The sequence below is a fragment of the Tamandua tetradactyla genome, chromosome 2 (genome assembly GCF_023851605.1).
Source record: "Tamandua tetradactyla isolate mTamTet1 chromosome 2, mTamTet1.pri, whole genome shotgun sequence".
NCBI lineage: Eukaryota > Metazoa > Chordata > Mammalia > Pilosa > Myrmecophagidae > Tamandua > Tamandua tetradactyla.
Genome location: NC_135328.1, coordinates 153,586,065 through 153,715,038, shown reverse-complemented (window position 1 = coordinate 153,715,038; position 128,974 = coordinate 153,586,065). Strand labels below are relative to the sequence as shown.

At 37.6% G+C, this 128,974-nt stretch overlaps 2 protein-coding genes and 1 non-coding gene across 9 annotated transcripts; 2 read left to right on the top strand and 1 right to left on the bottom strand.

The window, feature by feature from the left end:
- Positions 1-8,663: 8,663 nt before the first annotated feature.
- On the top strand, positions 8,664-45,505 carry CCSAP (centriole, cilia and spindle associated protein). Of its 6 annotated transcripts, none has more exons than XR_013170858.1 (6): positions 8,664-9,069; positions 35,913-36,178; positions 37,403-37,609; positions 39,610-39,681; positions 41,867-41,983; positions 42,088-45,505. XR_013170858.1 is itself a non-coding variant. In XM_077149402.1 (3 exons), the coding sequence occupies exons 1-3, from the start codon at positions 8,700-8,702 to the stop codon at positions 37,574-37,576; spliced, it is 810 nt and encodes a 269-aa protein (XP_077005517.1). In that variant the 5' UTR covers positions 8,667-8,699; the 3' UTR covers positions 37,577-41,318. The 6 variants fall into 6 exon arrangements, 1 of the variants encoding a protein (XP_077005517.1); XR_013170857.1 differs by having other exon boundaries at positions 8,667-9,069; positions 37,403-37,839; XR_013170856.1 differs by having other exon boundaries at positions 8,667-9,069; positions 37,403-37,839; positions 38,748-39,681.
- Positions 18,428-18,531, top strand: LOC143675292 (U6 spliceosomal RNA). Its single transcript, XR_013171529.1, has one exon. It is a non-coding gene; the product is annotated as a U6 spliceosomal RNA (small nuclear RNA).
- A 2,780-nt stretch (positions 45,506-48,285) lies between the features above and the next one.
- RAB4A (RAB4A, member RAS oncogene family) lies at positions 48,286-107,414 on the bottom strand. 2 transcript variants are annotated; one of them, XM_077149403.1, is made up of 8 exons: positions 107,140-107,414; positions 82,072-82,152; positions 79,762-79,876; positions 77,947-78,009; positions 76,215-76,369; positions 74,466-74,561; positions 51,315-51,454; positions 48,286-48,895 (listed from the first exon to the last, which is right to left on the bottom strand). In XM_077149403.1, exons 1-7 carry the CDS (start codon positions 107,168-107,170, stop codon positions 51,339-51,341), a joined length of 657 nt encoding a protein of 218 aa, XP_077005518.1. In that variant the 5' UTR covers positions 107,171-107,414; the 3' UTR covers positions 48,286-48,895; positions 51,315-51,338. The 2 variants fall into 2 exon arrangements, with proteins under 2 accessions (XP_077005518.1, XP_077005519.1); XM_077149404.1 differs by lacking the exons at positions 82,072-82,152; positions 107,140-107,414 and having other exon boundaries at positions 76,215-76,331.
- Between the last annotated feature and the right edge of the window lie 21,560 nt (positions 107,415-128,974).

Sequence of the window (128,974 nt, the reverse complement as noted above, 5' to 3'; positions counted from 1 at the left end):
CAGAGTTGAGAGGTTATCCTGGAGGTTATACTTATGCATTAAATAGATATCACCTTTTTAGTGAAGGTGTAACAGAGAGGCTGGAGGGAACTGCCTGAAAATGTAGAGCTGTGCTCCAGTAGCCATGTTTCTTGATGATGATTGAATAATGATATAGCTTTCACAATGCGACTGTGTGATTGTGAAAACCTTGTGTCTGATGCTCCTTTTATCTACCTTGTCAACAGATGGGTAGAACATATGGAATAAAAATAAATAATAGGGGAACAAATGTTAAAATAAATTTAGGAGATTGAAATGCTAGTGATCAATGAAAGGGAGGGAGGGGTAAGGGGTATGGTATGTATGAATTTTTTTTCTGTTTTCTTTTTATTTCTTTTTCTGAATTGATGCAAATGTTCTAAGAAATAAGGCATTATATATGCATAATATATGCATAATGCATTATATATGCATAATAATATTGCATTCCAGCAGCCTTAGTAAACTAAAACATCCCCTATTATTTATTTTTTGTCTTTATTTTTTTTTTAACTCATCTATTGATACACTGGATATGAATCAAAGCTACTGGAATACAGGTTCAACAGTTTCAGGAATTTCCTTATAGCTATTCCAATCCACTAAAAACTAAAAAGAGATATCTCTATAATGCACAAGAATACCCTCCAGAATGACCTCTAGACTCTATGCGAAATCTCTCAGCCCCTGAAACTTTATTTTGTTTCATTTCTATTCCCACTTTTGTCCAAAAAGGCTCTCTCAATCCCATGAGGCCAGGTCCAGGTTTATCTCTAGGGGCTGGATTCCATGTTGCCGGGAAGGCAGTGAGTTCCCCGGCCGAGTTGGGTAAGAGAGAGAGAGACCACATTTGAACAAACTAAAGAGGTTCTCTGGGGATGACTCTTAGGCAAGCTCCAAGATCAAGGACTTGGCCTATTAAAATGATAGTCCCCACTGCTTGTAAGAATATCAGGAATTTCCCAGGTGGGGAAGTTTAATATTTCCACATTTTCCCCCAATCCCTCAAGGGGGATTTTCAAATACATTTTTTTTTTCTCATGGGTAGGCTCTGGGAATCGAACCTGGGTGAGAATTCTGCCGCTGAACTACCATTGCACCACCTGCAAATACATTTTTATTCTCTGCCCAGATTACTCTGGGATGTTTTGGGACATCACACAAAGCCGCACAACCAACAAGATCTCACTCCCTATTTAATGTTCCATGTAATGATGGTAGTCAAAAAAACTGACCATATAAGGAACATTAGATAGTGTGCTACAGAAAATATAAATTTTGCACCAAATAAACATCTTTTCCTTCAGTCTCACACAGTTGTTGAAGTTTTGAAACACAGTCGATATCATCTTTTATCCTTTAGCCTGATGTACCTTAGTCCTAACCAGATCTGCTTCGTTCATATCTCTAATTGAAGTCTGATCTCCTTTTCAACTTTTTAAACAGTTGCTGTATGGCAGTAGTGCTGACTTTCAGAGTTGCAGAACTCTGGCTCTGAATCTGTTGTCACACAGATATCCAAAGTTCCAGGGACAGACCAGGTTATCCACAAAGATATGAGCATCTCAGAATTTAGAAATAACCATGACAACTCAGAAACAGATGTGCCTGATCTAAGAGCTTACAATCTAGGAACCTTTACAATAGGCCTTCCCCTGATAACCTGTGCTCTTCTAGTCAGTTCTATAGTGTTTGCACATTATAGTTGGTCCATATCAGTGAGGTGTTCTAATAGTTCTCTTTCAGTTCTGGCTTATTTCATTCAACATATTGTCCTCAAGTTACGTTCACCTAGTTGCATGCCTCACAACTTCATTCCTTCTTGCAGCCACTCAATGTTCCATTCTATGTATGCACCACAGTTCACCCTTCCATTCCTCAGTTGATGCACCCCTAGACCACCTCCATCCATTGCAAATTGTGAATACTCCCACCATAAACACCAGTGTGCAAATGTCCATTCATGTCCCTGCTTTCAATTCTTCCAAGTATGTACCTGATAACAGGGGTTCAGAATGATATGATATATTTAGCCTCCATGGAACCACTACGTGCCATCCAGATGGGCTGTACCTTTCTACTTCCCTACCAACAGTTAGTACACCGCTCTCTCCACACTTTCTCCAGCACTTGTATCTTTCTGCTTATTTTTTTTAAACAATTTTATTCTCACACCACACCATGTATCCTAAGTACACAATCAGTGGCTCCTGGTATAATCACATAGTTATGCATTCACCACCACAATCTATAAGAGGACATTTTTATTTCTTCCACAAAGGAAGAGGAAGAGGAAGAAAAACAAAGAATAAAAAATAATACAAAAAGTAAAATAAAAGGAGAAACACCAAGAATCCCATATCCCTCCCTCAGACTGTATTCTTTTAATCGATCCTGTGAGTGCAGACTTACTGCAGGTGCACATGGACCCACTGTGGGTAGGACCCTCTGGTTAGGTTGTTTCCATGGAGATGTGACCCAGCCCATTCAAGGTGGGTGTTAATCCCCTTGCTGGAGTCCTTTAGGAGAGGATAAAAGACAGGTGAAACTAAGAGAGCTCAGGAAATCTAAGAAATGAAATTCAAAGAAAAGCCTCCAGAGGAGAGAGAGAGCCATTGAAACCGACCCAGGAGAGAAAAACCAGCAGACATCGCCATGTGCCTCTCCTGTGACAGAGGAACCCTGGATGCCAGCAGCTTGCCTCAGAGAGCGTCTCTTCCTCTTGATGCCTGAATTTGGACATTTCCATAGCCTTAGAACTGTACATTTGTAACCTAATAAAACCCCATTGAAAAAGCCAAACTATTTCTGGTATATTGCATTCTGGCATCTTTTTTTTTTTTTTTTTAAAGACGTTTTAGTGAATTTTACTTGAATATTTGCCATTCATCATTGTTTACAATAGAAATCAGTAGCATTTAAGAAGCATTTTCTATCCAGTTAGTTATGTGACACCTAAGACTCAGACTCAGAGCTCTGAAGCTATGGAAGTCAGCACGCTCCCATACAGGAACTGTTTAAAAAAACTGGAAAGGGGTCAGACTTCAACTAGAGTCATGAATGAAGCTGATCTGGATAGGACTGGGGTAGATCAGAATACAGTGATATCGTCCATATTTTAAAACTTCGACTTCTATGTGACACCAAAGGGAGAGATGTTTATTTGGTGCAAAATTTATATTTTAGGTAGCGTGTTGCCTAATTTAACTTGTATGGTCAGTTTAGTTGAGTACCATAAATACATGGAATCTTGAATAGGGCACGAGAACTTCTTGGTTTGTTCAGGTAATTGTGATGCCCTGATACATTCCAGAGTGATTTGGGCAGTGAATAAAGAAGTATTTACAAAGTCCCCTTGGGATTTAACCTCCCCCTTTTGGAGAATTCCTGATATTCTTGCAAGCAGTGGGGACAACCAAATCAACTGGCTGAGCTCTCGATCTTGGGGTTCGACCCTACGAAACTTATTCCTGCAAAGGATAGGCTAAGCCTACTTATAATTATGCCTGAGTCACACCCCAGAGAATCTCTTCTGTTGTTCAGATGAGGCCTTTCTCTCTAAGCCAGTTAAGCAGGTAAACTTACTGCCCGCTTCCCTATATGGGATCTGATTCCCAGGAGTATAACTCTCCCTGGCAATGTGGCACAAAACTCCCAGGATTCGCTGGGACCCGGCATTATGGGATTTGAGAAAGCCTTCTTGACCAAAAGAGGGAAGAGAGAAATAAGACAAGATTAAGTTTCAGTGGCTGAGAGATTTCAAAAAGAGTTGAGTTGGTATCCCGGAGGTTATTCTTATGCATTATATAGATTTTTAGTTTATGGTGTATTGGAGTGGCTGGAGGGAAGTACCTGAAACTGTTGAGCTGTGTTCCGGTAGCCTTGATTCTTGAAGACATCTGTATAACGATATAGATTTTACAACTATATCGTTACTGTGTGATTGTGAAAACCTTGTGTCTGATGCTCCTTTTGTACAATGTGTGGACAGATGAACAACAACAACAACAAAAATATATATATATGGATATAAAATAAATAATAGGGGGAAAAGGAGTAAAATAAATTGGGTAGATTGAAATACTGTGGGTCAATGAGAGGGAGGGGTAAGAGGTATGAGATGTATGAGTTTTTTCTTTTTTCTTTTTATTTCTTTTTCTGAAGTGAAACAAATATTCTAAAAATGATCATGGTGATGAATACACGATTATGTAATAATATTGTGAGCCAATGATTGTACACCAGGTATGGACTGTACATGTGTGAAGATTTGTCAGTTAAAAAAAAGAAGTGTTTGTTACGTGACAAGCACTATTCTTAACACTTAACATGTATGATCTCACTGAATCCTTGCCACCAGGATGGGAGTTATACCAAATTTACAGATGAGAAGATTGGAGCTCAGAAAGGTAAGTAATTTCTCCAGGGTCACACATTTGTACTTCATTGTTTAAAATATAATTTGTAAACATACACCAAATGTTCTCATTTAAAAATATAAATTGTTAATGATATAAGACTATAATTAGATTTAATAGTCTAAGATAAAAAGAAGTGAGACGGGCTAAAAATGGGAATGAATTTCTATGGTGCTGCACTTTTTAAAACATTTTTTATTGTGAAATTTAACATATATACAAAAAAGCAATAAATTTTGAAGTACATTGGAACAAATAGTTATAGAACACATTTCAAAGTTTGGTATGGGTTACAGTTCCACAGTTTCAGATTTTTCCGTCTAGCTGCTCCAAGATACTGCATTCTGGCATCTTTAGCAAACAGAAATACTTCTCATTTTTCCTCTCTATTTTTACTGTGAGTCCCTTTGGTCTTTCCTAAAATTCCCCTCTTGCCTAAGAAAACAGTCCCAAGTCTGTATAATTTTCACAGTTAAACCTTGCAGTATTTGCTCCTTGAACTTAATGCTAACTACAGATACACAGAATGAGTCTGCACTCTCCTTCAGTGCTGTGTGAACAGTGGATTATTTAGTGATTTTTTTTGTCTTCTGATTTAGAAATACAATTCTGTAGATACTGCTGGCCTGTGATTGCTTAATAGCTATAACTTACTTATAGCTAGATTACAAAGATTTCTTTTCCCCCCAAGTGCTATCAAATTAGGCCTCTCCCATCCTGTTCTTTTTATTTAAATACAAAAATGTATTTATTTATTTATAATCTATTATAATATCATTATATATAAATGATTATATCCCCTTTTCAGTGAGCAATTCTTAAATGCAGAATGCCGATGTTCGTTTTTCCAAATAATTGAGATGGGCAAATATTGTTGGTCTGTTGGACTTCCCTGTTCTTGGGGAACCACTCCTTCCCTATTCCACGTGGTTCTGGTGGGCCGTCAATCTCAGCATCCCACCCTATCCCCAGCCACAGTGATGGGCATGAGACCCAGACTTGACCAATCATATCACCCCATAATGCACCTCCCCTCCCCATAGCTAAGCATCTGACCAAAGACTCTCTATAATTGGAATATCAAGAAGTTCTCTTTTGCTGGTGGTTTTTTGTTAAGACAACATAAGATTGGGGCTACAAGTGGCACTTCTCTCAACTGCATGGAGGAAGTCCATTTGCAGGGGGGAGAAGAATAGGCCAGCCCCCTGGGTAAATAAAGCAGAGCTAAGAGACAAAGAGAAAGGTAGAATCCCGGTGATACTGGTCTTAAACTGTGGATCAGGCTCTACCTGAATTAGTGAATATATTTCCTGTTTAAGCTAGTTTGAATTTTTTTTTTTTTTTTTAACATGGGCAGGCACCGGCAATGGAACCCAGGTTCTCTGGCATGGCAGGCGAGCATTCTAGCCTGCTGAGCTACCGTGGCCCGCCCTAGTTTGAATTTTTTAATTGGGATTTTGTCACTGCCAAGGGGATGAATCTTGACTAATGATAACACTTAAAAATATTAGAAAGTAATCTACCTCAAATGTGGAAAATATGGGAAAGTGAAACAAATTAGCAAATCATTTTCTAATCCTATTTTCTGGTTATACAAAAAATGGTTTCCATACCTTCCATAACTTTGTTTTTTGTGATTGTGCGGTAGGTTGCAAAATATGGCCACAAATTCCTCCATCCAGTATGCCCCTTTGTAAAGTGACTTTTCAGCTCCTCTCATGAAGAGGTGGAGTTTATTTCCCTGCCTATCCTGTGAATCTGGGTTAACCTTGCGAATTGCTTTGAGCATTAGAATGCAGCAGCAGAGATGTATATGATTTCCAGCACTAGGCCTTTCAGGAGGCCTTCCAGCTTTTTCTTTTGTCCTCTTAGATAAGAGGGCCAAGTTTGGAAGGCAGTCCAACTTCTGGAGGATGAGACCAGTGAAGGCAGGCATGAGTGAGGCCATCTTGAACTTTCCAGCCTTGCACTTCCTCCCACTGAATACCACTGCTTGTCTGTCTAAGCGAAGCCAGTACAGGAACCTGCAGAAGCCTGGAAGATGATAATCTTCATTGTTTTAATCAAGTAAATTTTGGGGTGGTTAATTATGCTTCAAAAGCTCATTAAAACAAATTGCGCCCTGAATTTTTCATGTAATGGCATATCAGTATTTCCTGAGTTATTACATATACGTTAAAGTTCTTTGGGTTGCAAACATCAGCAACCAACCCTGGCCAGTTGAAGCAAGAGAGAATACCTGAGAACGTTCCTGGGATATCTCAAGGCATAGAAAGTAAAGTTGGGCAGGGGAGGAGTCAGGCTGCAGTGGGATGTCAGCAGCAAAGGGTCACGGAGATTCTCTCTAGAAAACTGCCATAAACACCATGCAGTGCCAGTGACTTCTGTACTACCATAAGAAAAACTGACCCGTCTAATTAGGTCAATGTTCTCCTCTAGGTTATTTAACTAGTTTGGGAGAGCTGTTAGCTACGAAGGGGGAGGAGAGGACTTGGGAGACAGCAGTGCAAAAAGGCAGGTGGAGCGGTAGAAATCCTAGTATGGAAGTAGAGACCAGGGTAACTCACTTGCGGCCACGACTGCTTTTTAACCACTAAGTATGTTTTGATTTTCCAAAACTTGTTTCCTTACAAATCATTTTGTAGCTACTGTATCACGGCGCCCTAAAGTACCGGGCGGTGAATTAGTGTGGGGTCGCTTTCGAAACTGTAACGACAAATCGGGAAACGTTGTATACTTCCGCAGAAGTCAACCGAACCCGAAAAGGTTTTACGTGCAAATGTTTCGAAATGGATGTTACTGCAGTTTTAATAAATATTTTTAAAAGGTGTCTGGATTGTAGACAAGAAAGGAGTCGTACTAAGACATGAAAAGGGGGGTACAGCAGAGTAACAGGTGTTGTGAACACAGAAGACGCAAGCAAGAAATGAAGGGCAGACTTCGGATCGCTTCTGTGGAACGCGATCGGTCGCAGGTTTGTCAAGGGGAGGATTCGGACAGTGTCGCAGCGTGTCGCTCTCGGTGGCGGCTTGGGGGTGCGTGGTGGCTTCCTAGTCCCCTCGGGACACCCAGCGATGGCGGCGGGGACAGATTGCACATCCCCCTCTCCCCTCCCCCGCGCCCTAACAGATGCCTCCGGCAGCGTAATCGGGGTGTCTGGGGGCAAAGCCACCTGGGACAAGAGGTGACCTGGTGCCGCCAGTGGGATCCCCCCAGGGCCGGGAGACTGGTCTGCATCCAGGAGGCCCGCGCGCCTCTCCACGCAACCAGCAGCTCCGACTTCGCTGCCGCCCCCACAAGCAGGGTGGAGGAGGGGGCCGGGGGGCCCGGGGAGCGCGCGGGGGGGAGGCGTTTGTTCCCAGAGGCATTGAGGCGGCGCTTTCGGGTCTAAGCCGCAGCAGGAACATCTGCCGCCGCTCGGCGCCGTCAGCGACATCTTGCTAGGAAGGAGAGCGCTGGGGGAGAGCAGGCGGCGCTCAGCGGCTGCTCCCACGCGCGTCGTAGCCCCTCGGGCGTGAAGGGCCGAGCCGGGGTGTCCGCGAGGACTGGAGGGTGCAGAGCCAGGCCGGTGCCCGCGCAGGAAGAAGGAGGTGAGAAGCCAACACGCCGCCCCGCTTTCCGCCCTCTCCCCACCTGCTCCCCACCTTCGCCCACCCCCGTAGCTCGGAGGGACGCAACAGAGGACCTCTGGGCGCCCCTCCAGTCCGCGGCGGCCACCCTTCCCCAAGCCCGCCACCTCCCGCTCCCTGTTTCCCCGTTGCCTCCTCCTTCTTCAGTCCCTCCTGCGCCCCTTCTTCCCCAGCCCGCCGCCTCTGGTTTCCCACCTCCAGAGTGTGGGCCCTGTGGGGCAGCCGTCCCCTAGCAGCCTGGAGCCGCCCTGCGTCCCCCACCACTCCCAGTCCACGCCGCGGCCCTTCCCTGGACTGTGCCGGCAGCTCTCTGCCGGCGGAGGGCCCGAGTGGGCCGTGGACCGGGGCGGGGGCGGGGGGAGAGGGGCTCCCGCGGGGCTCTGGCCCCGCCCCCGCCCGCCGGCGGCTCTGGGCCCTCCTGGCCGGGGCGGGGCTGCGGGGTTTAAATGTAGCGGCGGGAGCTGCGCTGGGCCGCGGCGAGGGCGGGGCTTCGTGGCTGGGCCTCTGTTTCGTGTCCCCGGTCTCTTAGGTGGCTGCCCCGCAGCGGAGCGAGGGCGAGCGCAGCGCGTCGGGACGGGGCCCCAGCGACCCGGACGCCAGGGCGGTGGGCGGCGCGGCGCGGCCCGGGACCATGTCCCCTGGCAGCAAGGTGAAGAGCGAGTACATGAAGCGCTACAAGGACCCGCGGTGGGACATGTACGGGCCGTGCTACCGTGAGCTGCTGCACTACCGCCTGAGCCGCCGGCTGCTGGAGCAGGCGCACAACCCCTGGTTCTGGGAAGACTGGGGCCAGGCCAGCGCCTCGGATGACTCGTCGTCGTCGGCGGGCGGCGGGGTCTCCCCATGCCCCGCGCCCCGGGAACCTCCGGCCTCGCCCCCGCCGCCCTCTCCGCCCAGGCCCGCGGCACCGGAGGGGCGGGAAAGGCCCGAACCCGGAGCGGCGCGGGAGCCAGAGGCCTTGGGGGACGAGAACAGGGACGCTGGCGCCGCGGATTCCCCAGGTACTGAGCCGGGAGCGCGGGCTGGGTGGGCTCTGGGTAGGAGGTCGCCGGCGCTGACCTGCATGTGGCGTCTGCTCTCAGGGATCGGCTCTGCCCGGGTATTCTAACTTTCCATCTCTATTTCTTGGCAATGCTCAGGGCCAGCTTTCCTCTCCTGTTTCTTTAATTTTTTTTTTTGGTAGACGGAGCATCCTCCCCCTTGATAAGATAAAGGAAAGAGTCAGCCCCGCCTCCTCTCTCCCACACTGTATTCCCATCTTTAGTTTGCTCTGGATTCAGCCAGGTAAACAAAACTCGACGTACATTGTCTGAGCCTCCAGTCTTTATTCAGGGCCGTTGGGCTTAGAGGATTCTTGGATCCCCGGACGTTTTCTAAGCACCTATTTTTTTTTATTAATATTTTTATTGTAAACAACGAACAAACATACAAACATTCTTGACATTATTGCAGTCAGTGGCTCATAGTATCATCACATAGTTGTGTATTTATCACTATGATCATTTTTTTTAACATTTGCATCACTCCAGCAAAAGAAATAAAAAGGTAAAAAGAAAAACGACATACATGCCATACCCCTTACCCCCCTCATTGACTATTAGTATTTCAGTCTACTTAATTTATAAAAACCTTTGTTCCCTCCATTATGTTTATTTTTATCCATGTTTTTTTTTTACTCATCTGTCCATACTGTAGATAAAAGGAGCATCAGACACAAGGTTTTCTTTCACAATCACACAGTCACATTGCCAAAGCTATATCATTATATAATCATCTTCAAGAAACATGGCTACTGGAACACAGCGCTACAGTTTCAGGCATTTCCCTCTAGCCGTCCTAATACACCATAAACTAAAAAGGGGATATCTATATGATGCGTAAGAATAATAACCTCTGGGATAACCTTGGACTCTGTTTGAAATCTCTAGGCCACTCATACTTTATTTTGTCCCATTTCTCTCTTCCCCCTTTTGGTCAAGAAGGTTTTCTGAATCCCTTTATGCCGAGTCCCAGCTCATCTCAGGATTTCTGTCCCACGTTGTCAGGGAGATTTACACCCCTGGGAGTCATGTCTCACATAGAGGGGGAGGGCAGTAAGTTTGCTTGCTGTGTCAGCTCAGAGAGAGAGAGGTCACGTCTGAGCAACAAAAGAGGTTCTCTGGGGGGGGGGGTGACTCTTAACCTAATTTTAAGTAGGCTTAGCCTGTCCTTTGCATGGATAAGTTTCATAGGGGCAAACCCCAAGATTGAGGGATTGGCCTATTGATTTGGTTGTCCCTACTGCTTGTGAGGATTTGAGGAATTCTCCAAATGGGGAAGTTGAATTTTCCCCCCATCCCCCTAAGGATACTTTGCAAATACTTCTTTATTCACTGCTCAAATCACTCTACGATTTATCGGGACATCACACTAACCTGGACAAACCAACAAAATTTCATGTCCAATTCGAAGTTGCATGTACGTATGTTCAATTAAACTGACCATATAAGTTAAACCAGTTAAAATATAAATTTTGCACCAAATAAGCATTTCTCACTTTAGTCTCACACAGAAGTTGAAGTTTTAAAATAACTAATGACCATCTATTTTCAACACCCTGCATACCTATATTCCTTTGTTCTTCCTCATGCAAAAACATTTTTTAATTTTTACATTTAGTCACTATTATTGTATACTCTAGGCATTCCTAAATTATACCATCTCAGTCTTTATCATCTGTCTTTCCTTCTGGTTTCATATGTCTAAGCACCTATTATTTTTTTCCTGACATTTTATTATGAAAAATTTCAAACATACATAAAAGTTGGAAGAACTGTGCAATGAACACCCATATCCCTACCACCTGGATTCTACAATTGAACAATTAACATTGTTAATTTTTTCTTTTATTACATATAAATATGTCTGTTAATCTATCAATCCAATTTACTTCTCTGAGACATTTCAAAGTAAGTTGAAGACATCAGTATACTAGTGGCTAGTAGACTAGACACTTGAGCTACATTCAGAATTCTAGAATTCACATTAAAAATTACATAATACTCTTGGATTTAAATGAATTTAAGGTTTTTTTTCTGTTTTCTGTTTATTTCTTTTTCTGAATTGATACAAATGTTGTAAGTTTTAAAAGACTGGATGTGACCACAAAGAAGTTCATGGAATTTTTTGTCTAAGGTTAAAGAATATTCTCTTCTTCAGAATATTAATGGAAAAACAGTAATTAAATAAATTTAAACCGTATCCACACAGAAGATGGGGAGGCTCATGAGAGGGATGAAATCTGACATGACAGGTGAAAGGAGAGGCAGCATGACTGGAATCTCTCCAGGGCAGCTCCTGATAAGCACCTATTTTAAAAAAAAATTTTTAAATTAATTTTTAAATTAAAAAATATGACAACAAAAAAACACATTCTTAACATATGATCATTCTGTTCTACATATGTAATCAGTAATTCACAATATCATCACATAGTTGCATATTCATCATCATGATCATTTCTCAGAACATTTGCATCAATTCATAAAAAGAATACTGACAAAAACTCACATATACCATATCCCTTACCCCCCCCTTTCATTGAACACTAGCATTTCAATGTACTAAATTTATTTTAACATTTGTTCCCTCTATTACTTGTCTGTCGATAAGGTAGACAAAAGGAACATCAGACACAAGGCTCTCACAATCACACAGTCACACTGCGACAGCCATATCATCATACAATTATTTTCAAGAAACATGGCCACCGGGGCACACCTCCACATTTTCCGGCAGTTCCCTCCAGCCTCTCCATTACATCTTGACTAACAAGGTGATATCTATTTAATGTGTAAGAATAACCTCTAGGATAACCTCTCAACTCTGGAATCTCTCAGCCATTGACACTTTATTTTGTCTTATTTTGCTATTCCCCCTTTTGGTCAAGAAGATTTTCTCAGTCTCTTGATGCTGAGTTTCAGCTCATTCTAGGATTTCTGTCCCACGTTGCCAGGAAAGTCCACACCCCTGGGAGTCATGTCCCACGTAGAGATGGGGGAGGGCAGTGAGTTTGCTTGCTGTGTCAACCAACTGAGAGAGGCCACATCTGAGCAACAGAAGAGATTCTCTTGGGGGTGACTCTTAGGCATAATTTTAAGTAGATTTAGCCTATCCTTTGCAGGATTAAGTTTCATATGAACAACCCCCAAGATTGGGGGCCCAGCCTATTGCTTTGGCTGTCCTCACTGCCTGTGAGAATATCAAGAATTCTCCACTTGGGGAAGTTGAATTTCCCCCTTTCTCACCATTCCCCCTAGGGGACTCTGCAAATACTTCCCTATTCACTGTTCAAATTGCTCTGGGATTTATCTGGGCATCACTCTGGACAAACCTACAAAATCTCATGCCCTACGCAAAGTTTCAAGTACTATGGTGTTTGATTAAGCTGTCCACATAAGTTATGTTAGGAAATGCACTCGTCAAAATATAAATTTTGTACCAAATAAACATTTTTTGCTTGACTCACACATAAGTTAAAGTTTTAAAATGTTAATTACCATCTATTTTCAATACTCTGCATTATTGACATTCCTTTGTTCTTCCTCATTCAGAAAAATTTTTAATTTGTACATTTAGTCACTATCATTATACACTCTAGGCATTCCTAGGTTATACCATCTCAGTCTTTATTGTCTATTTTACCTTCTGATTTCATTTGTGCCCCCAGGCCTCCTCCCTCTATCAGTCTCACATTCAGCCTCATTCAGTGTTCTAACATTATTGTATTACAGTTAGGTAGTATTGTGCTGTCCATTTCTGAATTCTTACAATCAGTCCTGTTGCGCAATCTGTATCCCTTCAGCTCCAGTTACCCAATATTTACCGTATTTCTGTCTCCTGATGGTCTCTGTTACCAACTGAAATTCTCCAAGTTCATTCGCTAATGTCAGTTCATATCAGTGAAACCGTACAGTATTTGTCCTTTTGTTTCTGACTAATCTCACTCAGCATAATGTCCTCAAGGTCCATCCATGTTGTTACATGCTTCATGACTTTATTCTTTCTTACAGCTGCATAATATTCCATCATGTATATATACCACAGCTTGTTTAGCCACTCATCTGTTGATGGACATTTTGGCTGTTTCCATCTCTTCACAATTGTAAATAATGCTGCTATAAACATTGGTGTGCAAATGTCCTTTGTGTCTTTGCCCTCATGTCCTCTGAGTAGATACCTAGCAATGGTATTGCTGGATCATATGGCAATTCTATACTTAGCTTCCTGAGGAACCACCAAACTGCCTTCCACAGCGGTTGGACCATTTGACATTCCCCCCAACAGTGGATAAGTGTAAGAACCTATTTTTGATGAGAGTAGCTGTACCTTTTCATCACATTTTCAAAAGGGATAACAAGAGGTTAGGAACCACTTGTGGTTTCTGCCTTATGAATGGCATCACTGTTCACTGTATTAACTCCCTGACCTCACTTGCTGTCCCTAAAGAATATTTTGCATTTGTTTACACACACTGTCATATGACTCTTGGTTGATGGGAGAATATTCCTTGTAAGTGCTGGGCCCCTCTCTCCTTTTCATCCTTTCTCCTCCTCAACAGAAAGTCCCCATCTTCCGGCTCCCGCATCTTACTGCCGGGGAGGAGCAGTAGCTTGAAAATGGCTCTGGGTTCTGTATATTTGCTCTCATCCCCAGGGTTTTTCCTCTACCCCTTTCCTGCCCACGGGTCACAGCATTGGTACTCTCCAACCCCTGGCTTCCTGCGAGGCAGCTTTGTGAGGTTGGGGGGATGTTTGGCAAAGGTCCCAGTGAATGGAATTCCTGAAATAATGAATGCTCCATCTTGCTCTCTCTAACTCCTTGGCCAGGGGGCATCGCAAGGCCACTCTAGATTTAAAGAGGCTCTAGTGAGAATAATAACTAAAATTTATTGATAGCTCACTATAAGTCCAGTCACTGACCTAAGAAGATGTATTTTTTATTTAGCCTTAAAAGCAATCTTAGGAGGTAGATACTGTAATTTTTATCTCTTTTATAGATGAAGAAATGAAGAAAAAGGATAAACACTTGGTAACTTTCTTTTTGTTTATATACCCCATTTGGGAACCCATCAGATTCTCATCCTGGCCTCTCTTTGAAAGAATGTGGAGGAGAGGAATTCAGAATATGAACCAGCTAACTTTGCTTTTGGTTATACTGTTTCCATCTATTCTGAATTCATTATCTTGTGGTAGTGTTGCCTTCCCAATGTTATATAGTGCTTGTGAATTCCCACTGATTTCCTGATGTTTCAGAGATCATTTGCTAAAAACTCAAATAATGGAAGATGGAGGGGTGAAGGGAACACGTCTTCCACATTAGTTCTGTGGCTGCTGATGTAACTAAATTGAGGTGTACACTGTCAGGCTGAAAGGGCTTTTTTTCTCCTCCCCTCTCTTCCTTGCTCTTGTTTGTGAAACAGCGACATGTCAAATATTTGAGTTCACATATAAATACAATATTTAGACAGCATTGTTGTATGGGTGATGCCTGTGTTTGTTTACCTGTTCACGTTTGCCCTGAGTTGATTATTTTGGTTTTCTTCAAGATATTGAATCCTCCCAGAGGCTAAGGTCAGTTATTTTTATCTCTACCAGTATTTTCTGGCTTAGGCTCAGGAAAAAGAAACAATGTTTTGTGCTTTGGGGAGTCAGTCACAGAATCGTTTGCTGTTCTAGTTTGTTAGCTACTGGAATGCAATATACTAGAAACGGAATGGCTTTTAAAACAGGGGGAATTTAATAAATTGCAAGTTACAGTTTTTAGGCCTATAAAAATGTCCACACTAAAGCAGGTCTCTAGAAATGTCCAATCTAAGGCATCCAGGGAAAGATACCTTGGTTCAAGAAGGCCGATGAAGTTCAGGGTTTCACTCAAGTGGAAAGGCACACAGCGAACACGGTGAGGGTTTCTCTCTGGGCTGGAAGGGCATATGGTGAACATGGCATCATCTGCTAGCTTCCTCTCTAGCTACCGGGGAGGTGTTTTCCTTCTTCATCTCCAAAAGCTGCTGGCTAGTGGACTCTTTGTTTCGCAGTTCTGCGGTATTCTTTGTTGTGACTTTCTCGTGGCTGTCCTTCTTCTTTGTTCTTTCTTTTATAGGATTCCAGTAAGGTAATCAAGACCCACCTAGACTGTTAATCCAGTTTAACAACCACTCTTGATTGAGTCATGTCTCTAGGGAGATGATCTAATTAAAGTCTCTAACATACAGTACTGAATAAGGATTAGAAGAACCGGCTGCTTTTACAAGATGGGATAAGATTAAAACATGGCTTTTCTAGGGTACATACATTCTTTCAAACCAGCACATTTGCTTTGCTTCTCTCTATCAGTCCCTGCTGATTCCTGTGCTGGGCAGGATGGAAATCCTTATTTTTAAGTGGATGGTTTTATATTCTAGTGTGATGAGGATAGTTTTGAGTTTCTGTGAAACACAAAACTTTAGTTTCTATTTTTACTGAAGCCATACATGTAGATAAAATCCTGTAGTTCTGTATGGTTTATAGAAACAACAACATAGCAGCACATACATGCACATACACAAACATACTTGTCTACTCATTGGGTAACTACTTGGAACTCTTCTGGTAATTTCCTTTGGTATTTATTTCCATATTCCAAATAACATGGTTTTTATTGACACTTGTTGATTTCTTTTCAGTTTCTTAGCATCATCTTTTTTCTTTTAACTTTTTTTATTGTTTAGTATAACATATATACAAATCAAAGAAATAAAAAAGCAATAGTTTTCAAAGCACTCTTCAACAAGTAGTTATAGGACAGACCCTTTAGCATCATCTTTTGACTTTACTTTTTTACCACACTCCTAACCCTTGCACGTTTCCCATTTCCACATCTTCTCAATGAAGTTATTAGTGTTTTGGTAGATTAAAAATTAGTATCTACATGCACTCCCCCTCCCTGCCCAGTACAACAAATGGTGCTGCAATAACGGGATAGTCACATGGAAAAAGAATGAAATGTGACCCCCACCATACAGTATACCAAAAAAAAAATTAGTATCTGTAATATTGTGCCTATGGAAAATGTTCAAAGCTGACCCGTTGTTCACTATGACTCTTTCGTCTTCCACAGTATAAGTGCCTATCAGGGATGCCACCAGTCTCACCATCTCAGAGATTCCCCTCCCAGGCCTTCTGACCCACTTGTGGCTGGACTGGCTGCTGCTCTTTAGACTTGCTGCGCATTTGGCATGCTGGCAGGTCCCTTCATCATTTCCTCAGGGATTTCCTTGGCTCCTCTTGGTAGGTGCTTCTGTTTTGTGGCTGTCACAAGATCTTCTTTCTTGATTTACTCCCTCCTTGGTGGAGCTCACCTTCTAGTAGCTTCATGAGAAAGTGTGTGAGAGAGGTTCATTTTTTTGAGGTCCAGTATATCAAAAATATCTTTATTCTACCTTCACAATTTGGTGAGTTGTGGCTGGGTGTGGAATCTAGATTGGAAGTACTTTTCTTTAAAAAAATCATACAGAAAATGCAGGGTTCCCAAATACCTCCTGTTCCATAATTTTCCCTACTGTTAACACTTTGCATTAGTCTGATACCTTGTTACAATTGATGGAACAATATTATATTGTACTATGAATATGGTCTATCCTTTCTTTACATTAGGGTTCACTTGTACATTCCTATGTTGTATTTTTTTTAAAATTTTTACTCTTATAACAAAATTTACCATTTTAACCACATTCAAATATGTCTTTTTGTGTTAATTACATTAACAGAAGCTCTGCACCAATGAAGAATTAATTCCCTATTCCCTATCCCCTTGCCTGTGTTTGTTCACCCATTCAGATATGCCCTGAGTTGAAGAAATTATGTTGAGTAAAATAAGTCAGACACAAAAGGATCTCACTGATATGAAATATATTGTATACTCTCACTGATATGAAAGAATTAGTATCAGTAAATTGATAGAGTCAGAAAGTAGAATATAGTTTACTAAGGCCAGGGTAGGGGTAGGGATGGGTAGTTGATTCTTCATTGGTGCAGAGTTTCTGTCTGGGATGATGAAAATGATGTTAATAGATGGTGGTGATGGTAAATTCTGTAATTTTTGATGAAGTCCCATTTATCTATCTTTTTCTTTTGTTAGTTATGTTTTGGTGTAAAGTCTAAGAAACCATTGCCTAATTTAAGGTCCTAAAGATGTTTCCCCATGTTTTCTTCCAGGTGTTTTATAGTTTTTGTTCTTACATTTAGAATTTGATCCATTTTCAGTTGTTTTTTGTGTAGGGTATGAGGTAGTGGTTCATCTTCATTCATTTTTTATAAAGACATTTTCCCAGCACTGTTTGTTGAAGACAGTATTATTTCCCAGTTGAGTAGACTTGGCATCCTTGTCAAAAATAAGTTGGCCTGGGTGGTGCGATGGTGGCTCAGTGGCAGAATTCTTGCCTGCCATGCTGGAGACCTGGGTTCGATTCCTGGTGGCTGCCCATGCAAAAAAATTCAAAATAAATTTGGCCATATAACAGACATAAAATATAGAATATAGGTGTTCTAGTTTGCTAGCTGCCAGAATGCAATATACCAGAAACAGAATGGCTTTTAAAAAGGGGAATTTAATAAGTTGCTAGTTTACAGTTTTAAGGCCGAGAAAATGTCCCCATTAAAACAAGTCTATAGAAATATCCAACCAAAGGCATCCAGGGAAAGATACCTTAGTTCAAGAAGGCCAATGAAGTTCAGGGTTTCTCTCTCAAGTGAGAAGGGACATGGCCAACACAGACAGGGCTTCTCTCTCAGCTGGAGGGGCACATGGCGAACACAGTGTCATCTGCTAGCTTTCTCTCCTGGCTTCCAGTTTTATGAAGCTCCCTGGGAGGCATTTTCCTTCTTCATTTCCAAAGGTCGCTTGGCTTGTGGACTCTCTCTGCTTCGTGGTGCTGCAGCATTTTCTACTTTCTCCGAATCTCTCATTTTCCAAAATGTTTCCTCTTTTATAGGACTCCAGTAAACCAATCAAGACCCACCCAAATGGGTGGAGACACATCTTCCCTATTCGAGTTCAACAAACACTCTTGATTAGGTTACATCTCCAGGGAGATGATCTAATTACATATAGTATTGAATAGGGATTATTCTGCCTCTACAAAATGGGATTTTGATTAAAACATGGCTTTTCTAGGGTACATACATCCTTTCAAACCAGTACGATAGGTTAACTGAATACAGAATGAGGCTAAAGATTGAGGAGCGGTTGCTTAATGTGTGCAGGGTGTCTAACTAGGTTAAACTTAAACGTTTGGAAAAGGATACAGGTGACAGTATTATATTATTGTAAGAATAATTAACAGTGGTTGCTTCGGCAGCACATATACTTAAATTGGAATGATACAGAAATTAGCATGGTCCCTGCACAAGGGTGAGATGCAAATTCATGAAGTGTTCCATATTAAAAAAAAAAAAAAGAATAATTAACAGTATTGAATGGTGTGTGAATGTGGTATGTCATTAGAAAGAAAATTGGAAGTTAAAATATAGGAATGTTTAATACAATAAATCTTTTGGTGGACAACATCTATAATTATTGTACAAATATAAAAAAGTTCTTTCATGAACTAGAACAAATACATGACACTATTACAAGGAATTAATAATAGAGGGTATATATATTGCAAATGATGGTCTATAGTTAATATAGTAATATTTTAATATTCTTTCATCAACAGTAACAAATATACCGCACCAATACTATGGGCCAATAATAGTGAGGGGTAAGGGGTATGGGAGGATTTGGTTTTCTTTTTAATTTTTATTTCTTTTCTGGAGTAATGAAAATGTTCTAAAATTGATCATGGGGAGGTATGCACAACTTTTTGATACTGGGAGCCAGTGACTGTATACTTCAGATGGTTTGTATGGTGTATGAATATATCTCAAATTGCATAAAAAAAAATAAGTTGGCCATAGATGTGAGGGCTTATTTCTGAACTCTCTATTCGATCCCATTGGTTACGTATCCATCCTTGTGCCAGTACTACATTTGACTACTATGGCTTAGTAATAAGTTTTAAATCAGAAAGTGTGACCTCCAACTTCATTCTCTTTTGAGATGACTTTGGTATTTGGGGCCCCAACTCTTGATGGTTGGTTTTTTCATTTCTGCAAAGGCTGTTGGAATTTGGAGTGGGATTATGTTGAATCTGTAAATCACTTGGAGTAGAATTGACATCTTAATAATATTTGTCTTTCAATCCATGAACACGGAATGCCCTTCTATTTATTTAGGTTTTTAAAAATTTCCTTTAGCCATGTTTTATAGTTTTCTATGTATAAGTCCCATACATCTTGGTTAGATTTATTTCTAGATATTTGATTCTTTTAGTTGCTATTGTAAATATATTTTTTTCTTGATTTCCTCTTCAGATTGTTCACTACTAGCATGTAGAAACACTACTCACTTTTGTGTGTTCCTCTTATACTCTGTCACTTTTTGAAGTTGTTTATTATCTTTAGTAGTTTGCGTTCAGGATCATGTCATTTGAGAAAATGGAAAGATTTACTTCTTCCTTTACAATTTGGATGCCTTTTATTTCTTTTTCTTGCTTAATTGATCTGGCTAGAACTTTCAGTACAATGGTGAATAACAGTGGTGACAGTGGGCATCCTTGCCCTGTTCTTGATCTTAGAGAGAAAGCTTCCAGTCTTTTACCACTGTGTATGATGTTAAGGGGGGGGGTGGGGTTTCCTATATGCCCTGTGTTATGTTGAGGATGTTTCCTTCTATTCCTAGTTTTTTAGGTGGTTTTATCAAGAAAGGGTGCTGAATTTTGTCAAATGCCTTATCTGCATCGAGATGATCATGTGCTTTTTTCCTCTGTTCTATTAAGGTAGTGTATTTCATTTTCTTGTGATGAACAACTCTTTCATACTTGGGGTAAATTCTATTAGATAATGGTGTATAATTCTTTTAATGTGCTGTTGGATTCAGTTTGTAGTTTTTTGTTGAGGATTTTTGCATCTATTTTCATAAGGAATATTGGTCTGTAATTTCCTTTTCATGTTGTATCTTTATCTGCCTTTGGTATTAGGGTGATATTCCTTCTTCTTCAGTTTTTTTTGAAGAGTTTGAGGAGGATGGGTTTTAATTCTTCCTGGAATGTTTGGTAAAATTTACCACTGAAGCCATCTGTCCTGGGATTTTCTTTTTTGGGAGGTTTTGATTATTGGTTCAATCTCATTATTGGTCTTTTGAGATCTTCTGTTTCTTCTCGAGTCCATGTAGGTAGTTTGTGTTTCTAGGAATTTACCCATTTCAAATTTGTTGGAGTAGAGTTGTTCATAGTATCTTCTTATAATCCTTTTTATTTATGTGATATCAGTAATGTTTCATTTCCGATTTTAGATACTTGCATCCTCTTTTTTTTTCTGTCAGTTTAGTTAAGGGTTTGTTGATTTTATTAATCTTTTCAAAGAACCATCATTTGTTTTTGTTAACAAATTGTTTTTTATTCTTTATTCATTTATGTCCATTCTAATCTTTATTTCTTTTCTTCTGCTCGCTTTGGATTTAGTTTGCTCTTGTTTTTCTAGATCAACCAGTTTTGAGGTTAGGTTGCTGATTTGAGAGCTTTGTTTTTTTAATGTTTGCATTTAGAGCTATACATTTCCCTCTCAGCACTGCCTTTGCTGTATCCCATCAGTTTTAGTATGTTGTTTTCATTTTCATTACCTGGAGATATTTTCTAATTTCTCTTGTGATTTTTTTCTTTGCTCCTTTGTTTTTTAAAGTGCGTGCAATTTAATTTTCATGTTGTTGTGCATTTTCCAGTTCTCTCTCTGTTACTGATCTGTAACTTCATTCCATTGTAGTTAAAGGGGATACATTGTATAATTGCAATATTTTTAAATCTATTGAGCCTTGTTTTATGACCTATCACATGGTTTATCCTGGAAAATGATCCATATGCACTAGAGAGGAATGTGTATGCTATTGCTGTTGGGTGAAGTTTTCTAAACATGTCTTTAAGGTCTAGTTGATTTTTTTTTTCCATTCTACATATATAATCAGTAATTCTCAATATCATCACATAGTTGCATATTCATCATTTCTTAGAACATTTGCATCAATTCAGAAAAAGAAATGACAACAGAAAAAGAAAGAAAACGATAACAGAAAAAAAAAGATTATACATACCATACCCCTTACCTCACTTTCATTTATCACTAGCATTTCAGACTAAATTTATTTTAATATTTGTTGCCCTGTTCCTTATTTTTATTCCATATGTTCTATTCATCTGTTGACATGGTAGATAAAAGGAACATCAGAAGGTCTAGTTGATTTTATAGTTTCATTCAAGTCTTCTTTTTCATTATTGCTCTTCTCCCTGAATGTTCTATCCATTATAGAAAGCAGTATTTTGAAGTCTCCTACTATTAATGTAGAACCATCAATTTCTCCCTTCAAATCTGTCAAAACTTGTTTCTAAATGATAATAGATTTATTATTACCTTTTATGCATTTGCCTTCTACAGCCCATATAAAGTAAAAGGTGGAGTCAGATACCAAAAAACACAATTCAGTAAAACTGGCATTTATAATTACACTTAAGCTACCTTTACCAGGGGCCTTATTTCTTTATCCTGCTTCCATACACAATAGTGTCTTGTCCTTTCAGTCTGAAGAACTCCCTTTAGTATTGCTTGTAGGACAGATTTAGTGAAGACAGACTCCCTCAGCTTTTATTTATCTGTAAATGCCTTAATCTCTCCTTCATTTTTCTTTTTTAATATTTTTATTGATATATTTTCACACAGATTCCATATATGGTGTGTAATCAGTGGTTCAGAATATCATCACATAGTTGTGTATTCATCACCATGTTCATTTTTTAAAAATATTTTTTTTGATAAATCTTAACATACAAACAGATATAAACATTCTGAACATACAAACACTCCATACATGGTGTACAATCAAAGGCTCACAGTATCATAACATAGTTGTTTTTCATCACCATGGTCATTTTTTAGAACATTAACCTCATTCCTAAAAAAGAAAAAAAACCCTCATACATACTCATACATACCATACGCCTTACCCCTCCTTTCATTGACCACTAGTATTTCCTTCTACACAATTTATTTTGCCCTTTGTCCCCCCTATTATTTATTTATTTTTTTATCCATGTTTTTTAACTCATCTGTCCATACCCTGGATAAAAGGAGCATCAGACACAAGGTTTTCATAGTCACACAGTCAAATTGTAAAAGTTATATCTTTATACAATTATCTTCAAGAATCAAGACTACTGGAACACAGCTCAACAATTTCAGGTACTTCCTCCAGATACTCCAATACACCATAAACTAAAAAAGGATATCTATATAATGCATAAGAATAACCTCCAGGATAACCTTTTGACTCCGTTTGAAATCTCTCAGCCACTGAAACTTTGTCTCATTTCTCTCTTTTCCCTTTTGGTCAAGAAGTCTTTCACAATCCCTTGGTGCCAGGTCCCGGCTCATCCCAAGATTTCTGTCCCATTTTGCCAGTGAGGTTTACATTCTGGGAGTCACCTGCTGAGCTGGCTTAGAGATAGAAGCCACATCTAAGCAACAAAAGAGGTACTCTGGGGGGTGATTCTTAGGCCTAACTTTAAGTAGGTTTAGCCTATCCTTTGTAGGAATAAGTTTCATAGGAGTGAGCCCCAAGATTGAGGGCTTGGTCTATTGATTTGGTTGTCCCCACTGCTTGCTTGAGGATCATTTCTTAACATCTTTGTTTGGTATGTCTAAAGTCATCGTCATTGTTTTTGTTTCTAGGTTTATCTCTTGTTCATTTGGAGGGACCATTATTTCCTATTTCTTTGTCTTGTAATCTTTGTTGCATTGTACATTAAAAAAAATTCCATATATATGGTGTTAGCTATTCAATTTATTTTAAAATGTAATAAGCATAATAGTCAAAGTAGTGCTCCAAACATGTTCTTCACAAGGAAAACACTATAAGAGAAGACATAATAGAGATGGCTTTGCAATAAGAGGTACATATTCCTTCTATGGAGATAGAGAATAAAAGGACAAATCTAGTCAGAAAGACAATTCACTGTACACAGTTTATTTACAGTTTTGTACACTGTCTTAATATGAATTGGTCTTCTTCTTGACTAACCAAAGCAAAATAACTTAAGTAATACAAAGTGTTAAAATGCAGCATATTTGTTTCCCAGTGCCTGTCCATGTTAAAAAAGAAATGCAGCATTAAGACACAAAAACACATTCTAATTCTAGTTTGGAATGTTATTATGATGTTACATTAAAAAAAATCCACAGTTATGTTTAGAATCGCACACAAACGTAGATCACTGATTTAAATGAAATGCATAAACTTTTAGCAAAGCTTTGTAGTTATAAAAAAAAAAATGACCAAAAAAGGCACAAAATTAATGTTTATTCCACCTTTGTGTCATATTCCTGGATCCTTCACCAATGTTACATGGAGTAAAAAACAAAAGCAAAATAGAGTGAATAACTAAAAGTCACTAATGTTATTGAGTAGGGAAACAAAATCTAGCAGCCATCAGCAAGAGTACAGCAAAGATAATAATGCTGAAAAAAGAAACAAAGAAAATTGCTAGAAAACTATGCATTATATTCTTTCAAACCTGCAAAATATGCTGCTACATACAATGGAATGAATATAAACAGAATTTTCTTTTTCCTTTAACGTATAGAAATGCATGGTTTTTTTTGAATATTGTGGATGGGTAAATGTGCTTGTAATGTGGGTCAGGAACATATTTATAGATTCTGGGAATGATGTATACTGTAATTTGAATGGGATAGTGAATATGCTAGCCCAAATAAAAAAATAAGAATATATGAACACAGAACTACAAGACAAAGGTGAATGTTATTAGCAACATTTTTTAGATGAAAATAAAATTTAAATGCATCCACCCTGCTGTTAAAGAGGCTTTGGTTCAGCTCCCAGAACTCAATTGCTTGACATAGTCTCCTATGAGAATACTCAGAAGGTGTCTTCTTAAACAACAAACCTATTTTTAATGGTGGAGCTGCCCTTAGTAGCTGTGTCTGCAGGGGACTGATAACTGATCACTATCTTTGGAGGAAGTCCTAATCTTTTCTTGTACACCCTCCCTACATGTGTTTTTAACAGCTTCTGTTTTCACATTCAGTAGTCCATATTGCTATTTTATCACCGTTTGTGCTAATGTTAACAACGGCTCCACATATATCATCACTTTAGTCATCAAAAGATTCTCCAGTAAGGCACAGGAGTATCTCCAGCCAAAAGCGATTGAGATGACTTTGTCTCCACTGTTTGTTCAATGTAATTAGCTATCATCCTCCCCATTTTTTCCATCTTCCCACATAGGCTCAAGACCATACTTTTTATTAATGTGTTTTTAAATTGTATAAGATAACATATATATATAAAGCAAAGAAAGAAAAAAGGAATAATTTTCAAAGCACACTTCAACAAGTAGTTATAGAACAGATCCTCGAGTTTGTCATGGGATACCATACCATCATCTCAGATTTTTTCTTCTAGTTCCTCCACAACACTGGAGGCTAGAAGGAATATTAGTATAGTGATTCAGTAGCATACTTGTTTGTTAAATCCCATTTGCTCTGTAATACCTCATCCTTCTCCTTCAATCCTTCTCCCAATCTATAGGGATCTTTGGAGAATGCCTGCTCTGACTTTTTCATGTTGATAAGAGGTTGGCTTTGTTTTAAACTCTAATTGAGGTCTGATCTCTCCTTTGGTTACCTTAACTATTATTATCTATAGCTGTGCTAACTTTCAGGTGTACTCAGAGTTCCAGGGAAATACCAGCTGATACACATATGGCTCAGTGTCTCAGAATCCAGAAATTTTATCTATAACTTCACATCAAATGTGGCTTCTATAAGGTATAAGGGCCCACAATCTAGGCTTCTATTTTTTTTTTTAAATGGGAAAATTTTATGTTGTATATTTGTTACCAGAAAAAATTTTTAAAAAACCCATAGAACTGTACAACACAGTGAACACTAATCTAAACTGTGGAATACAGTCAATTGCATAAGTTTAATAATATTGTTCCATCAAATTTAATAAAAATACCACACTATGCAAAGTGTCAATAAAAGGGAAAACAAATTTGAAGGGTAAAGTCTGGTCAAAATAATTCCATAGCAAGCCAAAATATCCCTTATGACAAAGTCAATCTAAATTGACTTTTGGATATCGAAAATCTTAAACAACTACCACTAATATGTTCTTCCATAAATTATTGCCTAAAGGCATATACGACAAATGTGAAATAAGTAAAATAAGGACTTTAATAACAGGGACCTCCTCTAATAAAAGGAATTCACATAAATTTTGAAATATTTTACCAAAATTAAGACAAAACAATATCTGTAAAATGGTTAAACAGCAAATATCATATATAATACCTGGTCTAGGAAATCTTAAATATCAAATATAGTGGTATGATACTGAATAGGGTTTTTTTTTAAAACTCTTTTTATTAATAAAAAAATTAACAAACAAAACATTTAGATATCATTCCATTCTACATATACAATCAGTAATTCTTAATATCATCACATAGTTGCATATTCATCATTTCTTAGTACATTTGCATCAATTTAGAAAAAGAAATAAAAAGACAATAGAAAAAGAAATAAAATGATAATAGAGAAAAAAAAGACTATACATACCATACCCCTTACCCCTCGCTTTCACTTACCACTATTTCAAACTGAATTTAACATTTGTTCCCCCTATTATTTATTTTTATTCCATATGTTCTACTTTTCTGTTGATACAGTAGCTAAAAGGAGCATCAGACATAAGGTTTTCACAATCACAGAGTCACATTGTGAAAGCTATATCATTGTTCAATCATCATCAAGAAACATGACTACTGGAACACAGCACTACATTTTCAGGCAATTCCCTCCAGCCTCTCCACTACATCTTGAACAACAAGGTGATATCTACTTAATGCGTAAGAATAACCTCCAGGATAACCTCTCGACTCTGGAATCTCTCAGCCACTGACACTGTCTCATTTCACTCTTCCCCCTTTTGGTCAAGAAGTTTCTCTCAATCCCTTGATGTTAATTCTCAGCTCATTCTAGGGTTTTTCTCAGTCCCTTGATGCTGAGTCTCAGCTCATTAGGCTTCTATTTTTTAAAAAGTATTTTCTGAGAGAGACCTTAGCATATTTGTTCATTTGTTCTGGCTTATTTTGCACAGCCCATGATCCCCAAGGTTTATTCAGTTTTCAGTGCCCCTTAATGTCCCTCCTTTTTGTAGCCACACCAAATTCCATCATATAAATGTATCACTGTTTTCCTCTGTACTTCTCAGTCATTGTGTCCTTTGGCTCCCTCCATCAATTGGGTATCATGGATAATGTCCAAAATAAACAAACCTTGTCTTACAGTATCTTCCTTTGGTCGTACAATCAGCTATACTCTGAATTTTAGGCAATTTTCATTGGTCCATAATGACAAAGGGTCAGCAAATGTAACATCACTAACTATCAAATCAGAACTACCCCTTATCACTTGTCCCTAGCCCCCCAGTTAGTTGCCCTTGGTAGGCTGTGGTACTGTTAATGTCTTCCTGTTAACTATTGGTCATAGCATGCAGTTTTAGTTTTCCCCTATATTCCTCTACCTATTGACTTTGTCCACTATTGAACCATTGGAATAGCTCATGTAAGAACTTATTTATAATTGTAAATGTAATCATTAGGATACATAGCACTATACATCCCCCTTCAATCATATTCACCTTCTATATGGCAGTGTTACTTTTAAGCCCATTAATTAATTGTCACTTCCATCTGTTTCCTTGTATTTAGAATCAACCACTTTGGGTAGCCTTTCTTCCATCTGTAGCTTTTGTGTACCTCTAGGTCTGCTATTTCATACAGTGTAACCTCTGAGATTACCATTACCAGAGTCATCATAGCAAAATCATACAGTATCTGTCCTTTTATGTCTGACTTATTTTACTTAGTATTATGCGCCAAGTTTCGTCCATGTTGTCCTATGTTTTGGGACATCATTTCATTGTACCGCTGCATAATATTCCATCATATGTATATACCACATTTTGTTTATCCACTCGTTTGTTGATAGGCACTTGGATTGTTTTCATCTCTTGGCAGTTGTGAGTAATGCTGCTGTGAACATCAGTATGCAAATGTGTGTTCTGGTCACTGTCCTAAACTCTTCTGGGTATATACCGTATATTGCTCATAGGGCAACTCAATATTTAGTTTTCTGAGGAATCGCTAAACTGTCTTCCATAGTGGCCACACCATTTTACATTCCACCAACAGTGAATGAGTGTTCCAATTCTCCATATCCTCTCCAACATTTGTAGTTGTCTCTGTTTAATAGCAGCCATTCTTATAGGTGTGAGGTGATATCTCATTGTTGTGTTGATTTGCATTTCCCTTATGGCTAGTGAAAATGAGCATCTCTTCATTTGCTTTTTAGCCACCTGTATTTGCTCTTCAGAAAAGTGTCTGTTCATACCCTCTGCCCATTTTATAATTGGGGCTGTTTGTTCTTTTGTTGTTGAGCTGTATAATTTCTTTATGTACACAGGATATCAAGCCTTTATCTGATGTATGGTTTCCAAATATTTTCTCCCATTGAGTTGGCTACCTCTTCATCTTTTTGACAAGGTCCTCTGAGGCACAGAAGCTCTTAATTTTGAGGAGCTCACATTTGTCTATTTTTTTCTTTTGCAGCTTGTGCTTTAGGTGTAAAGTTTAAGAAGCTGCCTCCTATTACTAGATCTTGAAGATGTTTCCCTGCGTTTTCTTCTAGGAGTTTTATGGTACTGGCTCTTACATTTAGGTCTTTAATCCATTTTGAATGAATTTTTGTATAGGGTGTGAGGTAAGTGCCCTCTTTCATTCTTTTGGCAATTGATAGCCAATTCTCCCATGCCCATTTATTGAAAAGAATATTCTGTCCCAGTTCAGTGGATTTGGGGGTCTTGTTGAAGATCAGTTGTCAACAGATTTGGTGGTCTATCTCTGCACTCTTGATTCAATTCCATTGCTTAATACTTCTATCTTAGTGCCAGTACCATGCTGTTTTCACCACTGTGGCTTTAAAGTCAGGAAATGTTAGTCCTCCCACTTTGCTCTTCCTTGTAGGATATCTTTAGCTATTCTAGGTCTCTTTCCCTTCCAAATAAATTTGAGAACTAATTTTTCCAGGTCTTCACAGTAGATTGTTGGGATTTTGATTAGTATTGTATTGAATCTATAGATGAAATTGGGTAACATTGATATCTTGATGGCATTCAACCTTCCTATACATGAGCATGGAATGTTTTTCCATCTATTTAGGTCACTTTTTATTTCTTTTAGCAATTTTTTATAATTTTTAAATACAAGTCCTTGACATCACTGGTTAGGCTTATCCCTAGATACCTGATTCTTTTGATTGTTATTTTGAATGGAATTTTTTCCTTAATTGTCTCCTCAGGTAGGTCATTGTGTACATTACTGATTTTTGTACATTAATCTTGTATCCTGCCACTTTGCTGAATTTATTAGCTCAAGTAGTTCTGTCATAGATTTCTCAGGGTTTTCTATATATAAGATCATGTCATCTGCAAATAATGAATGTCTTACTTTTTCCTTTTCAAGTTTTATGCCTTTTATGTCTTTTTATTGTCCAATTGCTCTAGCTAGAATTTCTAGCATGATGTTGAACAGGAATGTGATAGTGGGCATCCTTGTCTTGTTCATGATCTTAGAGGGAAAGCTTTAAGTCTTTTACCATTGAGTGTGTTAATGTGGGTTTTTCATATATGCTATTTGTCATATTGAGGATTTTTCCTTTGATTTCTCTTTTTCTAAGCTTTCTTCTCAAGAAAAAATGCTTAACATTGTAAATTCGTTTTCTGCTTTGTTTGAGATGGTCCTTTGGTTTTTCCCCCTTCCTTTTATTAATGTGGTGTAGTACATGAGTAATTATTTCCTTATGTTGAACCACCCTTTCATACAGGGGATAAATCCCATTTGATTATAATATATAATTCATTCAATGTGCTGTTACATTTGATTTGGTAATATTTTGTTGGAGGATTTTGGCATCTATATTTATAATAAATTGGCCTGTAATTTTATCTTCTTGTAGTATCATTATCTGGCTTTGTTATAAAGGTAATGTTCGCCTCATAGAATGAGTTAGGAAATGTTCCCTCCTCTTCCATTGATTGGAAGAGTTTGAGCATGACTGGTATTAATTATCCTTGAAATATTTGGTAGAATTCACCTGTGAAGCCATCTGGTCCTTGGCTTTTCATTGTTTGGAGGTTTTTGATGAGTGATTCAATTTCTTGTAATTTGTCTTTTGAAATCTATTTTACCTAGAGTCAGTGTAGTTTATGTGTAGGACTTTTCCATTTCATCCAGGTTGTCTAATTTGTTGGCATAAATTTGTTCAAAATATTCTCTTATTTTTTTCATTTCCATATGGTCAACAGTAAAGCCCCTCCTCTCTCTCTTTTTGTCAGCCTAGCTAAATGTTTGTTATCTTTACTGATATTTTCAAAGAACCAACTTTTCATTTTGTTAATGCTTTCTATCTTCAATTCTCTATTTCATTTATTTCTGTTATAATCTTTGTTATTTCTTTCCTTAGGTGTCACAGAGGTATTCAAAGTTCCAAGAAAATACCAGCTTATACACATACAGTTCAGCATCTCAGAATTTAGAAATACACTTACAGTTTTGAGCTACATATGGCTCCTATAAGATCTTACATTCTAGGCTCCAATTTTCTTATAAGTATTTTCTGAAAGAGACCATAGTATAATTGTTATTTTGTTTCTGGCTTATTTTGCACAACACGTTGTCCCCAAATTTCATTCAGTTTGTTGTGTGCCTTACGATAGCCTTCCTTTTTGTAGGGGCAGAGTATTCCATCATTATCTACTGCATCCATCCATCTATCCATCTATCTATCACAGTTCACCTTTTACCTTCTCAGTCATTGTATCCTTTGGCCCCCTCCATCCATTGGGCATCATGGATAATGTCCAAAATAAACAAACCATGTCTTACAGTGTCCTCAATTAGTTGTGCAGTCAACAGCAGTCTCAATTTTAGACAGTTTTCACTGGTCCAGAGCTATGTCAGTTCTAACTTTTCAGTGTTGGAAAGGGTTACTGATAATATGGGATAGGGAATGGAACTAGTTGATGTTCTTTGAGAGGCCGGCCCATTTGGGTTTCAGGACTTATCTGGCCTAGGAACCCATCTAGACATTATAGATTTCTGGAAAATAATCATAGCGCATGGAACCTTCATAGAATCTCAGATAAAGCTGTAGATGTTTTTTAGGGTTAGTAGGAATGGTTTTGGTTGGGGCTTTTCCCCCAGTTATTTAGAAGAGTTTGAGCAATATTGGTGTTAGTTCTTTTGGAGTGTTTGATAAAATTCCCCTGTAAAGCTGTTTGGTCTTTGCCTTTTGTTTTGTGGGAAGATTTTTTGATGACTGATGAATTTTGTTTCCTGTAATTCATCTGTTGAGATCTTTTATTTCATCTTGAGTCAGTGTAGGTAGTTCACGTGTTCCCAAGTTGTTGTCCATTTCATCTAAGTTGTCTAGTTTGCTGGCATATAGTTGTTCATAGTATCCTTTTATGATTTTTAAGATTTGTTCAGGATCCTTGGTAATGACTCCCCTATCATTTCTGATTTTACTTGCATTCTCTTTTTCTTTGTCAGTCTAGCCAGGGGTCCATCAGTTTTATTGATTTTTCTCAATGAACCAACTTCGTTTTGTAATCTTCTATTTTTTTTGTTCTCTAGTTCGTTTATTTCTGCTTTATTCTTTGTTATTTCTCTATGTCTATTTGCTTTGGGTTTGGTTTGCTATTCTTTCTCTAATTTCTCCAGGTGAGCAGTTAAGTCTTTGATTTTTGCTCATACTTCTTTTTAAAGTAGGCATTTAGGGCAATAAATTTCCCTGTGAGCACTGCCTTTGCCACATCCCATGTTTTGATATGTTGTATTCTCATTATCATTCCTCTCCAGATATTTAGTAATTTCTCTAGCAATTTCTTCTTTGACCCACCGATTATTTAATATTATGTCTTTTAATCTCATATATTTGTGAAAGTTCTGGTTGTTTTGGTGGTTGTTTCCAGCTTTATTTCAGTGTGGTCAGAGAAAGAACTTTGGATGATTTCAATCTTAGTAAATTTATAAAGACTCATTTTGGGTCTCAGCATATGATCATCTTGGAAAACATTCTATGAATAATGGAGAAAAATGTACATCCTGGTGTTTTGGGGTGTAATGATCTATGTATGTCTAATTCCTTTGTTTTAATGGGTCTCAAAATTCTGGAACAGATTTTTGGTCATTGTTTCCATTTAAAATGTACTGATTTTAAAAACTAGTAACAAAACTGTCACATGAAGACAAATAGTCCACAAAACATTCCTTTCCTTCTGAAGGTTTCACGATGCATTGTTATTATTAACCAGTCTTTTACTATTAAACTTAAATGGCCAATTGCCTTTTAGCTCACTTATTCTTCCCTCCAAGTCTTTGAATCTGCTATTTTTTTCTCTAGTATTTTTCTAATTTGATTTACAGCACTGTTCATCTCTGTGAAATCTATTTTTCTACTTAATTTTTCAGATTCTTCTTTATGCTCTTCTAGTGTCTTCTTGATAGCCTTTATTTCTTTATATGTATCCTTGAGTAACTGTTCCATATTCTGTGTTCCCTCTGTGTTTTGATTTGGTCATTTATCTGGAACATTTGTGCCCTGGATCTTCATGTGGCTTGTGATTTTCTCTTGTGTTTGGGGCATTTGATCCCCTTGAAGTTATTTTGCAGGTTGGTTTCCTTCACTTATCTGAAGTTTTATATTTAGTTGGGCTTGCACTTAGTGTCCCCTTTTGCACTTGGTTTGTCAGTAATTCTCTGCCAAACCTAGGCCTGGATCTCATGTAAGGGGTGCAGTTCTATTTGGGGTTTGTTAAAAGCTAGGCAGAAAAGATGCACAGGTAGTTCAGTGCAGAATGCCTATCACACAGGAGACCTGGGTTCAACTCCCAGTCCATGTACATACACACAAAATACTTGAGGGTCTTTTAAAAACTAGGCAGAAAAGGGTACACAGGTGGCTCAGTGAGAGAAAACTCACCTGTCATTCCAGACACCTGGGATCGACTCCCAGTCCATGCACCAAGAAAAAAACCCCAACCTGGTGGTGTGTGGCTCAGCTGGCCCCCTTGGCCTGTCTCTCTGTCCAAGCACACCTGAGATTCCCAGGCCTCGGATAAAGACGAGTGTGACCAGAAGCTCATGAGCCTGCCTTGCCAGCCAGTTTTCAGATTGGTTCCACTCTGCATGCTCCCTTGCTCCCTTGCTCCCTGGATGAGGAACCCCTGGTTCCCATCAAACCCAGGTACCCATGGTGGCCTGTCTCAGGGGTGGGGAGCAGGTACAGTGCTCAGTCCCTGTGCACAGGGGAGGCGTTTGCTGCCCTAGTGGTTCCCCACAGGAATCCCAGCTGTGGAGCCTTGAGGGAAGAGCTCCCAAGCCTGTTGTGGGAATAGCCTGGAGTGCAGGAGCTTGCCACTCCCTCATGACCCATGTCTCCACACATGCCACCTGTTCTCGGTGGGCTTGTGACTAAGGACACTCATCCTGCTCTCTCCACTTGTATCTCTGCTTCAGTTGCAGTCCCAGTTGTTGGTTTATTTATTTTTGACCCTTTTCTTGCTCTATGGAGCTGGGGTGAAGTCAGCCCACCTTACTCTGATCTTCTTGGAAGTCTCCTTAGTCGTCTTTTATAGTACACTGATAAGTTTGAGAAATAATTTGATGCCTAGGGATGATTTTACTTTCTTGCATTGGTGCCTGAGGACACTGTTAGTCTGGGATCATTTTTTATAGTTTTTTCAATTTTTTCAGTTATCCTTAATAGGGAAGGGTTGGCCTAATAGCTCACTGTCACCAGAATCAGCAGTCTTATCCACTGTATTCACTCTTCAGCCATTGTGGCCTGTTTTTTCTCCCACCTCCATTCTTCCCCTTTTTGACTGAAAAGAGCTTTTGTGTTGTTCACCCATGACTGCTGAGCTATCAAATTTAAAGTCTCTTTTAATCCTCATCTTACTTGGCTTCTCTGTAAAATTGGACCTTGTTAATTGCTTTCTCCTCAGTGTCTCTAATAACAGACTCTCCTTGCTATTTTTTACAACTCTTCTTACTGTCTGTAAGAACTTCTAACTGTTCTTTCTTGGGATCTCCTTCCTCCATTCCCTCATTAAATAATGGTATTCCCTGAGGCCTAATTCAGTCCTCTCCTCTCCATGTATTTTTTTCTGGGTGATCTGATCTTCAGTTCACAGTCACTAGCTCACGACTTTCATCTCCAACTTCATCTCTTCTGTGCTCCAGATCAAGGATCCAGCTGCCTGCTTACTTGGAGCATCTCAAACCCAAGGTGTTATACATTCCTTCCTCATCGTTCTGTGGGCCTTTTATCAGAGGAGAGCATGATCATCTACTCAGAAAACCTTTGAGAAATTTTAGACTCCTTTCCCTTCCAGCCCCCTACACTGTACCAGACTTTTGAGTTTTGCCTTCTATTAGCCTAATCCAGTGCTGCTGGGCTTCAGAAAATATTCTGAAGAACTGTCTCCCTGTTGTCTGAGAGGAGTCTAAGAATTCTTCCCAGATCAGTGTGTAGCTCACAAGTACTCTGATGATTCTGGTTATCTGGCAAGGTCCATCCCTGTCACTCAGTTTGTACTACTGATTCCTTGCCTGAACTATGTAATATTTTTCTGTCTGGCCTCTCTGCCCCAGTCTCTCTGAATTAACTTACTCTTCACATTGTACCAGAAGCCTTATTCCTCAAAGGCAAACAGGACCAAGTAATTTTTCAGCTTAAAATCCTTCAATGATTTTTCATTGTCTTCAAAAGAAAATAAAAAATTCTTAGTGGTCTACAAAGTCTTTACCTCTCCCTTCATATTTGCCCATGTCTTCATTCACTTTTTCTGTGTACTCATCATCTTGAACCATTTACAATTTCCTCTTCTTTCTTACCTTCAAACCTTTGAACAAGCTATCCCCTTTTCCTGAAATTCGCCCTCCTATTCTTTTCCTGGCTAGCTCCAGCTTGTCCTTCAAACTAAATCATTACTACTTTCTCTGGGAAGGTTTCCCTGGAAGTAATAAGTTAGACACATGGAAAAGGAGAGGAAGAGAAAGGAATCAATGAAGATTATTTGAATTGTTATTTTTTCACTCCCAGTATTGTAATGACACATGCTCCCCACCTTCTTCTTCCATTTATCTTGATCCTGATTGCTCCTCCCTTCCTCCTCCTCATAGATCCAGAGAAGAGGAAAGAATATAGGTATGTCACTCAAAGTACCTTTTGAGTAAGGAATGGATTTAGGTCCTCATAATAAAATGGAAAGTTAGCATCCCACCTTTTCCCCAAACTTAGGTGCTGGGCTTAAAGGTATGTATAGTGGTGAGGAGCTTTGAACCCCATGATTGGTTACTGATTGTCTGTTCATCCTTAAAATGTTCAGTAATAAACTAATAAATTTGGTATAGGTAAGGTCATTTCTGACAAGCATGTACCACTGTGTCTGGACTGTCCTATGTAGGGGTTCACTGTACTATAAAGGAAATAGGAACATCCACAAGAAAATAACAACTAAAAATAGGATGGGGCAAGAGTATTATACTAAAAAAGGTGATGAGGTTTTATAATAGCAGTCTATAAAATCATTACCTGGAGACAAATTCTGGAGCATCTGAAATGAGGGGGCTCCTTAAGGCCTGAACACCTGGCTCACCCTGTGATAAAGCCCTAGATGCATAAGGAACTTTTATTCAAAGCTAAGTGCAGGCTGAAATGAAACATAGGCTTAGAAAAACAATGAATGGCATAATCCTAAAAGATAATTAAAGGAATGATTATTTTTGCAGACCATTGGCCTGACAGAGTCATTTATATTGGAAGTGTGGAGAAAGCCCTCTTAAAATAGGAGTCCTTATCTCTAATTCCTAACCTTGCAAATGTCTGTGTATCTAGGTTGGTGGAACTATGGAAAATATCCCTATTGTGATGTAGTGCCTTTAAAATTAAAGGTTGCCATCTAGCTCTTAGAAGCAGCCCATGGGACCCATAGGAACATTTTCAATAATCACGGAACATCAAAGAGGAATGGAGTCCTGTAACTCAAGTTGAGCAACCTAAAACTACTAGTTTGCAGCTGCTGAATGCACAAAGTGAAATCTTTCCCTGCAACAAGGAATTCAGATAGTGGTCTTGTCTTGAAGGGAGTGGTTCTGGGTCTTGGAGGAAGGCCCATTTTTTTTTTTTTTTGACTCCTTTCAGACCAACAGGGAGACAGTTCTTCAGAATATTTCCTGAAGCCCAGCAGCACTGGATTAGGCTAATAGAAAGCAATTGGTGCTTTCTATCTTGTAACATTTAATTGGGGAGCTAGATATATCTCAGAATATGAGTAACAAGTTTCTTTTGAATAGGCTTCCTTCCATCTTGGTGTATTTGTTGTTGATTTTAAAATGGGATAAGCTGTTTGAAAATTACTAACCTAACTTGTTTCTGCTTTAAGTGAGACGTTAGGGTTGAGCTATAAGAATGAGAGTATTACTTACTAAACTAAACATTATGAATTTTTCAATTCAAATATTTAAAGTAATAATATGTAAACCTAATTTTAAAGTAGTTCCTTATCATTTTATCTTTTTTCCCAAAAGCATTGTCAGTGAAAGAAGTAGAAGAAAAGCCTGAACAAATTGAAACAAAAGAAACTGATAAATTACCCAAGAGTATTGAACCTCGACAACATCGAAGTGCCTTGTTTGCTAGAGGAAACAGGAAAGCAGTCAAAAGTCCTCAAAGATCATCAATTAAAATAAAAGAAAACAAGCATCCATTTGCTCTTTATGGCTGGGGAGAAAAACAGACAGACACAGGAAGCCAAAAAACTCATAATGTCTGTGCTTCTGCCCCTGTCCATGAGGTGGGCTTCAGTGTTTAATTTGCTTTCTGCTTTTCCTTTGAAAGAAGGGAATTAGACCATATTTCTATCATTAAGTATCATATCCCTGGTCAACGGGATTCTGTGAGGTCATGGTAGATCTTTAGGTTACAATGGGGTGGGCCAAGAAAGTCTGGAACTGGGAATCTAACCAACAAACAGGAGGATTCTGGACGTCGGTTGCTTGGAGAAAGGGGTCTTGACTGGGAATTCATTGGTACAAGGGAGGGTTTAAAGTCCCCAAGCCAGGTGAAGAAGTGGATGGAGTCCGGGTTCATGAGTTTCTAGGTGGTCTGGTGCAAGGATGAGCACAATCTGCAGACCTAGGTTTGCACCTCTGGCTGGCCTTACGTTCTGAGAGGTGTGTCTGTTAGATTGCTTCTCCTTGAATGAAGAAGACATCATCTTCCAGATGTCTATCTGACTAAATTCAAATGATGTTTCCCCTGTTCATCCATAATCTCTGCATTTTACTCCCAGAAGCTTTAAGTTTTTTCCTACCTTAGTCCTTGTTTGTCATCCTGTGTCAAATTCAGAACACAGTTCAGATAAGAGGATCCTCATATGTATAGTCACAAAACAATTGTTTCTGAGCTTTAATATTATTACACAGCCTAAAGCAAAGAACACATTAAAAATAGCAGAAAGAAAATCTGCACACTGACTTCTGATTAAGCATTCCACTGATTCTGAACCCCAGTGGATGGTGTTATTTTAAATGAAATCTGAGATGATAAAAGCAGTAGTATAAGAAAAGACATGGCACTTCCATGTGATTAACAGGCTTTGGCTGTATTATGTAATGTCTTAGGTGGTAAAATCTCTTGAGAGACTTGCTGTAAAACACTTAAAGAACTAAAAATTATTTAATGGAATATTATCCATGCTTAATGCTAAGCAGTTCCAACAGTTTTCCAGAGGCAATTTATAGAAGAACATGTGAATTAGTTGCTTAAAATTCACATCTGAATTTAGTCCACTTGATATTTCCTATTGGTTGGTTTATCACTGATCCCAAGTAAGCCATAGCATCCAGGGGGAATGGTTTCTCTCTAGAAGCTATTTCTGTAGAAGCTTTTATATGCAGAATGGTATATAAAAAGGCTGAGCTTGTCTCTGCTCTGCTTCAGGAGATCTTCACTGTGAATATTTTTGAAAATTAGTACAAAAGTCACTTACATTAATATACTTTTAAACTCTTCCTAGATTCATGAGTCAGCATTACGAGCTAAGAGCAGAAGACAGGTGGAAAAAAGGAAACTGGTTGCTCAAAGGCAACGTGCTCACTCTGTGAATGTGGAGAAAAACATGAAGGTTAAACCTTCCTCAGATAACCCATGGATGACAGAATACATGAGATGCTATTCGGCAAGAGCTTAAAGAACCAGCTGCCTGGATATCCTCTTTTAAAAGGTGGAAATGAAAGAAAGAAAAAACAAAACAGGCATCAAAAGAAAACTGGACATGGGTTTAAGAAACCAACTGATTATGCAAGGTTTTTCTTAGGGGATTTCCAAATGATTGTTATATATTTTGATGAATCTTGGCCACCTACCTCAGTAGTAGGGCAGACAGTTGAAGCCATAGACATTTGAAGTTATTTATGAAGATAAATTCCCTAAATCTTTGATATTCTTACAAAGGTTTGTTTTAAAGCATCTTAATCTTTTAAAATACTGACACCAAATGCCTTTACATGGCTATGGATGCATAACGAATTTAATCTTGTTTTGAATAACTATTCAAACTCCATAGCTAATAATATCATTCCATCTTGCAACATAAGATTTATTTTCATCATGTACAGTTTTCTTAGTAAAAGAATCAATATCAAGTAAAAAATGAGTTTCAGTGGTAGCATTGACTCCATGTATAATACAACTAGAACTCTGGTAGTTCCTGAAAAATTAAACTTACTTGTATTTCAGTTTAGCACCATGTTGTAGACCATGACATTTAAGACTTATCTGGGCTGGGTAAGGGTCATTTTTTTTTTCTCTTTAAATTGTCATCCAGCCACTCATTATTTAATAGTTCAAATACATTCCAATAGACAAAGTGTCAGTGTGATATATATTTAGAATAGAAGTGAAATTTCTTTTGAGTCAAAGACTGTCATAGTATTACTTTTTTCTAAATATTGCAAGTGTTTAGAAAACATAATGGGGAATTAATCACTTAGTGGAGTCTGGCCACTTGATGTACTCCCACTATAGACTTTAGCATCTTGCATAATTATTGGCAATGACATTTAGAATTTTCATGTGAAAATTCATTTAATTTGTAAATTGAGATTAACTGGCCCACTGGGGATGTAGGAAGATTATTAAGATATCAAGTAGAGATGTTATCTTCTCTTTCTGTTTTCCTCAGCCAAACTTAACAATGACCAAGTCTTGATGATGTAAAATATTCATACTTACTTTTGGTTGAAATACATTACCTTTTGATTTGCAGTTGGAAGATCTCATATATCAAACTTAATGTGAGAATGGTGGTTTATGTATAAGCACAAATGTAAGAATTTAAATGGAGTATTCCTTCTCTTTAGTATGTTTGCCTTTGGGATATAAAATTGGCTTAAAAATACTGGTTTTCATGAAAGAGTAAGGCCTTCTCTAGCTGAGACAGAAATCTACTAGAATGGTGAGTATTAAAATTATTTATGAGACATAGTCAAAGGAACCTTGCTTATGCCAACTTAACACCTCAAGCTGGGTGAATGAAAATTGGGTGTTAGATGTGAAACTGAGCATTTCCTTCCTATTTTTACTCTGGGTCTTTAAAATACTATATTCAATTTTTAGAACTGGTTTTATCCCACATAAGATCTTCACATACTGTCATCTTATAATTGTACTAAGCTTTGAAAACTCAAACTGAAAAACTGTAAGCTTTTTGTTTATAAAAGTTTTTAGTCTATTTGCATAGTTTTGAGGTGAATTCTTTTACATAGAGAGGTCTCTTAATCACCGAGGTGTATATTTAGTAAGAGGAAATCTTAATTCTATATGTTGTCTAAAACAGCCTTGCTAGTAATTTTGGTATTACTATTTTTAAAGTCTTTAAACATTGCAGGTACATAAAGATCAAATTAATATGACAGTGTGCAGTAGTGTAGCTGATTATAAAAACTGCTGCTTTAAAACTACTACTTGCATGTTACGTTTTAGCCATCAAGCTCAAGCTTTTCATGTTTCACGAGATTCCAACAATCTTAGGAAAGAAGATCTCAGGGGGTAATTCAGACTCCACTGATGGACTGCCTTAGAAACCTGACTTTCTCTTGGGCTTTGAACAAACCAGTCTTTATCCAGTTTAGAAAACAGATGCATGTGCATACTACTGAAAACTTCAGATACTGATAAGACCTAGAAGGCAAATACTGACAATTTTCCCTTCTTTTTAAATAGAGGACAAATGAACAAGATTATTAAAGTACTTCTGCAGTGCATGAACAACAAATGAAGCAATATGAATTAATTGTGAGTCACGTTCCAATGTCCAAGTCCTTTTGAACCTATGAAATTTTTTTGAGTTGTAACAATTCTTAGGTCCTACTTTTTCTCATCCTAGAAACTAATGTGATTATGATCATGTTCTTAATTGTTAGGACAAATTGCAAGACAGTGAGAAAGCTTAAAATGATCTTTCACGTTGAAAAAGTTTGAAACTGAGAATTCAGTGACATTTAGAATATTGAATAAAATAATTGCTACATAAGACTCTTTAAAATTTTGGTTTTAAGTTCTTAATTAAAACAGTTCCCCCAGGTGCAGGGGTGGTTCAGTGGTAGACTGCTCGCCTTCCATGTTGGAGATCCAGGTTCGATTCCTGGACCATGCACCCAAAACAAAACAAAAACAATTCCCATAAACATGCTTTTTGCTTTATATTACTTTTCTTTTACATGGCAAGCTATCATAGAATTTTACAGTAATACCTTCTAGTACTCTATTGGACTGAAGTGAATCAGAAGTAAGAATCTATTCTTTTTCTCTCTTTTAAACTTAGAAGACTGCTCTTATTTAAGAGGTGTCAAAATACTTGGTATCTTGGAATATATGTACCCTTTCCTTTTCCCATAAAATTTCTAAGCACATTTATTCATTTTTAAAGTTTACTTCAGTTAACTAAGTGTCAAGAAAGCAAGAGAGCAAGCAAAGTGGCTGCTGAGTTACTGATGTCATAACTTCCAAAAAGGCATTCTGCGTAATTTGCAGGTTTTAAAAACATCATACGGATATTTCCTTCCCCCTTAAATTGATCATTTCACACTGGGCATCAACTTTGTGAATGAGTATGTGTTAGAAGTAAAGCCATGTTTCTTTACTTCAATAAAAAAAAAAACAGTTTAATAGACAGTTTTGTATTTCATTGAACTAGGTATAAAATTGTGGTTAAGAGTATGTATGTAGTGGGCAGGCCACTGTGGCTCAGTGGCAGAGTTCTCACCTGCAATGCTAGAGACCCGGGTTTGATTCCCGGTGCCTGTCCATGTGGAAAGAAAAAAAAAAGTATTTATGTAGCCTGATTCTATAGTTTATTTGGTATCAAACTGCTAATACCTGCCTGATATAAAGTCCTTACTGTAATCCAGTGACCATTTTAAAAAGAGTGATCCTAAAAATATGACCTCTCATTTCAAAATGTCTGCATTTGGAAATGGACTTTCGTACAATAGGATGAGCAGGGAGTTTCTCATTGTAAGGGTATGCTTGAACCTTATGCAGACCCTATGCAATGAGCTAGGTCTAGATTTTTGATCCAAATTAGCTGCTTCAATGTAGCTAGTGTGAGATAAGGGGACAAAAAATCTCTTAATACTGTTTTCTATTTTGAAATTCAGGACACCTGAATGAAGACATTAGAGGAATCTTTTTGGATTTCTTTATAATTAGCAAAACTATATTTGTGAAAAATCTTCTTTTGTTAATATGTTTGTTTTGAGCAGTGCATTCACTTTGAAATTCTAAAGGAACAAAGGCTGGCCACATACAATCACAAAGCTCAGGCAATTGAGAATTTTGAGTTGTATTTTCTAACAAATATGTATTGTTTTTAGATTATTTAATATTGTATTTGCTTGGAAAAATGTGAATAAAATTAATATTATAGACTGGTTTCTATTTTGTGGGAAATAATTTGAAGGGTATATGAATGGTATGAAGAAAATGTATGATATTGACTCTAAATGTTTAACAATGTACATTAGAAACATCCACAGAAGATACTCTGTATATATACTTTGAGATGAATCATAATTTTTTCCTAGTCTTTTCCCTTGCACCTTAGTGTTTTAAGAATGACAAAGGTAATAATATATGCTTGAAATAATTTTAAAAAAGGGCAGGCCATGGTGGCTCAGCAGGCAGAGTTCTCACCTGCCATGCCAGAGACCCGGGCTAGATTAGATTCCTGGTGCCTGCCCATGCAAAAATAAAATAAAATAAAATAAAAAAAGAACAGAGTAAATATCGAAAGTTTCAATACCACCTCCTCACCAAAATTCTACTCTCCTTGGAGGAAACCAGCGTTAAATTTTGTATGTAGCTTCCAGACTTTTTTCCTAAGCATTTATCTATTGAGGTACATCTACACCATTTTTTCTCCCAGCAATATGGAATAACTCTATACATGTTCTGTACTTTTTTTCACCTACTATCTTAGGGAAGGTTCTGGTTCTTGAGAGGATGGATTAAATACATGCTACCCTTTTGCTGCTACTGAGCATACCTGTAAAATCTGGATGGAATGCATGGTACAGCTATTTGAGGACTCTGAAAAGTAAGCAGCAACATGCAAATCTGGGAGGGACACTAGAATTCAAAGTATTATTGAAGTGGTAGAGTTTACCTTTTTGTTGTCATTGTTTCTCTGGTATTCTCCAGCCTGAATGCAACAGCTCATAATGCAGAGGTGAGCACTGTGGTGCAGAGATCCAGGAGAAGCTTGGCTCCAGGAGCAGGAAAGGAGTTCAGCCTGGAGGAAATGCCCCTGTTTTCCCTCTCCTTTTTCTCCATTTTTCATCTAAAGCCCTCAGGTAATCCTAAGTTCACCAAAGGAGCCAGCAGGAGCAAAACGTCTGAGGGGAGATTTCATCTCCATTGGTAGAGCTTGCAGCATCAAGAGGATGGGGCCAAATTTACTTGCTTTTTATTCTGTCTCCTGTTACTTGGCCAAGGTCATGGCTCAGCTACAGAAGTGGGCAGTTTCTGGCTGGAGGAAGGACCAAAAAAGGGAAGTCTCAAGGCACCAGAAAGAACTGGAGAGACAGGAGAAGGGAAGAACTCAGAAAAGTGCCCCCACAAAGTTGTTTCTGAACTTCTGTTTCACCCTACACCTCCTCACTCAGTTGCCCTGTGAAGCTGATCCGAATTAACATACCAAAGACTAAGAGAACTGAGCTAGCAGGTAGACCTCCAACCAGGTACCAGGCTGACCACAAGATAGTGCACAGAGGGACAGAACCAAGTAGCATTGCAGTGACTTCATAAATAACTAACACTGGAACTAACATGTTACCACAGAAGGCGGGATTTGTGGCCTTAACTAAACCAGGCCAACTACCTGCTAAAACAAAAATATCAACATTCTCTATAGTATTTAAACAAGAACTGGATCTCATAATGTAAACTTTGAAATGTCTAAGATACAATTCCAAATTACTCAGCATATGAAGAACCATGAAAATAATGGGAAAAGACAATCAACAGATGCCACTGTTGAGATTACAGATGTTGGAGTTATCTGACATAAACTTTATAGTAGCTGTTATCAAAATGTTGAAAGGAGCAATCACACTCTGAAAATATATTAATAAAAATTATCAGTAAGGAAATGGATGATATAAAGGAAAATGAAATGAGATGCAGCAGAGGCAAGGGCTAGCCTGGTTCAACAGTTTATTGGCATATAGTACAGGAATATTGCCAAAATAAATACATTAAATGCTGAGAACTAGGGATGTGAATTGGATTGTATAAGGTGGAGAACAACCTCCCCACTGTTTTCAGAGCAACAGCCATTAGCCTGGGCTCTCACAGGCATATCTTACCTTTACAAAAGAAGTAACTTGCAAATAACTTCAGTACTGGACAGCTTTAACTGCAGAGAACAAGCAGATTTTGACAAGCATTCTGTAAACCAACTAGCATGCATTTTAATTCATGCACTTTTAAGTTTTACTGAAAGCAGGGTCAAAAAATCAAGTTATTAAGCTTGCAAGCTTGGAAAAAAAAGCAAAAAAACATTTTCACAGTGATGAAATCAACTTATTCCCTTCTAACAATTTAGCATTAAAAGTATTTAAAATGACTTACTCGTTAAAATTTAAGAACTGTTTATGGTTATTAAAATTCTAAAGACATGTGTTTGAAATTTTCATGATAAAATGCTGAAGAAAAAAGATTCCAAGAAACCGAAAGTGCAGCGCTTGCCTGGCTCTTGTGTGGCAGGAGGCAGCCTGAGTCCCCTCAAGCCTGTGTGTACCTCCTTGGGGCCCTGGGCAAGTTGCCTCCCCATCTCTCAGCCCACTCAGTTTTTAGGCAGGAAAGACAATTAGATGCTAAATAAAAAAACACTTTAAACCATAATAAAAAATGCTATGCCCCTTTGAGATTTTATTTTTACAAACATTTGAAAGCATTAAAAATGAGGTATTTACTAAACTAAAAATTGTTAAACAATTTCTCCTACAAATTTTATTTTAAAAAGAAAAGTGGGTATTAAATTCTACAGTTTGACAAGAGGTCAAAAATATAGTGAACAACAAAAGGAGCACTTGGCAACTGAAAATCCTCAGCAGGATTTCTCCAAATACAAACTTGAAATTCTCATCACTCAGATATGGGTAAAGTTGAGAAAATCATGTAAAAACATATATAATGAACCTAAAAAGAATATAAAATTGCAAAGTTTTAGATGCTATCATTTAATCTTAAAATTAGGGAAGGAAAACTATTATTCATCACTCCTATATTCCTTTGAAAAGGTGGCAGTTACTAAATTTTCAAGACATAACTCTGATTTGTGTGTCAGCACAGAGACTTCTTAAGTGTAACTGACCATGTGTAATTAACAAAACTGGAACATGTGACACCTTTCATCCCTAAAGCATACATGACCCATCATAAAGTACTAGAACAGTTAGTACATGCCTAAGCCTTGAAGCAGATATAAACAATATATCCTCAATTGCATCTTACAGTCCCTTAAACCTAAAGCTTCCTAATTTTACACTGCCAAATTACAATAAGAGGGAGAATATAGCAGTCCGTACACTTGCTTGTCCACAGCCATACTGTGAAAGGTAGAAAGAGGTCGCTTAAGAGTACAGAGAAATAATTCCCAAGAAATACCAATCCAAACAACAGAATCTGCAAAGCCTAAACATTAAAAGCTTTCAACCATAGAATGTAAAGTAGGTAACTGGGTAACTATGTCCTGTAGCCAACATTAAAAAGGGAGGCAGGCTGCTCTAGCAGTCATTAAACTCCCTCTCCAGCAAGGAAGGGTGATTTTTAGTAGGACTATATGACTACTTTTGGGGATTATGTGAAAAGGGATCTTGGAGTAGATGATATCTAGGTACTTTTCCATTCAAAGACTGGTTTTATTTAGAAAGACTTGGGGTCAAAAAAGATTCTGTGATCACTTGTCCTTTCAACAAACACTGAAGTCCCTCCTGTGTACCAAGCAGTGGACATACATAAGAAAACAATCCCAACCTCAAGGAGATCTTAGCCTACTATAGAAGACACATAAGGACAACATAAAAGATCAACATGGATCAATACCCAAAGAAGGGTTAGTATACAGAGTTAAGGGGGCAGAGTGTGTGTGCATATATCTGCTGGGATTACAGGGAGTTTAGAGATGGATTCCCAGCAAAGAATTTTTCCAGCCAACTGACTTGGAAAGCAGGATCAGGGTGCATCACAGATAAAGGAAACATGGTATGTGCAAAGGCATTGAGGCAATGAGAAAGCAAAGAGGCATTCCAATAACTGTCAGTGAGTATCCTATAAAAGTACCATTTCCCCAGGAAATTGGAACAGTAGGAGGGCATGGCATGCATATTTAGGGCTACAGAAACCAGTATGATTTTTCTGGAAAAGGGAATAATGTGGTAAGCTTTCCCCGATGTAATCATATCATAAAATTTCCTATTCAATGTAAAATAATTTGAGGTCTCCCCACCATACACACAGAAATTAGCATTTTACCCTCATACATAGTTAGCTGGTCTTTAAAGGTTTAGTGAACATTAATTATTTCCATGATATTTTGGAATGTAACATCCCTAGAGATTTAGTGAGTTTTTTCTTCATTCTAGTTTTCTTTAAAAATGAAAATTATATGTCACAACAATAAGCTAGAGAAAAGGAGTTGTAGAGCACAGGCTTGCATTATTTTTAATTCAGTTCCCTATAGTAGTTTAATGATAGTATCCTCTAGCATGAAAGAGTGTGCTGTCATTTCTATAAGTTTATGGTATGGCTCAACTCCTGCCTCACAAATGATGAAGTGTTCAGACATGCATGTGTCAAAGTTGAGTTTTCTTTACAATAAAAAAAACTTCATATTAGGATACAGATATGTTGAGATGATTTAAATTAAATATACCTCATGTTCCTACACTGATACTCAAAATTTTTAATACTGGGTGGCAAGGGCACCGATCACTCAGAAGTTGCACTGGCTGTGGATAGCAGCCAGATGTCTGGTCTGTCTGTGTGGTTGCCCATTCCAGCCCCTCCTCCCTAGGCAACGGAAAACACATCTGGTATAATGCAGGCTAGGAAATCACCTCCTCCAAGACTGCACTAAAGAAATGCATTTAGCTTTTTTCAGTATATTCCCCAAACCAACTTGATGTAATTGCAAGGTAAGGAAAAAAACCACCATTCTTGGCTTTGTAACAATGTCTTTTCAAAAGTTCCCAATTATATGGTGATTATGTAAAAATTAAAAAATATATATTCTTAACAGTTGAGATGCATAGTGAATTATTTTTGGGTGAAATGACAGATGCTCTGGATGTAATTCAAATACTACAGCATTAAAAAAGTGGGTGAAGATGTATAAAACAATATTTGCATAATGCTGATAATTGCTGAAACTTGCCAATACAGTGGTTCATTGTATTATTTTCTCTATATTTGTATATATTTGGAAATTTCCCATAATAACAAATATAAAAGTACAGAAGTGCTATTTTAAAAGAAAAAGAGATTCTAATCATATTACTTTCTACCAGTAAGCAGTGTTCTAACATTAGAGAGTGGTGGCTGCCAACTTAGCTACTTGTCTTATTAAACTGGTAAATCTACTGTTCTCAGATAAATTCCTCTGAAATTCTAAAAATGACTCCATAAGGGAATTAATGCAATTAGGAAGTAACCAAACAAAACGGACAAACTCAGATTGTACAAACTGAGATTGTACATACATGAATAATTAGACTGATTAGTAAAGAGACTCATTTCATACTTGGCACAAAAAAATTATTAGAAATTCAAAGGTGTTTTAAATCTCCCTTCCAAAAAAAGGCAAAGAGGATACAAAATGAAGAACCATGTGTGTCACAGTATAAATTATAAATCATTAAGGTTTCTAATTTTAGCATCAGATTCTTTACTATGAATAACACTAATCTGCTAAGAATCAGATTTCTTAAAGAATTCAACAAATATTACAAAAGACACAATATGTTTTCAACAAAACTATTACCAATCCCCAAAACGTGATGTCATTTTCAATTAAATGCTGGATTGTAAAGAGAATAAATTCAATTTCAAGTCTAAACGAACTATAAATCTTTTTCTAAGAAGACTGAAAAGTTACTTTTCTAGACTTCCTGAAAACTTAGAGTTGAGGGAAATGTATTTATAAACATTTATTACTAAACTGACCAATTCCAAATTATCTTACCTCTTCATTTTTGCTAAAGGCAAGAGCCATTATTAAGAACCATCATGGTTTGGTTCCCCTGTAACTTTCTGGTCAAAGGATATGGAATGATATGCACCACCTGAGGTTCAATTAATAGCCTCATTTATAAACCAAATTTCTCATATTTTAACTATTCCTACCTTTGGATAAACCGATCTGTTAGAATAGACATGCTCCCAGCCCATGCAAAAAACTTTAAAAATGAGTAGCTAACAAAATGTTCATAAACGCAACATTAAGTGAAAAATTCTTTCAGGAAGGTCCAAGAAGTACTTCAGTCTGAGAATTTGCTTCAGATTTTGATGTTTCAAAAGAAAATATTCAAGGCATAAAAAAGCAAACCTTAAAAATATATATCTAAAACAGATATATACAGATGGTTTTATCAAAGTCACTTCCCAGAGTTTATGTGTGCCTCTGCTGAGCAAAACAAAGCAACAGCATCAGAAGCAACAGGCAGCTTCTAACTAAAAGTTAAATGAATTTACCAGTCAGTTGGCAACTACTGTTTAAGAAAAAGTTACAATAGAAGAAATATAAAGTGAATATTTTTTTAACCTTTCAAAATTAATAATACTGCATTCCAACTTTAAAGCAGAGTTCCATTATATATTTTTTGTACTGGCATTTAAAAATATTAAAACAAGTCTTTCTAATACAATATATGTTATGCTTTGATATACCCTATGTGAATTAAAAACATGTTGACTTGATAACTGCAGTAAGGCATTTAAGTATTCAATAAAAGTTATAAAGAAATTTCTTAATGAGTGGTGCCCCTTTAATATTAGTCAGTTTTCTTAAAATTAACATGAATAGAAGACTTAAAAAAAAGACAATGATGCCCTAAACCTGAATTCCTAAAAGTAAGCTTAACAGTAAATAATATTTTCTAGCAGGGAGACCAGATCAACAAACTGGAAACAGATGAGTAGCCCCAAGTTACATGGTCTATTACATTTTTATCAACAACTGAGAGTAGAATTAGTTGCCTAGAAAGTGCGTTTAAAGGTACGGAAATCCATAGAACTGTTCACAGTGCCTAAAACAAAGCAGGTACTTGATAAGTGTGTTTCCTGAATTGACCTGGACGAAGCTGCTTCAAAATCAACATAGAACTAGACAGTGTAAAGTTAATGGAAAAAACTTCACTCTTCACTTTATTTTGGTATGTTAATGGGTAACTACTGTTTTAGTATTTCAAGTGTAGATCGCATAAACACTGTATAGAATATGGTAAATAGAATTAAATAAGAAATGCACTGGCCATCAATGCCAGAGTTCTTGAATATCAGGTCATAAATATAACCAATTGTGCAATATAATCGACATGATGATAAAAGCACACCTCGCAATTAACAAATTTTAGGTCATATGATTAAAAAAATAAAATATTAAACTGCATGTAGTGCAACATTCTATTATATCATACATCATCATATATCATGCTATGGAGACTTACTGAGCTATAATATATACAGTACTAGCCATGTTTTAAAGTAATGGTAAAAGGAAAACTATGGAACAGGAAATCTGTACATACATGTATACATCTAATGGTATTGTCCACTGAATTATATTTATTATATAGCTTGCTGTGCCACATCTACTAGCTTGCATAATACCAAATTACTTCTTCCCCACAAAGATCTACTTCTGCATAGAGTAGAAAAAGATGGTGGTAAAAAACTTCAGATTCTTCAAACTCCAACACTTGTGTCCCAAATACCATTGTATGTACACCTAAAAAATATTAAGAACAGTTTTAGAAATCTGTATAATTATAAATGTATAAATAACTGTAGCTGAAAGCCTAAAAGGGAATTAGAGAACATTACCATCTTTTAATACTTACCTATGCCCATTAGGTAATGTTGACTATAAATAAAAAGTCCTCTTTGGTAATGTGAAAAATGATGACGCTTTAAAATGTTAAAATCTCTAGAGTAGCTAGAAGCAAAAACCTAAAATTGGTTCCATGCACTATGGTAACTTTCCAGAAACCTACAACCTCCAGATGGGTCCCTGGACCAGACAAGTCCTGAAATGCAGAGGGTTCAGCCTTTCTAGAACATCAACCATTCCATCCCCCATCCCATACTATCGACAGCCCCTTCCAAAATGAAAAATTTAGAATGGACATAGCCCAAATACCCCTAAAGAGTGAGAGAAAGATTCAAGGTGATGGCGGAGTTATACAGAGAAGGTTGGGTTTAACAAACGAGTATGACTGCTGGATCAGTATACAGATATTTCTTTTAGTCTCCAGTACCTTAGAGGAGCTAGAAATAAAAACCTAAAATTATGGAATTGTAACCCATACCAAATTCTGAAGTTTGTTCTACAACTAATTGTAATGTACTTTGAAATTTATCGTTTTTCTGTACATGTCATTTTTCACAAAAAAAAGAAGGAAGCATATACAAAGAAGATAGAATTTAACAAATGAATATGACTGCTAAATCAATATATTGATATTTCTTTTGGTCTCCAGTCTCTGGAGCAGCTAGAAGAAAAATGAAAAATCGTGGAACCATAACCCACACCAAACTTTAAAATCTGTTCTATAACTACTTGTTAAAATGTACATGGAAGGCTGCAAGGGTAGTTCAGTGCAAGGGTAGTTCTTGCCTGCCATGTAGGACACATGGGTTTGATTCCCGGCCTATGTACTCCCCTTCCCCACAAAAAACCAACAAATGGTGCTGCAGTAACAGGATAGTCATATGGAAAAAGAATGAAATGTTACCCCCATCATACAGCACACAAATAAATAAATAAAATACAAATCAAAAATTAAAAAAAAAACTGAATGAAATACTTGCTTCATTCACTTCTAGGCACTTCCTGGGAGTGAAAACACATTAAAAAAATGTACTTGGAAATGTATTGCTTTTTTTGTATATATGTTATTTTTCATAATAAAAAAACATTAAAAAAAGAAAGATACAAAGCAAAGAAGCACAGTCCATGACATGCCTGAAGTCACCTGGCATGGACTGGTCACTTTAGTGAAACCAATTATGGAATGGAAATAAAATTCTTATGCTTGATTTAAAAAAGAAAAACAACAACAACAACAAAAAACACCCAGAATTGTGGAATTGTAACCCAAACCAAACTCTGAAATCTGTCCTACAACTAACTGTTGTGATGTGCTTTGAAATTTATTGTTTTGTATATATGCTCTTTTTCACAAAAAGAAAAATTAGTAAGAATTGTGTTCTGTGGGATATTGACGTGAAGACTGACTTCAGGATCCATTTTAGTAATTATGTAAAGTATGCAGGAAGTGTTTTGTTAAGGAAAAAGGGAGTACTTTTCCCCCTAAAGTAAAATAATAATTGTTGTGGAATGAGAAACAGGAAATGTGCAGGACAAAATGGATGGATATAGAAAGTTGTAGAAGTCTTGTTGGAAGTGAATTTTATTGGCTGTCATTAAGGTTGGCTAAGATTTTATAGTTTATGAGATTTTTAATAGTTTTCTTATTAAGTGTATCTTCATGCAAAACAAGCATTTGGTTTTCACTCTGTTAAAATAACAATGTTCTCTTAGATTATTTGTTTGTTCTTAGTGAGAAGGTATAAAAGGTTTTTATCCATCTGAATGATTTGCTAAGATGACAAAGATTCTATGTCTTAGACCAATATACTTATTGATATGTATGTTGACCATCTCCTTCCTTGTTTTAGCAATGTCTCCTCACTTTAAAAAAATTGTCTTTTTAAAATCATGTTAACTCCTCTATTTACTTTCAAACTTTTATGTCACCTTAATTAAATAAAGAACCAAAAAAAAGCTAACAATCTCCATTTGCAAACTTGTAAATGACCCTTTTATTTTAGCATACGGCACATTCATTTGGGCTTTAGCCTAAGAAAGTCTCCTTCCTCGTTGACATAAAGGAAAAAGAATCTCTACCTCCCATGGGATGGCCCTTCCTGCCTTTCTGAACAAGAGCATAAGAATTTCCTATATAGTTTAAATTCTTTCAAGTAGAACACCTAAGTTTAAACTACATAATCACATCTCCTTTTCATTATTTAGCTGCAAAAAGCAACAGAACAATTTCTAGAATTAACCATGTGAAGCGCTTAGTGTAGTAAAGAGAATACAGTAGCAGAAGGGTAAAAAGATATTCCAGATGGTCAGCACCCACCTTGCGTGCTCTTAGTGCTGATGTCTAACAGCCACATTCTTGGACACTCTGGGCTTGTGCACGACGAGGTGACCTCAGCTGTCTCAAGGCAGCGTCTCCATACTGAATACCTGAACCCATTCTTTCTGGATCCAGTTCACCTGAGGACCAATCAAGAATTACTTAAAAAAAGTTTTTATGTTTCTGGGACCGTCAAAATATAATAAGTGGAAAAAAGCAAGACACAGAACACTATATATATGCTGCCATTCTGAATACAGAGGAAAAATTAAACTGATACACATGCATGCCTGTTTGCACAGACATAAAATATCTCTGGAAGGATATCTGAAAAACAGAAGCAAGACTGAATTTAAGGATAAGTTTGGATGGCCAGGGGTCAGGAAAGAAGTGGTAATGGAAAGTGACTTTTCACTATGTATCCTTTTGTACTTTTTAAATTTGGAAATATGTGCATACATTATGTATACAAAAATAAGTACCATTTACTATTTAGTACTGTTATTGCTGTTTTGTACCCTGTGTTACCTCCAGTACCAACTGCAATACCTGACATAAAATAGACTCTCAAAACACAGTTGTTGAAAGAATTAATAAACTTTGCACAGGAAACATGGAATAGCTAAGTTTCCACCATGCCTAGTTCCACAATAAAAATATGAGAAAAAAAAACATTTAAAACTAACTAAAGCTACAAAGACACCATTTTTCAAAGATCAGAGTGACGAAAGTCCAAATATGATAAAACACTGTATATTGGCATGGCTTTAATGAAAAAAGCACTCATTACTAGGGTGATTATAAATTGCTACAACCCCAATAGGAGATAACTGGAAAGCTCTATATAAATTCCAAATGTTATATATGTTCTTTGACCCAGCAATTACACTTCTGAGAATTTATCTGACAGATATATTCATATACATGTGAAATGACATATAAAAGACGATTTACTGCAACACTGTTTCTAATAGCAAAATTTTGGCAATAACCCAAATGTCCAAAGTAGACTGGTTAAACAATGGGAATATACACAAGGGATTATTACACGTACTATGCACATTTACAGTGTGTGGGTGTGTGTATGTATATATACAGAAGCTCTATGTACTAATTTGTCATGATCTTTGGGTATACTATGTGAAAAAAGCAAAGATGTAGCAATTTACAGTAGAGTAATTTATGTTAAAAAATGTGAGGGGGAATAATGGTTTTTGAATCATGTGCATATATTGCCTATTAAAAAATTAAAATAAAATTCACCACTTAAGAAACTAAAAGGAAAAATATGAGAGGATCATATGGTAGCCCATGACAAACTCTGAGATCTATCCTATAACCACTTTTTGAAGAGTGTTTTGCAAACTACTGCTTTTTTATTTCTTTGCTTTGTATGTGTTATACTATACAATAAAAAAAGTTAAAAACAATTTACTGCTTAAGAATCTAATTTACATCATCACAAATGTAATTTTGTATATTGATGACCTCAGAAGACATATATCTTGAAAGGTTTTACATGAGTCAACTTATATCTGTATTTATGGATGTGATAGTAAAGTTGCAAGGTAATGCAAATAAAATCTCATGTTGAACTTAGTACTCAACACTAACCCAGTTTTTTTCTGTATAACATCATGATCATTTCTTAGAACATTCACATCAGTACAGAAAAAGAAATAAAAAAACAAAAAAATTCATACATACCACACCCGTTTCCCCTCCCTTTCATTGACCACTAGCATTTCAATCTACTAAACTTATTTTAATATTTGTTCCCTCTATTATTTATTTATTTTTAATCCATATGTTTCACTCGTCTGTTGATAAGGTAGAAAAAAGGAGCATCAGACACCAGGTTTTCACAATCACACAGCCACATTCCAAAAGCTATATCATTATACAATCATCTTCAAGAAACATGGTTACTGGAACACAGCTCTACATTTTCAGGCAGTTCCCTCCAGCCTCTCCATTACACCTTAACTAAAAAGGTGATATTTACTTAATGCGTAAGATTAAATATCCAGAATAAACTTTCAACTCTCTCAACCACTGACATTTTATTTTGTCTCATTTCACTCTTCCCCCATTTGGCAAGGTTTTCTCAATCCCTTGATGCTGAGTCCCAGATCATTCTAGGATTTCTGTCCCATGTTGCCAGGAAGGTCCACACCCCTGGGAGTCATGTCCCACATAGACAGGGGGAGGGTGGTGAGTTTGCTTGTGCTGGCTAGAGAGAGAGAGCCCACATCTGAGCAACAAAAGAGGTTCTCTTGGGGGTGACTCTTAGGCCTAATTTTAAGTAGGCTTAGCCTATCCCTTGCAGGGCTAAGTTTCATATGAACAACCCCCAAGACTGGGGGCTTAGTCTATTGCTTTGGTAATCTCCACTGCTTGTGAGAACATCAACAATTCTCCACTTGGGGATGCTGAATTTTCCCCCTTTCTCACCATTCCCCCAAGGGGACTTTGCAAATACTTTTTTATTCACTGTTCAAATCACTCTGGGATTTACTGGGGCATCACTCTAGACAAACCTACAAAATCTCATGCCCCACTCAAGGTTCCCTGTACTATGGTGTTCAATTAAGCTGGCCACATAAGCTATATTAGGAAATGCACTAGTCAAAATACAAATTTTGTACCAAATAAACATTTTTTGCTTTAGTCTCACATATAAGTTAGAGTTTTTAAATATGAATTACCATCTATTTTCAACACCCTGCAGTACTGACATTCATTTGTTCTTCCTCACATAAAAACATTTTTTAATTTGTACATTCAGTCACTACCATTATACACACTCTAGCCATTTCTAGATTATACCATCTCAGTCTTTATTGTCTATCTTTCCTTCTGATTTCATTTGTGCCCCAGGCCTCCTCTCTCTATCATTCTCACATTCAGCTTCTTTCAGTGTTCTAACATTACTGTATTAGCTAAGTAGTATTGTGCTATCCTTTTCTGAATATTTACAATCAGTCCTGTTTGCACAATCTGTATCCCTTCAGCTCCAATCACCCAATATCTACCCTATTTCTATCTCCTGATGGTCTCTGTCACCAAGTGTGCTGGTTTGAAATGATGTATGCACCCTAGAAAAGCCATGTTTTAATCCTAATCCCATTTTGTAAAGATAGCCATTTCTTCTAATCCCTATTCAGTATTGTAAGTTTGAAGCTGTAATTAGATCATCTCCCTGGAGAAGCGATTTAACCTAGCTGGATTAGGTGGAAGTGTGTCTCCACTCATTTGGTGAGTCTTGATTAGTTTCTGAAATCCTACAAAAGAGGAAACACTTTGGAGAATGAAAGAGATTCAGAGAGAGCAGAGAAGAACGAAATAGCCATGAGAAGCAGAGAGCCCACAAGCCAGTGACCTTTGGAGATGAAGAAGGAAAATGCCTCCAAGGGAGCTTCATGAAACCAGAAGCCAGGAGAGAAAGCTAGCAGATGACGCCATGTTTACCATGTGCCCTTTCAGCTGAGAGAGAAGCCCTGACTATGTTTGCCATGTGCCTTCTCACTTGAGAGAGAAACCTTGAACTTCATTGGCCTTCTTGAACCAAGGTATCTTTCTCTGGATGCCTTTGATGGGACATTTCCATAGACTTGCTTTAATTGGGACATTGTCTCAGCCTTAGAACTGTAAACTAGCAACTTATTAAATTCCCGTTTTAAAAGCCATTCTGTTCCTGGTATATTGCATCTGGCAGTTGGCAAACTAGAACACCAACTGAAATTATCCAAGTTCATTCACTAATGTCAGTTCATATCAGTGAGACCATACAGTATTCGTCCTTTTGTTTCTGGCTAATCTCACTCAGCATAATGTCCTTAAGGTCCATCCATGTTGTTACATGCTTCACCACTTTATTCTTACAGCTGCATAATATTCTATCGTATGTATATACCACAGCTTGTTTAGCCACTTGTCTGTTGATGGACATTTGGGCTGTTTCCATCTCTTGGCAATTGTAAATTATGCTGTTGTAAACATTGGTGTGAAAATGTCTGTTTGTGTCCTTGCCCTCATGTCCTCTGAGTAGATACCTAGCAATGGTATTGCCAGGTCATATGACAATTCTATACTTAGCTTCCTGAGGAACCACCAAACTGCCTTCCACAGCAATTGTACCATTTTACATTCCCAACAACAGTGGATAAGTGTGCCTCTTTCTCCACATCCTCTCCAGCACTTGTTGTTTTCTGTTTTATTTATAATGGCCATTCTGGTGGATGTGAGATGATATCTCATTGTGGTTTTGATTTTCATTTCCCTGATAGCCCAGAGAAGTTGAGCATCTTTTCATGTGCCTTTTGGCTTTATGTATTTCCTCTTCTGAGAAGTGTCTGTTCATGTCTTTTGCCCATTTTGTAATTGTGTTGCCTATCTTTTTGTTGCTGAGTTAACAATCTCTTTATATATTCTGGATACTAGAACTTTGATATATCATTTCCAAATATTGTCTATATTGTGTAGGCTGTCTTTTTACTTTCTTGGCAAAGTTCTTTGATGCACAAAGGTGTTCAATTTTGAGGAGTTCCCATTTCTTTCTTTCTTCAATGCTTGTGCTTTGGGTGTAAGGTCTCGGAAACTGCCTATTAAAAGATATTTCCCTACATTTTCTTCTAAAAGTTTTATGGTCTTAGATCTAAGGTTTAGGTCTTTGATCCATTTTGAGTTAATTTCTGTATAGGGTGGGATATATGGATGCTCTTTCATTCTTTTGCAGGTGGATATCCAGTTTTCTAGGCACCATTTATTGAAGAGACTGTCCTATCCCAGGTGAGTTGGCTTGACTGCCTTATCAAAGATTAATTGTCCATAGATGGGAGGGTCTATATGTGAACACTCTATTTGATTCCATTGATCAGTATTTCTATCTTTATGCCAGTACCATACAGTTTTGACCACTGTAGCTTTGTAATATGCCTTAAAGTCAGGTAGGGTGAGACCTCCAACTTCATTTTCCCTCTCAGGATATTTTTAGCTATTCGGGGCACCCTGCTCTTTCAGATAAATTTGGTTGTTGGTTTTTCTATTTCTGAAACGTAAGTATTTGGATTTCAACTGGTATTGCATTGAATCTATGAATCAATTTAGGCAGAACTGACATCTTAACTATATTTAGTCTTCCAATCCATGAACACAGTATGCCCTTCCATTTGTTTAGGTCTTCTGTGATTTCTTTTGACAATTTCTTATAGTTTTCTTTGTATAGGTCTTTTGTATCTTTAAACTTATTCCTAAATATTTTATTCTTTTGGTTTCAATTGTAAATGGAATTATTTTCTTGATTTCCAAGAAAATAATTGTTCAGATTGTTCATCACTAGTGTATAGAAACACTACAGATTTTTGAGTGTTGATCTTGTAACCTGCAACTTTGCTGTACTCATTTACTAGCTCTAGTAGTTTTGCTGTGGATTTTTTTGGGCTTTTCACATATAGTATCATATCATCTGTAAACAGTGAGAGTTTTACTTCTTCCTTTCCAATTTTGATGCCTTGTATTTCTTTTCTTGTCTGAATGCTCTGGCTAGAACTTCCAACACAATGCTGAATAACAATGGGATGGTGGACATCCTTGTCTTGTTCCTGATCTTAAGGGGAAAGTTTTAAGTTTTTCCCCATTGAGGATGATGTTAGCTGTGGGTTTTTCATATATTCCCTTTATCATGTTGAGGAAGTTCCCTTCTATTCCTATCCTCTGAAGTGTTTGCAACAAGAAAGGATGTTGAATTTTGTCAAATGCCTTTTCTGCATCAATTGAGACAATCATGTGGTTTTTCTGCTTTGATTTGTTGATATGGTATGTTACATTAATTGATTTTTGTATGTTGAATCATACTTGCATACTTGGGATGAATCCTACTTAGTCATGGTTTATAATTCTTTTAATGTGTTTTTCTCTGTTAGTTACTTAGATATATTATCCCATTGTCTTCTCGCCTCCATGGTTTCTGCTAACAAATCTATGCATAGTCTTGTTGGGCTTCCCTTGTATGTGATGGATTGCTTTTCTCTTGATGCTTTCAAGATTTCTCTCTTTCTCTTTGACCTCTGACATTCTGATTAGTAAGCCCCACTGTGGCTTGAGGAACTCATGGTTCTGGGGGGGGGCTTGCAGCCTGTCCAGCTGGTCCAGACTGGTGTATGCTGTGTCTCTGGGGTCACTGACATGGCCCCAGCAGTTGTTCTGTCCTGTTCCTGGTTATTTACTAGCTGCTCTGGAGGACAAACTAAATCCACGCTAAGCTGTCATCTTGGCTCTGACAATCCACTAAACCAATTTTAATGATAAATATTTCTTAAATAGCATCTTTAAATATAACAGTTCTTACACCAAATTAATAATTTTTGACTGTTTGAGACTGAAAAAATATGAAAGGATGAATGTCCCTTTTCCTCTCGGGATCCAACCCTCCCATCTGAGCCCTTGATCAGATATTTAGTTCCTATTAATGAGGTCAGACAATATTTACCTTTTTATGTCTGGCATATTTCACTCAGCATTATGTCCTCAAGGCTCATACATATAGTCACATAAGTCATGATTTCATTACTTCTTACAGCTGCATAATATTCCATTGTATGTATATACTACATTTTTTTACTCATTCATAGGTTGATGGACATCTGAGTTGCTTTCATCTTTAAGCAACTGTGACTAATGCTGCTATGAACAACGTTGCACAAAAGTCTGATTCTCTGCTTTCAGTTCTTCTGAGCATTAACTTACTAGTGGGATTGCTGGATCATATGGCAGCTCTGTACTCACCTCTCTGAGGAATTGCCAACATGTCTTCCACAGTAGCTACATCATTCTACTTTCCTATCAACAATGAATGAGGGTTCCTGTTTCTTCACATCCTCTCCAACACTTGTTTTTTTTTTTTAAATAATGGCCACTCTAGTAGGTGTGAAACGATATCTCATTGTAGTTTTGGTCTGTATTTCCCTAATGTTGAATGTCTTTTCACGTGCTTTCTAGCCATTTGTATACCCTCTTTGGAAAAATGTCTATTCATATCTTTAGCTCATTTTTTAATGGGGTTGTCTTTTCATTGTTAAGTTGTAGGATCTCTTTATATATCCTGGATAGTAAACCCCTATTGGATATATAGTTTCCAAATATTTTCTCTCATTGACAGGCTACCTTTTCTCTCTCTCTACAAACATATTTGAAGCACAAAAGTATTCAATTTTGAGGAGGTCCATTTATATAGTTTTTCTTTCATTGTTTGTGCTTTGGGTGCAAGGTCTAAGATACCTTATCTACTACCACAATATCTTGAAGATGCTTCTCGACTTTTTCTTCTATGAGTTTTATGGTTCTGGCTTCTATGTTTAGGTCTTTGATCCATTTTAAGTTAATTTTTGTAACAGGTGTAAGATAAGGATCCTCTTTCATTCTTTTGGATATGGGTATCTAGCTCTCCCTGCATCATTTGTTGAAGAGACTCCACCGTCCCAGTTGAGTGGCCTTGTAGCCTTGTCAAAAGTCAAATGATCATGGGCAGGCCATGGTGGCTCAGCAGGCAGGGTTCTCACCTGCCATGCCAGAGACCCAGGTTCAGTTCATGGTGCCTGCCCATGCAAATAAAAAAAAAAAATCCAACTGATCGTATCTTTGGATATGCAAAAAGTGAATTCAAAGAGCACAATTTTGATTTTAATTGTTTTTGAGGGGAAACTCCGTAGCAGCTGAGAGTGGGAGACAATTTTTCTGTCTTCATATCCTAATTGGATGCAATTTCCTATTTTTGTGTGACTTCAGGGATTAACAAAAACAGTGAAAGAAGCTTCAGGCATTAGTTTTACTGTTTCATAATAGCTAAATATCACACTAAAAAGAAAAATATTAAAAGATTCCTAGTAGTTGGAGAGCATTTAAGTTAGATCTTTTGTAGTCTAATTTTGAGTGGATTCTGCTTTTTAATGGATAGCTGAGGTTTAGATAATAAAAGTTGTGGAAAAACACTCGCTGGAGAACTTCCTACTGTGGCAGTATTAAAGAATGATGGCTGATGTAACCATCCCCCTAAAATCTAAAAGGGTCACTTTCAGATTAGTACAAATTAATCCATGTATATGTTGGCATTACTAATATTTATGCTTCAAGGATCATATTTCACTGAGTTTTTAGACATGTTCTGCTTAACTTATCTGGGAAATATAACCTAAAACATAGTAATACCTCACATTCACCACATTTTAACACTCACCTAAGAGGGTAAAAAATAAAAATTGCTGATGCCAATGTGAAAATTCTAGACACAAATTCCTTTGCTTAAAACTTTTAAAAAAAATTTTTCTTTATGCTGAAAAAAAAAAAACAAAAAATTCTCCAGACACCTTTCCCAACACATACACACACACCCACCCCACATGAAATATTTCTCAGGCCACCGAGAGAGGGGTAAGAAATAGCTGCAATAAAAAGAATAAAAACAGATTTCTTTTTTGTATAGTATTTCTATTCTTCTTCTCCTATTCTTTTTCCTGTTGTTGCTATTTTGCTTTTGTAGCTGAATTTACCAGAACTACATCCCAAGTGCATTTTCAGTCTTTCATTAGGAGATGGACCAGCCTGTGTTTAATTTTAAAATTTAAAAGGTTATAAGCATAAGAAAGCACATACAAGTATTAGAGTCTTATCTGAATTCTCACAATTAATGTTCATAATAAAATACGCCATCTTCTGAAGATTAATTCTGAAATTCGGATAGATTGGTTTTATTCCCTCCCAATCAACTAACCATTCCTCAATCTTTTCCCTCTGAAACTTTTGTGAAAACTGCCTGTATTAACTGCATTGGTAGCACTGCTCTGATTTAAATGCCAAAAAAACAAACAAACCACTAAATATTTCTGTATTACTGTTAAGTGAGATTTCTAATAGTTACATCAAGCTAAAAATAGGATTCATCTAGTGGGCTTTGTAATGCCATTTTATGATGGAAAAAAATATATTGTTGCATGGTCCACAGCCAATTCCCAGATTTGCTGACCCATTTCTTCAGGTACTATTTGGTTTAAATAAACAATTTCAAGTTATTTCAGTTATTTTACTGAATGTTTGGAATATATTAAGTAATGCTTTTACAAAACATGACATTTTAAGCAAAGATGTGCTGAAAGATTTGAAAGTAGAACATTTTGCTTTAAAAAACAACAATTTTTGACATTATTTTAAGTCAATAATGCAATCTTTTTAAAAAGTCATTTTTTCTTAAAGGTTATATTTTAATATAAGATATAAGCAATGCAACTTCAGATTTTGATGGTAAACTTCTAGTGTTTTATATTTGAAATTGACTTTAAAAAGCCAATGATATATGTTATACCATATAAAAAAAAAAGTTGGAAAAAAAAAAAAGCCAATGAGCTTCTCATCTGCCATGTGGGACCAGGTTTGACTCCTGGCCAGTACATGCCTACCCCCCACCCCCGCCCCCCAAAAAAGCCAATGAGCAGTATACAAAGGTCATACAATTTCAAACAACTGATAGAATGGTGCTTTGTTATGGGGTCTAGAATTGAAGCACCTTGTATCGCGTGCTTTTAAAGTATTCTATAGTTTTTAACTTAAAACATAAAAGAGTAGCATTTTATTGTATACTAATAAAAGTTACATTTCCGATTTGTGTAATGTCCCTATACTGCATTTTATGAAGAAGGTTTAACATTTACCCTCCAATTCAGTCCTAAGAATAACCATTCAACAAATACTGTTGCTATAGTTTCTTAAAGGAAATATTCTTTGCTGCACCATAATGCATTGTCATCTTGCTGCTTGACTTTATAAGGAATTAGAGTTGTATGTGTTAATAGTAATAATATACTATTATAGATATTACTTTTTGTAATGAGATATAAAATTAGACATGAGGAATGTGTGTAAAATGATCATTTACCTCTCCCATTTTTGTTTTAAAACCAGTCAGTACTATATCTAAAGCTTCTGTGGTTTGTCTATGTGATGCTTTAGCTTTCACTTTTAACCGAACAGAATAATTAAAATGAAAACACACAAGCAAAATCAACTAAGAATAGATGTGAGGGTCTATTTCTGAACTCATAATTTGATTCCATTGGTCAATATATCCATCTTTATGCCAGTACCATGCTGTTCTGACCATTGTAGCTTTGTACTATGCCTTAAGGTTAAGAAGTGAGAGTCCTCTGGCTTCATTTTTCTTTTTCAAGATGTTTTTGGCTATTTGTGGCCCCTTATCCTTCCAAATAAATTTGATAATTGTCTTTTCCAATTCAGAAAAGTAGTCTGTTGGCATTTTGATTGGGATTACATTAAATCTGTAAATCAATGCAGAAAGAACTGATATCTTAAAGATATTTAGTCTTTCAGTCCATGAACACAGAATGCCCTCCCATTTACTTAGGTATTCTTTGATTTCTTTTAGCAATGCTTTGTAGTTTTCTGAATACAGGCCCTTTACACCCTTGGTTAAATTTATTCCTAGGTATTTTATTCTTTTAGCTGCTATTGTAAATGGAATTTTTTTTTCTTGAATTCCTCCTGAGATTGCTCATTACTAGTGTACAGAGGCACTACTGATTTTGCATGTCTATATTTTATCCTGCCACTCTGCTGAATTCATTCATTAGGTCTAGTAGTTTTATTGTAGATTTTTCAGGACTTTCAATAATTGCAAGCTAGAAGTACTAGCTAGAACTTCTAGTACAATGTTGAATAACAGTGGTGACAGTGGGCATCCTTGTCTTGTTCCTAATCTCAACAGGGAAGCTTTCAGTCCTTCACCATTTAAAACAATGTTAGCTGTGGGCTTTTCATATATGCCCTTTCTCATGTTGAGAAAGTTTCCTTCTATTCCCTTCTCCTGAAGTGCTTTTTTCTGGAAGGGATGCTGGATTTTGTCAAATGCCATCTCTGTGTCAATTGAGATGATCATGTGGTTCTTCTTCTCCTTTGATTTGTTAATGTGGTGTATTACATTGATTAATTTTCTTGTGCTGAACCAGCTTTGCATACCTGGGATAAAATCCACAGGATCATGGTGTATAATTCTTTCAATGTGCAACTGGATTCAATTTGCAAATATTTTGTTGAGTATTTCTGCAGCTAATATTCATTAGAGAGATTCACCTGTAATTTTCCTTTTTTTATTGATTAAAAAAATTAACAAAACATTTAGAAATCATTCCATTCTACATATACAATCAGTAATTCTTAATATCACATAGATGCATATTCATCATGTCTTAGTACATTTGCATCGATTTAGAAAAAGAAATACAAAGACAACAGAAAAAGAAATAAAACGATAATAGAGAGAAAAAAAAACTATACCTCAGATGCAGCTTCAGTGTTTTAACATAATTACACTACAATTAGGTAGTATTGTGCTGTCCATTTCTGAGTTTTTGTATACAGTCTTGTTGCACAGTCTGTATCCCTTCAGCTCCAATTACCCATTATCTTACCCTATTTCTATCTCCTGATGGTCTCTGTTACCAATGACATATTCCAAGTTTATTCTCTAATGTCGGTTCACATCAGTGGGACCATACAGTATTTGTCCTTTACTTTTTGGCTAGTCTCACTCAGCATAATGTTCTCTAGGTCCATCCATGTTATTACATGCTTCATAAGTTTATTCTGTCTTAAAGCTGCATAATATTCCATTGTATGTATATACCACAGTTTGTTTAGCCACTTGTCTGTTGATGGACATTTTGGCTGTTTCCATCTCTTTGCTATTGTAAATAATGCTGCTATAAACATTGGTGTGCAAATGTCCGTTTGTGTCTTTGCCCTTAAGTCCTCTGAGTAGATACCTAGCAATGGTATTGCTGGGTCGTATGGCAATTCTATATTCAGCTTTTTGAGGAACCGCCAAACTGCCTTCCACAGTGGTTGCACCATTTGACATTCCCACCAACAGTGGATAAGTGTGCCTCTTTCTCCGCATCCTCTCCAGCACTTGTCATTTTCTGTTTTGTTGATAATGGCCATTCTGGTGGGTGTGAGATGATATCTCATTGTGGTTTTGATTTGCATTTCTCTAATGGCCAGGGACATTGAGCATCTCTTCATGTGCCTTTTGGCCATTTGTATTTCCTCTTCTGAGAGGTGTCTGTTCAAGTCTTTTTCCCATTTTGTAATTGGATTGGCTGTCTTTTTGTTGTTGTGTTGAACAATCTCTTTATAAATTCTGGATACTAGACCTTTATCTGATATGTCATTTCCAAATATTGTCTCCCATTGTGTAGGTTGTCTTTCTACTTTCTTGATGAAGTTCTTTGATGCACAAAAGTGTTTAAATTTGAGGAGCTCCCATTTCTTTCTTTCTTTCTTCAGTGCTCTTGCTTTAGGTTTAAGGTCCATAAAACCGCCTCCAATTGTAAGATTCATAAGATATCTCCCTACATTTTCCTCTAACTGTTTTATGGTCTTAGACCTAATGTTTAGATCTTTGATCCATTTTGAGTTAACTTTTGTATAGGGTGTGAGATACGAGTCCTCTTTCATTCTTTTGCATATGGATATCCAGTTCTCTAGGCACCATTTATTGAAGACACTGTTCTGTCCCAGGTAAGTTGGCTTAACTGCCTTATCAAAGATCAAATGTCCATAGATGAGAGGGTCTATATCTGAGCATTCTATTCGATTCCATTGGTCGATATATGTATCTTTATGCCAGTACCATGCTGTTTTGATCACTGTGGCTTCATAATATGCCTTAAAGTCAGGCAGCGTGAGACCTCCAGCTTGGTTTTTTTCCTGAAGATACTTTTAGCAATTCGGGGCACCCTGCCCTTCCAGATAAATTTGCCTATTGGTTTTTCTATTTCTGAAAAATAAGTTGTTGGGATTTTGATTGGTATTGCATTGAATCTGTAAATCAATTTAGGTAGGATTGACATCTTAATTATATTTAGTCTTCCAATCCATGAACATGGTATGCACTTCCATCTATTTAAGTCTTCTGTGATTTCTTTTAACAGTTTTTTGTAGTTTTCTTTGTATAGGTCTTTTGTCTCTTTAGTTAAATTTATTCCTAACTATTTTATTCTTTTAGTTGCAATTGTAAATGGAAGTCGTTTCTTGATTTCCCCCTCAGCTTGTTCACTGCTAGTGTATAGAAACAGTACAGATTTTTGAATGTTGATCTTGTAGCCTGCTACTTTGCTGTACTTATTTATTAGCTCTAGTAGTTTTGCTGTGGATTTTTCAGGGTTTTCGATGTATAGTATCATATCATCTGCAAACAGTGATAGTTTTACTTCTTCTTTTCCAATTTTGATGCCTTGTATTTCTTTTTCTATTCTAATTGCTCTGGCTAGAACCTCCAACACGATGTTGAATAACAGTGGTGATAATGGACATCCTTGTCTTGTTCCTGATCTTAGGGCGAAAGTTTTCAATTTTTCCCCATTGAGGATGATATTAGCTGTGGGTTTTTCATATATTCCCTCTATCATTTTAAGGAGGTTCCCCTGTATTCCTATCCTTTGAAGTGTTTTCAACAGGAAAGGATGTTGAATCTTGTCAAATGCCTTCTCTGCATCAATTGAGATGATCATGTGATTTTTCTGCTTTGATTTGTTGATATGGTGCATTACGTTAATTGATTTTCTTATGTTGAACCATCCTTGCATACCTGGGATGAATCCTACTTGGTCATGATGTATAATTCTTTTAATGTGTTGCTGGATTTGATTTGCTAGAATTTTGTTGAGGATTTTTGCATCTATATTCATTAGAGAGATTGGTCTGTAGTTTTCTTTTTTTGTAATATCTTTGCCTGGTTTTGGTATGAGGGTGATGTTGGCTTCATAGAATGAATTAGGTAGCTTTCCCTCCACTTCAATTTTTTTGAAGAGTTTGAGCAGGGTTGGTACTAATTCTTTCTGGAATGTTTGGTAGAGTTCACATGTGACGCTGTCTGGTCCTGGACTTTTCTCTTTGGGAAGCTTTTGAATGACTGATTCAATTTCTTTACTTGTGATTGGTTTGTTGAGCTCATCTATTTCTTCTTGAGTCAAAGTTGGTTGTTCATGCCTTTCCAGGAACTTGTCCATTTCATCTACATTGTTGTATTTATTAGCATAAAGTTGTTCATAGTATCCTGTTATTACCTCCTTTATTTCTGTGAGGTCAGTGGTTATGTCTCCTCTTCCATTTCTGATCTTATTTATTTGTGTCCTCTCTCTTCTTCTTTTTGTCAATCTTGCTAAGGGCCCATCAATCTTATTGATTTTCTCATAGAACCAACTTCTGGTCTTATTGATTTTCTCTATTGTTTTCATGTTCTCAATTTCATTTATTTCTGCTCTAATCTTTGTTATTTCTTTCCTTTTGCTTGCTTTGGGGTTAGTTTGCTGTTCTTTCTCCAGTTCTTCCAAGTGGACAGTTAATTCCCGAATTTCTGCCCTTTCTTCTTTTTTGATATAGGCATTTAGGGCAATAAATTTCCCTCTTAGCACTGCCTTTGCTGCGTCCCATAGGTTTTGATATGTTGTGTTTTCATTTTCTTTCGCCTCGAGATATTTACTAATTTCTCTTGCAATTTCTTACTTGACCCACTCGTTGTTTAAGAGTGTGTTGTTGAGCCTCCACGTATTTGTGAGTTTTTTGGCACTCTGCCTATTGTTGATTTCCAACTTCATTCCTTTATGATCTGAGAAAGTGTTGTGTATGATTTCAATCTTTTTAAATTTGTTGAGACTTGCTTTGTGACCCAGCATATGGTCTATCTTTGAGAATGATCCATGAGCACTTGAGAAAAAGGTGTATCCTGCTGTTGTGGGGTGTAATGTCCTATAAATGTCTGTTAAGTCTAGCTCATTTATTGTAATATCAAATTCTCTGTTTCTTTATTGATCCTCTGTCTAGATGTTCTGTCCATTGACGAGAGTGGTGAATTGAAGTCTCCAACTATTATGGTAGATGTGTCTATTTCCCTTTTCAGTATTTGTAGTGTATGCCTCACGTATTTTGGGGCATTCTGATTCGGTGTGTAAATACTTATGATTGTTATGTTTTCTTGTTTAATTGTTCCTTTTATTAGTAGATAGTATCCTTCTTCGTCTCTTTTAACTGTTTTACATTTGAAGTCTAATTTGTTGGATATTAGTATAGCTACTCCTGCTCTTTTCTGGTTGTTATTTGCATGAAATATCTTTTCCCAACCTTTCACTTTCAACCTATGTTTATCTTTGGGTCTAAGATGTGTTTCCTGTAGACAGCATATGGAAGGATCCTGTTTTTTAATCCATTCTGCCAGTCTATGTCTTTTGATTGGGGAATTCAGTCCATTAACATTTAGTGTTATTACTGTTTGGATAATATTTTCCTCTACCATTTTGCCTTTTGTATTATATATATCATATCTGACTTTCCTTCTTTCCACACTCTTCTCCATACCTCTCTCTTCTGTCTTTTCGTATCTGACTCTAGTGCTCCCTTTAGTATTTCTTGCAGAGCTGGTCGCTTGTTCACAAATTCTCTCAGTGACTTTTTGTCTGAAAATGTTTTAATTTCTCCCTCATTTTTGAAGGACTATTTTGCTGGATATAGAAGTCTTAGTTGGCAGTTTTTCTCTTTTAGTAATTTAAATATATCATTCCACTGTCTTCTTACCTCCATGGTTTCTGCTGAGAAATCTACACATAGTCTTATTGGGTTTCTCTTGTATGTGATGGATTGTTTTTCTCTTGCTGCTTTCAAGATCCTCTCTTTCTCTTTGACCTCTGACATTCTAACCAGTAAGTGTCTTGGAGAATGCCTATTTGGATCTATTCTCTTTGGGGTGCGCTGCACTTCTTGGATCTGTAATTTTAGGTCTTTCATAAGAATTGGGAAATTTTCAGTGATAATTTCTTCCATTAGTTTTTCTCTTCCTTTTCCCTTCTCTTCCCCTTCTGGGACACCCACAACATGTATATTTGTGCGCTTCATATTATCATTCAATTCCCTGAGCCCCTGCTCAAATTTTTCCATTCTTTTCCCTATAGTTTCTGTTTCTTTTTGGATTTCAGATGTTCCATACTCCAGTTCACTAATTCTAACCTCTGTCTCTTGAAATCTACCATTGTAGGTTTCCATTGTTTTTTTCATCTCTTCTACTGTATCTTTCATTCCTGTAAGTTCTGTGATTTGTTTTTTCAGACTTTCCATTTCTTCTTTTTGTTCATTCCTTGCCTTCTCAATTTATTGATTTCGCTTTTGAAGAGGTTTTCCATTTCTGTTCGTATATTCAGAATTAGTTGTCTCAGCTCCTGTATCTCATTTGAACTACTGGTTTGTTCCTTTGACTGGGCCATATCTTCAATTTTCCTGGTGTGATTTGTTATTTTTTGCTGGCGTCTGGACATTTAATCAGATTTCTCTGAGTGTGAGACCCAGCAGGTTGAAAGATTTTCCTGAAGTCTCTGAGCTCTGTTTTTTTTTATCCTGCCCAGTATGTGGTGCTTGTTTGTCTGCGGGTCCCACCAGCAAAAGATGTTGTGGCTCCTTTATTAATGCCACTATTGGTGTTTGGTTGGACCCAGTCCCTGCCAATGTTGGAAACTCCCTCCTCTCCCTCCGGGCAGCCGCCTGTGGGGGAGGGGCACCCATCGCCAGCCACCGCGGCCCAGGGAACTCGCTGATCCGAGACTCGCCACCGGACCGGGAAACCGCCCGCGGGGGAGGGGCGCCGGCCGCCGCGGCTTGGTGAGCCCGCTGATCCAAGATTCACAGCCGGTCCGGGAAGCCGCCCGCGAAAGAGGGGCGCCGGCCGCCGCGGCTTGGGAAACTAGCCTCTCCAAGACTCTCAGCCGGTCGGGGAAGGAGAGAGGGAGGGGCGCCGGCCGCCAACCGCCGCGGCCCGGGGAAGCGCGTGCCGCTCGGGGAGTTCACCGCAGCGGGGTCTCGCAGACGGTCCAGCCAGTCCAGACTGGGGTACGCTGTGTGTCTGGTCCCTGCTGTGGCCCTGGGAGCTGTTCTAATTTTCCTTTCTTGAAGTATCTTTATCTGGTTTTGGTATTAGGGTTATGTTGGCTTCATAGAATGAGTTAGGTTTCCCTCCTTTTAATCTTTTTGGAAGAGCTTGAGCAGGGTCGGTATCAATTCTTCTTGGAATATTTGGTAGATCACACCTGTGAAACCATCTGGTCCTGGACTTTTCTTTGTTGGAAGGTATTCTAGTTTGCTAGCTGCCAGAATGCAATATACCAGCAACAGAATGGCTTTTAAAAAGGGGAATTTAATAAGTTGCTAGTTTATAGTTCTAAGGCCGAGAAAATGTCCCAGTTAAAGCAAGTCTATAGAAATGTCCAATCTAAGGCATTCAGGGAAAGATACTTAGGTTCAAGAAGGCTGATGAAGTTCAAGGTTTCTCTCTCAAGTGAGAAGACACATGGCAAACATAGTCGCAGTTTCTCATCTGGAAAGGCACATGGTGAACACGGCCAGGGTTCCTCTCTCATCTGGAAAGGCACATGGTGAACACAGTCAGGGTTCCTCTCTCATCTGGAAGGGCACATGGTGAACATGGCATCATCTGCTAGCTTGTTCTCCTGGCTTCCTGTTTCATGAAGCTTCCTGGGAAGCGTTTTCTTTCCTCTTCTCCAAAGTGCTGGCTGATGGACTCTCTGCTTCATGGTGCTGCAGCATTCTCTGCTCTCTCCAAATCTCTTTCATTCTCCAAAATGTTTCCTCTTTTATAGGACTCCAGAAACTTATGGAGACCCACCCAAATGGGTGGAGACATGCTGTCACCTAATCCAGCTTAACAACCACTCTTGATTAAATCACATTTCCAGGGAGATGATCTGATTACAGTTTCAAACATACAGTATTGAATAGGGATTATTCTGCCTTTACAAAATGGGATTTAGATTAAAACATGGCTTTTGTAGGGGACATACATCCTTTCAAACCCGCACCAGAGGTTTTTGATGACTCTTTCAATCTCTTTTATTTGTGATCGATTTGTTGAGATCTGCTCTTTTTCCTGGAGTCAGTGTGAGTTGTTTGTATTTCTAAAAATTGTCCATTTCATCTAAGTTGTCTATTCTGTTAGCATACAGGTATTCACAGTATCCTCTTCTAATTTCTTTTATTTCTGTGGGGTCAGTAGTAATGACCCCCCTCTCATTTCCAATTTTATTTGTATCTTCTCACTTTCTTTTCTTTGTCAGTCTAGCTAAGGGCTTGTCAATTTTGTTGATTTTCTCAACGTAACAACTTTTGGGTTTTTTGTTTCTCTCTACTTTTTTTTTTTTTTGTTCTCAATTCCATTCATTTCTTCCCTAATCTTTGTTATTTATTTCTTTCTGCTTGCTCTGGGATTCATTTGCTGTTCTTTTTCTAGTTCCGCCAGCTGTGTAGTTAGGTCTTTGATTTTAGCTCTTTCTTCTTTTTAATGCCAATATTTAGGGCTATAAACTTCCTTCTCAACACTGCCTTTGCTGCATCCTATAAGCTTTTTTTTTAAGTTTTTAAAAAATTTATTAATTAAAAAAATAAAGAAACAAAATAAAGCAACGTACATAATCAGTAATTCACAATATCATCACTTAGTTGCATATTCATCATTTCTAAGAACATTTGTATCGATTTAGAAAAAGAAATAAAAAGATAACAGAAAAAGAAATAAAACGATAACAGAGAAAAAAAAGTTATACATACCATACCCCTTACCCCTCACTGTCACTGATCACTAGCATTTAAACTAAATTTATTTTAGCATTTGCTCCCCCTATTATTTATTTTTATTCCATACGTTCTACTCCTTTGTTGACAAGGTAGATAAAAGGAGCATCAGACACAAGGTTTTCACAATCACACAGTCACATTGTGAAAGCTGTATCATTATTCAATCATCCTCAAGAAACATGGCTACTGGAACACAGCTCTACATTTTCAGGTAGTTCCCTCCAGCCTCTCCATAACATCTTGAATAACAAGATGATATCTACTTGATGCATAAGAGTAACCTCCAGGATAACTTCTTGACTCTGTTTGGAATCTCTCAGCCATTGATACTTTGTCTCATTTCCCTCTTCCCCCTTTTGGTCGAGAAAGTTTTCTCAATCCCTTGTGCATCCTATAAGTTTTGATATGGTGTGTTCTCATTTTCATTTGTCTCGAGATATTTATGATTTCTCTTGCAATTTCTTCTTTGACCTGTTGACTGTTTAGGAGTGTCGCTTAACCTCCTTAAATGTGTGCATTTTCTAGTTCTCTGCCTGTTGTTGACTTCCAGCTTAATTCCATTATGATCTGAGAAAATGGTTTGGATAATTTCAATCTTTTAAAATTTATTAAGACCTGTTGTGTTACCTAACATGTGGTCTGTCCTGGAGAATGATGCAAGAGCACTTGAGAGGAATGTATAGCCTGCTGTCTTGGGGCGCACTGTTCTGTATATGTCTGTTAGGTCAAGTTCATTTATCAAATTATCCAAGTTCTCTATTTCCTTAATGATTCTCTGTTTAAATGTTCTATCTATTGTTATGAGTGGTATATTGAAGTCTTTAACTATTATTGTAGATATGTTAATTTCTCCATTCAATTTTGCTAGTGTTGGCCTCATATATTTTGGGACACCCTAGTTAGATGCCTATATATTTTTGTGTTTATGATTATTTCTTCTTGGTGGATTGCCTCTTTTATTAATATAAAATACCCTTCTTTGTCTCTTATAACAGCTTTGCATTTAAAGTCTATTTTATCCAATATTAGTATGGCTACCCCAGCTTTTAAAATTTTTTTTTTGGATACTGTTTGTGTGGAATATTGTTTTCCAGCCTTTCACTTTCAAACTTTTGTATCTCTGGGTCTGAGGTGAGTATCTTGTAGACAGCACATGGATGGCACTTATTTTTTTTATCTATTCTGTCAGTTTGTGTGTTTTGACTAGGGAGATTAATCCATTAACATTCAATTTTATTACTGCAAAGTCAATATTTACTTCAACCATTTTATTCTTTGATTTTTATATATTATATCTTATTTTTGTTTCTTTTTTTACTCCTTAAGTTACTCTTACTGATAATCTTCCTTTCTATACTCTCTCCAGGCTTCTCCCTCCTATCCTTTTCTTTCAGCCTGCAGACTCCCTTTAGACTTTCTTGTAGGTCTCTTGTTACTGAACTCTTTCAGCTTCTGCTTATCTTTGAATATCTTAAACTCTCCCTCATTTTTGAAGGACAGTTTTGCCAGACAGATAATTCTTGGCTGGCAATTCTTCTCTTTCAGTATCATACCACTGCCCTCTTATCTCCATGGTTTCTGATGAGAAATTGATGAGTATTCTTACTGGGCATCCCTTGTATATATAATGAATTGTTTTCTCTTGCTGCTTTCAGAATTTTCTCTGTATTTCTAAGGCCTTTGATATTCTGATTAGTATGCATCATGGAGCAGGCCTATTTGGATTTATTTGCTTGGCATACACTGTGCATCTTGAAGCTGCATATCAATTTCTTTCATAAGAGTTGGGAAGCTCTTACCCATTATTTCCTCAAATATTCCTTCTGCCCCTTTTCTGTTCTCTTCTTCTGGGACACCTATAGAGTGAATGTTAGCTCACTTTATATTGTCAATCAGTTCCTAAAGACCCTGCTTAATTTTTTCCATTTTTTTATCTGTTTTTCTTGCCTATTTGAATTTGGATGCTCTGTTTTCTAGCTTGCTGATTCTTTCTTCTGCCTGTTCAAATCTGCTGTTAAGTGCTTGGATTTTCAATTTCATCTACTGTGTCTTTCATCCCCATGTTTTTATTTTTTGAATGCTTTCTTTATGCTCATCCAGTGTCTTCTTAATATCCTTTATTGCTTTAGCCACCTTGCTGAATTTGTTGAGAAGAATTGTTTGAACATTTTTTATTAGTTGTTCCAGATTCTGGATTTCCTCCAACTTTACTCCTTTGACTTTTCCATTTCTTTCTGTTTCTTAGTTTGGTTTATTTTTTGCTGAAGTCAGGGTATCTTGGTGAGTTTACCTTGAAGGTCAGATTCTCTCTCGTCAAAGCTTTTGTTGTTGATTTGGTTTGTGTTAATGCTCTTCTTTGACACTGGGGGTCTGTCAGTATTATACAACCAAGGAAGACCAGAGACCCAAGAAGAGGTTGCACACCAGTTCCCCAGGGAGAAGGTTGGGTAAAGATGCCTAAAAGCCTTTAATTCCACTCCACAAGGGTGCACCTTTCTGGTCTGCCCAGTATATGGCCCTCTTCGCCCAACAACTTCTACACATCTTCCTGGAAGTACACTTTCCTTGCCTACTAGTAGATGGCACTCTTCAGCAATCTATTCCCCCTCAGCCCTGGGAATGCCAGCTGTTTTTAGCTCTGGATACCAAACACTGGCTTATCCTTGCGGGGCAGCTGAAACCCCCAGTGGTCCTGGTAGTCTAAATTTATCAGCTAAAAGCTGGTACAGTGCTAGATCATGTTCCACCCTGTTTTCAGGAGAGTAGGCTTCTACCCTTTCAGTCTGGAGCTGCCCACCCTCCAGAGACTGGAGAACCAGACACTTTCTGTCCCAAGAGTGGGGGAAGAGTGACACTGTAGCTTCTCTGTCTCTTGGTCCCGTAGTTTCCTGGGTGGTGTAGAACTCTCCTCCTGATTTCCCAAATCCCAGATCTATTGTTGTAGGCCATTTCTGCCTGACCCCTAGTTGTTTTTCTGGGAGAGAAGCGAACCAAGACTCACTCTAGTCAGCCATCTTGGAACTCTCTAAATATTTCTTAGATTCATCTAAATCTCTTCATCTCTACTTCTACACCTTGCTAACCTCAGCCATCTTTTACTCAAAAAACATTTTAATTGGTATCGTGGCCTCCAGTGCCCTTTTCCCTTCAATCTGTCCTCAAATAGCCACCTACATTACTGATTTATCTTAAATCACAAGCTGACACATCACTCACTTGGTTAATATCCTTTAATAGCGTCCCACCCCTTACATCAGTGGATGTACTACTGAACATTAGAATCACATGGGAGAGCTTTTAAAAAGCCTAAGCTGTATTGCAGACTAATTAATTCAGAATCTTTGAAAATGGGTCCTTGGATTTGTATTTTTTAACACATCCCAGGTGACTCAAATGACAGCCAGCATTGAGAATCAGTAACCTACAAGGTAAAAGTTCCTGCTCCTTGATGAGGAATACTGAATTGGCAACCTTCTCTTTCTATTCCTTGCCTGTTCTAGCACCTTCAAACTTTCTATTATTCTCTCCCAATTTCAACTCACACAGTCTCCTCTGCTAGAATGTCCTTCTTCTCACTCCCTTGACCAGCATACTTTTCCTTATATTTTAAAAGATTAAATTTAGTCCATATCTGTCCTGGAAGCTCTCCCTGACGTCACCTCCACTCCCTGGCTGTGGCAGACTCCCTTTCTTCATGTTACTGCAATTGCCACACTGGCCATACCATATTACTATTTTTTTATTCTATTATGCAAGGACTGTGATTTATTCAGCTTTGTATCCTAGCACCTGACAAATACTAGGCACACAGATATTAGAATGAATTAATTCAAAGGTGAATCCCTACATATAAATTTGGTTAATATTTAAATAAAAATCTATTTAATAGTATTTTGTCAGCATGCTAAATCAGGAGTTATTTTCAATTTGTTTTTACTGAAGCAACAAATACAACAATAATAAGACATTACAATTCAAGTGCACTCAGCTTCAGAACTAAAAATCATACTTGATTGCATAGCTCCATAATGGCCCAATCTGCAACTATCAATGTTACATAATTTATCCCTAACTCCTTTAAGATTTTGATCTCCAGGAGAACTTCTTTAACAGAATTACTAATGTCACTGAAAGAGTAGACAAACACATGTATTTTCTTCCTTTAAAAGGCTGTGGTTCTAAAAAACAAACACTATCTGAAACAGAATACCCATTCACAGTTCAACCAGTTTATTCATTATCTTTCATTACTGGGGCTGTAGAAACCATCATGATAAGAGGGCAAGTTTTTTTTTCAGTTACATGAATATGACCATTAAATAAGAAATGGCAATTTTATGATAGCAAAAGCAGAGAGAATATTTTTGACCAAATCAGTCCTGAATATATTAAAAAGTAATTTTTGAGCTTGAGAGTAAAGTATGCAGAAAAATTTATTAACAGAAAGCCTTTTACCTGATTCAATTTTGTTAAGTATTTTTCTTGCACACTGTACAAAGGCCTCTTCTACATTCTCTCCTGTTAATGCACTGGTTTCCAAAAACATCAGCTCTAAAATTGATATCAGACAAAATACAAAGCCATATTTAGAAGACAATCATAACTTTTAATTATTAAAAGCCTATTTACCATCCTCTTAAAATAGCAGGCAGAATGTAAATTTTGACCTAAAGCTATGTATTTCTGTAAATAAAAAATCAATATATGTTACTATATTTTTAAAAATATTAGAATTCTACCTTTTTTGTGAAAAGTAGCAATCACCGTAAACTAGCACTTATGTCAGGAAGGAAGTAGGCGGGTTAAAATGACAAAGAGGATAATTTCAGATGAAGTTGTAATTTCCTTCTCCAAATGATATTTATATCACCACAAATACAACCTAAGAGTGTATTGTACTTTTGGGGGACTATACTGCAATTTAACTTTCTGAAGGTGTTGTATGAATTAATACTTTATCTCTCTACCAGAACAGTCACTAACCCCAGCAGAAAGGCCTGTTCTACTTGTTATTCTCAGGCTGTTCCTTCTTTACTTCTAAAGATGCATAAGGAATTAAATGACATCTATATTCCTTTTGAGCGTTAATATTCTGTGCTTCTATATTTCTAAATAGTGTCTTTACAAATTCTTGTGATAGCCTATGTTTTTCCTTTCATGTTTATTTTCTTAGAAGAAAACCAGCCAACTGCTAAATATATAACTTGGTGGCTCTGGAATCTAACTGAGTTTGACATTCTAATTCTTGGTTAGTTCTAGTTATTGGTTAGTTTTGTTGACCCAGAAATAAAGTTTGCTGCAAGGCAACAAAGGCATTTGTTTGTGGTCTTAGAACTGCAATCTCAGGAGCGCAGATTCACCCAGTAATTCAAGTAGTGTCCTGTCTTGGCACTTCAGGCAAGGGTTTTTAAAGAAAAAGATTAGGTAAGTTGTTTGTTGGTGGTAGATATTTAGGGTACTCCAATTGTCCTTCAGGTTAGTTTACCGAGTTCTTTATCTTGTGGTCTGTTTATGGTGTCCAGATGTTCGAGGTTTTGAGGAACACTACTACTAGGAGCTTTGAATACTTGACATTTGGTAATCTCCAGAATGGCCATTGTAACTTCAGTTTTAAATCTCTTAGCCATAATAGCTCTATTTCTTTTTACAGTTCTAAAAAATAAAACAATCTAAAATGCTGGAATATTTATCTTGCTGTTATCTATAAGCAACTGCTAATTTTATGTGGCATTTGTTTCAAAGGTACCTATAATCAAATGACTTAAATTTAGTGAAAATAAAATAAAGTAAATAAGCCCAGTATCTCGTCCACTTTCTTTTCTATTTATTACTATTACTTCACCAACTTTGTTTCAAATTACATTAAAAAAAAGAGATGACATCATGTGGTTAGGGTCTTTTAAAATTATTGGTATTATTTCATTTTAACTCAAGACCTCAAATAGTCAAAAATCCTGAACTGAACTGAAAAGTCACTATAGCATGTTAATACATTTGTCTTTATCATTATAGTAACTTTTATAGATGGAATGCAAGTAATTGTAAAGATGCTAAATAAGTCTAAATTTATAGTAGAAATAACGGAAAGTTCCACATTGCCTAAATATAATCTTAATTTTAAAACTAAAGGAGGTATTTTGAATTTAATGTTATTATCTCAAAATCTGCCATTTGAAAAGAAATAAGAGGAGAAAGGTCACTTGCCATTTTCTTGAGCAAATCTGGAGGCTTCTAAGAAAGTCACTTCACGATCTGCATCCAGATCCTTCTTGTTTCCACAGAGAATGATCACAATGTTCTGACTTGCTAGCATTCTGGCATCTGTTAACCAATTAGTAAGTGCATTGTAGGTTTCTCGGCTGCATAATATAAGATTGTGAAAATAATATATGCATTTTATAAAACTAGAAACGTTTTTCTAATCAACCATACTACTTTTAAACATTTCAGGGTAATGCCAACAACACTTTTACAGTAATCTGATAATGCAAATGCAGCAAGTATACACCATACCTCCAGGGTTTGTTTCATTTTTTTGGAAAAAAAGAGACACTAAGTCAGATACTTTGTTGTGTTTTATTTGCACAATAAGAAGGCAAAAAGAAATCAACACAAGTTCTTTTATTTGGTTTTACAAATGTTTACTGAGCTCTCAGTACGTGCAAGGCACAATGTAATGCGCCTAGTACTTGGTTTTATGGAAATTTATTTCAATGATTCTTTACAAAGACTTTATGACATAGACATTATTATTATCCCCCTATTTCTACGAGAAACTCCAGGCCCAAAGAGAGCAATTAAGTTGGCCAAAAGGTGTACAGCAGCCAGTGGTGGAGCCAGGACTTGACTGGATCAATCCAACTCCAGGACTGACCCTGAGACCCTGCTGTTTTCTGCCCTCATATATTTAAGGACAAATTTCCTGTCATGATACACAGTCATAGACTGATCACTTGAAACTTTAGCAAGCTGAGCCTTTTCCTACCTGAGAAAGTGTGATGAGAGTGGAACAGGGAACTGCCAACTTCCATCTGAGTGCCTAGCTCTGAACACAGACTTTAAGAGGGAAGCAAATGCTCTCACTATATAGGTTCCTATTCAGAGAAGGCCTTCAGATTATACCTTTTAGATTAAATATTTCTATGACATAGCTCAACATTGTCTGATGGAATTTCTGCATGGATAGGAATGCTTTATAATTTATGCTGTCCAATATGTTAGGCCACTAGCCACATGTGATTGCTGAGCTCCGGAAATGTGGATAGTGAGACAAAGGAACTGAATTTTCAATTTTATTTAATTTTAATTAATGAAAAAAGGCATATGTGGCTAATAGCTACCTTACTGGACAGTGAGGATTTGTATACTTATTAAATGCCAAGTGATATATATTAACTAATTTAAATCTCACAATAACCTCATGGGGACTATATTATTATTATTCCCATCTTACAGACAAGGAAACTTGTAAGGCCCATACAGGTAGAGTAAACTGGTTTGAGGGGTCACACAGCTAGTAACTGGTGTAACTTAGACTTGAACTCAAACCATCACCTCCAGAGCCTGTGGCGCCCCTAATCTCTATCCAGTCACTTCTAATAATTTACCACACATAAAGCTCCATTTTTTGAACCTTAAAGAAAGTATCAAAGCATCATGTTAAGAACTGTAACAAAAGAGTAAGGACTGCTTTATCTACCTAAACCTTACAAACATATTTCTTTACATGGTAAAGTAGCAGTAGGCGCTGGTTCAAAGACATCTAAGATAAAATGAGGGTTAAGCAGTTTCCTGGGTGCTCAACTATTGTACCCACCCCTGCACACACAAAGCACACATTGTGTGGAGATGTGATGCAAGCTTCTTGAAACCCAAGACTAAATTTCAGGAAGGAGAACACTGGGCAGCAGTGTCCACAATGGTAATTTTGCATTACCTGGTAATGTCATACACAAGAAGAGCTCCTGCTGCACCTCTGTAATAACTTCTCGTCACAGACCTGAAAGAGATACTTGTTTTACTTTCAACCAATCAATATACTTTACCACTGAACATTACCTTTCTATAAAAAGGCACCTATTTTCGCTTTATAGACCATAATTCAAGGACATATATTGCTTTAAAAAGCAATGATTAAAAAAAATCTGAATAGATGTGTGAGAAATTATTCTAAAATCATGTAATAGCAATGATGGAAGATAGGCACGCAAGGCTAAGTATGATAAGCTTTAAAAAATGGATGAAGCTCTTCCCCGGAACTTAAGGTACCTTTGAGAATTTATAATGAGGGACAGGGTGTTTGAAGACAGAAAGGGAGCTATCATAAACTTTAAATGGGCAGTAAGGCACCTAGCAATCCTATTCTGCTTCCTTTGTGAGTTCCATGCTCCACTGAGGTCAACTATTACATATCTTTTCCATCCTTCTGAATCCTCTTCCCTGGGAAAAGAGAAGTCTTTAGATGAAAACACCCTCATCTTCCATCCATCCAATCCACAATCATTACTGCATTGGTACTCATTTCCCTTTGCTTTCTCAGTTACCAAGAAGGAAGCATTGCTTCACCTCTCTCAACTACTCCTAAGTACATCTTCTCCATTCTCACATTTTCAAGCATTTTTTTTCATTTCAGTAATACACTATCCCCCTCTACTGTCAATGCCTCCCTCTGTGATAGATTTTTACCATTAACAAAATCAAATTTGCTGTGGTATTTCCCATTTTAAAAAACAAAAACAAAACAAGCTACATAATCCTTTCATCTACTATTCCATTGTTTGCTCTTCCCCACATCCAAATTTCCCAAGAATTGTCTTTACATGCTGCCTCCATTTCTTCATCTCCAATCTGGCTTCCATCTCCATTACTGCACTAAAGTAGTTTGTCAACGTCTTTCTGAGTTAATGCTATTTCAATTATTTTACAGTCATTTCAGTGGAGATTCTGGGAGGGAAAAGACATAAATGTCTGAATTGACTCTAGAAGAATGTGATTGAAGATGGTTACGATATTTTTGAAGTAAACAATTATTATGCATTTAATATACATCATATATCCAACATTAATCAAAATGCTTGTGTAGAGATGAGCTTTATTTAATTGAATTTTGAAACTAAGAATATCTATTGTTTTAATATTGTGTGTGTGCGCAAAATATACATCTAAGTATTAATCTACTGTCATGCTCTAGTTGTTATAGAATACTAACATGTAATCCCATCCTTGATGTTTTAGGACTCTGTAGTGCGCTGGACTCATCATTCCAAACATAAATTATGGTCTTATTGTAAAAAAGAATGGAGGTGAGAATATTTTATGGAATATAAACCAACCATCAAAATATGCTCTAGTTAATGTAAAACAAATAAAATTAAAAACACAAAATCATCACAAGAAATTTTAAAGAGGCTCTTTTAAAAGTGAAATATAGGAAAAAGTAATTTGCATTATTACTCTGCCCTGATTTTAATCTAAAAGTATAATCTCCCTATTTACTCGCTAGTCCCAAAGAGTAAATTAGCCTCTATATTAGGATGCATTTACTCCATGATTCTAATGTATCTGTAAATCAATGCTGTGTGGAACTACAGTAAAATTTAGCTGTCTTATCAATTAAAGCTTCCAGAGGTGAAGTTTTTGAAATCAGTACGGGGGGTGGAGGCAGGAGGGGGAGTAGAGGTGACCCTGTATTTTGAGAGATTATAATTAATAATATCAAATCCAATTTGCAATTATTTAGAGAAAAAGCTACCTGAATCGTTCTTGTCCTGCTGTATCCCATATCTGTAACTTTACATATTTACCACCAACATTTATTATCTTTGAGCCAAATTCCACTCCTATCGTATGATTTGAATCATCTTTGACTAAAAAAGAAAAACAATAAGATATTCAATTTTAGAACATTAAGGAAACATGCTTACAGATTTAAACAAGCAACGCTAAAATCAAGGATTAAAGTAATGGAAAACATATTAACTTTAGCCATTTATTTCCACAACAGTCAGCTGATAAGGAGTATTTACTGTTGCAAAGAGAAAATACGTGGTCTCTATTCTGAAAAAGACAATAAAGCCTCTTTTCAAAATCCCCAAACAAACAGAATTTTAAAGTCCAGGCTTCAAGATGTCCAAGCCATATCAAAACCATATCAACTAACCATTTTCAGGTACTCACAAATGGTGATTGTATAAAATACTAATGTACCAATCTGAAAAGACTTAAATGCCCAACGACAGATCTGCAAGTCAGTCAACAATGAGGTAATGAAATTATTTATTTGAATGGACAAATATTCTAGAGAATAAAAGTAAGAGAAAGGAAAAGCTGGGTAGACCACAAAAGAAATTTGATACCAAAGATGAAGGGAAAAGGAGGAAAAAATAGGGCCCAAAAGAAAAACAAATACCCCAAATAAAAATCGGTATGCATATTACAGCTGTTGAATTTCATGAATTTTAGTGCTGTATGCTAATGATTTGGAATGAATTTGCTGGAGATATCAATACTATCTGTTTGAATGGGCAAAGAGACAGGTTCATTGAAAATCAAAAAAGTAGTCTGATTAGCCCAACTGGAATAAGTGATCTGTAAAAGAAAATTTCTGTGGTGATGAAAGGATATGATAAAATCAGATATCATAGTCATAACATTTATTTATTTAATTTATAAACTGTAGGACAAAATTTTATTGTATAAAAAAATCAGGGAAGCCATTTGACAATTGTTTTCATTGTTTTCTGGAGATGTGAAAGAGATAAAGGTTAATACCGACTATGCCAATCTGTTTCATGCCTAGACAGTAGAGAACCAGTATGTACATCTCACTAGAATTAAAGTACCAGGCAATGCAGAAAAAAAAGTCTTCAAAGGGAGATAAATAAAGGTCAAGAAATCCTGATTATGACACTAAAGACTAATCAAAACAAGCATGCCAGTCTCTTATCATGAGAAATTAGGGGAAGGACTGTTAAAGGGAGTTTTTCATCAAGGAGAGAATGACTGAGAGAGTTGCACAACTGACCCAGCAGCCTTTGGGTATTATGTTCTAAGATGTACAATGCAAAGTCTTGGCAACTTGTAATGAAATTTGGACTGCCTAATACATGAATTCTTATCAAATTCAGTAAGAACTGGTTCTATCACTAACCTATGCTGGGTCTGTCACTAAACAGAGGCTCCAACAAGCTCTTGATTCATGAAAATGCAAGTAGCAGAATAAATGTTTAGCATTTTATTTTTCTTCAAAGGTCTTCCCCAAGATACCTTATACTGTCTCTTTTTTCCTTTCACCCACCATGTAAGGCATGTTATGCATACTTGCTTAAGAAGCACTTGATTAAATCTAATTAATTCTGCTTTCGAGCCTTCCTTCAACTACCACTTAAGAGACAGAGATCAACAATTCTTTTCATTACTACAAAAGCACCGTATAATTTAAACCTTTCGAACCTTCAGACTTTTACAATCTTCCAAGGTCTCGCTATCTGTTACAAAACTGTTCAAGTGAATGACTAAGGACGGGCTCTGTCATCAAAAGTCCAAGTTTTTAAATCTCCTGATTACCAGGTGACTATCTAAGAGCACACAACCAACTTCTCTAGGTCTCTATTTGTTATCTTAATAGATAACAAACAGAATTGATGGCATTAACTGCTTAAACTATATTAAGTCTACTAGAGAAGCAAATACTATTATTTTATCCAAGATGTACTATTAAGGCTTCTCTGATATCTCCCTGTCAGGAAATACCAGTTGAAGCATCTGTAAAATATATATATGTACTGCTAACTATATATTGAACATTTCAAATAATATATCGAACATTTCAAATATATATTGAACATTTCAAATAAATTTGAAATAGTAACTTAAGAAAAAAAACAACCATATTACTAAAAGTTCAGTCACATGATTTTTTAAATGTTATTAAAAAACACTTTCAAACTATGCCTTTTTTCCCTGAGAAAATATTTTGAAGTTTTGTAATAAACAAATCTGACCAAGAGAATACTCTCAGAGCAAGATATGCATGAAAGATTGACCATTTTATATCACTTACATTTTTTTTCAATAAACTGATGAAGTAAGCAAGATTTGCCAGTTCCTGCATTTCCAATTACCAAGAACTTAAACAAAAAATCTGAAAGATAAAAAGAGACGGTGAAAAATAACTTCAAAACAGGAGCTGTGAATTTATTCTTAGACCAAGATTATAAAATTTAATGAAATCTTACTTGTCATAATTACTAGAAAAAAAAGACAACTGAATATGTTGTGAAATGACAATAAAATGTTGAATTACCTTTCCATATTTAAGTATTTCTGATATTTGGCTTACATGTTAACTCAGTGATTTTTCAAACCGTGCTCTTGGGACAATTTCCCTTGAAGCTGAAAACTTGAAAACTCCTCTTCTAATGAATAAAACTTGTCCATTTGCTAGCTACCACTCGAAGAAATATGCATACACAAACAGCCTAGAAATTTCAAGTGTTTTTGTATAAAAGAAAAAAACAAATATTTTTATAGTTATAGGCTTTTAGAAATCTACTCCATTCTTCTTTTTAAATATAGGTCTGTTTCCTCTACACTTGCAGATTTTTTCTGCTCTTGTTTTTATTTCTTCCATTTATGACTTGTGGGAAATATTAACTGCTTAAGCTAAATTTGGATCAGTATTTCAAGTGTGAAATTCATTATTTCTTCTTTACATACATTTAACTTAGATATTATTTTTCATAAAATGGAAATAAAGGATTTCCACAATGGAATTTGTTCATTAACATAATGTAGCCTCAGCAGCCCCAACTATCAACCACTCTTTCCTCCTTTTATTCCTAATGCTTTGTTTTCATTCCCTCACTTTGATCCTGACCCCACTACCTGCTAACTCCCATGCTTCCTAATTTATTTTGTAATCCCCAAAGACCTGCTTTACATATTTCCACTGATCAATTACCTGGTTCCTTCATTTGCACCTTGGAAAGCACTACCTGAACACTCCTTTCTAGATGAAGTACTGCTAGCCCGGTGTAACTCACCTCTCCCTAAGTAGTCTATTTCTTTGCAGATGCTTGGTCTTGCCCTATTACCTGTTCCTTAAGAATTAATTCATTATCACTAAAAGATTAAGCCTATTCAATTTTCATATGGTTATTGGGCAATTTAACTTTTAGAACAGTGCTATTGGAATTAAGTCAACATTTTAAAACACCAACAGTTTTATACTTTTGGCTTCTTAAAAAGTATCACCTGCATAATTTTGCATGCCAAGCTTGATCATTAGCACCAGGTTGAAAAGGGAATATTGGAACTTCTCACTCCTACTCAATATTCTCTTCTATTAAGAAACAAAGTCCAAAACATTGTATAAGTAGGAAACAGAAGATTAAAGGAAAAAAGGTAAGAAAACTACCAATGTGCAGGCAATAGTAAGCCCTGAGAGAGAAGAGAGACTGTATACACAATTTAAAGATATCAATGTTTCTATACATATAAAAACAATTTCCACAAATCCATGTAATCCAGAACTTGAATGCATATATATATATGTATAAGCATATACTTTGGCTTACTGTTTGTTCCATAATTATTTTCTGCTATGGAAGGTTTAAATGTTCACTATTATGGATTTTGCTGTCCAGATTGCACCATAGCCTCAAGTATCATCTCAATTGGTCAAAGGGTAACATGGCAATTGAACTGTACCTTACTAGACAAAGGACAAGTAAAATGTATAACTTCCACATGTAAAAATATTCAATTCTTCCCACAAACTCTTCACATTCTGAATCTTGTAACTAAGGAGGTAAGTATTCATAGTTGAGCAGAAGATCTTTTTCAAAGTTGTTTGGGTCAAAAACCTAGAAATGCTGGATAAAATATAAAATACTTTAAAAAAATGCATAGCTGAACTTTTAGGGAAGCAGAGGAAATGCCCAGATGCCTGGAACAGAGAGACAAATGAAAAAATCAGCAGAGGAACTTGGTGAGAGGACTGCCAGTCTCAGATAGTGTGAGAGAAGAGGACAAAAGTCTATGCCCATGACAAGTAGAGAACAGAGAGGTAAAGCTGAGTTCTCTTCAGGGCAAAAAATCCACTCGCTAGCTTAGGCAGACAAGGAACCTCTCTTACTCGTCCTGTGTAAGGCTTACTGGCCTTCAGCAGAATGGAAACAATGTTACTCTAAAAATTAATCATGGACTGTTCAAAAAGTTGAAAAAGTGATCAGACATTGAGTAGAGACATGAATGAAGCTGATCTGGATAGGACTAAGGTATATCACAAGAGTGGGTAAAGGATGATATCATCCATGTTTTAAAACTTCAATTTCTGTGTAAGACGAAAATAAGAGATCTTTATTTGGTGCAAAATTTATATTTTGGGTAGTACATTTCCTAATTTAACTTGTATGGTCAATTTAACTGAACACCATAATAAGTACGTGGAATCTTGAATAGGGCGCGGGATCTTGCTGGTTTGTCCAGGTTAGCATGATGCCCGATAAATCTCAGAGAAATCTGGGCAGAGAATAAAAAAGTATTTGCAAAGTCCCCTGAGGGACTGAACTGAAAGGAAGATATACTTAACTTCCCTATTTGGAGAATTCCTGATATTCTTGCAAGCAGTGGGGACAACCAAATCAAAAGGCTGGGTCTTTGATCTTGGAGCTCATCCTATGAAGCTTATTTCTGCAAAAGACAGGCTAAGCCTACTTAAAATTAGGCCTAAGAATCACCCCCAGAGAACCTCTTTTGTTGCTCAGATATGGCCTCTTTCTCTAAACCAATTCTGCAAGCAAACTCACTGCCTTCCCCCCATGTGGGACATGACTCCCAGGGATGTAAATCTCCCTGGCAACATGGGACAGGACTCCTGAGATTTGCCATGACCTGGCATCATGGGATTGAGAAAGCCTTCTTGACCCAAAGGGGACAGAGAGAAATGAGACAAAATAAAGTGTCAGTGGCAGAGAGATTTCAAACAGAGTTGAGAGGTTATCCTGGAGGTTATTCTTACGCGTTATACAGATATCCCCTTTTTAGTTTATGCTTTATTGGACTGGCTGGAGGGAAACACCTGAGCAGTAGCTCTGTGTTTCGATAGCCTTGCTTCTTGAAGGTGACTGTATAATGATATAGCTTTTATGATGTGTCTGTGTAATTGTGAAAACCTTGTGTCTGATGCTCCTTTTAACTAGGGTATGGACAGATGAGTTAAAAATATGGATAAAAAAAATAAATAGTGGGGTGTTCTAGTTTGCTAGCTGCTGGAATGCAACACACCAGAGACAGACTGGCTTTCAATAAAGGGAATTTATTTAGTTAACATATAGTTCTTCAGAGGAAAGGCAGCTAATTTTCAACATAGGTTCTTTCTTATGTGGGAAGGCACAGGACAATCTCTGCTGGCCTTCTCTCCAGGAAACAACTTTCCCTGGGGTGATTCCTTCCTGCATCTCCAAAGGCCTGAGTGCTGAGATGAGGTATGCTGAGCTGCCTGGGCCGTGCTATGCTGAGCTCACTCATTTAAGCACCAGCCAATTAAATTAAACATCATTCATTGCAGCAGGCATGCCTCCTAGCTGACTGCAGATGTAATCAGCAACAGATGAGGTTCACATGCCATTGGCTCATGTCCACAGTAATAGAACTAGACACCGTCACCTAGCCAAGATGACACCTGAACCTAACTACCACAAGGGGGAACAAAGGTTAAAATAAATTGGGTAGATGGCTATAATAGTAGCCAATGAGAGGGAGGGTGAGGGGTATGGTATGTATGAGTTTTTTCTTTTTTCTTTCTTTTTCTGGAGTGTATAAATGTTAAAAAAAAATGATCATGGCAATGAATACAGAACTATGTGAAGATATTGTGAGCCAATGATTGTATATCATGTATGGAATGTTCATGTGTTAAGAATGTGTGTTTGTATGTTGTTTTATTAATAAAAATATTTTTAAAAAATTAATCGTGGGCAGGTACCACGGATGGATTTGGAATTAAACAATGTGGACAATAAAGCACCAAGTCAAGAAATTAACAATAAAAGTGGCTTTGACTCTCACATCTATGGTCAATTGATTTTTGACAATGCTGTCAAGTCTACTCAAAGGGGAAAGAACAGTATCTTTAACAAATGGTGCTGGGAAAACTGGACATCCATATGCAAAAGAATGAAAAGCAAACCTCTACCTCACACAATACACAAAAATTAACTTAAAATGGATACATCCTAAATATAAGAACTAAAACTATAAAACTCTTAAAAGAAAATAGGGCAACATCTTTAGAACCTTGTAATAGGCAATGGTTAAATTTTAGACCAAAAACAGAAGCAACAAAAGAAACATAGATAAATGGCATCAAATTTTAAAACTTTTGTGCATCGAAGGACATACTAAGAAAGTGAAAAGAAAACCTACAAAATTGAAGAAAACATCTGAAAACCATACATCTGATAAAGGTTTAATAGAATATACACAGAACTCACACAACTGAACGATAAAAACACAAACAACCAATTTAAAAACAGGCAAAGGACCTGAACAGTCATTTCTCCAAAGAAGATATACAAATGGCCAAGAAGCACATGGAAAGATGATCAACATCATCAGTAACTCAGGAAATATAAATCAAAACCACAAAGAGATATCATTTCACGCCAACTGAAATGGCTAGTATTTATATACCCCAAAGAACTGAAAGCAGGGATTTGAACAGATATTTATTTGCACACCGATGTTCACAGCAGTATTATTCACAGTGGCCAGAATGTGAAAGCAACCCAGGTGCTCATCAGGAGACGAATGACTAAACAAAATGTGGTACATATACACAATGTAGTATTATTCAGCTGTAAAAAAGGAATGAAGTTCTGGTACATACTACAACATGGATGAAACTTAAAGACATGCTAAGTGAAATAAGCCAGGCACAAAAGGACAAATATTGTACGATATTACTGATACAATGAGCATATGCAAATTCAGAGTCAGGTATTAGAATTCCTGTTACCAAGGACAAGGGTAGGGATAGGGAATTAATACTTAATTGGTATAGAGTTTGTTTGAGGTCATGGAAAAGTTTTGGTAAGGCATGGTGGTGGCATAACATCGTATATGTATTTATCACCACTGAACTGTATACTTGAAAGTGGTTAAAAAGGGAAATTTTAGTTACATTAATGTTAGTTTGCAATAAATAAACAAAACAAAAAAAGGGGATATTTTAGGTTTTATATATATGTTACCAGGAAAAAACCACACATACATAGAACTGTACAACACAAAAAATGAATTCCAATTTAAACTATGGACTATAATTAATAATACAATTATAATAATATTATTTCAGTTATAACAAAGGTACCACACTAATGGAAAATGGTAAAATAGGGAAAACTGTGTGTGTGTGTGGGGGGTGGTTATATGGAAATTCTGCATTTTCAGCATGATTTTTCTGTAAACCTCCAACGGCTCTAATAAAATGAAATAAAATTAAAAAAATGAGAAACAGTCAATATTTCACACATGTCCCTAGCAAAGTATGTTTTTCATCAAATTATCTTTTTGTACCATGATCTCAGGTTCATATTAAAATTTTCTAGATATGGAAAAAAATGGCTCTGGAAAGTGATAATATTGGGAGGTCAGGTAATATTACTGGCAGATCACTCTGGAGAGATTCATCCTCAACCGAAGATACACAATATTCCAAACATAAAGTTCCTCTGAAGATGAGCTCACAACCCTTATGGAAATAATCACCATGAGTGAGTCAGCAATTAACAGACCAGTGTATTAAACCCTCAAGAATTTGATAAAAAGAACATCTGAAAAAGTATCTTCAAGGTTATTAATACTATAAAAAAGAAACTGAATCTTAAGAAAAGAATGAGACGCTATGGAAAATTATGCATGTTTCTAGAAAGTCTAGAGATAAAAACTGCAATTATTAAAGTTAAATACTTAGTGGATGGGTTAAAGAGAAGGGACAAAACTAAGCGGAGAATTAGTGAACTGGAATATGATTGGAGGAAATCACCACAAGAGAATAGAGAGTGTAAGAGTGAGAAAATATGAAAGAGTTAACAGACATGGAGGACTGAATGAAAAGGTCCAGTATAAGACTAACAGGCATTTTGGAATGAAGAAATAGAGAAGGAGTACAGAACCAATATTAAAAGAAATAATGGCTGAAAATTTTATAGAATTAAAATTAATGAATAGTCAGATTTAAAAATAATTACTAGCTCTGAGAAAGATAAATAGATCATTGTGAAACTGTAAAAAAAAAAGATAAAGATTTTAAAGCAATTAGAAAGAAAGGGGGGAAAATTCAGTCTAGTGTAGAATTCTATGTCCAGAAAATATCCTTAAAACTAGGTGGTCTTCTGCTTCCAGGAAGATGAAGAAGTATTTTTTCTTAATCCTCCCACAAGTAAAGTAAAAACTATAGACATTATATAGAAAACAAACTAAGTAGTCTGTGAAAGGTGGAGAGGAGGCAGACTGGCTAGGGAGGCACCTGAGGTAATGAATGACATGGAGGTAAGTTTCCTCAATATTTATTTTGACTCATGTATCCTAAACTTGTAGCTGAGCAAACTGGCAATCAGGAAATATCAATGTTTATAGACAACAAAAGTACCCCTTAAACCGTGCTCTCTCTAGTCAAAGGACCAGGAAAGAGACAGTCTAGCAGGGTTTCTAGCAGGGGGAGAAAAACACAAAAAGTGTTTACACAATACTGCTCTACTCCAGCTAAACACCAAAGAAAAACCTGCAGCCATCAATGCCAGCAAACGTTGAGCGGAAGCCTAGACATCCACCTTTGCAGGACTATAACTAGTCAATTCAACCCCCACAGGGTTAGGTGTCAGAGAAGAACAAGGAGGGAGCTGGGGCTTTTAGCGCTGCTGGCTGGCAATGAGTTACTCCCCATTTCATCAGGTTGTCTACAGAGAACATACGGGGAGCAGGAGCTCTCATTCCCACCCAACAGTAACAATAAGCATTTCTCTCTCTTCAGGTGTCAATGGAGGCCCAAGTGGGGAATCTGGATTTCTATTTCTAATTGGAAGTAATGAGAAAGAAAGGAAAAAAGCCAGTTAAATAAAAGATTTAAAGAAAGATCAGAGATTTCATAACAATATTAAAACGTCCAGATTTCAACTGGAAGTCTTTTGTCATACTAATGACCAGGACGATTTCACACCAAATTAAAAAGATAATCAATAGATTGCAACACCAAGATGACAGAGATGTTCTAACTACCTGACAAATATTTTTAAAAGAAGCCACCATAAAAATGCTTCAACAGCAATACAAACATACTTCAAACAAACGAAAATATAGAAATCCTTAGCAAAGAAATAGGAGATACAAAGAACCAAATGGAAATTTTAGAACTAAAAAATACAATAACTGGAAATAAGCTCAGTGGCTCTGATCACTAGCAGAAGGAAGGGGACAGAGAAAGAAAAATCAGTGAACTGGACAACAGAACAAAAGAAAAGTACCCAATGTGAACAACAAAGAGAAAGACTGAAACAAATGAGTAGAGTCTCATGGTTTCACAGACCAGTTAGGACTACAACAAAGAAGCTAAAACAAACCCTAACAAAGCTTTAAATTTTCATTAAAAAAAAAAAAAAAAGAAACCATGTACATGTATCATGTTCCAGAAAACAGTAACAGGACAACAGAAAAATATCCAAACACTGGAAATTAAACTCACTTCTATAATTCAGTTAATGATGAAGTCTTACAGGATATCTAAAAAAAAAATTCACTGAACTAAAAAATATACCAAATCAAAACAGGCGCAACTAAAGCAGCAGCGTTGAGAGGAAAATCTGTGGAAATAAATGCATTTACTGGAAAAGAAGAAAAAACTCAAGTCAATTATCCAAGCTCCTACTCTCAAGAATTTAGAAAAACAGATTGAAAAAAACTTAGAGCAAGCAGAAGGAAAGAAATAAGATAAAAGCAGAAATCAAATGAAACTCAATGCAGAAAAAGGAGAAAAATCAATGAAACAGAGAGCCAGTTCTTAAGATCAAAATTGCCCATCTCTAGAGCAAGACTAAGAAGGGAAAAAGCAGAGTTCACAAGCCAGAGACTTTTGGAGATGAAGAAAGAAAATGCCTCCCGGGGAGCTGGAGAGGAAGCTAGCAGATGATGCAGTGTTCGCCATGTGCCCTTCCAGCCGAGAGAGAAACCCTGACTCTGTTCACCATGTGCCTTTCCAGATGAGAGAGAAACTCTGACCGTGTTTGCCATGTGCCTTTCCACTTGAGAGAAAAATCCTGAACTTCATTGGCCTTTTGGAACCAAGGTATCTTTTCCTGGATGCCTTTGATTGGACATTTCTACATACTTGTTTTAATTGGGACATTTTCTCGGCCTTAGAACTGTAAACTAGCAACTTATTAAATTCCCTTTTTTAAATGCCATTCTGTTTCTGGTATATTGCATCTGGCAGCTAGCAAACTAGAGCAGATTTTGGTACCGAGAGTGGGGTGCTGCTGCAGTTTGCAAATACCAAACATGTTGGAATGGCTTTTTAAATGGATAAGGGGAAGATTCTGGAAGAGTTGTGGAAAGTTTGATGGAGGAGGCCTAGAATGCTTTGAAGAGACTGCTGGTAGAAATGTGGGCTCTAAAGATACCTGTGATGAATCACTAGACAAAAATGAGGCACGTGTTATTGCAAACTGGAAGGAAGGTGATCCTTGTTTTAAAATGGCAGATAATCTGGCAAAATTGACTAATGGCTTTGGCTGGAAAGCAGATTTTAAAAGGCATGAACTTCGATATTAGCAGAAGAGATTTCCAAATTAGATGTGGAAAGTGCAGCCTGGTTTCTCCTTGCAGCTTACAGTGAAATGCAATAGAAAAGAGATAAGCTGAGAACTGAACTCTTAATTACAAAGAAACCAGAAATTGATGTTCTGGAAAATTCTGGGCTTCCAGGAGGGGAGACCCCAGAGAGTGGTGCCCCACGTGAGGATTTGGCCAGATGTGAAACCAGTCAGCCCTTTCAGAGAAAGCCAGGATTGGGCAAGGAGTTATCTAGGAAGGATCTGTGGAAACTCCTTATCTGATGGGCATAATCCAAGGCTACCGCATAGAAAGCCAACAAAAGTGCTGTGGGACCTGTATAAACAGAGCTGCTGCCAGTCTGGACTGGGGGGCTCAGAGAAGGGACACACTGGAGGAAAAATAACTCCAGAGGCAAAACCATGGAGGCTGAGGTCTGAAGTCAAGAAGCCTCAGGCCAGGAGAGGGACCCATCCAAGCACGTGGAGAGGGTGAGTTTGCCCCAAAGGCAGAGGATGGGTCTTCCACCTCGTTGCAGTGGAAGAGTCATGCCTCCTCAGGCCTTGGAGAGGGTGAAGCACATTTCTCGGGATTTGGGAACAGCCTCGCTGCCACCACATGGAGGGGTTGAGCATGTGACCCGGAGATGGCAGAGAGCGTGGGTGCAGCCCCAATGTTGGAGAGGGTGGAGCCAAGAAAAAGGTGGTCTCTCCAATGTCCCACAAGGTTGCGTTCAGAGAGTGGCAGACCTCTGTGTAGGCCCTGGAAAGGGTGGGACTGCTGCTTTCTAAAGCCCCAAAGATAAATGACTCTCAGACTTTGAAATATAATAGACTTTGCCCTGTGGGTTTTTGAAATTGCTTGGGTCCGGTGACCCCTGTGTTCCTTCCTCCCTATGGAAATGTGTATATGTATTCTGTGACTGTTCCTCCTTTGTATGTTGGCAGTTAATAACTTGTCTGAATTTCACAGGTCCAGAGCCAAAGGATAATTTTGTCTTAGAACAGACCATGCCTGTAACTAACTTTGAGAGGAATCTGTACTGTTTCTAACTTTGTATTTCATTTGTATTGCTACTGAAATGGTTTAAGGATTTCTGATATTGTGATGGAATGAATGTATTTTTTATATGGGAAAATATGTCTTTTTTAGGAGCCAAGGATCACCAGCAGCCAGTCTTCAGGAAGAAAACATTGCTTTAGTGATGGCCTTAATTTGGACATTTTCATAGGCTCAGTATTGTGAACTAATAAATCTCCATCGTTCAAGCAAAAACAAAACAAAACTAAGCAAAAATAAAAACAAACCCAAACAATCTAATTAGAAAATGGGCATAAACACGAAGTGATATTTCACTGAAGAGAATACAAAGATGGCAATATACGCACATGAAAAGATATTCAGCATCATTAGCCAATAATTAGGGAAGTGCAAATTAAAACTTTAATGAGATTATCACTACCCAACTATCATAATGACTAAAATAAAAAAACAAAGCTATCACCAAATGCTGGTGAGGAAGCAGAGAAAGTAAGTGAATTATGCATACAGACCTGGTGGTAATGTAAAATGATTAAGCTACTCTAGAAAACAGTTTGTCAGTTTCTTAAAACTAAACATGCAAAGACCATATGATTCAGCAATTGCATTCCGGGGCATCTATCCCAGAGATATGAGGACTATATACACAAATGTTTAGTTAAACAAACTGTCGCACATCCACACCAAGGAATACTACTCAGCAATAAAAGGGAATGAACTACTGATAAACATAATAACTTCCTGAATCTCAAGAGAATTATGCCACGTGAAAAAAAGTCAATCACAAAAGGCTGCATACTTAATGATTCCATCTATAAAACACTCTTGAAATGGCAAAATTTTAGAAATAGAAAACAAATTCATGGTTGCCAGGGGCTAAGGAGGGGAAGGGGCAGAATGGCTATAAAAGGACAAATTAGGGATTCCTGTAGTGATGGAAATGTTCTATTTCTTGGCTGTATCAATGTCAGTATCTTAGCTATAATACTGTACTACAGTTTTGCAAGATGTTACCTTTGGGGAAAATTGAATAAAAGATAAATGGGATCCATATGTATTTTTTTCTTCAAATTGTATCTGAATCTACAATGATCTCAAAATGAAAAGTTTAGTCAAAAAAAAAAAAAGAATAGGTGACATTTTCAGACAATGATTCTGTGAGTTTACTACACATAGTCCCAAACTGAAGGAATTATCAAAGAATGTGCTTCAAGAAGGAAACAGTGCCCAGAAGGAAGGAAGAGTAGATAAGACGTAAAAAAGTAAAGTCCATTAAACTATTTTCTGTCTGGAGACACATGTGCTTGGCTAACACAGATAAAAGTAAGCCTCATAATGAGCAAAGAAGTATTAGCCAAAGTCTGTTTGTAATTATAATACAAACACAATCAAAATCCAAGATATTTCTTTTTAGATGACAAGAATTCAAAATTTTTATGTGTTTCAGTTAATATATTTAAGAGAAGGATTTAGATTTCACACACTTCTTAGCAGCTGAGCACAAGCAGATGAGAGCCACCATGCAGTCTCCTACAAAGCAGGACGGTTGGAAGTACTGCATATGTTCTTGTAAAGTGTTCATGGTTTTCTAGTTGACAGTCCCAGTACTGGTGAGTATGATACAATCTGCCTTGGTTTTATTGATTTGTTTTGTTTTTATATTCTGTGATTTTTAATTTTTTCTTTTTCCTTGCTTTAAGTTGAATTACAGACACATTAACAAGTGTGCTTTGTATGTTAAGTATTTCGTACTAAACAGCTACAAAAAAAAAGCTCAACAAGAGCAGGTAAATCACATTATAGAGTAATTAATCAAGGAAAAATACCTGGCTAGGTTATAATAAGGTAACTAAATGTGAACTAGTTAAATAATCATGTCTATTTTAATTAGATTTGGAGTCATTTTATTATAATGGGTGTTAATTTGGGGCTCAGAATCATTCAATTTATGATGATTACGTTCACCCATTTTCTCAGGAATGAATTAAACTTGAGTGGAGGAAAAACACTATACAAAAAAAAAAAAATCCAAAATGGATATATTCTACTAACGTATACACACACACACATATATTTTTTTACATGGGCAGGCACCAGGAATCAAACCCAGGTCTCCAGAATGGCACACAAGAACTCTGCCTACTGAGCCACCGTGGCCCGCCCATCTACTAAAGCATTTTTAATTTTTCATATGAGTAATGTCAAATGAGATAATAGGAAATGTATCAAATTATTAGAAATCGGTCTGTCTTGGGCAAACATCAGCCATTCAGAATAGACAAAATACAGATTAGGAAAAATGGCCTTAAAACTGTTGAAATAGCTAATACAAAGCCAAAGGATGAAAGGTCATAATGCACTCTACAGTAGAAACCTCAGTGGAACTTTCTGATTTGCTTTACATTCATTTCAAGCAACCTCTGTTATCTAATTTCCCAGACCACAGCAGATTAGAAGCATGTATTAAAATACGATGGTGAGCTATGGGCACAAGGACAATCAACTGTGTGGCTTAATAATAGAACAGCATAATTTATTCAAAACTGGTATTCAATGATGACTTAGAGTCTTCAAGAAAATTAAAATCATAATCAGTAGACAAGATGACGTTTGCCTTTCCAAAGCATTTGTCTAAGCAATGGTGTTGCTTTCAAGATTTCTAAAGGTCAGAAAGGAAATAAGTATGGGTGGTCCCTGACATCATTAATTTGTTTTATTTCCTGGCAGAAGAGATTAGAGTTGGGGGATGGCGGTGGTATATGGTCACAAGGAGACTTTTAGAGTTTTGAGGATCCTTTTGATTTCTAGCTTAGAGGACCAATTCGTTTGTGACACTAGGAACTGGGATGAGAAATACTGAAGATTTTGAGACAAAAAAATGAGTGCAGATTCAGAGAACTACTAAATTTAAAATATTGTGTGGTGTATAAAACTTTTAAAAAGTATCTGTGAGCCAACTAAATGAAGATTCTGGGAGGCAGTTCTTAGAAGAGCTGAATATAAAGAGAGAAACTAAGATACAGGCTGGAAAGTGTTCAGCAGGTTTGGTCATTAGCAACATAGATAAATTCATTTGAGGTAGGGGCAAAAGCTAATTACATTCAGTTGAAGAATGAAGGAAGTAAGGAAGCGTGCTTGACTGTGATATAAAGAAGATCTGGAGTAGTTAAAGGAAAAGGCAGAGGGGAAGCTTTTTTTTTTTTTTTTAAGCAAATAGGAAATTAGCAGTAGAAAAAGCAGAGGAATGAGAGGAGATGAGTCCCTGAGGTGAAATGAGTCCCTAAAAATTTAAGGATGAGGTCCAAAGTATAAGGAAGGGATTAGTCTTAGACAAGGGAGAGATGACCCTACCTCTGAGACAACAGGAGAAGGGTGGAGAATAAGTGTATCAGTAAGTAAGTATGTAGGCTGGGGAAAGAACTGGAGGTAAGGGAGTTTCTTTAACAAGCATCTTTTATTTCTCCAAGTCCCCTACAGAAAGTGAGATAATGGGCTTGAAGAGATTAATGAAGGTTTAAAACAGCTGATGCAGGGAAAGAGTGAGATGACTAGAATAATAATAAGAATTGCTGAGTACCATTGAATACCCATTTGGAAACAGAAACCATAAATCTGTAGTGCTCTCAATCTAAACAAGGTTTTGTCCAGCATGATTTGACAGCTGCTGTATAGCAGGCAAGGTACATGGTTGAGAAGCCACGGTTGAGGATCTGGAAATTGTGTGTAGTTGAAGGACAAAGAGGAAGAGGCGTGAGAGTGCAAGAACAAAAGCAGTGAAATGGAAAGGCCATGAGAATCACACCTGGAAAAGAAATAGCTCATTGCCTAAAAAGAAGGCTGGGGGAGGGGGGAGGGAGAGGAAGGATCAGAGCCTGGATTTCTTAAACTGAAGACAAGGTGTAGGAGTGACTAGAATGGGACATATGGCAATGCCTAAGGAGTAACCAGGGAAGTGCTAGGGGTAAAGGTGACTGGACATGAAGTCAAGGAACTGTGAAGCTAAGTCTCTGATTCAAACCTTCACATGGATATTGCAATCAGCCAGTATAAGACGGGAGTTCGTGTGGGGAGCAAGACTATGCCAGGCGACGTTGCTGAATAAGAAGTAATCACAGGTCATTAGAGACCAGCAATGAGAAGAAACCAGCAGAGTATGGAACATAAATATCTTTTTATTTCAAAGATAAAAATTTACTTGGTACAATGATCGGGACGAATTAAGCAGCAGAACTCTTGGGAAATTCTGGCTTAGGAACGGTAGATTTTATGAACAGCAGGAGAATATCGGACCTGTACAGGGCAAGGTGAGACAAGAAGGAAATAGAGTGGAAAGACCACAAAGGCTAGCTCTGATACTCCGCACTTCTGCCTAGGGTACTGGTGGTGTGCCTGAGCCTGAATCAGATAACAGTGAGCGGAATCATGATGTTTCTGGATTTTAATATGAGCAATGTAGACTATTCAATGACTGATCCTCAAGGTCCATGGATAGAGTTTGTGATTTTACTGAAGCACTGTGAGGTCGTTGTGTGGAAACAAATTACTTTGTAGGTGAGTGAGACTGGACCACTACCCAACATCTAAATTGTAATTTCTTAGTTGCTTTCTAATTGAAGTAATGTAAAAAATTACTCTCCTAAAATGGAAAACTGCACAGAAAAGGAAACTAGCTATCAGTGCAAGTGGCAGAAAGGAAGAACTTTAATAAAAACAATTACCCTTAACCAGGAAACAAGTTTTAGGTATTAAAGCATAGAATGTTACATCTGATTTAGGTTTATGACAAGATAAAACCTGCCACACGCTCTACAGGATAAGAAATTTGTCAAGGTGTTAGTTGCAAAGAACACTCCAACTAGTGCAAAAAGAGAAGCGAGGGGAGGGGGAGGGGGGAGGAAGGGATGGGGAAGTGAAAGAGAGAGCGGCTGAACAGATAGTTAATTTTTAATTTGAGGATATATACAGAAAACGTGCCTTTCTAAACTGACTTCACTGCAAGCCTTTAATACCAGAACTGTACTAGTAATTTTAGAGATTTACATGATCTATGAAAGCATTCCACATGAATGTCAAAGGTCTTCTGCTTTTGTTTAGAAGGTACAATTTGACCTCCCCATCTTCCCACCCCCAGATTAGCCCTGAGTTCAAAGATAAGACTTTGGCTCAATATAGGACAGAAATATCTAATGACTGAAGCTATCCAATGAGCACCCAAAATGTACTCTACAGCATTGAGATCCAGGGGAAAATATGAGAGGCAAAACACATTTTAGTTCAAATTTCAGCTCCATACCTCCTAGCACCAACACTTTAGGCAGGATACTTAACCTCTTTGAGACACAGTTTCCTCATCTATACACAGGGTCACAGTATTTACCCTAAACAGCTACTGTGAGATTTAGGGACACTAGACACAAAGCACTTGTTATATTATTCTAAACTTCATCCTTTATTTAAAGGTTAGGATTATATCTCAGCTCAGACATGCCAATTGTTTCACAATAGAAATTTACCAGCACAAGTAAAGGAAAGGAAAACAAAAGGTTAATACCAGAAGAATCTTCAATCATCACATATTCAAGGAGAGTGACCTGCAAGTTTCTTCAGTTATGCAACAGCTGAAAAAAGAACTCTTTTTGGGAAAATAGTAACTGGAGAAAATTAATTATATTAACAAATAATACCTATAAGAAATACAGATATGGGTCACAAAAGCATTCATAATGCTTTTATAATTGTGTATATATAAATGAACTTATATAATAACTGAATACCCTTCAGTATCAATTTTTTGGGGGGGTGCATGGTCCAGGAATTGAACCCCTGTCTCCCACAAAAGGCAAGCATTCTACCACTGAACCACCCATGCAACCCCCTTCAATATCAATTTTACCAATAAAGTTTTACCAGATAATGTCCAGACTACATCAGTCTCTATGTATTTAAAAATTTTTGTGTTTGCTAAATGCTACCAGAACACAATATACCAGAAATGGAACAGTTTTTTAATTTATTTTTTATTTTATTTTTTATGGGCAGGCACCAGGAATTGAACTTGGGTCTCTGGCATGGCAGGCAAGAACTCTGCCTGCTGAACCACCGTGACCTACCCTGGAACAGCTTTTAAAAAGGGAATTTATTAAGTTGCAAGTTTATACTTTTAAGGCCATAAAAATGTCCAAACTAAGACATCCAGAAAAAAGATACCTTGATTCAAGAAAGGCTGATTCCTGCCTGTTGTTTCTCCATCACAAGGGGAGGCACACGGCTGGCATCTGCTAGGCCTTGTTCCCAGTTCCACTGCTTCCACTTCTGAGTCCAGTGGTTTACTCTCTAAGTGTCTGTGGGCTCTCATTTGGCTGCTCTGGGACAACACTCTGGGCTTCATCGCTTAGCATCTCCCAGGGCCGGAGATTTCTCTCCTGGCTTCTGGTTTGCTTAGCACTTCCCGGGAAGGCACATGGAGATGTCTGCTTTGCTCTACACCTCCAAATGTCCATGTCTGGGTGTCTGCTCTCTCTGTCGGCACTCCAAGTATCTCCAAATGTCTACATTTTTATGACTCTCTAGCAACTGTTCTCCAAGCTCCTGAACTCTCTCCAAATTGTTTCTCCTTTAAAAAGACCCACCTTGAATGGGTGGAACCACATTTCCATTTAATAAAAAGATCACACCCACAACTGGGAATGTCACATCTCCATGGAAACAATTTCCATCCTAAACAATAAGTCTACCCCAACAAAATCGGATTAGGAAAGAAAATCTGCTTTTTTTTGGATACAGAACAGCTTCAAACCAGCACACTGACCTTCAACTTTCCCCCCAAATTATTATCATGATGAAAATGGCTCTGAAAAGGAATAGCTTTCAAAATACCATGTATTTATAGTAAGCTCAAAAAGACCCTAAGGACCAAAATCAAATGTAAGTATACTGTGTTTTCAAAGTAGCAAGAGAAATGTGAAGCTTCCCAAAACATAGGATTCATAACAATCTATATATATGCCCAACTTTCCACTACTGCGTTGTTTTCTCTGATGAGTTCATTTTGAAAATGATGCCAATCTCATTTTGGGGTGTGTGTGTCTGTAAACATTTAAATTCATCATCTAATTCAGGAAGACTGTTAATTGGCATGTAACATAAAATACTCAAATTACAGAACAAACAAATAAGTTGAAATTGATCTACAGTGTACATTTTTGGTGACTGTAGTAAATGCTGTTGCTTGTTTGCCTAACAGTCATTCCCAAGGATCCAGACTAACCTAGAAAAACATAACCCCTACTCCCAGCGACAGGACAGGCTTTGATTAATTTAAGCCATCCACGGTTTTTCCCAGACATCACTGATTCCACTACCCCTTTTCAGACTGGATTAAATAATACAGGCTTAAATTAATCCACACAGGACATTACTATGGCATAGTAATTGGTCCAGAGTTGGGCATTTGACCTAAGATGGGCCAATCAGATAGAGAAGAAGGACTTTTATTTCATAAATGCATGAAAGCCCTCCTCTTTTCTACAGGATGTATATAGGGAAGCATGTCCAGATTACAAAGTATAACTATTCTGTGACCATAAGGAAATGAGGGAAAAGGATACTACTACCAGAGAGGAGAGATGGAAAGAATTTAGGTCTTTAAATTCTTTTCACAGCTGAGTTACTGAATCAACCCTGAAAGCTCCTTTACAGTTATTTGAAATATATTTCCTTATTGCTTAAGGGAGTTCGAGTTGGATTTTCTGCCACATGCAAGTGAAAGCATCTCACCTGATAAAATGACCAAGAGAGCTAATAATTCATTAACTATTAAAGAGAAATTTTCTGTTAAATAGATAAATTTATACCACATAATCAGAAATTTTGACCATATCAAAAAGTTGTGAACAAACATGGGTTTAGCACAAGGGGGGGTTCACTCAACAATTATTTAGTTAATAATTATCAAATTCCAGGCATATGAATGTTTAATGTCCATAGATTCAGATCACCTGATATATCAACACACAAAGGATATGTCTGCCACTGGGTACACACAGGTTATGTTCTGGCGGGGTGCTGGTCTCCCCTTAACTTGATCAATGAATATGACCAAAATATGATTTTGCAACTACTTTACTTCCATGGCTGACCATCTTCCACTTGATTAATTTATTCTCTCTTTTAAGTGCAAAGTTACATTCAGTCAGGCAACAGTCACGCCCCAAAGGTCTGGAAACTAAAGCCAAAATGACTGCTGCTCTCTGCTTTGATCCACTTTAAATCAATTTTATATTTGGATTGTCAGAAGGGAACTTTATTCTATTTATTTTCAGGCTCTTAAAAGGATGCTGTTTTAGTTACCCGGCTGCTAAGACAAACACTATACAATGGGTTGACTTAATAGCAATTTATTGGCTCACAGTTTCAGAAGCTGGAAGACTTGTTTCCTCTCAGTTAGGTACCTTCTGGCTAGCCGGAAATCATTAAGGTTCCTTGGCCTTTTCCTTACACGGCAATGCACATGGAAGTATCTTCCTTCTCCTTTCCCTTTCAGGTTCTGATGATTTCTACCCTCTGGCTGCTTCCCGTGTTTACTCTTTCTGTGTCCAATTTCCTTTGCTTATAAGGATCTCAGCCCACCCTCATTCAGTTTGGGCACACCTTAACTGATAACATCTTTTAAAGTCCTATTTACAAATGGGTTTCACAATCTCAGGACAGGGGTTGGAACCTGAACATGCCTTTTGAGAGGGACCTAATTCAATCTCCAACAGATACCTTGTGTAACCTTATTTCAGACAATGTGGTCTGCAGAAGAGGTTTTACTTAATTATATCAATTATAATATAATACTCTGTAAGAACTGTTACAGTTCTCTTACAAAGAAAATAAACTATGTTTTAAAGTCAGGTTTTCAATTTCAATTGATGCTTTTTGTTTCACAATCTGTAACTGAGAGGAAAATACACCACCTCTCAAATGGAATCAAATCAAAGGCACTTCAGCATTTACTGAAAGCCTGTTGGATTCAGGAACTATTACAAAGAATTGGGGATGGAAAGTCAAATAAGTAGTCCTGTTTTCCAGCTCTGAAAGCAAGATGTGCTTTGATCATAACAGAGTTATGATTAAGTTGTAAAACATCTGCAAAGTTCCCAAAGGCAGTGTAAATATATGTTATTTATTTTACGAGTATTTCTGTAATAACCAGCAGAAGCAAGTGAACACAAGAAACATTGTAACTAAATGAGCACAATTACATATAATAATATCTTAAAGTATAACAGAGGACAAAGAGAAGCTTTGTTTTTTAAGACCAATTTCTTTTCTGCCTATTAAAAATTCATATCCGAAAAAAATTGATAAACTTCCTTCTAAAATACTCCTCTCATTCATAATTTATTAGTACTTTATGAATTGGGTCCCGTCTTTCCCCATATATAAACATTATTAACTGTGTTGTAAAAACATGATTGATTGGAATGACTGATATTAAAACATATAGCTTTCACCCCTATATAATCATGCCTCTCTGCCAGACTGCCCCACGATAGTTGGCACGTATGTTCCATTGATCATGGCCCTGAGCCAAGCTTCTCTCCAGGGCTTGGCCAAAGAAACCCAAGAAGGGAAGCCAAGTGACCAGACCCAATCTAAAGAGGAAGCAAAGGCAGTTATAAGTCTCCTTTCACCTCTACTTCCTGATGCTGAGGTTAAAGCATTCTTTTCCTGCATCAATACTGGGCAGTAACCCAAACAATACCAACATTACCAAAAAAGAAGTAGAAAGAATTAAAAGACTAAAATCATTAAATGTGTAAGAACTTGCCATTTTTAGTAGTGCAGCATTTGGATGTGGCAGATCTAGAAAGCATTTCTCTAGGTATCATATCCATCATTAATATGAGTTTCATTGTGTGGATCAAATCTCTCTCAATACGGCCTTACCTTTGTTTGGAAAGCTTAGAGGAGAACTTCAAAGGAAGGAAATATGTAGATATACATGCTTATTTGATGTTATGTTCTGAGCTATATAGTATGCTATCCTTTAGATTTCCTAATCATCCTTTAAATAACAGTACCCTGCACATCATTTTAGTTCTTAATCCATATTCACAGTTACTGAGAAGCAAATGTCAAGTATTATTATAACACAGTCCATTATTAAGATCAAATTGAGAAAAAGTAGAGATACTCAAAGACAAGTGTTCAGGAGCATGGGCTTCATCAAAGGTTTTACCTCAAGCTATTTTCACTGGCAAATATTTTAATGAGGTTATTAGTAAATTAAAAAAAAAAATCTATTACATCGTTCTGACCAATCTCTATAGGGCTGTTTAAAAGAAGAAATTAAAAAAAAATCTTTTTTTCTCATTCCAAAGAAATATTCAGAGCAAAGGTCACCAACACACTTGCTCAGTTATATATGGTAGGAGTGAATCTCCAGGACTGAAACTTGCAAAAATTTTTAAAAAGTCTATTATGGCTAATTCTACACAAGTGGTACAAAATGTGAGATACTTCAAAAAAAATTTTAAAAGTCAGTGACACAGTCCTCAATGGAAGAGATGTCACCATTATTATAGCCAAAAGAAAATTCACACTTAAATTTAAGTGAAATTTTTTCTCAAGGGGCTCAAAAAGCTTTGGAAATACCATTTAATTAAATCATAACAATTTCCCTGTGAAGTTGTAGCATAAGTTACTAGTTGTATGGGCTGCTTTCCAGCATATTCTACAAGAAACTAGCTCATCCTTTTACAGGGAATCCTCTTTTCTTCTTGAATACAAGTGCTGCAGAGGCTGTAAAGGACACAGCACAATTATTAAAGTCAATGGAATGAAGAACTCTGGGATAAATCCAGTTTTCTTCTTTACAATCCATTAAATTTGCCCCAAGTTAATTTTTCCTTATATCTATAACGAATTATTTTAAGAGGTCAGCTTAAAAGACTTAGAAACTAACTGGACTCAGGAAATGAAAATGATGAGGAATTAAAATGGGTTCCAATGACCTCTGTTAAGCAAACAGGTACATGGGAAATACAGAAGACTGGGGAGTAGGACTGGGTAATTAGTTGAGTTTGGGACATGGTGAATTAGGGGATATCCAAGTGGGGAAGTCAGAGAGGGAGCTGAAAACACAATCTTTAGCCTATGCAAATTATGTGGTTGGAAATATAAATTTAAGTTATGAGAGTATCAAAGAGTAAAGTCATAGGAAATATTTGAATCCAAAGACTGCAAAAAATTATGAAAAACTTTGCTGTTTCCAAAGAATAATGTTTCCAAAGTTTTACATCATGAAGGTATTACATAGTGCCGTAATACTCAAATGTGGTCCCTGAACCAACACCTGCACCATGTGGCGCTGATTAGATGCAGATTCTTCATCTGCCCTAGAGCTAGTGAATCAGGACCTGCTTTTTAACACCCCAGGGGACCAGCATGTGCAATAGTTTGAGAAGCACTGGAGTTATTTCCCAAACTTTGGTCTTTGAAATGTTCACCAGTTTTTAGCGAATGAGAAAAAGAAAAACTAATAAAAGCACTTAAAAATGATATATTATTAAATTTAAAGAGATATCTTTTATTTTGATGTTACATGCTTCCTTTTTCGATGCTGCTCAAATGTTCTGCCTTCTATGAAATTAAGGTAATAGTGTTTTTTTTTTAAACATCCTTATTTTCAATTCCCAAATTTTGCTTGAAATCCACAAATCTGGAAAGCATCACCTGGCAAGAGAAGCAAAACTTTGGAGTCAGTTAAATTTGGTGTCAACTGTGTCTGTTTTGTTATCTAAGAACCTGAAAAGACAGTTACTTAACCTAAAATCCAGGTTCTAATCTGTAAAATAACTATACCAAGTATTTCACAGGGTTGTTGAAAGGATAAAATGAAAGAACATAAGAGAAAGTGACCAGTGCGCAGACCAACAAATAAAAAGTACATACCAAATGCCAGTTTTTTCATTCCCTGCCCCCCGTTTTTCCCATGCATTTTTGATGAATTACTCAATATACATACAATTCAGGCAATTTCTCTACTGGCATGTTATTTTATACTTCATTAGAACTAGGTGGCTTTGAAGATGCTGTTTCCTTTGCCTAGAAAATCTTTCTCATTCTATCTTGCCTTGCCAAGCCTAAATTTCTCCATAAATCACGTTTTTACTATCAAAGCCTATAATGATACATTTTAAAAGATAATATTCTGTTAATACTCAAAATTATATGGTAATATATCATACTGTAACACTTTAAAAAAAACACAAGATAAAAATTCTAAACTATGGATTGCATGGTGTATGGCTACCTCTCAATAAAACTGCATTAAAAAAGAAAAAAAAATACTAAGACTATGTTTTAATAAAAAATAACACAGGACCAGCAATTTGAGTTGTGGGTTTCTTGTTTCATAAATGGTTTCCACTGTAGATTACATAAATTTCAAAGTGTAGAAATTTGCCTTAGATCATTCCTTAGTCTCAAACTAACACTTAAATTTATTTCTTATTCCTATCCTCCCCTCCCCTGCCCAGAATCACTTACACTACCGACTTGACTGGTTAGTTTTGCAACACAAATCTTGGCATCACAATTATTTTTGTGACCTTCCAGGTTTCCGATGGCCAAAGTGAAGCTCCTAAGGAGTCCAAGGGGACTTCCAAATAATACTAATTGGCTTTAAGAATGTTCTGAATCTAACAGTATTGGGGACAACCTTGTCTCAAGTAAGGGATATTCAGAATGAAGATTTCAGGTTGCCTAAGTTTAAGATTTCAGTAACTAATTATACTAAGTAGGCTTTCACCTGGTGAATGGCTCCTGAGCAACAAAATGTTCAATACTACTCAGTCAATGAAAGGTGAAATATTGCTTTAATATGCTAAACACCATGTATATATGTCTAATTGACTGTGTACTGCAAACACTGGCTCTTTATTTTGCATAGTACCCCTGTCAAGATATATAGAGACTCCTTTTACAGAAGGGAGAAAATGAGCACAGAATATAAAGGAATTTAAAGGTTAAGGAAACATTGTTTCACCAGACTAGCAGGCAAGTTTCAGGCAGGAGGGCATTGGTTTTACTTTTGAGTAACAATGCTAAGTAAATATGTGTCAATGACAAGTGGCAGCTTTGTACTTGGTTTTGGGGACTTTTATTTTAGGTGGGCAACTTCAACTACCACCACACTTCCTCTTTCTAAAACTAATTTTCTCTAATGAGGAAAAGATTAAATTCAGAATGTAAAAAGTGAAAAAATATTTGGGAGATATTATGAATTAAGAATACTAATAATCAAAGTCTTACCATCAGAGTTTAATCAGTTAATCTATGATGCTCAAAAATTCAATTAGCTGTATCGGAAGGTGTCAGATGCCAATGTTATATTTTATCGCTTCATAATCAGAAAAATGAAACATACAAAACTATCTCCCGGATTCTTCCAGTCAAGAACACCCTACCCCCAGTTTTCTTATTTGGACTTTCCACCCCTCCCTACTGCTCCTTAGCTACATCAAAGGGTAAAAGATGGGAAAGGGGAACTTCAAAATAAAGAGAAGCAAAAGTGTAACTAATAATAGCTAGAAAAATTTATTTTCCTTATGAAACCTTCGACTGTAGATCTGTATAGAGACAACCACACCACATGGCTGTCTTTTACTGTGGCACTTTCAGCCCCCACAACACTGGTACTTATGAAACCAGTGACTTCATGGAAGATTTCCTGTGCCTTCTAAGAACACAGCATCATGCCCCAAGTGCCAAAAGGAGCAGGTCAAGTATCAGTCACAAGAGTCATCAAAGGTTGGCCAAATCCTCTCTGGCCCCACTATTTAAACCCATCAAATACTTCTCACCACTTTTAGGAGAAAGGCCAAAACCCTCTACAAAGTCCGGCCCCACCAAGGACCAGGTTTACTTCTCTGCCTCATCCCTCTTCTCCTAGCTGCCTGTACTCAAATCACAGGCCCTGTACTGGAATTCAGTTTCACAGGGCCTGGGTACATGCTGTGCTGTGACTTGTTAACAACTCCCTGACCTGACGTCCCAGCCTAGGTCAGATTTCTTTCTAACACATTTTCCTAGGCCACATAGCTTCAGCACGCTTACCTGGGTTTTTAATTACTCATTCATTAGTGTCATAATTAACACTGTACTTCCCACTTGCCCATGAGACCAGAGCATGTCTGCTTTACTCCCTGCTGAGTACCTAGCATACTCCACAACAGTGGGTTCTACACATATTTTTTGACTGGAATAATGGTCACTGACAGGAGCAAATGGAAATAAGATCAATTTGGTTTGTGGTAGTCACAGTGCTTTTGAACCTGAGCCTCTCTCTGGGACTGCAAAACTTCAAAACTCCAAATCAAAGTCTTAATCTGAGAATGCACACAACTGAAAGCCTGGCAAGAGACAGTAAACACTGATTCAATCCTGACACAAAGCAAAAACATGCGGTATTGTCTATTCTTACCGCCCAGGGTGTTAAAAAACAAAACAAAACAGTATATGACTTGGGTGGGCCTTCATAATTTTTATATATACACATATACATATATATATTTTTTTTGCTGAGGACCTCCAGCTCTGGATGCTGTACGAGAAACAAAGATTAAATACGGTTCTGTTTTCAGATGTTTACAGTCTTTAAAAGCAGTTAAGACATTTATAAATAGCCAGAATGCAAAATAGAGGCGGTTAAAAACCCTAAGGAGAGAAAGCAATAAATGAGGTAAGAGGTTTCCACAGGGAGAGAGGAATTATTCTGTCGGTAACCCCTCTTTGCAATTCCAAAGGAAAGAAATTTAAAAACAGGAAAGGTCAAACTGGAATTTCTGAGGAACACTCAAATGCAAGCGTCGCCCTAAGCCCTTCAGATCCCTTGCTGGGGTCAATATCGCAGCTGAGAGTCAGTCTCCAACTGGCTTCCCAAACCTCTGAGCTGCTGAAATCAGAGTAAGAAAGGAGAAGCGTTTAGGGTGCCAGCGAGGAGAAGCAGCAACAGGAAATTTTTAAAAGCAGATCACGTAAATGCGCTTCTCACCGCGGGACCCGGGACCCCGCGCCCCGCCCCGCGCAGGGCGCCCGCACCTGCCCTCCGCCCGCGGGAGGGCGCCAGCAGCCCGCGCCCGGGCCGGGAGGGAAGGGGTTGGACGAGGTGGGGCGGGGCTCGCGCACCCCCGAGAACCCCGAGACCCCGGCGCGGGCTGCAAGTTGCTCGCCCCCCGCCCGCCCCGGCTCCGGCCAGGCCTCGTACCGTAGGTTTCGGACATGGCGGTCTGCGACATCTTGGGAAGCGGCACCGCCTCTCCCCGGGGTCACAGGCTGCAGCTCCGGCTCGCGCCGGCGGGAGGGGAAGGGGTCGGAGCCGGTTCTCTGCGTCTCGGTGGATAAGGTAGTAGGAGGCTGTGGACGGGGAAGGAGGGAGGGGCCCAACCGGGTCCCCAGGCAACCGCCCGCCACCCCGCGGCTGCGGCTCTGCCCGCACTGCCCGGCTCCGCGCAGGCGCACATGGCTGAACCCCGCCTCCTCCGGGGAGCCGCGGCCGCGAGGACTAGGCGGCGGAGCAGAAGGCGCGCGAGCTCGAGGCCCGGCCGCCCACCCACCGCCGCGCCTGCGCACGCGGATCGCGGGGGTGGGGGCCGAAAGGGCGAGGGCGAGGGCGCGCGTCCCCCCTCTGGCACCAAAACAAGGAGCACGTGCGCGATACCAGCGTCGGGGTGGGGCCTGGATGGGCGCGACTGAGGAAACCTGCATTAGAGGGGCGGGGAAGGGGGGTCGAGGGTGGGCAGGCTTGGGGTGTCGCTGCAGCCTGACGCGGGGCAGGGCACAGTAGGAGCAACTTTGGACAGAGGAGGCAAAGTGCCTAGGCTGGGGAACAGATACAGTCTTTCGCCAAAATGGTCCTCCTCATTGAAGACGTATTTGTCTTCATTCGAGGCTCTCAGCCAGAGAAAAGACTTCCTTTATATAAACCCCGGGACTTGGTTAATGTGTAACTAAGAGGGAGTTAGGCTCACGTGTCACCTAGTGTTTGCCTGTGTCCTGCATGCCTGAGTCAACCCTGAGATTGGGAAAACAAGTTTACCTCCTGTGAGGTGGACCTTTCGAACCAAACCTGTTTGGCTCTTTATCTGGACGAGGCTGAGCGGGTATCTGTGAAAAACTGTCAGAAACTTAAGGTGTGCAGGTGCTGAAGAGTGCCTGAAAGACTCTAGACTACTGCCCCTTTAAATCCCACTGTTTGGGAAATGTTATTTATTGGCAGGAAACATTTCCTGACCATCTGCTGGGGATACCTTTCTGAGGTTAAGAAAGTCGTTGGCTGGATGTTTTGGCTTAAAGAACAAAACAGTTCCAAATCTCTGTTGGAAATGTAGAGATAGTAATTTGTTGGAAAGGAAATTTTGTTTGGGAGTTTGATCCATCTGAGCATGGCCGTATCTTATAAGGCCCAGCCTTGTTTAAAATATATAAAACGCTAAAATAAGGCATGGCTCAATTCAATAGGCTGGACCCTCAATCTTGGGGCTCACCTCTATGAAGCTTATTCCTAGGGAGAGCAAAGGAGAGGCTAAGCCTACTGATTATGCATAAGAGTCACCCTAAGAGAGCCTCTTTTATTGCTCAGATGTGGACTCTATCTCTAAGCCCACTTGGCAGGTGGACTCACTGTCCTCCCCCCTACATGGGACATGAATCCCAGGGGTGTAATTCTCCCTGGCAACGTGGGACCTGACTCCTGGAAATGAGCTGGGGCCCAGCATCATGGGATTGAGAAAGGCTTCTTGACCAAAAGGAGAAAGAGAGAAATGAGACAAGACGAAATCTCAGTGGCTGAGAGATTTCAGACAGAATTAAGAGGTTATCCTGGAGGTTATTCTTATGTATTATATAGATATCCGTTTTAAGTTTATGGTGTATTGGAGTGGTTAGGGAGAAGTACTTGAAACTGTTGAACTGTGCTCCAGTAACCCTGATTCTTGAAGAAGGTTGTATAACTATATAGCTTTTACAGTGCAAGTGTGATTATGAGAACTTCACGTCTGATGCTTCTTTTATCCAGGGTATGGACAGATGACTAAATAATAATAATAATAAGGATTAAAAAATAAGTAAATAATAGGGGGAGATAAAGGATAAAAATTGGGTAGATTTAAATACTATGGGTCAATGAGAGGGAGGGGTAAGGGATATGAGGTGTATGAATTCTTTCATTAGTTCTTTTCCTGGAGAGATGCAAATGTTCTAAAAATGATCATGGTGAGGTATACACAACTTTGTGATGATATTGTGAGCCATTGGTTGTATAATATGGTTGGACTGAATGTATGTGGATACTTCTCGATAATAAGTATTTTAAAAATAGGCATTGGCTAAGCCAACTACTGTGAGAAAAATGCCAGTACATACATTTTATGTGTGTCTATTTGGCTCCATCCTCCACATAAATTGGCATCAGACCTTCCCTGAGGCCTCTTTCCCTCTTCCTCAATAGCCATTTGGCTCTTCATTTTATTCTTTCTTCTGACACTATTGGCAGATAAATTTCCTTGCTTCTAAATCAGAGAAGGCCCATGCTGAAATATTTCGAGAGCTGTAATTTCCTATGATTATTTTGCATATATTTCTTTATCAATGGCTTGGCTACTTTGTTGCTTTCGTATTTGGCTTTCATCTGCATGCTAAGTATGCATTTTAAGTGTACAATTTTATGTAGATGTATACACACACGTTACTACTGCAGTGCCATTGCTTCTAGGCTTTAGTGAACAGAAGTGCTTTTTATTATTCCATTTTATCTCTATTGTTGGCTTATTAGACACAACATTTTGTGGTATTATTTTAGTGATTGTTTTAGGATTTATAGTATAGGTCTTATCGTAATCTACCCCAAGTGATTTTATGACACTTTATGTGGAGTATAATAACAATACAGCAAACAGTTCATTGCCATCCTGCTCTCGCCTTTGTGCTGTTGTCTTCTTCCTTTTCCAGTTGTGATACTGGGTTTCCATTTGCAAAATGAAAACAACTGCTGCATATGTTATAGACACCAAGTAATTCACTATTGCTTTTGCTTTAAATAGTCAATTCTCTTTAAAAGAGATTTAAACAATAAGAAAAAAGTACATAGTTACTACATCTAGAATTCCTTGTGTAGATTCTGATTTCCATGTGGCATCATTTCTCTTTTGCCTTAACAAATCATCTAGTGTAGGTCTGCTGGTGATGAATTCTTTCAGTTTTGTTTATCTGCAAAAGTCTTAATTTTACTTCTGTTTTGAAAGATATTTTTGCTAAATTTGGATTTCAAGGTGTGCTTTTTCTTTCTCCTGCTACGAAGATGTTGCTTTACTATTTTCTGGCTTATATTGTTTCCGACAAGAAGTCTACTGTTGCTCTTCTATTTATTCCTTTGTATGTAATATCTTTTATGTCTGTCTGCTTTTTCCCCCCATATACCACCCTATGCCACCCTGTCTGCTTTTAAGATTTTCACGTTACCACTAGTTTTAAGCAGTCTGATTATGCCATGACTTGGTATGATTTTCTTCCTGGTTCATATAGTTAAGTTTCATTACACTTCTTTGGTCTGTGGGTTTATAATTTTTCTTAATCAGATTTGGAAATTTTTCAACCATTATTTCTTCAAATATTTTTCTGATTGCAATCGTGTTGAATTTGTTCCACAGCAAATGTTCTGTTCATTTCTTGTCAATCTTTTTTTTCTCTGTGTGCTTCATTGTGGATAATTTCTATTATGTCTTTAAGTGATCATTTCTGTTACGTCTTTAAGTTCACTAAGCTTTTCTTCTGCAACCTGCAATGTTTTGTTAGTTCTACCCAGTGTTCTTTACATCTTAAATATCATAATTTTATCTCTAGAAGATCAGTTTGGATGATCTTCCATTTTCTCTATTTAACATTCTTGATTTCTCTTAAACCTATGAAAAATAGTTCTGATAATAGTTTTATTACCACTTTCTGCTAATTTTAACATCTGAGTTTATTTTATATTGATTAACTTTTCTCTAATTATGGGTGGTATTTTCCTACTTTGCATGGCAGGCAATTTTTAATTGGATGCTGGACATTGAAAATTTTGTTTTGTTTGGAGATATGGTTAAGTAGCTTTGAACCAGCTTGATACTTTCGGGTCCTACTTTTAAGCTTTTTCATGGAACCAGAGTAAAATTTTGTCCCATTACTAAGGCTAAACCCTGCTGAATACTCTGCCCAATGTCCTTGAATTCTGAGGTTTTCCGCTATGATTTGTGGGAAAAGAAATATTCTGGACTCTGTGTAAGTGCTTGTAGGAGTTAAAAGGCTGATGTTTAACCTAAAGCTTGCAGACACAAGAAATTCAGACTTGAGTGTTCAGGATCTGGAACTTCAGTAGAAGCCGAGATATGCAGATAAAGCACAATGAAGTGTGGAAGAGACTTGCTTAAGGGAAATTAACATCCTAGCCTTAGAAGTATTTACTTCCTGGAACTTGTTTTTGCATTGTATAGCTCTGGCATGCAAACAACCTTTATCATCTTTCTTTCTAGTATATAATTTTGTACTTGGCTGAAAATAAACTTGTCTGAAGACTGATGTCTGCAGATCCCCTGATTCCTTTCTCTCTCTTGTTTTACTTTAACATTCCTTAGGGTCATGACTGTGGCCAACAAGTGCTGGGGATAGTTTCCTCAAGCCTTTATTCTTTACCTGGCCTTGGTAAAGAAAAAAATTAGTGTTCTCGTATGCCTAGCATTGATTAGTAGGAAAGGCTCAAAGAGACCTCTCTGCAAATCTCTCGAGATCACTCTATTTGTGCATCTCTCCCCTCTCCATAACATGCCCTGAGAACTCTAGCTGCCTTGGCCTTTCCGGACTCCCAGCTTTGTCTCCTCATGTTAGGGAGTGCTCCTTCCTGACCTCAAAGCTCAGTCTGTGGATCTCTTTTTCTGCAGTCACTTACTCATTAGCTGATCTCATCCCATCTCAAGGCTTTGAAGTGCCATCTATAATCTGATGATTCCCAAATTTCTCTCTCTTGCCTGGGTTTCTATTTACAGTTGCCTGCTTAATTTCTGTACTTAAATGTCTGTGATGCTTCTTAATAGTAACACATTAAAAACCAGACATCCAAGTTTCTTTGCAAGATCTGTGCTCTCTGCAGTCTTTCCTATCTTAGTAAATTATAATATGCTTAGGCCAAAAGTTTGCAGTTTTACCTGACTCCTTTCTATCATTCATACCCACCTCTGATACATCAGCAATCCTGTTGGCTTTACCTTCAAAACATATCAAGAATCACCACCTTCACTGGTGCCACCCTTGTCCAAACTTGCTGCATCTCTCTCCTGTATGCTCCCAACTGGCCGTCCTGCACCTATTCTCGTTTCCCTACAGTCTCTTTTCAATACGGCTGCTAGAGTGATCCTATTAAAATGTAAATAAACAAAAACACAGTCAAAGAACTATTTTCTTTTAAAGCAGCCTGCAGGGGGGAGCAGGAGTGGAATGTAAGTCTGATTATGCCACTCTCTGCTAAAAACCCGCCACGTCAGAATAAAAGCTGAAGTCCTTACAATGGCCTGTCAGACTACATGTGCCTGTCCACACTCTCTGACCTTTTCCTTCCACTCTCCCACTCGTTCTCTTGGCTCGGATCACACAGACCCTCTTGTATCTTGAACACATCAAGCAGACTTTTGCCTCAGAGCCTTTCTTTGTACCTGCTCTTTCCTCTGGTTGGAACGCTCTTCCCAGATCTCTACACGCTGGTACCTTCACTGCCTTCATGTTTTCTGCTCATGTGGTACCTCATCAAGGAGACTTCCCTTTTCTTATATGTTAGCAACCCCTCCCCTCCCCAGCCCTTCATAGGCTCTTTGCCGCCCAACTCCCACCCCATAGCCTTTAACACCATCTAACATATATGTAGTTTATTAGTTGCTTGATATTGTAGGCTCTATACAGGCAAAGATTGTATCTGTTTTATTCCCTTCTCTAATAACCATTCCTAAAATAATATTTGGCACATAGTAAACCCTCAATTGTTAAACAATTGTTGAATGAATGAATGAAACAAGACTTAGCAGCTCTCTAATATGGATTTTACTTAAAGTAATGAACTGATTTAGGTTAATAATGGATTCCTTGAACAGGAGCAGCACTACTTATTAAAAAATACTTGGAGAGAATGATCAATAAACAGATTTTCTATTTTTTTTTCAATGCTTCTCCACATTTATTGACAAGGAGGAAAGGAATTTTATTTAGAATTTTAAATGTCTTTAGACACTCAGTAATTTCCAACCTATGTATTATAATGCCTGCTTTAAAATTTATTGAATACCTTAAATCTGAGAAAAAGTGTGTGCGTGTGGGGGGCGTGTTTGGGGAAAGCGGGGCGAGGCAGGGGGAGGGCGACTGCAGGTGCACAGCCCCAATTTGCTCCGGGGCTTCTGGCAGTATACTGCCGACAGTGGGCAGCAGCCTCGTCTGTGCCAGACCCTCAGGAGGCCCTGTATACTCACCTGTTTCATACCGTGGCTGCTGCGATTGGGCCCTAGAGCGGCTCACGCCGCGGGCATTTATTTCACTGCTTGGAGTAAGCGTGGAGCGTGGCTTCTCGCTAGGGGAGTGGCGTGGGGGCGTGTGGCATGCGGGTGCGTGGCTCCCTGTGCCAACTGTTTTCACTTCGGAGAAAACGATTTGGCGCTTGCAGAGGCTTTTTGGCCTGACTTTCTTTCCCACCGGAGAAGAGAGCTAAAGCGATAAAGCTCAATGCAGCAGTTTTCCATTGCCAGAGCATTGGGGGTGGGGTGGGGGTTAGGAGGTTCGGGGGACCATGTTGTAATTATGTCCGGCGGTGGCGGAGTTGGGGGGAACCCCTATTAGCGTGCGGGTCAACAGCGTAAGGATGATTTCTTGGTAGGTCACGACCTAACCTCAGGCATCTTTGCAGGTGCAGCACCTAATGCTGAGACTAATATAAAGGGGGTGTCCAGTGAACGTTTAAATGAATGAAAAGGGCTGGGAAACCAGAAAAAAATGTTTTTAAATTGTTGATTTATAGAAAAATTTATAATGGATTATATAATTGTGGAAAGACTATTATAAAACTACTTTAAAGTATCATGTTATACTAGTATGATTTGAGAACTAAATAAACACAAGGTACAGTGTTAAGTGTTTTACAACTGTTTTGAAACAATCTCAGGAGATATGTATTATCCCCATTTTATAAGTGAAGCTAAGGTCCAGATTGTCTACATATTTTGCCCCAGTTTTCACAGCTTATATGTATTGATTTGGGGAGTTTTTCTCTAAAAGCAAACTGAACTCGACTACTTCTTTTCATGTAACATGTAAGAGGGAAAAAAGTGCAGAATGAAACCCATCCAAAATGCTGAGGTCTATTTTCAAAAAGGATTGACTTGTTTAAATGTAAGTGAACCTATGGAAAATAATGTCCTTTTTGAGCCAGGCCCTGTACTGAATGCTTTATATAGTTTCTCTTGATATGCACAACCAGGTAGCTCTCATTTTATTCTTGTCTTCCAGGAGAGGAAACCAAGGCTCACTGAGGCCAGATGAAGTGTCGAGGGCCACCCAGTCAGTTCATACCAGATGTGGGAGCTGAATGAGGTTGCGGTGCTCAAATCAGGGCTCTTGCTGCAGTATGATGCTAAGTAATTATAGAGACATGGGTGAGAAAGCTTCTATAGTAGGAAAAATTCCCATAGCATTTCTGTAAGTTAAACATAAGTTCAGTTTAGCTCTAAAATAGAAAATAATATTGAATTTAACATTTGGGTCCCTAATATTAAACTCAATTCTTTGAGCTTTTTTTTACCATTTCTAAAGCAAACTGATTTTTGTTTGTCTATCAGGAATATTCTTTATGTTCCATATGCAATATTAAATCAAGGCTAGCATTGTGGATGCATTTTTTAATTCAGTGAAGTAGTAATTCCCTACCTTTATCTTTTAATTTGAACATTATCAGGAAATCTTCCATTTAATTCTAATAGGGAATGCCTCTCTGCTTATTTCTGTACTTATTGGTGTTTATACCCAGAGATTATTCTATCAGTATCATTTTAATTTTTGTTCTGTGTTTAATGTATGCAGATTTTCTGGTTCTTCTTTATCAGATTTCATATATCAAATTAACTGTCTGGCTGAGGAAACTAAAGTGCATGTGTTTTTTCCCATTTGCAGATAAAAGGAAATCACCATAAAACTACTTTATTTTTTCTATTTCTTTTTCATACTGTGTTTTAAGTCAAATGGCCTACCTTTAGCCTGGTTATGCGTTAAAAGGAGGATTTGCACAACAAGCATTTTCTTCCTTTTTGATTTTATCCCTGATCCTCACCAAATACATTTAACAGAATCTTCTTTTGTGAGCTAGATTTTTAATTTTAATCTGCTTTCTTGAGGTATAATTTATATACGTTAACATTGACTAATTTTAAGTGTACAATTCAGTGAGTTTTGACAGCCACAGCAATCATGACATAGAGCTCATCTATCACTGAAAGAGTTCTTTCGTACACTTTTGTTTTTTTAGCATGAGCAAGCTCCAGGAATTGAACCTGGGTCTCCGGCGTGGCAGGCGAGAATCTGGCCACTGAGCCGCTGTTGCTCTGCCCTCTTGAATGCTTTTGCAGTCCTCAATGGGCTGAGTTAAAAAATTTTGGACAGAAGATTATTGGCTTTCATGTGGAAAAATTTAATATGTTCTATGAGATTGGGATGGGAATTTTCCCACTGCAAAGAATACCCACTCTATCCTCCATCTCTAGACTTCTCTATACTCTGTCCTTCCTTCTTCAAACTCCATCATTGTGTTAGCCAGCTCTTTACTTGGCCCAAACAGTGCCCAATATCATTTCCATCCATCAGTTTGATGAAATGTGTCTTTTAATGGGTGGTTAATGAGGCCTAGAAGAAGGAGAGCTTCCTGGTTGATTAATGCTCTTTTGACTTTATAGGAGAGATTTAGGTGACAGTCATTAGAATTTTTCTTCCTTTCCCCAGAGGAGTATAGATTAGCTGCCAGGCCAGCAGACGAATAATGAAACACAGTGCCGTGTTTGCATCATGTAGTCTTTCCATCATCAAAATGTCCCATCAAATCATAATGCCTCACATTTGTGTAGCACTGGTGTCTTCTTGGATCAAATCATAATGCCTCACATTTGTGTAGCACTGGTGTCTTCTTGGAAGTGGGTGCAGACTTCTAGGCTAAGGTTTTTCTGGCACAGCATATGCATAAGGCAGCGATTCCCAAACTTTAGAGTGTGTATGAATCAATACCTAGGGGCTTGTTAGATTCCTGGATCCCATCTGCAGGTGGTCGGATTCACCAAATCCAGATTGGGGTCCAGGACCCCATATATTTTTAAACCAAGCGCCCCTAGCTCTTTCTAATGCAGGTGGTTACTGCATTTTGGGAAATCCTGGTGTGGAGTGGGGAGTGCTTTTATTGCTAAAGGACACAGGCTCCAGCTACTTGTGGGAAGTGGATGGAAAGAAGTAGGGAAATTATGTAGGGCATTAAGTGAGATGGGTGGGAGGAGCTGTATATCAGAGTGGTAAAGATGTTGCTTGGAGATGTTTCCCTAGTTTCTTCCACAGTTAGGACTATATATGGGTTAGAAATATATATATATATATATCATATATTTAATATATATGATTAAACATGAATCATACGTATTTAAACAATAAATTATATAAATTGATTTAAACAAATATTTTTGTTGTTGTCCACTGTATTAGGCAGGGTTCTCTAGGAAACAGAGTTGACAGGAGAGATCTGTAAATATTATGAGATTTTATAAATTGTCTCATGCCGCTGTAGAGATGTATGAGTTCAAATTCCTAGGGCAGGCTGCAAGCTGGGAACTCTGATGAAGGATTTGCATAAATTCCCCAGGAGAAATTGGCCTGCTGAAGAAGAGATGAAAATTCTTTCTTCTGACTGCTGAAGTCATTACTTCTTCTTTTAAAGCCTTCAACTGATTGTATGAAATGCCTCTCATTGCCGAAGGCAATCTCCTCAGTTGATTGTAGACGTAAGCAGCTATAGATACCATCAATTTACTGATGATTTAAGTCCACAAATTGTCCTTACAGTAAATTAGGCCAGTGCTTACTTGACCGAACTAGGTGCCATTACAGCCAAAATTAGGCCAAATGGACACATGAACCTACCATCACAGCCACTCCCTTCCCTTACAGAAGTCAGCCATTTAGCTCTCCTCTCATTCAGTCTTAGCTTTCTATGTAGGGAAAGTAGCCAAAGGAGCAAGAAGAGCTTCCTCTGAAAGTTCATGGGGAAGTGTAGCTTTGCAATCCTTTCTCCTTCGGGTGGCTTGGAGTTACGTACCCAGAAAAATCATATTCTTAATCTTAATCCATTCTTGTGGATGTGGACCCACCGTAAATAAGATCTCTTCAAGACGTTACTTCAGTTAAGGTGTGGCCCAAATGTATCACATTGGGATTGAATCTGGATTACTGAAGTCCTTTAGAAGCAGAGTGAAAGTCGGATGGAGAAAGTGACCATGAAGCCGAAGTCAACGGAATCCAAAAAAGAAAGGTGAAAGCACTGCCATATCCATTTCCATGAGATGGAACAACCAAGGGACCCCAAATTGCCAGACAGCCCGAAGATGCTGACCCGGGAAGAAGAAGTCTTCTGACTTATGAAACAATGCCAAAGAATTCCTGTTGTTAAGCCAACCCATTGTATAGATTTGTTTTAGCTTCTAGGAAACAAAACATTTCTTTTTCCTAGGAATTTCACCAACCCCTCCTGCATTCTCTTACCTTTCTAGGGATGATCTTCTCAAGAATCAAGGATTTTTCTTTGATCCTTTTTGTTGAGATGGCTGATTTCCTGCTTAAATTGAAATCTCTTTGATTTCTTTCCCATTCCCTCCTTTCTCTAGCAGTACTTTAGAATTGGCTGGGCAAGGAGTTTAGAGCCTCTGACACTGGGGTAGAAACTCTCAGGGTAGAGACCTTAATTTTGTTGCAATGCACATTTCCATACTCAAGTTCTGTAGCTCAAGTTCTGAATGGATTCTGGTACCACCTCTAAGGAAGCAGTGAAGATGACTATGGAGAATATGTCGGGCCTTTAAATCATCCCTGATGAACCCACAATCTGTGTTAGGGTTAAGTGCCAAAACACTTGTTCAGGAGCAGAAGTCAGGGACTGTTTATACTTGGGCTGCTTCAGCAAAATTTCCTTCCAACCCCCTTCTTGCTTTGCCTAAGAGAGTTTCACGTTTCGTTGGCATTATAAGGGGCCTCTCCTTACTACTGGCCTTAAGAAAACTGGACATTTTGTTTGCAGGGAGAAGTGGTTTTAGAACTTGGGGGCTCTTTGGGGGCCAGTATGCAATGGCTCATGAGGTCACTTGAGTGAAGAAATTTTGGACCAGACAAGGAAGTTGTGGCCCAATGCAAACTTCTCTTGCTGGGAAGCTTTGCTCAGAGTTGAGATTTCCTCACCCGATGTAAGAGATTGACCTCAGCCCTGGAGAGGTGGCAGTCTTGCTCTTCCATTTATTTTCAGATGCATGATCTCATTTGAATCTCAAATCCATTGAGGAGCTCTTGACCCCTCTAATTTAAGTTCTCCCTGGCATTCCAAGAGAGTAGCTATAGTGTATAAACTCTAAGGAGCTCCTCCTTTGACTGAAGGATTTATCAGCCATAGAGAGGGTTTTATTCCACTGTACATATGTGGGGGATTGAGTTTTAAAGCTGTTTAGAAATATGTGATTGAAATATAAGGGGATCCTTGAATATGTCTTTGCTATCAATTTCAAAGATCCTAATTTAAGAAGTAAAGAAACAAATTCATTGAGATTTAATAAAACCACAGATATTTTGAGTTATTTTCTGGTCAAGTGGTGCCCCCTGGTGGAACACTGATATAATCACTCAGAACACTAGTTTTCTAGGCTGTGCTTTTGACTGTGGCAAAGAAATGGCCAGCAACAAAGGTGGTTCCAAAGCAATTCCAAAAATTCACGGTTCAGCCCTAGACCAAGGAGTCACTCTGAATTGTCTGCTAAGGAGGAATGTAAGATATGAGAGATTCTGGGATTTGGGTCAGAAGACCTGATTTGAGTGCCAGTATTTATTACTTGTGGGACCTTAGCAAATCCCCTCAATTTCTATGAGCCTCCGTTTTATTAACTGCAAAATGGATAATGAAAAAGTAACTGTTCCTCTATTCCCATGAAGACAAAATGTGGTCATGTATGTAAATGCATTTTGTTGATTACAGGACACCTTACAATTTTATATGAGTATGTAAAGAAAGCTGGGAGGTAATACAGAAAAGTGTTTTCAAGTTGGGCTCTGCAGTCATTTTGTCTGCACAGTAAAATATCATAGAGGAAGAAATCATGAAAACTTGATTCAGATGAGCCAAAGGCAGTAATACTCAGAGATAGAGTTGTAAGAATTGAAGAGATGTATTAGTGATCTATTGCTCCATAACAAATCACCCCAAGACTTAGTGGCTTAAAACACCAAGCATTTATTATCTCACAGCTTCCAGGGTCCAGGAATCTGGAGCAGCGTCAACTAGGTGATTTTGGCTAGGGATCTCTTGTGAGATGGCCATCAAGTTGTTGACGGGGACCACATTCAGCTGAAGGCTAGATTGGGGCTGGAGGGTCTACTTCCAAGGTGGCACGATCACGTGGCTGTGGGCAGGAGGCTTCAGCACCTTGCTACCTGGACCTCTCCATAGTCTGCCTGGGTATTTCCACAATAGGACTATGGCTTCCCCCAGAGCTTGTGATCTGAAAGAAAGCTGGACTGTTTTTAATAACTTCTGAAGTGAGGTTATTAAAAACCTCAGGTTATTTAATAACCAGGTTATTTCCACATTATCCTATTGGTTGCCCTGGCAGGCTCTATTCAGAGTATAAGTGTGTGTTGGGTGTGGGGTGGAGGTGGGGAGGGCTGGGTGGACGATACAGGGGCGTGAACAGCAGGAAGTGAGGCTCATCGGGAGCCACCTTGGAGGTTGGTTACCGCAAGGGGAATTCTTTAAGCAGGCAGCGCTTTCCCTCTAAAATATAACTATGCCTAGGAAAAATCATAGCTCATGTAATATATAAATATATATTTTTAATTCCTAGAAATTTACAAAACTGTCTAAAGACAAAATAAAATGAACAAGTAAAGAGCAGCCTAGCTGGGGAACACAAAGCAGTGAACTGTGGGTGATAAATAAGCAAATGCAAAAAGTGGAGCATGCCTGAGGGAAATGTCATCAATCCCAGCAAGGGTGGAGACTCAGTCAGACTCTTGGGCATTAAGCAGGAAGCCTCAAAGGGGTTGCACTAATCCTAAATTGATAATACCCTGGATTCTGGCAGAAGTAAGCTCAAATCTTCTGTCCATTTTTTTTCTACTAGGTTATTATTATTTATATGAATTCCTTATCTATTCTGAATACTAACACTTTATTAGTTATTATGGGTAAACATATATAATTCTTTACCCAAACCAGGATACTTTGAGCATGAAAGGAGGTGCTAACACTATACCATAACAGCAGGCGTAAGTTGGTATTGTTCTAGGCAAACAGGGATGAATGGTCACTGTAGTACCACATTGTTCTAGTTTGCTAGCTGCCAGAATGCAATATACCAGAAACAGAATGGCCTTTAAAAAGGGGAATTTAATAAGTTGCTAGTTTACAGTTCTAAGGCCGAGAAAATGTCCCAATTAAAACAAGTCTATAGAAATGTCCAATCAAAGGCATCCAGGGAAAGATACTTTGGTTCAAGAAGGTGGATGAAGTTCGGGGTTTCTCTTTCAAGTGAGAAGGCACATGGTGAACACAGTCACAGTTCCTCTCTTAGCTGGAAGGGCACATGGCGAGCAAGGCGTCATCTGCTAGCTTTCTCTCCTGGCTTCCTGTTTCATGAAGCTCCCCGGGAGGCATTTTCCTTCTTCATCTCCAAAGGTTGCTGGCTTGTGGGCTCTCTGCTTCTCGTGGTGCTGCAGCATTATCGCTCTCTCCAAATCTCTCATTCTCCAAAGTGTTTCCTCTTTTATAGGACTTCAGAAACTTATCAAGACCCACCCAGATGGGTGGAGACACATCTCCCCTAATCCAGTTTAACAACCACTCCAGGGAGATGATCTAATTACATACAGTATTGAATAGGGATTATTCTGTCCTTACGAAATGGGATTTTGATGGCTTTTCTAGAGGACATACATCCTTTCAAACCAGCACACACATGTTGCACTTTTCTTCCGTTTTGTGGCTTCTATTTTTCCTTTCTATATACTATCTTTTTTTTTTTCACGTGGGCAGGCACTGAGAAAGAAACCTGGGTCTCTAGCATGGCAGGTGAGAACTCTGTCTGCTGATCCACCGTGGCCTGCCCTATACTATCTTTTTTAGTTTAATATCTTTATGATTTTTATTTAGAGAAGTTGTAGGTTTATAGAAAAATATATAAAGAAAACACAGAGTTCCCATGTATATTCCAGTTATAGCATCTTGCATTAGTGTGGTGCCTTTGTTACAACTGATGAAACAATTTTATTGTAACTATACTATTAACTATAGTCTATAGTTTACATGAGGACTCACTTTTTGTATTATGGTCCTATGGTTTTCTTTTTTTTTTTTTAAATTATTCTACTAGTATAGGTACAATGAATAACTTCCCCTTACTACATTCAAATGTATAATCCAGTGGAGTTATTACATTCACAATGTTATGCTAACATCACCACCGTCTATTACCAACACTGTTTCATCATCCCTCACAGAAACTTTGTATCAATTTAGCATTAACTTTCCATTCTAAACCCCCACCCCAGTGCCTGATAATCTGTATTAGAGTTTCTGACTCTATGCATCTGCTTATTGTTATTTCATATCAGTGAAATCATACAATAGTTGTCTTTCTGTGTCTGATTTATTTCACTCAACATGATGTCTCATGTATCAGAATGCCATTACTTTTTATGGCAGAATAATATTCCGTTGTATTACATACCACATTTCATTGATCTGTGCATCTTTTGATGGACAGTTTGGTTGGTTCCATCTCTTGGCAATTGTGAATAATGCCACTATGAACATTGGTGTGCAAATATCTGTTTGAGTTCCTGCTTTCCATTCTTTTGTGTATATGCTTAGAAGTAGGATGGCAGGTCATGTGGTAAAACTATACATAGATTCCTGAAGAACAACAAACTGTTTTCCACGGTGGCTGCACCATTCTACATTCCCACCAACAATGTATGAGTGTTCCTATTTTTCCACATCTTCTCTAACACTTGTTTTCCATTTTTTAATAGTGGCCATTCTAGTGGGTGTGAGAGGGTATTGTGTTGTAGTTGACATTTGCATTTCCCCAATGGCTAATGACCTTAAACATCCTTTCATGTATTTATTGGCCATTTGTATGTGTCTTTAGAGAAATGACTATTCAAGTCTTTTGCTTGTTTTAAAATTGCTGTTGTTGTGATTGAATTGTAGGATTTCTTTATATATTCTTGATATGTGGTTTCCAAATATTTTCTCCCATTCTATAGATTGTCATTTTATTTTCATGGTGAAGTCCTTTGATGCACAAAAGTTTTAAATTTTGAATGAAATCTGATTCATCTAATTTTTCTTTTGTTGCTTGTGTTTTTGGTGTAAACTCTAAGAAGCCATTGCCTAACACAGTCTTGAAGATGCTTCCCTATTTTTTCTTCTAGGAGTTTTATAATCCTGATTATTACATTTAATTTAGGTTGTTTTTGAGCTGAGTTTTGTATCAGATGTGAGGTAGAGATCCATTCATTTTTTTTTTTTTTACATATGGATGTACAAATTTCCTGCACCATTTGCTAATGAGACTCTTCTTTCCCAATTGAGTGAACTTGGCATGCTTGTCAAAAATCAATTGGCCATAACCCAAATATCCCTGAAGATTGGGAGAAGGATCAAAGGAGAAGGAGGAATTATAACAGAAAAGTTAGAATTTAACAAATGAGTATGACTACTGAATCATTATACTGATATTTCTTTTTAGTCTCCAGTGTCTTGGAGCAGCTAGAAGGAAAAACCTGGAATTGTGGAACTGTAACCTCTAAACTTTGAAATCAGTTCTATAGCTACTTGTTAAAATGTACTGTGAAATATATCACTTTTGTGTGTATATGTTGTATTTCACAATAAAAATATCAATTGGTTGTAGATGTGAGGATTTATTTCTGAACCTTCACTATGATTCCACTGGTGTTTATGTCTGCTCTTGTTGCAATACCGTGCTGTTTTGACAACTGTGGCTTTGTAATAAATTTTAGAGTCAGAAGAATGAATCCTCTAACTTCATTTTTCTTTTTCAAAATTGCTTTGGCTATTTGGGGTCCCTTACATGTCTATATTAATTTGATGATTGGCTTTCCATTTTTGCAAGTAAGTCTGTTGGAATTTTGATTGGGTGTTGCATTGAATCTGTAAACCACTTTGGGTAGAACTGACATCTTAACATTTATCCTTCTAATCCATGAACATGGAATATCCTTCCATTTATTTAGTACTTCTTTGATTTCTTTTAGCAGTGCTTTATAGTTATTTGTGTACAATTCCTTTACATACTTGGTTAAATTTATTCTTTGATGTTTGATTCTTTTAGTTGCTCTTTTACACATAATTTTTTCTTGAATTCCTCTTCAGATCGTTCATTACTAGTGTATAGAAACCCTACTGCTTTTTGTATGTTGATTTTGTACCCTGTTACTTTGTTGAATTCATTTATAAACTCTAGTAGTTTTGCTGTGAAGTTTTCTGGATTTTCTGTATATAGGATCATGTCATCTACAAATTACTTCTTCCTTTTCAATTTGAATGCCTTTTATTTCTTTTCTTTGCCTCATTGTTCTGGCTATTACTTCCAGTAAAATGTTGAATAACAGTGGTGACAGTGGGTATCATTGCATTGTTCCTGACCTTAAAGGAAAAGTTTTCAGTTTTTCACCATCGAGTATGCTGTTAGTTGTGGATTTTCCCTATCTGCCCTTTATCATATTGAGGAAGTTTCCTTCTATTCCTATTTTTCCAAGTGTTTTTGTCTAAAAGGGATGTGGATTTTGTCAAATGCCTTTTCTGCTTCATTTGAGATGATCATGAATCCTTTTGTTTTATTGATGTGGTGTCTTACATTAGTTGATTTTCTTATGTTGAACCACCCTTGCATACCTGGGCTAAATCCCTATTGATCATTCTGTATAATTATTTTAATGTGTGTTGGATTTGTTTTATTAGTATTTTTGTTGTTGATTTTTGAATCTATATTCATGAAGGTTATCGGTCTGAAATTTTCTTTTCTTGTCGTACCTGTATCTGACTTTGCTATGAGGATAATGCTATCCTCATAGAACAAATTAGAAAATGTTCCTTCCTCTTGAATTTTTGGGAAGAGTTTGAGCAGGATTGTTGTTAGTTCTTCTTGGAATGTTTGATAAAATTCACCACTGAATCTATCTGGTCCTGGACATTTGTTGTTGGGAGGTTTCTGATTATTGAGTCTATCTATTGTTATTGGTCTGTTGAGATCTATTTCTTCTTGGGTCAGTGTATGTAGTTTGTGTGTTTCTAGGAGTTTCTCTGGTTCATCTAGGTTATCTGCTTTGTTGGTGTGCAGATGTTCTTATAATCCCATTTATTTCTGTGAGATTGGCAGCAGTGTCTCCCCTTTCATTTCTGAGTTTAGTTATTTGCATCCTCTCTCTTTTTATTTTTCATTTGTCAGTTGAGCTAAAGGTTTGTTGATTTAATTGATCTTTTCAAAGAATCAACTTCTGTTTTTGTTAATTTTTCTCTTATTTTTAAATTCTTGATTTCACTTATCTCTCCTCAAATCTTTGTTATTTCCTTTGAGTTAGCTTCTTCTCCTTCTTCTAGAGCCTCCAGTTTTAAGGTTATGTCTCTGATATGAGATCTTTTTCTTTCTTAATGTAAGCATTTAGAGCTATATATTTCCTTCTCAGCATTGTCTTGCTGTATTCCGTAATTTTGGGTATGTTGTGCTTTTGTTTTCATTTTCCTTAAGGTATTTTCTAATTTCCTTTATGATTTTTTCTTTGGCCCATTGGTTGTTTAAGAGTCTTTTGCTTGATTTCCACATATTTATAAATTTTCCAGTTGTGCCTCTATTATTGATCTCTAACTTCATTCTGCTCTGGCCAGAGAGGCACATTGAATAATTTCAATTTATTGAGACTGACTTTGTTACTAACATGTATTCTATTCTAGAGAATGACCTATGTGCCCAAGAGAAGATCGAATATTCTTCTGGTGTTTGTGTGAAATGTTCTGTATGTGTCTGTTAGGTCTATTTGTTTTAGAGTATTGTTCAAGTCTTCTATTTCCTTATGGATCTTCTGGATAAATGTTCTATCCATTATTGAAAGTGTTGCATTGACGTCTCCTACTATTAATGTAGAACTATCTACTTCTTCCTTTAAATCTATCAATATTTACTTCATAAATTTTGGGGCTCTGCCATTAGGTGCATATATATATTTATAATTGTTATATCTTGTTGAACTGACCCCTTTATTAGTACAATGTGACCTTCTTAGTCCTTTATAACAGTTTTTAACTTTAAGTCCATTTTATTTGACATTGGTATAGCTGCCCCAGGTCTGTTTTTTTTTTTTTTTTTTGCATGGGCAGGCACCAGGAAGTGAGAATTCTGCCACTGAACCACTGTTGCACCACTCCCAGCTCTGTTTTGGTTACTATTTCCATGGTGTATATTTCTCTCCATCCTTTCATATTCAATATACTTGTTGAATTTAAGTTGAGTCTCTTGTAAACATCATATATTTGAGTGAGCCTCTTTTTTTTTTTTAATCCATTCTATCAATCTCTGTCTTTTAATTGGAGGGCTTAATCTATTTACATTTAAAGTAACTATTGGTAATGCAGAAATTTTTTCTGCCATTTTGCTGCTTGGTTTTTGTACTTATACCATTTTTGCCCTTTGATTATTCTGCTAACGCATCCTTTCATATATATATTTTTGTAGTGCCCTCTTGTTTATTTCTGTATATACTTTATATATTTTTTCTGTATATATTTCACTTGTGGTTACCATGAGGCTTAAATTTAACATCCTAATTTTATAACAGTCACATTTGCTTTGATCCCAACTTAAGTTCAACAGCATACACATGCACTATTCCTGTACCCCTCCGTTTTGATTTCCTGGCTGCTGAAGCAAATCCCATGCAATGGGTTGGCTTAAATAATGAGAATTTATTGGCTCATGGTTTTGAGGCTAGGAGAAGTCTAAAATCAAGGTGTCATCAAAGCGATGCTTTCTCCCAGAAGATTGTGGCATTCTGGGGCTGCTGGCAATACTTTGCCTTTATCTTTTCTGTCACATCACAATGTACATGGTGGCCTTTCCTGGCCTCTTGCTTCTCTTCCAGGTTTCATTCGCTTTCAGCTTCTGGCTGCTTCCCCTGGCATTTTCTTTCTGTGGCCTCTTCTATAAGACCTTCAGTAATATGATTAAGGCGCGTCCTGATTCAGCTGGGCCACACCTTAACTGAGCTGGGCCATACTTTAACTGAAATAACCTCATCACCTAGTCCTATTTATAATGGGTTCACACCTATAGGGACAGAGTAAGTTTAAAAGCATGTTTTTCTGGGGTACATAGCACCAACCCCCCCACAGTTCACTCTCTGGACCCCCCAAAGATGTATTTTTTCCTTAAGCAACATACATTCATTCCATCATAACATTTCAAAAGCCTTAAGCCATTTCAGTAGCAATGCTAAGTACAAAATCTCATCGAAATCTGTATGGGTGTCGTGTCCTGGGGCACAATTCCCCTCTGTGGACCTGTGAGACTTAAAAAACACATTTGCTGCTTCTAATATACAATGGAATGACAGGTATAGGATAAACAGTCCCTTTCCAGAAGGGAGAAATTAGAAGGAAAACAGGGGTCACAGGCCCCAAACAATTCTGAAACCCATCAGGGCAAACATCATTAGATTTCAAGGTCTGAGAGTCATCTATGAATTGATGTTTTGTCCTCCAGTCCTAATGGAGGGCCAGCCCCACCCTTTTCAAACACTTACACAGTGGAGATGCTCTTCTCAATACTGGGTTGAAGGTTCCACTCTGTCCAAGCATATAGGACGGTGGCCAATCTCTCCATGAATGCATTGGAGAGGTGCCACTCTCCCAGAACAACAGATCAGGAGGCCTGTTCCCTCCAAATGCAGGGCTGAACCTACCCTTTCTATACACATGGGTGGACTCCTTCTCTTGGCCAGGGAGACTTCTTCAGTACAATCCTTTGCTTCCGTGGTTCAGCCCTGCATTTGGAGGGGACATTCTCCTTCAGTTCAGCCTTTCTTTGTCCCTTTCAGTCCAGGATGACAGTAGTTCTCTTCATACCTTTAAAAACTTTTATTGACAAGTATCCACACAATACAGTCCAACCATATTATACGATCAATGGCTTACAATATTATCACATAGTTGTGTGTTCTTTACCACAATCATTTTTGGAACATTTGCATCATTCCAGAAAAAGAAATAAAAAGAGAAAAAAAAAGCTCATCACATCCCATACCCTTTACCTCTCATTGACCTATAGTATTTAAATCTACCCAATTTTTACCCTTTATCTCTCACTATTTATTTATTTTTATCCTCTCTCTTTTCTTTTAAACTCATCTTTCCAGGATAAAAGGAGCATCAGACACAAGGTTTTCACAATTATACAGTCACATTGTAAAATTATAGTTATATGGTCTTCTTCAAGAATCAAGGCTACTGGAACACAGTTCAGCAGTTTCAGGTACTTTCCTCCAGCCACTCCAATACACCATAACTAAAAAGGGAATCTATATAATGCATAAAATAACCTCCAGGATAATCTCTCGACCCTGTTCGAAATCTCTCAGCCACTGAGACTTTATTTTGTCTTCTTTCTTTCTTCCTCCTTTAGTCAAGAAGGCTTTCTCATTCCCATGATGCTGGGTCTCAGCTCATCCCTGGAAGTCAGGTCCCACATTGCCAGGGAGATTTACACCACTGGGAGTCACGTCCCTTGCAGGGGGGAGGTCAGTGAATTCACCTGCCAAGTTAGCTTAGAGAGAGAGGACACATCTGTCTCTTCATAAAATTTTGCAGTAATCTTGTTGGCTTCGCATGCAGTTCCGAAGGTTCCAAACCAACAGACAGAAGGACATCCACTGATCCTTCCTGCATAATTGCATTTCCAACCCCGACTCACGCTAGAATGACTAACTGGGCCATGTTCAGTTAAACCTTCACATGGAGCACTATACTCTGGGGCTTGCTTTTTGAAAGCTCAGGGAGGTCCGTGATAGATCCACTCCTGGCCCTAATCTCAGAGCACATTATCTGGATAGGCTAAAAAATTTCCAATTAATTTCTGTTTTTTTTTTTGTGTGTGTGTGTGCTTTAAGAGTTTATTTCTCACCTTTCCCCTTTCCTCTCTCATTTCATTATAAGCTTCAAGGAGAAACTAGGCTGCACCTTCTACACTTAGCTTGGAAATCTGCTCAGGTAAATGTCCAGATTCATTGCTTTCAAGTTCTACCTTTTATTCTACATCAGAACTCAATATTGCCAAATTCTCAGCCACTTTAAAATGAAGATTATTTTTCTTCCAGTCTCCAATAAATATACATTATTTCCTTCTAAGTCCTCATCGGAAGTAACTTTAGCACCATATTTTTAATAACAGTCTTTTCAAAGCAATGTAGGCTTTTAATCTCAATTTTTCCAGTCTTAACCATTACCCAATTCCAAAGCTGTTTAAACTTTTTTTGTATTTGCAATAGCAGCATCCTACACACCTGGTGCCATCTGCAGGAGTAGATTAAGTTTAAGAATGTGTTTTTCTAGGGTACACAGTGCCAAACCACCACACCCTCTATTCCCTCACCTGTTTTGGGGGGGGGGTTTCAATACAGATTTTATCTTTGTACAGTGTATGTCCCAAATCATAGATTTATCATTACTTAAAAAAAAA

What these genes read in the sequence shown, in the direction of transcription:
- RAB4A (XM_077149403.1), bottom strand. Translation starts at nt 107,170, where the DNA reads ATGTCGCAGACCGCCATGTCCGAAACCTACG. An exon ending in GCAGGACAAGAACGATTCAG is followed by an intron (nt 78,010 to 79,761) that starts GTAGCTTTTTCT and finishes TATCTCTTTCAG; the next exon opens with GTCTGTGACGAGAAGTTATT. An exon ending in ACTTAACAAAATTGAATCAG is followed by an intron (nt 51,455 to 74,465) that starts GTAAAAGGCTTT and finishes ATTGGTCCTCAG; the next exon opens with GTGAACTGGATCCAGAAAGA.
- CCSAP (XM_077149402.1), top strand. Translation starts at nt 8,700, where the DNA reads ATGTCCCCTGGCAGCAAGGTGAAGAGCGAGTACATGAAGCGCTACAAG. An exon ending in TGGCGCCGCGGATTCCCCAG is followed by an intron (nt 9,070 to 35,912) that starts GTACTGAGCCGG and finishes TTTTCCCAAAAG; the next exon opens with CATTGTCAGTGAAAGAAGTA. An exon ending in CTTCTGCCCCTGTCCATGAG is followed by an intron (nt 36,179 to 37,402) that starts GTGGGCTTCAGT and finishes AACTCTTCCTAG; the next exon opens with ATTCATGAGTCAGCATTACG.